A 129,630-nucleotide genomic window follows, 5' to 3' on the forward strand; every position below is an offset into this window, starting at 1 on the left:
ACCTGAATCTATGTAATGAGATGCGCCTATCTGTAAGTACTATCATACTAACTAGCAAAAAGAAATGTCAAGCTTGTGTGTTGTCGACTAACTTGTGTGAGAGAAGTATGGCCTAGCTGTGTAAACATGGGTGAGCACTGTTCTACAAAGCATCTAAGAAGCACATGAACACTTTGCAACTACTAGCATAATAATAATAAGGTTACCTTGAATTACTGATGTGGTTACTCCAATTTTTCCGAAGCACAACACACCACTGAATTTATTAAGAATCGCCGAGATTTTTTTTTTTTGTTATTAAACACTGCTGGAGAAGAAGATGAAATAATAATAATAATAATAATAATAATAATTTTTTATTTTTTTTTGCAAATTTAATACTTTTGTTCTACAAGAATTCTATGACTGAAGTAGGGCTTTGCAAACGATCTCATAGGGTTGCATTCTGCCCTGAATGCAGAGTAGAAAAGTATGCATTCCTTTCGCATACAAATCCACTCAGTATTAGAAAGCTATTTCTTTAAATTAACTTGATTTGGTTATTTTAAATAATGATATTTATGAAATGATAACGAGATATATACGAACGACTGTGACATTTATTGTGAAAAAAAAAAAACTATACAAAATATTTTAATTTCATTCAACGTGGAACTTGAGATTTTGTTTGTTTATGTTTGTAATCGTCGAGTAGGCGAATATGATGTCAAACGAAGACCTGAAAAACTCAATGTCTAACAACTATGTCGCGGACTTAGTACACTGTTGCAGTAAATGTCAGCAGGCTGTATTATAAACAAGTACTAAGTTACTGCAAAATTGAGCCAGCCAGAAAAGAAAAATTTTTTGCAAGCTATCATGAAAGCATTTTTTTTTTGTTTCACATAGATTTGTCAGGATAGAATTATCCTTTGCATCGAGATCATGAATCTCAAGTGATTTTAACAAGAAACAATTCCTATCAGAGAAATTTCTGAATGATATGAATACACAGTCAGGATCCTGCGAAGCCCGCATCGGATACCTGAAAACGAAACTAATGGTTGAGATGAGAGGGAAACTGCTATACACTTTCCAAACAGCTGTTTGCGTTATATGAGAACCCAGCTGATTACAGAAAGAAAAAAAAATACTACCTTGCGAGAAGTGGTAGAAATAAAAGTTCACCAGACACTCGAGTAAAATAAAAGAAAGAAAAAGAAAGGCCGCCTTCGCCGAGCGGTAAGCTGCGATAAAAGAGAGATAAAAGAGAAGGAAACACTGTGCGTTCCCTTTCCAAGCACAAGTTACACACGATGCGTGTACTTAAACGAAATCAAAACTATTGTTGATTTGTTTGCTAACATAAACAAATGCTTTTAATTATGTAATATATGAAATGTTCCTTGAAGTGATATTGTAAATATGATGTTATGTATATTATATGAGATGTTAGTGAGAATTATTAATTTTATCAATTGTTGATATTATGAAGTTATGAAAGATTGTGAGATGATGCTTATGGAAATGTACGAGATGCATAATGAAATTGTACATAGAATAAAACAGGTACAACCTGAAGGCATAAGGATGCCTAACAATGATGTACACAAACCCTTTCATTAACATAAAAATCAGTTTAGTTAAAGTTAAGCTTGAATGTTATCTAGCTAATGATACCTATTGTTAAGATGTAACAATTTCACTTTGAAAGTTATTGAATGGTTAGCCTAAGTTACTATATTATTATTTAATATCTGATGTTATTTGATCCCATTAGTTACTATTTGTTTTAATAGTTAGTTTATACTGAACTGGCTTGTGGATAGGCTACGTTAAGCACAGAAGATGTCTTAGCCTGCCGACATTCGTGCGTTACAAGTGCACGATTCACACATGAGTGAAGAGTTTTAAGACTGTTTAATGACCGGGACACGTGTTAGTTAAAATGTACACAATACGGTTCGCAACGGCTGTGTACCTATCAGTGATGGGACCCGACGAGTGCGTCCTTGTGAGATGGCGGTTCCGCCGACACGAGCAGCACCGCAGACGTCCCGACGCCGCCTCTCACGTGTTCGTGGGGTAGGGCGGCAGCTGCAGCCGCAGTTCGCCGCGGAGCCAGGAGCCGTGTTGTCCGGTACTGCGAGCCGCCACACGCCAATCCCGCCGACGTGAGGTGTGGAGCAGGTGTTGGTGTTGGCCGCTTTGAGGTCGGGCGCTGTCCCGATGCCTCCTCGGCCGCCGCCGTCGATGTCGTTTGCACCGCGGGTGGACGTTGATCCACTGCCGTGACGTGTCCTGGAGAACGTCACATTGTTGACTCACATGTACATACACCCGCTACAGCCATATGAGATTGCTACTTACAGTAAGTATGTCCCCCCACGTCCCTCTCAACAGGAGCGGCTCAAGGGAGTAGACGCCGTCGGAGAGCTGCAGCAGGTCCAGCAGAGAAGATTTTGCGCGGGAAAACCCGTGGACCATTCGAGCGCAGGTCTGCTAGCGGCGACGACCCGATGCAAAGTGATTAAAATTGCGCGAATTGTCTGGTGTAACGGGCGAAAGGACGATAGAAAAATAAATAAATAAAAAAGGGAGGAGAAGAAGAAACTCAGTCGCTCCAAAGTTTTTTTTATGTGTGGTGCGCGCGCCGCTAGGCGACAAGGCTATTCGTTGTACATAGTGCGAGAGAGACGGTAAACTGCCAATCACATTGTACTGTTTTGAACAGGTCAACGATTGCAGTTCAATATGATTGACAAGGGCGGCAATTCTGTGCTGTTACTATTTTCATAATGCACAGAAAGATATGACTTATTTTAATGATATTATTATTTATAAAATCTTATTATTTTGATTGTTATTATTATGAAATTTTATTATTTAATTTGTGTATTGTTCGCCCGCAAAAGTTATTTAAATATATTTTTATTAATTATGTATATCTACGAGAGCTATGCTCTATGACCTGAAATGGACTTATATGGACAGTCAATTGAGTTTACCCCTCTAAGGACTAATGAACTTAACGAATAAACGATGATTTTATTCGGGGTATTACTTAAAGAAATTTTCATTGTTGGAAATTTTCGTTTTAAATTTACCGCATTTCTGTGTTTTCAATTGTATTGAGTGTTATTTACGGTATTTATATTGTAAATTACGCTAACCGATTTTGGTTTCGGCCAATGAGAGGCCGTGTTTTAGATGTGAGGCGTCTAGAACGTCTTAATTAAAAAGAATGGTTGTATGAAGGCGTCTGATGCCGACGCAAAGGCGCGAGGCCTATTTTAAATTTGAAATATAGCTAGCTAGATTATGCCATCCGACACTCAGGATGAGCTTAAACGACGTATAAATAAATAATGTGTAAGATTATAAGGGCATATTCTGACGGATATGTTATTAGGAGTGAAAATCTGTAAGTAAAGATCTTGCATTTTGTATCGCCCATAGACATACCCAGCTGTATGTAATTTCGTCGTAAATAACTCCGATTTGACGACAAACTGATTTGTTTTCACGTAAAAGGTGTCAATTATCCTGAACTACGTCATGAATTGTTATTTCCAAGATTTAAATTATTATTTTATTTTGTGATACCCAGAGGTGAAATGGGAGTACAAGTTTCGTGTCTCTACCATATAAACTGAGTTAAGCCAAGGCAAATACGAACCCAAATATAAACATAAATAGTAATCATACTAATTATTAATTGTGCTATGATTTCAAACATTTTCTGTTATGTAAGAATGCGTCCGTAAAAACATCATTTGATTTATTTTCTGAACTTACACTAACGAACTTTTGTGAACGATTCATGTGTGCTACGTATTTTCCTGATGTTTAATTTACATAAGCGCATATCCACGAGTCATGTTCAGTATCGTTAGGATTGTTTTTCTGTGATTTTTATCTAATTATATTAATATTGATTTTTATCTCTACACCTATGTTAGTTGTCCCTGATGAATAGCAATTTTATTATTAATAAAAATCAGGATTCTATCCCTATGTATTGATATATGTTACCTAGCTACCTGTGTCCTAGAGTGTGTGTTTTATGATAGATAACATTTTATGCATGTTTCTAAGGGTCAGAGTACAAGAGTATAACAGTACCATTGACATATATATATGTATATATATATATATATATATATATATATTTTTTTTTTTTTGAAAAAATAGTGACAGCCAGTGTATATCGTCCCGACAACACACACACAACAAAAGGGTCTATTTATAAATCGAGTACTATTAATGGTACTGGCGCCAGCAGTAAGCATACACCAACAAGTTTAGCAGCAGTACAGTATAATATCTGCATTATTATGTGACTAGCATGATTATATGGGGGTTTTAGTTGGGGAGTATTCTAATGCTTGTTTTGCACAAAATATGTTTGTGTATTAAACTAGCTTTCTGGTAATGTATTTTATGCTATGGCCATGCTTATTCTAGATTTAGAACATACCTACTACAGTATATATTTTACCTGTGGTATCATATTCTATACTTAAGAACAAGCCCTACCTGTACTAGTATAATAGAACACCATACTGAAGATATATTACATTTCATTATTATTTCTCAAGATATATATCTGATGTAACAGAAGCATATGAATGTCCTCCGTCCAAAAGTTTTTTTTCCAGTGTTTGTACTTTAAGAACGTACATGTATGTGTGAATGCACAGGTATTATAATGTAAGCTTTAAACTTTGATTACTTGCTAACCTGTAGGAATTTAAAGTCTGTTTTCAGGATAAATTCAGGGCTATGACTAGTGTCAAAAAAAGTTTTTGTCTAATTTTTTTTTAGTTTGTGGAAAAGCCACAACGTAAGATTATTACCCACCTCTCTCCTAACAGCAAATAAAATGCACAGAGTAATTGTATTGTTTTGCGGCTTTTAATTGAATAAAGAAAAAAATTCTGAAAAACTTTTTTTCACATCCTGACATGTATCAAAATATTTCCCAAGAGAATGTTGAGGTACTTTAAGTTGTTTATCGTTTTTAAAACTGCACAAGATTTTATTAAGTTTGTTTTAATCAACAAAAGTAAGAAGAGTAAAAATTTGACGCCGACCGCCAATGCTCCTCTGTCGCATAGACCGCTATGCCTCATCAACGTCTCGCAACAGCGTGTGCACCGAACGCGCCCGTGTGCGCAGCAAAGTGCAGTTCGTGCGACGAGGCGAACGCCATACAACGAGTGCTACACCGGCGCAAGGATCCGGCCGGGTGTGGCATATCCTTCCGCCGCACTACAACAAATTGTTATAATTATGTTTTTCCACAGGATTTTATTAAACATTATTTTTTATTAATTAATAATTAAGTCTTTGCAAAATCATGTTTCACGGTGCGATTTGTCCCGAACCTGGCCGGTTCAGTTTCCCGCGAAATTCACACGTTTCCGCGGGAGGGCTGGCGGGGGAGGGGGGTCGTGCGCGGCGACACCGCTAGTGTCCTTCGAGAGCTCAACCAGGCCGGCAGCCTGCGCGCAACGCGGAACCTTCAAACTTTGCATTCACCGACATGTAGTTTTCCATAGTGTAATTTCTTTTCAACCTTTTGTACAGTTCCGCGGTCGGCCTAAATTTACCATGAGGTACTTAACTTAATTCAATCAGTGCTCAAGATGAGTGTTCCACGTCATACGTAAGTACTGTGGGGAGATTATGTGGTTTCACGTCGGCGCTTCACGCCCAACCTAGCCTACCGGCTATTTAGTTTTGGCCCGCACGGGGCAGCCAGCAGGCGACCCGTGCTATCAGACTTAATAACGATTCAGTCCCTGGGACACACCTAGACACCACGTAGAGTCGCCGGAGACACGGGCCTACGTGCTGCTAGCCCAGTTTATCAAGTGTAATGTATTAGTGGAATAGTTGTTCGCCTAAGTGTAATTCGTCATGTCAGGGCTTATGTATCACCGTCGTACGGCAGTGCGCCACCAAACTTAATCCAGAGCTAGGTATTAGTGTAGTGTATTGTGCTTCAAAATATCGTGTGCCATGTCAGAGTGTCTTTTGTAACTTTCGCATCACGTAAACGAGTCTGCCCCTCACGCGCATAAGAATCGTGAGCCGCCACTGAGGAAGTGAGCTGCGCGTGTGACTAGTCGCGTCGGGCAAACCGTTACGGCCAGAACGGGCAGCACCATGTATTGGGCTGTGCTGTATTAAATTCACGAACTATCTGAAGAAGTTTTGTGTTATTATTCAGGCGTCCCGAGTGGCCTCAACAGCTCGGGGGGCCCTACTGCGTTGACCCCTACCTCTAGCCACAAGGCCGAACCTTCCCTGAGATCACGAACTGAACAAAATCACGTCTAAATACTCAGAGGTAGCGGGGACGGCGTCAAATTATAACTTTTTTTTTTACTTCCTGATATGTTTTTCAGTCATTACCCAAGAGAGCAATACTTGCAGCAAGAAACACATAACTCCATATGTGACAAAATCTGATTATGAGGCCCTTGTTTTTATTGAAGCAAGCTTTTTGCAAGCACAGCAGGGACTCGCACATGGCGGCGCTTGCGATATCGCAATCATGAATGTTAAAACTATAAAACTATTGGTAGACTGCTTGATGTAACACAGTGCTGTCTTACAAAATGATTCCAAAGCATTTCAGGAAGCAAAAGGTATTTTGTAATTTTTATTTTCTTGTTTGCAAAAAATCTGATAAACTGTAAAATTACAATGAACACAAAACACTACTACTTAATTACTATAACATTTTATAAAATCATAAAAATAACCCACCTACTTTTCTGGCTGCTTGTCTTAAGTTTACACAAAAAATATTTACTGTTCTGCCATTAATCTCACTTAGTGTTGCAGCATACAGTATCGCAAAATGCAGTCACTACTACAATCACCACACGTTTATATTCTATACATCTACCTGAGAAACATTAAGAGCTAAGTGCTGTTAACTATTGTTACCACTTGTATTTATAAGCAGTAGTAGTTTTTTTTTTTTTTTTAATTAATGTGTGTAGGTGCTAATTTTGCCATTGCATTAAATCACCAAACACTCTTTATGATGTAGGTATACGATATTTCCAATTTTTTATGTAACTGAATGTTTGACAAATATTAAAAACAGAAAAAAATATTGAAAGCTGTGAATACATGAAGAACAGTATACATTTAAATAAGATAGGCCTACCAAAACTATTGAGCTTATCAAATTATACATATATGTACTTACCAAATGAAATGTGTTGACCATCTGGTGTGTATCATGTTGCCATGAATATTATTTTTCTGCTATATAGTTTCTGTTAAATACTATGTATTACTTTATTGCTCTACAGTTTCTGTTATGGACTTTGTCTCCAGATTGCCATTTATATGACTTATTCTCTACATTCTCAGTACTTGTAATTGTTTCTGTTTGTTGCAGGTATGTAAGGAAATTAGAAAATGAGCTGAAACATTAAACTCCTTGGACACTCCATAGAAAGGAAGAATTATTTTCTGTTTAATGCTGGCATGTGAAGACATTAGAACATTTTCTTGTAGATTAAATTCTTTGGACATTCAATGAAAATGAATTATTTTGTGAATTTTTGTTATAATAGTGTTTTTTTTATTTCACTTAGAATTTTATTTCATTGCCAGTTAATTGATAGTAACTAAGAAAGTGAAATAAAATTTTTTTTTAGAGAAATAAAGAGTATTTTTTACCTTATATTTCATGATTGTCTATCTTCAAAACTTACCAAACTTGGGTGATTCATATGGAAAAAATAATGCTGTCATTTAAAGGAAAGAAAAGTGTAAAGATTTTTGCTGAACGTTCATAATAAATAATTTTACCTTTTGACATGTCAGTTATCTTTAAAACACATTGTAGTTATTAGTATGTACAAGAAAGAAAGTGCAAGATTTTATGCCTTTAAAATATTAGTGTTTAAATATTAAATGTGTCTTCGTTTTTTTCATTCCACAGCACATAAATGAATTTTTTTATAAAGTGAACATATAAATTTAAATGTAACATGTAACCTTTTATGTGGTATCGCTTTCAAGATACATTCACCCACTGTGTTGGTACATATCAAGTAAACCAACGAACAATTAGGAAAGCTACAATGATAGGGTTTATTTTATACAGGAATGTTACGGATAAAATAATACAATGGAAAGAGATTACTGTGGACACAAAATTTTTTTTTAATATTTATGTTTTTTTTTTCATAAAAAAAATATTCTTTAGTGACAATCTAGGCTGCAAATGTCTCATACATTACTGAATTTCGATACTGAGCATTACCAACACAGAGCTTACACAGTAATATTTCCTCTTTACATTATACCATCAGGTGACACTACAAAGTCTCATAACATGCTATTGTTTTAAACAACCTCAGTATGTACCTTTATGGACAATTACTTTTATGGTGAGAAACAGAATGTAGTAATTTGTGCATAAAATAATTGTTTATATAATTTACTTAATAGTCATGCAGTATAGCTGCACAGTATGAACCTCACAAATATAATGAAACCAGTTTTTAGTGAATGACCACAATATTAACTCAGCATTTTCACACACATGTCTTGAAATATTGTGGTAAATGTTTTATAGACTTTCTCACCTCTAAATCTTTTTTCTCTCGTTACCCACACATCCCTGGGTCATCTTTGCGGAGCCGGGCTTATCCCAACCGCCATAGATTTAACCCTGCCACGTGACCACGCCGCAGGGTCGACAATTATGGAACTCGCTGATTCCAGAGGTAAGCGTTTTAATTTAATGTAGCCGTGCATATGTCTGCTGGCTCAAACAAAGACATTAAAGCACTTGTAGATTCACGGCTCGTAGAGCCTGTTCGAGTCGTAATTCAAAAACTTACGGGTATGGCCGACTCCATGCAAATCCCCAATAAGACTGCTGTTAGATGTAACGTAAGCACATAACGAAGCAATCAGAAACTTTTGTCAGGGTAAAGTATAAGGTATAACGCATAGTGTAACACCGCAATGCATAGCATGCCAATACATGCAAGAACAAATTGACAGTGATTTCCAGTGCCCCCTTACCTAAGTTAGGCATCAGCCAACCATGCTGCCTGAGGAGTGTGATACTACTTCTCTAGTTAGTAATCCAACCACCGCCACGATCCTAGTGAACAAAGCTGGGGCCGACGACCCACCAAACAGCTGCATAAGTTAGCCTGGCACCCTCCCGGAAAGAAAATAAAATTTTTAAGCTGTAAATATATAAAGATGATTTTGAATTTTCCATGAAAAACAATTGAAACATGCTATAGATACAACACTAAATATAATTATCTTGAAACATGTTGAATTCAGTTAAGTTCTGCTACATAGTTGAACAGTGACGAGATTCTGCAAGATAGGAATAGCCTCTGTCCTTAAGTATGGGCGGTGGGCCTTCACTAATCAAAATTCCCGCGCGTCTTGTTAAAAGAAAAACAAAGTCCCGAAATTGGCCGAAGGTGAAGTCTTCGGGCATGTTCGGGTTGGTCCTCAACCCTTTGTGAAACGTAGGCTTCCCTTGCCAATGTGGCAGCTAATCAGTGATGCCAACTTGGGGGTTTTCCCCCCAAATTTAGGGGTAATCAAGATGTACAGGTTTTTTTTTTAGGGGGTACATTTATTTAGGGGGATTTTTTAGGGGGCACATTATTCCAGAATTTTTTGAGAGCGTGAAATCAAAGTGTAAATCTTGAAAAAAAATAATAAAAAAAGAAAAGCCTGTAAAATGACACAAAACATAATAATTTTTAAACTGAGATAACGCTCAAGTGAACACAAAAAACCATGTACTCAATACAAACAAAAACGTACGACTCTATACAATTTATATTAAGCCTCGAACCCAACCAACAAACTAAACCAAACATAAACTCCAAGCACGGCTATAACTAAAATTGACGTCGTACCGACCATGGCCTTTAAGCCCGTGCTCCGCACCGCCAGTACCGTATCCCGTTTTCGGAGCGCGCCCCTTGCCCAGCCGGATTGAGTCAGGCGAGCGTCCCAGGCGTGACCCCAATAGACAACAAACCTTATTAAAAGTCACCGCGGCCACTGGCCTTAATTGAAATGTCCGTGACTAGGATCGTGTCAGATTAGAAGAAATACAACTATTACAGCTCACAGTGAGACAATATGTTGATAAATACAGTCGCCAACTTGATGTCACATTTTAAATAATTAATTACATTAAAACTATTGTTAAGCCTTAAGCACCCAATTACCAGGTGCTACATTTTAATTGGGCACCTGGAACATGTTTTAACTGGTAATATAGTAAATTAAATTAATATATGTTTTTTGACGCCGACTCACAAAGAAGAGAAAGTTTCTCTTCCTTGCGAGGCGGCCATGTCCGGCAGTCTGGAACCACTCCGCGCCGGGAACAGACGTGTGTCCGTGGGCAGCATCCAAGTTTCTTTCATTTTATTAATTTTTATTCTATACTAAATCTTTAAATTTAAACCTCATTAATTCATAGCTGCCCACGTCGACTCGGCGCGTATTTTACGGAACCGGGCCTATCCCGACCGTCTTCATAGTGATACCGTGCGGCAGATCGTATCACTCACGTAAGTGTTTCGCCTAATTAAGGAGCCCGCTCATAGAGCCCCCCCTGCACCCGTTAATGTTCGGCGCTGGCCGTCTCCAGCGAGCATCGACCCGCGTCCCGCGAGACTGCCGCGGTAACCACCAGTGTCGCGTAGTGGTATGTTTTTCTGTGTTAGTGTTGGTGAAAATTTTTGTAGCGAGAATGAACCGCGGAGCGGACTTGTAGAGTGTACCATGTACCCACATGGACCCCCGGTGAAACTCACAAATTAAACGTATTCTCGCCAACTCGTGTACACTAATTATCCGTAATTCCCCGTCCTCCACACGTCCGAGCGGCCTTCACAGTCAAGCGTAGAACCATTCAGGTTACATTCAAGCCGTGTACCTGGCGGGGCACGCGGGGGCAGAGTACCCACGACCCCACACCAACGGCCTAGCAGCCCGCTAGCCTGGCGCCCCTCCGGACAACCAGAGCATCGCGACGCCCGTAGCGCCCGTCAGGTACCCCCCGGACCTTTCACATAGGTCGGGTGACGGCAAAATATCAGAAATAATAGCTGAACGATCAGCGTGCTTGTAAAATGTACCCACGTAAATACAACAGCTATTTTATACTACTTGAATTTATTTTATATTTACATTAGAAATAACCTCTCAAACAGAGTGTAGGACAAAAACTTTAGGGGTTTTTAATAGAAATCTAGGGGGATTTGATGTTGGTCCTAGGGGGAACACTCTGTAGGAGTTGGCAACACTGCAGCTAATATCTAATAGTGTATGTTGAACTTCTGTGCGTCTGTGCTGTTTGCGTGTTATTGCGAATGTAGCCCGGGCTTTAAACCACAAATTAGCTCTCTTGTATATTTCTGTAGTTAATATACCATATAATGGGGTAGTCAATGTATTGTATAACTTAAACATATCTATAGCCTAATCATAAAAATAAAAAAAAAAACATCGTGATGCGGTAAATCAATAGAACAATGTAAAAACAAAATCATAAAAAAATCAAAAGTGACGCACGGGCAGCCGGTTTTATTATTTTTTTATTTTTCTGGTTAGACTATATTTTTTTATTTATATATAAAAAAATTCATTTATATACTTTGATTCTTGATAAGTACGATCGTTTTACAGCTCTGAACATATAATACCACACTGATAATAAATAATATTTTAAAGGTATGGGTAGATAAGGTAGGTTAAAGGTTTTTGGGGGAATCTGTATCATTTTGGGGAAATTTTTAAAACTTAATCTGGAGACCCTGGGCGGATGTGTTTCGCCAAGGAAAAGGTTAAAAAGTCACCACACCTTATAAAGCCCTTTTCACAATACCGCGATGCGACGCGGCGCGATGTGACGTGACGTCATACCAAACCAGCCAATCACAACTACATCGCCCGCGATGCGCGACAGCTCACTTGGCGACGAGGCTGTTTCGTCGCTTCGGCGATGTCGCTGATGACGTCAGAAATAACAGCCAATCAGAAACAAGATTGTGGTAAAGAAGAAGAACTGAAAACAAGAGTTAAGAAACGATGTATTAATGCATCTAAGTAATGTTAGTAAACAACACGTGGATTTTGTTCAATTGAAATGAGTTTTGAAGAGCGTCTGAATGATGAAGTTCAGAAAAAGCCGTGTTTGTACGATGTTTCTAGTACCTAACAAATATTGTAATTAGACGGAGAAAAATAATGCTTGGTTAGAAATATATTATGGGCTTCGCGATTCATATCCATAATTAAATGCTTCTACCAGTCAGTCAGTGTACAAAATGCTTCTACCAGTCAGTCAGTGTACAAAATGCTTCTACCAGTCAGTCAGTGTACAAATATAATAACAATCTGAATATTACCGCCCAAAACTTTTGTTTACAACAATGTTGTAAAATATCCCCAGCAGAGTGCAGGCTGGTTCGGTTTTTTTCGCCAGTTGCATGGCGATCGCGTCGCGCTATTATGAAGTGCACTAGCTGGCGACATATATTTACGTCGCTGCCTTCGCTACATCGCGTCGCCAGATCGCGTCGCATCGCGGTATTGTGAAAAGACCGTGTGGCGGACATAGACAAATTACACAAACTCACTGTTTGTATATCTATGACCTACCTCCTATGATGTGCTATTTCATGTTGATCCTTTGCTCCGTTGCTGCACTTTCACATTTATAATAATATTAGTAGAGATTAATTTTTTGGTTACATAAATAGTTAATAATTGTTGTACTGGTTCTAGCCAGCTGAGTTGAAATGCCACCATTGTACGTACTTGTCTATACTCCATGTGGCAGGAGGCGTGCCTGTGATGGAACACCAGTCGCCCCTCAGGGACGGCGAGGAGAGACGAGACTGCGCGGTGCCAGAGGACGCGCGGGCTGCGCAGCGCGACGGTGAGCCGGGAGTCGAGCTGCTGCACCTGGCGGGCCTCGTGTCGGAGGACGAGAGGGCCGGCTCCGAGGACTCCAGGCAGCCGCGCAAGAGGAGAGCTCCCCGCGACTCGGCACGGCCTGAGCTCAAGTTACGTCTACCATGTCGTGCAGTGGAACTACTAGTCGCATAGACCTTATCATTGGGAAGCACGTTTGTTTGCCAGTTTAGATTTAAGTTTGAAAACAACTCTGTATTATGCCATTTGTTCGCCACTGCTGGGTCATGCAGAAGAACAAACTGTTCTCCATGTGATTATTGGTGGCATATTGATATTGAGAATGTTTACAAGGTTTAGTAGAACAAGTGTTTGCTTTAATTTATCTTTGCATTATTGGAGCTGTTAAAGGACAATTATTGTGCCTCACAGTTAAAGCTTTAAATCAATTTCTCGTTAGTTAATTTTTCCTGCCATGATTCCTTCTTATTACTGGTGTGGGTTTTTTTCTGACCTAAGATTATTGTTGAATAAAGAGTGACCTTGCTAAGCATATGATAGTCACATGTTGGCTTGACTGAACATCAAAATAAAGACATAGACTGACTACATGCTTTTCACAAATTGTAATTGACCTCAAATTGTTTACAAGTGGCTGCCTGCACGTCATAGCTCTTAATTTATGTTACTTTGAAAGAGCTACTCCAGACATTTTCGTGGTGACACAAATACCCAATATTCACCATAATTTACATTTTGCAATGTAGTGAACCAAACTTAGACCTATGTTATGATTGTACTTTGTGTTCCTTTAAAAAATTTTTTTTCATATGTGACAGAGATGGGCTAGCTGGAAGAATATCACTTAAACTCTTCTGGTATGCTGACCAACATGTTGAATTATAGCTGATTAGAACTTTGGTGAATAAGAAGTGGGATGTTAAAAAAAATAGTCGCTGGTAGGTGTAGTTAAAGGGGAACACTATCTTCAGTACTTCCAGTTGTAATCAAACCCAGGACTCCTAAATACTTGCAAGGCGTGATGCAATTTAATCAATTATTAATACTGGTTTTTTTTTGCTTAATTGCTGTTAGCTAAGATTTTAAAATATATTTAGTACGTTTATGTGAACTTTCAAAAGCAAGCTTTGGCTACATGATGAATATTTTGAACCTGTTACAGGACGAAGGCATACAAACACGAAATAACAAGAAGAGAAAGAAAAATAGAAACAGATCGGGAAAGCGAAAGATGGTCGTGCGACCAAACTATTTTGTTGGAATCCAAGTTTCGAACCCTGAGGTAAGTCAAGCCAACTGGACTTTGTCGCACCAGAAGTGCCGAAGGTTTGAGGTCCGAGATGTCGCAAGGGCCAGACTCCTTGCAGATCACACCCGTGCCGAAGGAATGACGTGCGGGGGACGTGTCGCAGGTCCATCGCGCGGTGCGCGGCCTGCAGGAGAAGATAGTCGCAGCGCAGCCGGAGTTGCGCTCCACCGTCATCCCGACAGCGACGCTGCACGTCACTCTGGCCGTGGCTCACCTGCCAGACCCCGCTCACGTGGCTCGGTGAGTCCGAGGCATCACTAAATAAGCCACAGGCAACCGCCTGAAAATACTGTTAGAGCGCAGTTTGAACAAAATATGATGAAACCCAAAAGGGAAAAGTAATAAAAATACCATGTATGTATTAATCAAAATATCAAATTTACTTAACTACTCCACAAGAATCTCAATGACACAGTTATGACTATGTTCATGAGAAGACATCTCAGAAATTACCCATCTGGTGCACCAGCTTACTTGCATTAGCCATAAAAACACTAGCATTATGTGTCTATGCTTAAATTATATGCGAAGTGCCAAAGATAGTTGATTAATAAGTTAATTACACTAAGTGTGAAAGTATATATCACAGAATAAATTTGTGGCATGAGAAAATGATTACATTACTTATAAGTTATAATTTAAAATGGTTAGTTAAATTTCAGGTACAATAAGTTACGTATTACAAAAAGGGCAAATGTTCTAGTGTTCATTATGCAGTTAACTTTGCAAGTGTTGCATAAAAGTTCTGAGTTTTTCTTATAAATGCAACACAGGCTACAATTCTTTAATAAATTATTTAGCTCTTGTAGAAGAAATTTTGTGAATTCAGTTCCAAGACGAACAAGACGTTAACAGGCTGTAAAAATGTGTTGGCTAGTATTAAGATGATAGTTGTACGAGCAAACAAAAGGCACGGGTGGACGTCTCAAAGATACACACTCGAATCTGTAGCCAAAAAAACATAAACATAGCTCCACAAATCTCTTTGCGAAGAATCACACAAATGTTTTTAGAAATGTCCTGGAAAAAAAAAACTGGAATTGGATTTGGCCAATAGAGTGGCCATCCTGTGTAAACACTAAGAGAACTGAAGTGAATATAAATGGTTTAAAAACTCACCATGACCCTAAAGGTCCCGTAGTCAAACATTTGTCCATACAAAGTGGGGTGAAGTAAACCTTAATTCCAGATCTGTTGGATGCTCTGGTAAAATGAAAGGCAAATGCCTCTTCACCTTGTACAGGGCTGCAGAGGTAATGAAGGAGTCCCTCTCGGTGAACAGAGACCTGTACAACAACCCTCCAGTTTGCCTCATGTTCAGCGGAGTCAAGACATTCAAAAACCAGGTGAGCAACTTCTGGCAGTTACATTTGATCATGTAGAGTTCAGAATTGGGGCAACATTTTATTAATTAATACGTATTGCTATTAGTGTTTGGTATCTAATTCTGAAATGTTCCCATTAATATGCAAATTTCAGTTCTCAAAATTGGATTTTTTTTATTAGGTACTTATTAAACGATAAGATAAAAAGTTATAGAATGCAGGAAAATGTAAAATCGAGAAATGTACACTAACTTATGTCTGTGCAAAGCTTCGACTAAGTTAGTCAATTGAACATATTTTTAATATTCAATTTGACTTAGTCAGAAAATTTGCTATTCATTTTATTTGAAGTTTTGGTTCTGACGTAAAGCTTCACGGTTGTTGCAAAGCTTTAAAATGTTGGATGTCTAAAATTTGCACCGCTAGTCAGCATGGCCCCTGGTACGGCGCTCCTTCCCCTTGATCCCCCCCTCTTCCCTCTCCAGGTCCTCCCCTCCTTTTCTCCTTCCTTCCCCGCCGCCGCGATGTTAGCGCCCCTAGCGGCCTAGTGTTTTGAGTAGTATATAAGGGTGTTCTCTGTGTGGCCTCCTCGCAGTTCATTCTCATTAGGGGAATGGCTGTCCGTCGAGACGAGCAAATGTTAGCATGGTTGACCACTCGGCGCGGTTACTATTGTCGATAGGATGTAGATATGGTCTCTACTCACCCTGGGTGGTTGCTAAACTTTCGGTCTTAGTCTCGCGTCGCATAAAAATGTCAGTGAACGATCTTAGTCTTGGAAAAATTGGATTGCGTCTCCGAACAATGCATTGTGTACAGTGCATTTTGAAGACAAATGGGTCTTAAGAAGCGAAAATCTAACTCGATTAAATGATGATATGGTGTTCGGTATATTAAGGTTTCCCTCAAAGGAACGGTTTCACAATGCTTTTAAGATATTAGATAAATCCCAACATAAGTTTAAAACATTTCTTTTAAGAGTGTGCGTCGTAGCATTAAAAGACGTGCCTTAATTATTTTGCAAATTTATCATTGTTATGGTGACGATGTCAGGAGTTTTCGTAGATTATGTTCACGTAGATTTGCCCGCAGCCGAGTGGTAATAGTCAGTGTAACTACTTCCTCAGTCATGGTGCTTAATGTTCAGGGCGATTCATGAGTCGCTTGTGGTGGTCCTTGTGCGGCGCTGTTACACTGGGCGCATGTTACTTGATTCATTTAATATTCCGTGTTAGCATAGGTGACATTTGCGCGTGTTCGACGTACGGCTTCCACTACTACACATTTTAATCCGTTTGATGAAAATTAACTTACTGGTAGAGCTGCCATATTACTCGCGAGTAAACATATTTTATGTACTATTGATCCTGCTTGGAGGCGGTTGGCTTTATTGTGGGCGTAATAAGCAGTCGTTAATTTGGTATAGCCTTACGTTATTTCAGGAGGCACATTTATTAGACATTTAGTGTACACGTAATTTCTTACGTATATTGAAGCGTTACGGTTATGTATATACGTGGGATGTATCACTAGGAAAAATTGTGGTGTTAGTCTCTTGCCTTCATTTGTTAAGCATTGAATATATAGTGAAAGATGGCAATTAATCTCTTATAAAGATACCTTTCTGATGTCGTATGTTCTTTCTGTATTGTACTTCAGCTGTGATGATTGTAAATTTCATATCAAGAAAATATATTACACTATCGTTACTTAGCCTCATGTCTTTTTGTAGCCAGTTACACTTCTCATAGTAACACTTCTGACTGTTGCCTTAATATCTTATATATTTCGTGTTTTCTCCTGCTACGCAACACGTGTAGTCAATCCTTTCAGTAGAGGATTGGTTACAAATTCACTCATGAAAATATGTACTGTAGTTTTTTTTGTATTGTATATGTTTTGTTTGAATAAAGTTGGTTACTAAGATAAAGGCACTCTGTGCTTTTATGAATGATTTTATAAATAGGAACATGAACCAAGGGGTAAATCACATAATCAGTTCAAAAAGTACAAATGTAAATTTTTTTTTTTTACTTCAATCCAATATTTTGAAAAATAAATGTAATACAGCTTTGCTGAGAACAATATTTGCAATTCCGTTAGACTTCTCACAAATATATTAACAGTTCAATATGATATTCGCTTTGCATAAAAACACTAGTAAGTATCCGCACAGGCCTGCACTAACTGTCTTCAGCCTGTGTGGCTAGTATACCAGAGTGAAATGCAACATCAGGACCGGTGATGGTTCAGATAACGGCAGTGGCCGTCCCTCCAGGTGCTCTTCGCAGACATCGAGGGCGGGGAAAGTCTGCTGAGGATCGCCGGGCTGGCACAGGCGCTGGAAGAGTCCTTCGAGGAGTCGGGGCTGGTGCTGCCGTCCAGGAAGAGCTTTCAGCCGCACCTCACGATCCTCAAGCTGTCCAAGGACTTTGGGCTGAAGAGAAAGGTGCAGTATCGAGGACAACAGCTGGAGTTGTGCAAAATTTGTGTTTTTATGCTGAATTAAACTATACTGAAACGACAGATATAAGTCCATCACCTAAATGGACAAATGAACTAGGGCTTGGCGTCTCATCGCCAGGAATGAAAAGGGCGCAGAGATAGGAATTGAGCATCAGCAGAATGAGTTGGTGGAGAGAATCGGAGCACCTCGAGCAAACCTAATGCTTCATGGAAACGTGAGCCGTTTTTTCCCACTTGCGAGAGCCCGTCGTGAATACGACTTGTTTTGTCCTGGAGTGATGCTGCCACTGTGGACTCTGTAAATTCGTTGGACCACAAATACCATACTTGAGCTCTGGCCTGATTTCACGGAACACTTAACCCTTCCATACGCTGTTTGTTCTCTGTTCTGCACCCACCAGTAAGAACGCACATTTCAGGATGAAGGCACTCCAAGCTGCAAATAACAACCACAGTGTCTTTGTTGTTACCCGCAGGTGTGTCTGTAATCACAGCAGGATAGTGTCAATTTTATTGACACATGTTCTCAAAAATTGTGCAGTGGTGGGGCTCACATCAGAAAATAAAACACACAGGCCAAGGGTGAGGATCAACTTAGCAGTCTCACCCAATAATAGGAGAACTAACCAACTCTCCACTCATAAATATAATTTCTAAGTATCTGCAAATCGACCACCATTGCTGCCTTCTCGCTCGAGGATGTTGTAACAGGACCGGTTCAGTAATATGATGATATGTTTACTAGCGCAGGACAGTAGAATTGCAATACGTACATAGTTGCAGTTTCAAGCTTTTGACGACTGAGCAACTCATATTGCAGTAAGTTCAAAAAAGTGTGGTTGAAATATGCATTTACAAAGTTGGCATAACTCTATTGAATTTCATTTTGTGGGGTCTCTCGCCTTATAAATGTCATATTTATTACAGTGTTTGTGCATTCTGCATTTAAGTAATTCACCCTGAATAGTAGATGCTCTTATTAGATGTTGTAAAAGAGTAGTTTAGTTTAATACCGCGTAAATATAACCCGTAGTATGATACTATAATTATGTTGTACAAGTGACATGCAAGACAAAGCAAATCTTATGTATTGGCTAGCAAATAAATGAAGGTTTTTTTTTACTGCAGGGTATACTGAAAATCACTCCGTCGTTGTACTCTGACGACAGAAGCATGCATTTTGGGCAGCAAGTGGTGAGGAGTGTGCAGTTGTTGTCGATGAACAAGCCAAAGGATGCCAACGGCTACTACTACTGCAGCCACCAGGAAATATTTGGTGAGAGGAAACAACTGAGAAGTAAAGTTAATATCTTAATACAGTAGAATCTCCTTATAGCGAGCACGGTAATAGCGAGAACACGGCTATAACGAGGTATTTTTGAGGAATTTACGGCGTGATAGCTTGAAGCGCGCTTTTGTTATTTGTCTGCTTTATCTCCACCCCTCTCGCTCGCCACTAGACATCTTGCCGTTGACGCCTGTCACATTCTTCAGCCGTGCAGTCGCCACCTAAGTGCGTGCCTTTAAAAATTGAATCCCATCCTTTCTTTCATCAAACTTCCGTTAGTTATCTGTGCCGTGTGTAGACAAAGTTTGAGATTGGAACAGGAACAACGTAAGAAAGTATTTTTTACAAATTAGAAATATGTATGTTTTTGTTTTTATAATTGCTTATTTTAACGTGTTTTTTTTTGTTATCTTAAAAGAGATAATGTGAAAAAGCCGCTCTAATGAGATTTAATTGTTTCTTGGTTAACAAAAACTATTAATTATAAAATATTGTTAATTGTTTATATTCTATTTATTATTATTTACGCGACGTCATACTGTACGCGTACGCAATACGACTGGATTCGTTGTGGCAACATAACATAGCATGTTATGCGGTATCAGAAGTAACGAGTAACGTAACAATAGTAATGAGTACTAATTGTTATAGTAACGAATACATACGGGTACACATTTTTTCATTACTTTTACACCTCTAGTAGGCACTACCGTATTTATTTCCGAATCGCTAGGGCAGTTTTCTTGTAACTTTTGTTTCGGTCAGTTGTTGGGGTATCTGTCCGGGAAAGGGGTGGTGATGGTTTGAGTTTAATCCCAAATTTATTTTCTAAAAAAGTTTACAGGTTTCTTTAAATGAAAACAGTATAGTTTTCCAGCGACTATTGCGTTGCCGCAGCCGCACTCCTGCTTTTTTGTATGGAATTAAATCGTTGCGCTACACTAGCACCACCTGTTAGCAACATCCCGAACCAACATGGCCGCCAGCATACAGCCCGCGTCGACGATAGATAGCAGGACAATGCTGCGTCGGCCGTGGGCTGAGATGCTATACTTACGTGGCGTGGTAGGGTATTCTGGTTATTTTGACGCAATCGGTGATCGCATCCGTACTTAGGGGGTATTGTTTTAAAGAGAATTCACACATCTGCTCACAGAAATTAATATTTCGTTAATATAACCTGTTATTTTCCAATTATATAGGTTTAAACAAAATTTTTATGCTATTTTCGGTTAATTTTTATTTTTTGGGGGCCAAAATTTGTCCAATTCGGTTATAGCGAGGACACGGTTATAGCGAGGATAAAACCCGGAACCGTGACACCTCGCTATAACGGGACTCTAGTGTATGTGGTAACACTGCTTGTACAATTCCATAGGTGTACATTTCCTGGAAAATCATGGATAATTCTCAGTGATTGTAATTTAAGGGTAAAATGTAATGCTCCAGTTTGCCAGCTCCCAGAAAGAATTTTTTTCTTCCAGATGTTATAGTGCAGAGTATTCACACTTTAAAATGGTTATGCGAGGTTCTGTTTGAAATGAAGAGAGTGGAAAGAGAACTGTGTCAACTATGGGAGATGGTGGAGGCTGGATTGTCTTTATTTCTTTTATAAAATTGCAAAATATTTAAAAAATAGTAGTTTAGGAAATTTGGAAATTTTGGTCAGGGAAAGTCAGGAAAATTTTAGCACAGGCTTTTGTGAACACCTCAGTTCACGAACCTGACCCGTGCTACCATGATTGCGAATACCAAGGCGATTAAGGCAGCATGATCCTGCAGTGTTTTGTCGCTTCCTTTGGTAATAAAGACTATGGGGAAGTGGCACATGACACCCTGTTGTGAAAACTGTGTTGCTTGTTTGCCAGTCACCAGCCAGGATCTCCGAATGTATTCTCGGCTAGACATGTGACATCAGTGTGGCTTATGTGTGTTCCTGCTTGCATATCTGGTAGTTTGAAGGGTTGTAATCTGTAATGTAATCGGTACAGAGGTTACAATTATGCTCAAACATGAAGTGCCGGGAGCGGAGGCTCGCCTTCTCCTGGACAACCTGCCACGTGTATCAGCCTTGCAAGGTCACACTGTATCAGCGTCGGACACACAGCAGTATCGACCACTCCATCATTGCCTGCAATATTGTTGTTTAGGTGAAAACTAACAGATGACCAGAGAGTGGTTTGGTGGGGGGGGGGGGGGGGGGGGGGAATCATTTTCGGAAGATTTTGGACCTTGCATTCTAGAACCGTTTAAAATCGGTTTTCCTCAGTGGAGGACCTATCCTCCGGAGACGGTACTTCTGCCGAAGCACATATTTGGTCTCGGCTTGAACAGTGTGAAGTGTAGCTGGACACGGGACGGGCATAGGGGTGTGGGCTGGGCCTTGCGTTGATGTGAGGACAGTGTTGCTGTCAGTTGTGCGGTGCGCTCTGTGTAGACGTGGCCGGCGAGGAGTCTGGCGACCACTCGGGCTGCTGCGAGAAGCCGTCCCTGGGCAAGCAGCCTCCCCCGGGGGTGGGTGGCAGGCGGCACCTCCACTCCCTAGCGGCTGTGGAGGGGGAGCGGCGGCCGGCCACTCGCGCGGAGGACGTCGTCAGGATGCTGCTGCTGGTCGGAGCAGTGAGCATCGGCGTGGCCTTCCTCCTGCGCAGCTTCTCTGCGGCCAAGTGATCTCTCCTCTACCGCACCCGCACTTTTGTAATTTCATATTAAAGACTACTGTGGATTTGTGTTCTTGTTTAGACCAGTATACAGTCCATTACCCGCCTGCTAGTCCTGTCTCAGCTCCGCGAGAGCACCGATAGCTGGCCATAGCTTCTGCACTCGAACCACATGTACGTCTTTCTGAAGGCCAGCTTCGTGTTCATGCCTATGAATTTGACTTGAAGTTTAGCTTGTGTTGAAATACCAGTATCCTTAAGTTTTTTTAAAACTTGAAATTACTCTTTTACTATGTTTTGTCTGTTTGTAGATTCAGGTAAGTATAATCCAAGCAAAAACCATTGCAGGTTAATCAGATGGTGAAGTAGTAGTATTTTACTTTGCCTAGTTTCACGACTGTTTATGCCGAATATGTTGGGATTTTGCTTCATATGTACAGTAATTCCTTAACTATGCAAGAAGTTACAATTATACTAATTTGTTAATAATTACTTTTTTAAATTATACAAAAAAAAGGCAAGAAGGATCTGTCTTTAAGACAGTGCAATAGTTGCTAGTATTTTCGTAGCTATTAAAAATTCACAATCACAAATTTTCAGGACAATCTGTAATGGAATTAGAAATTTGTATTGATTTATAAAACTGTATAGGGCAAGGAAAAATTATTTTCTATTTTTTGTTTTCATTTTAAAAATGTGGCATATTAAAAAAGTTATTTAATTAGTATTTAAAGTTTAGGCCTCCTAAAAAAAATACTATTGGTGTAATAAAGTGGAATGCCTATAAAAAATTAATTTTATATCATCAACTAATGGAAAAAATAATTATGTTATGGCCCTCATTACATGATAAATAAGTACATTACACTTACAAAAAGATTACATAAGAACATAGATTTATTTATAAGGCCTGTTAATTATAGAATACAACAAATATTGATTTGATATAAAAATTTACTAACTTATGCCGTCATCTGCAGTTTTGTGGCTGAAACCCGGGGTAGGCTAGAAGGATGACTGGTGCTGGTTGGTTTAAATCTAACCAGGAGGGCACCAGGCTAGCTTGCAAACTAACCACGTGTGGTTGCTTGGGTTGTCTGCCCCAGTGTGGTCCACTAGACCCTAAGCTGCAGGATGTTGCCGAACGAGTCAATTAATACAAGTACACGCTCCTTAAACAGCATAGAGGGCGAATTCCATCCTATACATATTTGTTTGCAAACTACTAAAATGCATATTAAAGAAGATGTGGTTTTAATCACATATGTTTTGTACAGTTACAGAATTTGCGCGGGCAAATTACAGAGAGACGCTTGAAAAGGCAAAACAATAGAATTAGACCTTCAGCATTCGCATTACAAAAAAGATAGTTTTGATTGGAGGTAAACCGAGGATTGGGCTCTGCTGCATGAGATGTGAATCCTACTTTAAAGGGCTGAAGAGAAGTTATGTTTGATGCTGACAGGCATTTATGCGACTTAATTAAGTAGGGATCTGTTCTCTGCAGTTGGCCAGTTCCGTATTCAAGAACGTACGTGACAGCGATGTAACGCGGCAGTGGAAATTGAAAGCGGCGAATAATATGTACCAGAATGATTGAATCAGTGATACAATGGTCAGGGCTCCCCAAGAAACAACGCTAACGTGCCGGACCGTAGCTGATGAAGACTGCTGGAAGTCAAGGCAGTTAAGAGCATATAAGGTAAGCCATTCATGCTCACTAGACATTCATTGGCTGAAGAAGTTTGACGTCACTTGTAGGATGGTGAGTAGGCTAGAAGTGCCCGGCCAGCACAGAAGTACTCCGCAATAAAATGAACTCATCATTGTGAAAAAACTAAACATCCAAAATCTAAATAATTTTTTTTAGGTTCTATTCCTAATGCATGTAGCCTCTAATGGTTAAGTCTTTAATACCTTATGTACTATACGACAGAAGGAAAAAAAAAGTCAAGTGATTTTACGGTTTGACATGTGATTTGGTACAATGTTCGTTGTCAAAGGATATTTCTCTCCTGATAATACTAGAAAGGTAATGTAAGCACATGAAAGGTGCATTAAGGATCAAACATCAAAAAGACACTTGCTAATCTGTGGATATAGCCGTTCACTCAGAATCTTGTATGTTTTCAGGTTCTGCGCGCGCGCGCGCTCATACTTTCACAATGGTACAGTATTTGCTTCAGAATAACTCTTGAAAAATGCTTTTGGTTTTTAGCAAATTTTTTCTAAGGAATATATGTGCTTAGATCATCTACTTGTTTGTACAACTTGGCTGATTTTAAATAAATTATGTCTAGTCATTTCAATAATGTTTTCAATTAATGTGAATATTGTCAAATGTAAGTTGACAATTAGAAATTTTAATTTGTTACATTATCTGTACTCAACGTCTATGTTGCAATTAACTGGAGCTGAAACTTACATGCAAGGGTGTTGGAACTGGGTTAAAATCCTGGGTAAGAAATGGATTGCCCGGTTTTGGTTAAAATCTTTTTGGAACACTTGTTATCAACAAGTTATGTGAAGATTACAATCTTAAATTTTAATAACAATATGTACATTATATTTGGGAGTGATATTAAAAAGCCTCAGGAAATTACTACCTAACATTTTTTCAAAATATAGATGCAACACTTTTGCTGGAGTTAAAGTACATTTATAATTTTTACGTATTTTATTAGCATGATTAAAAAAAAATTTTTGTACATTGCATGTCATTCAAAAATGGAATGGGGATTCAAACTTGCAGTACTTATCTCCAAACATTGTTTAAATTCCGGTAGAGATGGCAAGGGCGGAGGTCGAGAGGCTCCGCGGGCGACTCGCGACTAGTCTCCTTGGAGGGCGGTGATTTACTGGCGATGGCTGTGACGTCCGCACGACTCCCCAGCCTCGCTCCCGCGAAAACGTGTCGTGTGCAAAAGTAATCCCGGGCCATGCACCCCGCCTGATCGCGCTAAAGTCCTGAATTACAAATAATATTTCAACATAGCCATTACTCAATTAATATTGTTTTTAAGAGTGCTGAATGTTAATTTCAAAGTCCAGGTAACCAGGTCACCTAACAGTACCCCCGTAGTCGACTTTCGCGCGGGCGACATGTGATTAGGCAGGGCAGCTTATGTTCGAGGCGTTGCACCACCCTGCACCCAGGTGCGTTCACGTCGCACACGCTCGGGGCGAGGCGGCGATGCGCCATAGTGGTCTGTACGGATTCGAGGAGCACTAATGGTTGGCGTCAGGGTTTTATTCTCATAACTACTCAATTTATCACAATAGTGTAATTTTCAATAAGGATACACATTTGGCAGGATGAATTATATTAGGAAATTCAGAGGAGAATTAAAGTCAAGCAACATATGGTACTGATAGCTACTTAGGTATTGAATATTGTTTTGGTTTCTTGTGGGATGGTTGGTGGGTGCTATCCGCTAGTGGTGATAGTACTGGTGGGGTGGGGACCAAGTTATACTATCAAGGATTAATAGAACTATTTATATTTTTCAGTGTTTGTTTACGTTTAAATCAGTATTTATATTTATGTCAAATTTATATATCTTTCGTGTTTAATAACTTCTAAAGTTTGTTTTGGATATTGCTAAGACCATTGAATCATTTCTCTATGTTGGTAACTAAAATTTTGTCTTTTAAAAATACGTGATAGGCGGATCTTTTGAACTGTCATTTTGAGACATTGTTGTAAGTGACGCTATAATTTTGTAAGAGAGAAGAAGAAAGCTACTGTGTGTGCTATATTTTGGCTTGTGTGTGCTGTCGCGTTGGGCCATGCCGACACAGTGTTTTAAATAGTTTCTCGCAACGCTAAGTCACCAAATTGGTGAGCAATTACACGCCGACCTTTGACGAAGCTGTTAACATTTGTTTAACTGGGGCCTTAGCTGAAAACCAGCAATCAGCGGAACTTCAGGTATGACTATAGGCTGTGTAAAATTCTGAACTGTCGCTATACCGCGAGTCATAGCACAAATCGTGTCGGTGACAATCTGCTGCTTTGGGACATAAAATGTCTTTAAATATTTTAAAAGCCTCCAGTTTCATACATTTATGGCACGATTTAATAGTATGCACTGCTTCACTCAGAGGTCTTGAGTTTTGATTTTCATGTGAACTGACTAATTTTGAGCTAGTAAATTTTATTTTTATTTCAAATTAATTGAACTCTTGTATCTGCTGTGCCCAACATAATTTTACAGTTAGTTAATATTTTGTTTTACTTTTGATTTATAAGTGTAAACAACCTTATTACAGATATCATTGGATATGCTTCAATTTTGTTTGATTTAAATTTTAATTTTAGTATTAAACGTAATAATATTCCAGATAATTTTTTTTGTGTTTATTAAATGATTATTACATAGGGCGAAGTTGGGCATAGATCATACCACTGACGTCGTACCGACCATGGCCTTTAAGCCCGTGCTCCGCACCGCCAGTACCGTATCCCGTTTTCGGAGCGCGCCCCTTGCCCAGCCGGATTGAGTCAGGCGAGCGTCCCGGGCGTGACCCCAATAGACAACAAACCTTATTAAAAGTTGACGCCGACCGCCAATGCTCCTCTGTCGCATAGACCTCTATGCCTCATCAACGTCTCGCAAAAGCGTGTGCACCGAACGCGCCCGTGCGCGCAGCAAAGTGCAGTTCGTGCAACGAGGCGAACGCCATACAACGAGTGCTACACCGGCGCAAGGATCCGGCCGGGTGTGGCATATCCTTCCGCCGCACTACAACAAATTGTTATAATTATGTTTTTCCACAGGATTTTATTAAACATTATTTTTTATTAATTAATAATTAAGTCTTTGCAAAATCATGTTTCAATGTGCGATTTGTCCCGAACCTGGCCGGTTCAGTTTCCCGCGAAATTCACACGTTTCCGCGGGAGGGCTGGCGGGGGAGGGGGGTCGTGCGCGGCGACACCTGCAGTGTCCTTCGAGAGCTCAACCAGGCCGGCAGCCTGCGCGCAACGCGGAACCTTCAACCTTTGCATTCACCGACATGTAGTTTTCCATAGTGTAATTTCTTTTCAACCTTTTGTACAGTTCCGCGGTCGGCCTAAATTTACCATGAGGTACTTAACTTAATTCAATCAGTGCTCCGAGATGAGTGTTTTACGTCATACGTAAGTACTGTGGGGAGAGTATGTGTTTGTACGTCGGCGCTTCACGCCCAACCTAGCCTTCAGGCTACTTAGTTTTGGCCCGCACGGGGCAGCCAGCAGGCAACATGTGCCATCCAACTTAATAACGATTCAGTCCCTGGGACACACCTAGTCACCACGTAGAGTCGCCGGAGACACGGGCCTACGTGTTGCTAGCCCAGTTTATCAAGTGTAATGTGTTAGTGGAATAGTTGTTCGCCTAAGTGTAATTCGTCATGTCAGGGCTTATGTATCACCGTCGTACGGCAGTGCGCCACCAAACTTAATAACGATTCAGTCCCTGGGACACACCTAGTCACCACGTAGAGTCGCCGGAGACATGGGCCTACGTGTTGCTAGCCCAGTTTATCCAGAGCTAGGTATTAGTGTAGTGTATTGTGCTTCAAAATATCGTGTGCCATGTCAGTGTCTTTTGTAACTTTCGCGTCACGTATACGAGTCTGCCCCTCACGCGCATAAGAATCGTGAGCCGCCACTGAGGAAGTGAGCTGCGCGTGTGACTAGTCGCGTCGGGCAAACCGTTACGGCCAGAACGGGCAGCACCATGTATTGGGCTGTGCTGTATTAAATTCACGAACTATCTGAAGAGGTTTTGTGTTATTATTCAGGCGTCCCGAGTGGCCTCAACAGCTCGGGGGGCCCTACTGCATTGACCCCTACCTCTAGCCACAAGGCCGAACCTTCCCTGAGAACACGAACCTAACAAAATCACGTCTATATAATCGGAGGTAGCGGGGACGGCGTCAAAGTTACCGCGGCCACTGGCCTTAATTAAAATGTCCGTGACTAGGATCGTGTCAGATTAGAAGAAATCCAACTATTACAGCTCACAGTGAGACAATATGTTGACGTCGTCTGGCCGACGACCACCCCAGAGCCCGACCTGCACCCGCCAGTATACGCTCCCGCTAACGGAACACACCCCTGGCCATGGCCCACCCGAGTCAGGCGACCCGAACAGCAATCAAAGACAAAGCCGCGGAAACCTGAGTAGACAAGAGAAGAACCGTACCCATTCCTCCTAAAACATTAAATTAGGATTTTAGCGACAATAAAATCTCTTCCAGACACACCCGTTTGGAGTCTAGCGTAATGAGGTCACGCCTGGCGCGAGAGAGGCCGAGCCTCCCTCGGACGCCATGCCAGTTCGGCAGTTCAGCGCAGCTCACGGACCGGGGCGGACCTACGTCCCACGGAGAGGCAACATCCTTTGTCTACATCGAAAGTAACGTCCGGTAAATATAGTCACTAATTAACAGAACCCCTTTTATTACTTAACCTCTCCGTGAGTACCCGGCCCCTTTTTTCGGTCCAGGACCTAATCCGGCCGCATCAATTTAAAGACACCCCGCACCACACTTGGTCAGCGGGGCTGCTCTTCAGTATACGGCACGGGCCGCCTCCCGCAACTTACAGAACTTTATTTAAGGTCACGCGCACGGCGCTGACCACAAACCCGCAAGGGAACTTGGACAAACTTAATTGCGGTGCGTGTTTTACCACAGTGGGCACAACACCCGCGCCGAGACATTTGCATACGGGATTGGCCGTCTCCAATCGTCCACCCCCTTAATTCAGTGTATTTTTGTATCCCGTAGTTTGTATTGCTAACTTACGTTACCCGAGTAACGAGTGCCACGTAACTTGTGCGCGCCCCCTTAATTCAGTGTATTTTTGTGTCCCGTACTTTGTATTGCTAACTTACGTTACCCGAGTAACGAGTGCCACGTAATTTGTGCGCGCCCCCTTAATTCAGTGTATTTTTGTGTCCCGTACTTTGTATTGCTAACTTACGTTACCCGAGTAACGAGTGCAACGTAACTTGTGCGCACCCCCTTAATTCAGTGTATTTTGTGTCCCGCCTTTGTGTTACGAAATTACGTTACCTGTGTAACCAGTGAGACGTATGAGACGTAACAGCGTCCGAGGCCACGTAACGCGGAACACAAACAATACGGCGCCACGGAATAACAAGTAACAACCCCCCGGGGACCTCTGTAGAGTGTTGTATTGTGTACGACTCGCTCCTCTGAATAAAAGGTACGACACCACCACCTCAACTCCACGCCTCTTATTTAAAATCATCTCACGCAACACCGCCGCCGGCCCTAGTGGGCCACGCAGGGGCACATACATCCACGACCCCCAAACTCACGACTAGAACCGAGCTAGTCTGGCGCCCACCCGGACAATACGTAGCAAGAACCGCCTTTTCCCACTAGGAGCCACACCGGGACTCGAGCCCGAGACCCCGGACGACGGCAATGTTGATAAATACAGTCGCCAACTTGATGTCACATTTTAAATAATTAAATACATTAAAACTATTGTTAAGCCTTAAGCACCCAATTACCAGGTGCTACATTTTAATTGGGCACCTGGAACATGTTTTAACTGGTAATATAGTAAATTAAATTAATATATGTTTTTTGACGCCGACTCACAAAGAAGAGAAAGTTTCTCTTCCTTGCGAGGCGGCCATGTCCGGCAGTCTCGAACCACTCCGCGCCGGGAACAGACGTGTGTCCGTGGGCAGCATCCAAGTTTCTTTCATTTTATTAATTTTTATTCTATCCTAAATCTTTAAATTTAAACCTCATTAATTCATAGCTGCCCACGTCGACTCGGCGCGTATTTTACGGAACCGGGCCTATCCCGACCGTCTTCATCGTGATACCGTGCGGCAGATCGTATCACTCACGTAAGTGTTTCGCCTAATTTAGGAGCCCGCTCATAGAGCCCCCCCTGCACCCGTTAATGTTCGGCGCTGGCCGTCTCCAGCGAGCATCGACCCGCGTCCCGCGAGACTGCCGCGGTAACCATCAGTGTCGCGTAGTGTTATGTTTTTTCTATGTTAATTGTGTAACGGCTAGACGTCGCCAAGTGTTGGTGAGAGTGTTTTGTAGCGGGACTAGATTAAAGGTAGTTCTCACCAACTCGTGTATACTAATTTTCCGGAGTCTCCCATCCTCCACACGGCCGAGCGGCCTTCACAGTCAAGGAAGAGCCATTCAGGGTAGATTCAAGACGTGTACCTGGCGGGGCACGCGGGGGCAGAGTACCCACGACCCAACACCAACGGCCTAGCAGCCCGCTAGCCTGGCGCCCCTCCGGACAACAAGAGCACCGCGACGCCCGTAGCGCCCGTCAGGTACCCCCCGGGCCTTTCACATAGGTCGGGTGACGGCACCACAATTAAAATAATTTTAACTATAACAATGCTGGCGATGATTATAGTTTTATTTCAAAGAAAAAAGGATTAATTAAAAGTTTTACCACCCAGCCATTTACATTTTTTCGTTTATTTATTAAAGCTTATATTTAAGTTAGGTATGTAGTGTTCTTTCTTGAGTAAAAAATGTATTCGAGGTTCTTCTTTATTTAATACATTAATTTCAATTTTATTATTTTTTCTTGGCCGACGGCAGTTTGGCGTGGCGCCAAGTCGGTGCTTTGAGCGGCGTGTAGAGTAGTGTGCACGCTTATACTTTGAATAATTAAATATTACAGAAAGAATGAAGTATATTCTTGTAACAGGTGGCGTTATAAGCGGAATTGGTAAAGGTGTAATTGCTAGTTCGTTTGGAACGATTCTGAAATGTTGTAATATTCCAATTACGTCTATTAAAATTGATCCATACTTGAATGTCGATGCTGGAACATTTTCGCCGTATGAACATGGTATAAATTAAATATTTAAATTATCAACGTTTACATGTAATATTTTATTACAAAAAAGTGGCCAGATATTTGTTTTTATATTGCTGTTAAATTTGTAAATTTAGGTTAGATTTACGTTGTTCCACTTAAAATTTAATATAGTATTGTCAGTTATTATTTAGTTTAATTATTATTTAGTTTTAATTTTATTGAACCTATTTTGCAAGTTCTGTACGGAGCCAGTTTTAGTTCTGTCATGTGTGAAATAACATTTTGAAAGTTGCATGCATGGTTATGATTAGAATGAGGATAATTTTGTGATTAAGGACCTTTTAGAAAGTATTTAGAATAAAAAAATTTTTTTAGCAGAAAATGGTGAAAGTTGTGATTATTGGAACTAGGTGGGTGGCAGGGGTTGTAACCTTACAGGGCTTGTAGGAGAGCTATGGATGCTTGCAGGGGAGGCTTGTTTGCAGGTGACCTGTAAAGATGGAAAAAGAATATAAGTGTGAGTGTGTGTGTGTGTGTGTGTGGGGGGGGGGGGGGTTTACCCTACAAAATAAACTGGGATGTCGAAACAACAGTTTCAGTATGTTTGTCAGTAAGGGTTGCAATGATCAGGGAGGAGTGAAAAGAAAAAAGGCATACTGCACATTGATCAGGCCAGTGATGGAGAATGCGGCTGTAATTTGGGATCCTTGTCTGGTGACGGAGGTATCGGAGCTGGCATGGGTGCAGTGTAGAGCAGCAAGGTGGGCGATGTTTGTGTGGAGGAGAAGAAAAGGGCAAGAGGAGGAAATTAATATTCCATCTGAGATGATTAAGGAGTTGGGGTGAGAAGCATTACAGAGGGGAGGAAAGTGGAAAGGTTGGGTGTACGGATGTGGGTATAGAGAGCGGAGATATCACGGGGAGAAGCTCTGGAGGGAATGGAGGTGGACGGAAAGAGGAAGGCATGGCTTCCTAGTAAGGTCATGGAGGGAGTGGAATGAGCTGGAGGAATGATTATGGGGAGTGAGAGATACAATGAACCCGAGGAGATGACTAAAATGTCGGAGGGGGGTGAGAGAGTAAGGGGAGAACTCCTAGCCAACGGGTGAAACCACAATTGCAAGAGTAACAAATCAATAAATTAATGTTTGTGTTTGTAAAAGAGATGAATGCTTGCAGGGGAGGTGGCCATGTGTTAGGTAGAGGTAATTGCAGGGGAGGTAAAGGTAATTGTTGTGTATAATGTATCTAAGTTAATCCCTTCATCCTATGGCATGATCCGGTATGATTGATCCTGTGGTACATGGTGCTTGCCATTTTAATTTAGTACTTTGAAAGATCCTGGATACAACAAAAATAATACAATACGTACAAACAATGTTAGGAAGTAAAAAAAAAAATTATTTTCAGATTTGCATTTGATTTGATAATACAATCATTATTCATTGTTTCATCACAATTCTTGTTGTATCCAGGTTCTTTCGATGTATTAAATTAAAATAGCAAGCATCATGTACTACAGGATTAATGTTTTCAGGATCATGCCATTAGGATCGAGGGATAGACTTGGATATGCAATATGAAACTTTTACCGAGGTTAACATGCGGGTAGGAGATTGTGAATGTTTCCAGGGGAGGTAAACAAGATTTTACTAGAAGTATGAATGTTTCTAGAGGAAGATAAGAATCTGATATGATTGTATGATATACGTGGATGCTTCCAGGGGAGGTGAACATGCTCATAGAAGAGGTATTATTGTTTCCAGGGGTGGATAAAATGCTTCCAGGGGAGGTGAACATGCTTCTAGGAGAGGCATGAATGCTTCCAGGAGAGGCATGAATGCTTGCAGGTGAGGTTTACGTGCTGGACGACGGCGGGGAGGTGGATCTGGATCTCGGCAACTACGAGCGCTTCCTGGACGTGACGCTGCACAGCGACAACAACATCACCACGGGCAAGATCTACCAGCACGTCATCACCAAGGAGCGCCGCGGCGACTTCCTGGGCAAGACCGTGCAGGGTGAGCTTGGGGGGGGGGGGGGGAGATGCCCCTGGTAGATGCCCCTGTAGTTGACAGCCTCAAGTTGCATACAGCTTACACACCTTGTCTTAGCACAGTTAGCAGTGAACGTTGCATGGCCATGCTTACAGTGCCATCAGGGTTCTAACTGGGAACAAGTATATTGTGGATTGTACGTATGGTTTGAGATTGAACCTCGCTTTGCCAAGTTAAAGGTTGTCCACTCATTCGCCTTGTTTGCTGATGAGACCAAACTTGTTAGTGTTACCAATGACAAATGTTATCAATTGTTAGTAAAAAATATTGTTTATTTTTTATTTTTTTAATGTATTGGAGTATGTTTTGGCTCAACATTATCTCGAGTATTGTTTTTTCATGAATGGGGAACAGACACGCTGCAGGCAAACAAGGGCCTAAATTATCCAGGCCGAGCAGTGAAACATGTCAGGTTGATTGGGAGTGAACTATGTGTCACTATGTATCACTGCATATACTGATTGTGATGTTGCGTGATGTGTTGAAGTCTATACCCTGTTCTCTCTTGGGAGCAGGGCAGTACTGTTTTTGGGTCATTGTGTTAGGCATGTTTCAGCTTAATCAGCCATTTAACCTTGTCTTCCTTTGAACATGTTGGAATTGCAATGAAAATCGTTGGAATTGCAATGAAAATCCTTTTGTTCTACGTTTTTAATATTTTGAAGCTGGTGTGTACCTACCTACTTTAGGTATCACCTTTTTTTTGGAAAGTAAAGTTTTATTAAAATTGTATTATGTATTTGTACATGTTTTATGTTTTAAAAGTAATTTGGATTACACTTTGTTATATCTTTTGGAATAAAATATCACCATCATCATTAGAAGTTATGAAATATGTGTCGTGTAGCTTTTAACATTGCAGGCCCTACCCTCCTCAGCTTTTATAAGTATTTTTTGAGAAGTTAAATACATTAGGGTTTGTCGTTCAGGTGGATCAGCTGTTTGAAACAAGAGAGAGTGTGTGTGTCTGCGAGCCTTGTGGACTAGTTTCACGGCCGTGACCCCCACAGCCTGAGAGTCGTGTCGCGTTGCAGTTGTTCCGCACATCACGGACGCCATCCAGGAGTGGGTGGAGCGCGTGGCCCACCAGCCGGTGGACGGCGAAGGAACGAAGCCTCAGGTGGGTGGCTCTTCGCGTCGCGAGTGGTATCGTGCGCATACTCTTGCCGTGAGCATGTCTATTTTACTCTATAATGCCTTCATGTTTCATCTCTACTTCTCTGAATTTTTATTTTATGTAATTCCGCAGGTTAGTGATGCTTGAATATTCATAACTGTATCAGTGAGAATAACTTCACTTGAATTGCAAATGTGATATATCGGTTCGGTGTACCAGCAACTCCAAGCGTAGAGGTGGTATGTGATTATAGTTATTGTATTATGTTGTAAATGTCTGATGGGGATGTCTTATTGGATTTTGAATTAATTCGAACATGATTAGAGAATATGCCGACATAAATCTAAATTATTCAGAAAGTTAGCTGCGGTGACATGAAGATGAAGCCATGCAGTGCAGTATGCATAGGGCCTGATCTTGTTCAAGTTCAGCGTTGAGGGTCGGGTATGCGTTTGCAGTGAGCAGTCAGTCTGTGAGCCTGATTGGTGCGTTTGCCTGGCAGGTGTGCGTCGTGGAGCTGGGCGGCACCATAGGCGACATCGAAGGAATGCCGTTCGTGGAGGCGTTCCGGCAGTTCCAGTTCCGAGTCAAGAAGGAGAACTTCTGTTGCGCCCACGTATCCTTGGTACCGCAGGTTAGTGTGTCCTCGGATTGGCTCTCTGTAAGTCAGCGATTATAATTGGAGCTAGGCTGATGTTAGTCACAGTCTGCCTCGTGCAAGACGATTTACGTATTCTGTAAGCACCTTGATCTTACCTGAAACATTTTAATAAAATACTCTGTGGCTTCATTGTGGTTACAACTGCTCCCAAAGTTACGAGTTACGGACTACCTAAACAACTTTCTTTTAACTTTCTCATGATCTGGCGAAAATGGCCAACAAAATTTAATTGTCTTGATTTATACTCTTCAAGAAAAAATTTTATAAATTGAAATTGTAAATTTTTGAAGTGGTGTTTAAATAATATTTCGTATAGCAGCAAGTACATTTGTTTCATGTTCAGTGTGTCAAGTTCTGCAGCGCTCAATGAAACACATTAGTATCATTAAAAAGGTTGACGTTATGCACAAGTTGACTCAATTTCTAAAGTATGGTGAGTTTGTACCGTTGCCTCAACGTCAACCGTTATTAGCGAGCTGACAGTAATTCGTGGTCATGCAGGCGACCATGCGTGCAAGTGACGGAGGCTGCTGCGCGTGTTGCAGCCCAAGTCGACGGGCGAGGCGAAGACGAAGCCCACGCAGGCCAGCGTGCGCGAGCTCCGCGGCCTCGGGCTGTCCCCGGACCTCATCGTGTGTCGCAGCGAGAGCCCCATCGACCTGACGGCCAAGGCCAAGATCTCCAACTTCTGCCACGTGGGGCCGGACCAGGTGCGTCCCGCAGTGCTCTCGCTCTCGGTGTCCGAGTTCAGTAAGAACATGCCAGTAGTGGTAAGACAATATATATATTACACACTAATGTAATAGAAGGCAGGTTTTTTTTTAACAATATTAAAATATGAAACTAATATTTATGTATACATCATACGAAGGAATATTTCTTGCAAATGTGTAAGTAAATTGAGTGGATTCTGTAATGTAGTAAAAATTAAAAAAAAATAACATATCTTGAATTACATACTTTTGTAGGTATTAATTGCTATATTCATACTTTGATATTCAGATCCTACTTCTGTAACATCTCACAGCCAGTGTTTTTGCTATAGAAACATTAACGCCAAGGCAGGTGGATTGTATTTCAATTTGATCCCAAACTTTATAGGAGGAAAATTATTCTATAGTTTATATCATACAACTTTGGCAATGCTGGACATAATATATATTTCTTGCTACAGTTGGTTAATGTACGAGGACATGTTTTAAAAACAATCGGATTTATTTTGAATTTGATCTCCCTGCTTGTATGTATGCAAGTAATTATTATCGTATATACAGAATGTTATGATGAAAGTTCTTTAATCCGGCGTTCTATGTCTAAGCATATATGAAGAGGCTTGCGATCTGATTTTTTTTCCTTTGGTGGATCCCTGCTGTGATCTTGGTCATGAGATCGCATCACTGCGCTGTGGTGTTTTTAGATCTGTTTAGAGATTATCGTGACTGACTTCATTTCACTACAGTGTTTCATGTTTTTTTAGCAGGTTGCAATTAATGTTTTACGAGGGTGTATTTCAGTAATGATTTTATTGAAGATGACCAATACTCATCTGTATTTTATCCCCTAGACAAGATTATTACATTTTAATAATATGATTGGGTTGGTTATTTATTTTTAAACAATATTTACGTTTGATGATCTGGAAAAATCGCTAAATCTGCGTAGGCAGTGTCCAGAACATGTCAGATTTAAGACAGTTTTATCATGAACCTCATTTAAAGGATTTATTTTTATATCCCGACAAGATGGTTCACATAAATGACAGTTCAGTGTAAGGACCAGACCAGCAGGTTTACCAGCGTTGCCGGCAGCGTGCGACGTGCTCTGACGTGTCCACAGGTGATCTGCATCCACGACCTGCCGTCCATCTACCGCGTGCCCATGGTGATGGAGAGCCAAGGCATCGTGCAGTTCTTCAACGACCGCCTGCAGCTCGACATCCCCATGCCCCCCCCTCTGCGCTTCATGCACAAGTGGCGCAGCCTGGCGGAGCGGTGAGCAACTACTGCCGTCTAGAGGCGAGATTTGTATCGTTTCATTTATAGCCCAATTTCATTTTTAAAATGAGAATTCTTTGTTAGTTTTTATTTTTATAAAAGCTGTGTTGTAATACTTACCCCACCAGAGTAGTGGTAAAATTTATATGCCGCATTTTTATGATAAAATAATTTGTAATAAATTTGTCAAAATCAGACATTCAGATTAATAATAATAATACTACAAGAGATGCACAATAAAACATATTAAATTAATTTATCTGAACCATGTATTTTTATTCCATTTTTTGTTTGGAAATGACAATACTTAAATTTCAAATGCTATTTGTATTAAGTTTTCGTTAAATGCTTCTTAATTCTGTGATATAACTTGCTTTTCAGTGCTCTATGATTGATTGTATTAACTTGCATTTCAGTGTTATGCAGTGTTTTGACATGTTTTAGCTGTTATTTCGATTTTATTGCAATCTTGTCCTTACCGATACAGCATATTGGATTTTGGAAATTTCACATTATGTATCAGTAAAGCCTGTGATTCACCAAAAAATGTTAAGATATTGAAAATCTATCTTATAGATGTTATATCAATATGTTGACGTGTGTACATACATATAGTAGAACCCGTTTATAGTGAACCCGCCTATAAAGAATTCCCGTTTATTGTGAATTTCCGTCTCAGTCCCGGCAAAATAATGTGAGGTTATGTATTAATTTATTGGATATAGCGCACAACTTTTGTCAATGTTGATACGTTTTCCCGTGTACCACGAACAAATTTTGCCAACATAATGCACATTTATCTCAAATATTTTCATATAATTACAAGTTTTTTCACAAAACGTCTATTCTGGATCATATTGAAGTTTTTCTCCGCAATACGCTACTCGAATGTCCACTGTTCATATCATAAACAAGTTGTATTCGAGTGGCCTCGGTAGGCTACGTGTAGCAATTAATTGGTGATCAGTTTCGTGAAAATAAAAAATAGTTTTCCCTGCATAGTTAAAGAATGGGCGAACGCGTGTACATTTAATATGTTATCAAAATTAATCATAAATTACCTCCACACAAATACGTAGGTACATTCTAGCAGCAAATTCAATATTTTTAAGTCTCATTTTTATCGTTCACGTTTCCGACATTTTGATTGAGCATAGTTCGTAAGACTACCACTAGATAGAACTCTGTGGACTCCATAGAAAGTGAGAAAATTTTGTTCCAGCTTTAGAAACTGCGATACTAAATGATGCGTCAGACTCGTTATTTTTCGTTTATTTACTTTTGACAGTAAAAAGAATTTCGTGTTATTAAGCTGCAAATGTGCTTCATAAAAAAATACGTACATAAAAATGGGTGAAAAACGCGGTAAAAAACGTAAGGCATTATCTGTGCGAGATAAACTGGACATTATTGAAAAGGTATACTCCAACCCCACTGTCCCGCACGTGTTAATAGCAAAGGAACTGGGAATTGCAACATCCACATTAGGTACAATGTTAAACAAGCTGAACAATCTTCTTTCTCAAGCTGCGAAAACGTCAGAGAGTATTAAATGCCTGAAAAAAGGATAATACGCCGATGTCCACAAGAACCATTAGGTAATAGAAAGTTTGTACATGTGTAGTTCATTAAAAATAATATCTGCATTTGCTCATAAAACTGTTGCTTTAAGTATTTTCATTCGTTCTTTTCTTGGCTTAGGCCTATGTGTAGTTAAGATTTTGCTTTTGAGTAATTATTGCCAATATAAAAGTTTTCCCAGATATAAAGTTTCCCCTCTATAGTGAACATATAAACTACTCCCTTCAGATTCGTTATAACAGGGTTCTACTGTACTTCATCCTGTTTTGTAATTAATTTTTATGGCCTTCGGTTTATGTTTCTTTGCTGTCAGTTTAGATTTAGGCCATAATTTTAAAAGAAAGCTTGACTGTATCAATGTGAAAATTATTTATTTTTGTACCATGGTTGCTTTATGAATTATTTTTGCAATTTAAAATTCAATACAGTATTGTCTTTTACATAGTGGGTAGATTATTTTTAGTACTTAAGCATTTTCAAATTTTTCTCACTTATTACTATTTATTATGATTTTATAAATATATTTTAACATGCATTAAAATATATTTTTTTTAATTTTTAATAAATTTGTAATATATAAACTTAAATAAGTTATATGAAGTTTAATAAATTTAAATATTGGTTGGGCAATAGTTTATTATCAAGGACACTATATCATGTCGGCCTTGGCACTATCAGAGTATAATCATCAGCAGCATTGAAGTCTTAGCGAACCCAGTACTGGCTCAACTGCACGCCAGCACTCGGGATCCGTGCGGCTCCAGTCGCGGGCGGGGTTCAGACAGGCGGGAGATGTGCGTGTGTGTTTCTGCGGGTTCGCCTCGAGTCACCCTAGCCGCGTGGGGACCCCGACAGGTTCGACACTCTGCGCCGGGAGCTCACCATCGGCCTGGTGGGCAAGTACACCAAGCTGAAGGACGCGTACGCGTCGGTGAGCAAGGCGCTGCAGCACGCCGCCGTGGCAGCCGGCTACAAGCTGCACCTGCAGGTGGGCCGTCGCGGTGTACTTAAATAGATAACTGTACTTAAATAGAAACAAATTCCAATGATTAAATGCACGAATCGTAACGAAAGAATTCAATGGAAAGGACTCCATGTGTGGAAATGTTATCTACTTGAACATTATAATGTGAAATAACCGAAATAATCTTAAACGATTAAGGAAATGAAATAAATCAACATACAAAGAAATGATTCGGAAACCTAATACAACAAACAAAATCACTTGATACAAATATAAATGAGATGATTTGTACCCTACTGTACTTAAATAAATTAAACGAAGTAAAAGAACATCTAAAAGCTTTAAAAGAACTGCTGTTGTATTTCTGCTGGGAAATCGCAAACTTTTAAATTTCTCGGATGGAAAAATTTAATAGGGCCGTGGAAAAATTTAATAGGGCCGTGAAAATGTTTATCTTACCTCGAATGAACATAAACTCACCTTTCCTTCAGCATTCTGGCATTTCCGGCACGTGGCGCATAGCAACTGCAACCGTGTTTAGCGTGAGAGGATAAAGAATAGCAATTGGGTAGCGACTTTCTCCCTCTACCGCAACCCATGGTAATTTAAAACGCGTGTCGTATTCCTTACTTCCGCTAGGAAGGTTCACCAGTAAACAGCACTCAAAAATGGCGTAAATGATGCTGTTTGTAGGCACCTGGAGTAGTTTTTTCAACTTAGCTGTGGACAGCGATCAAAAACAAAATGGCATTAGTGACACAGATCGTAGTCACGACAACCAGTTTTTCAATTAACCTCTTTTCGCCTTGCTAGACAAACTAACAATTCCCGATGGCTTTCAAAAATTCACTTGTATCTCGCACTAAAAAGTACAGTATTTTTAATGAATGTGTTTGTCATTACAGTGCAGTGTTTTTCTTGACCACAACTTTTATGAAACAGTATAGATGTTCACTAAATTTTTTTCTTCGTCCCCTTGATTATGGTAATCAATGTGCGTTCATAAATATTTTTAGTGGCGAACTGTTACAAAGGTTTAACTTATAAAGCTGATAAGTGAAGTATTTAGAAATGCAGGGCAGGAAATTCATCTAGCCTATCAACCAGGCATGGGGCAAGTTCTGTGTAATGTAGTGCTTCTGTGCTCTTTTCACCTTATTTTTATCTCTCCTGTAGATATTAGATATTAGATACTGGCATGTTTTTGGGCGGATTTCATAAAAGAATCTAGGAGAAGTATCAAAGGTGGCAAAATAAGCAGGGAAAGGAGGCTGAGTATGTGGTTTTCTTGTCTATTTTATCTGTGTATGTGAGAAATGTCTGAAAAGTGTAGGATATAAAAATGTGAGCAGTCATTATTGACATGCTGTTCAGAACTGGAAGAAGTCACTATTCACACGATCATAGGAATAACAGTGTGTATGAGAGTTGGGCACGATTACACCGCATGATACGCTGTAACGTACAGTAGATAATTTTTAATGTGTGCTACGGGAGTGACGGTAGTCTAACAAGTACAAGCATCGGAGCCCAGCCGCAGCATAGAGGAGGGTGAGCGAACTGCTGACTGTCCGTGCCCTGAGGGGTCCATCAGGGAGGGCCAGTGCGTGTTCCCATGTGCACACGCTGCGCCCAAGGTTATTGTTTTTGTTGCATTAACAGTATATAATGTTTAAAGGTATTTTATTTATTAAGTCCAAAAATACACACAAATAATACCAATAATTTTTGTTTCAAAAGGTAAAACAACAATATTTTTTGGGAGACTGGGGAGTGGGGTTAAAATGGGCCTCCCCCGATTTTACGAAGGTAGGGATTTTACAAATGCAACCCGTGGAACTGTTAGCATACGTGAAATTGGGGTTACAGTGTATATGTGATAGTCTGCACTCTCTCATGTTAAGTGTTACTCCGGGTACGACGTCAGTTGTCGGTTTGCTACATTTCTGTCTCGCATTTGGGTCATGGTTTTTGATAGTTAATTTAAAGTTTATACAAAATATGATTTTTATTTCATGTTTATTTACTAGTAGTTATATGGGGTAAACTAAAGTTTAGTTCAAATGCAAAGTTAGAATATTTGTTTAATGTGTTAATTTTCTTATAGAAACTTTTTAAAACCTGTTTTTTTTTCCAATGTTTTTATTCACCTTTATAATGCAAATAAGAATTAATTTATTGAATAATAAATTTATATTCTTTGTTTTTATGTGATGTATTTTTGGCATGGCTTAAGCATTTTTGGTATTTTGATAGGATAGTATACATTTAAATATTCTTTAATTTAAAGTTAAAGTATTTGTTGAAGGAATGCATACAGGAAATTAGGTACATATGTTCTAGGTGAGTTTTAGACTTTTTCTTAGGGATATGCGAAAGTGACTTTATCCACACGAAATGAAAGTGAAAGAAAATTTATCAAGTTTCGCGAAAGTGAAACGAAAATGAATTTTTCTATGAGATTAATATATTCTTAACGAAAGTTAAAGCGAAATTTTTTAATTAACAAAGAAAAAAAGTGCCCCAAAATTTGCTCTTCAGTAATAAATTCTATTACATAAATCATTTTTGTAACTTTTGATGTATATATAAATATTACTATTTAATATAGTCAACATCCGCCCTAGACCACACAACACAGCCCCATGTCAGTCGTAAATTTCAAGAATCAATCCAGATCTTTCAGCGCACAGACTATTTCCTTTACAGTCGTAATGTCGCAGTCTATGATAATATATTTATCACGTGCATGGTACTGATGAAAAAACACGTGACTACTGCGGAACGGCCGTCATCTTGCACCACTGTCACACATGGCTAGCTCAGGAAGCTGTAAACCAGGCAAGGGACATGGTCAAAACAAAACATAACAAATGGTTGCTGCCAAGTGACTTGTTGACCTTTTTGTCTAATTGGCTGTATATTATGAGGATTTTATATGCCAGTCAGAGTATGTAAATTTTAAATAAAGCAGACGACAATGTTTTTGTTTGGCTGTGCGCGAATAAAAGTAGGTACGTTCTTTGTTTATGTGTATACGGTAAATACTAAATAGTGTACTAACAGTTCTGGAATGTATGTTTTACGAATATAGTACCTACACTACTGTTTGAAAGCAAATGAATCAGGTAATTTTTCAAATATTGCATGATTTAGTTTTGATACCTAGGCCTACTGTAATCACGGTTGAATTTTGTTTACTTTATCTGCCATGTTTGTTCAAATTATGATTTTACCGTATTTTCATTAACGTGAGTTTTTTTCATCACCACGTAAATTAATCTTAATGGAAATCTTTTTTCTAATTAATGTCTTTATATGATTTGCATATGTTATTACATTATTAGTAATAACAAGCAAATCATATAAAGACATTACAGTAGAATCCCAGTGCTAAGTACTTACAGGTACCTCAAGTTTTTGTACTTAGTACTGAAACATGCATACATATCTTTACAAAGAGAAAAAAATATATATAAAAAAATAGCTACAGGAGAGCCGCAATGCCATATGTATTCGCAACTGCGACTTGCTTTTTTCCCCTTGTCTAGTTCTCTGAGTATATCCACTTTTTCCTTAAGCGTGAATTGCTTTCGTTTCTTTTTATCTCCAGGATCATTCATATTGTAGCACAAATATAATGCGGTGTCTAAATAACGTAACCTGTAAATAAACTCAACAATAACAATAAACAATCCCGGCACAGACATCAAACAGTATTTTTAGCGTAGCGTAACACTTTTGTCTAAATAATTAATACTTCTCTCAAACCTCCATCTTTCGATGTATCGAATGGTGTTGTGTTGCTGACGTCGCATACTACATACGGTATAATCTATGGTTGTGCGCGCAACTGTTTGTTAACTTTGTTTTGAGAATTTAGTGGTTAGAAAATACGTTGCGGTGGTATTTGTGTATCTTTGTTATACTAAATTAATCATTTAGCTGGAAATATATTTACCAGTTTAAGTAAATTTTGGTGTAGTAATGCCACGCTACTAGTAGAATTTATACGTTATAGTGAAAATATGATACTTTAAACTGAAACCGTTTTGCATGGCGAAGATACGATTTTTGGCGGGCACTTAAAAAAAATTCGTTAAGTGAAATATACTTTATAATAAGGTACGTTATTGTACCGGTATTCTACTGTACATTTTTATTAAATTACGATTTCTTTTTCAACTAGAACAAACGAACTTCGGTAAGCTATTGAACTTTCGTTTGGCTCGAAATATTTCGCTAAAAACGAACTTCGACAGATGAAATTCTTACCGAAATCGAAAATGAAAGTAGCAAAATTTCGATTTCGGTATCGGTATACCGAACATTCGCACAACCCTACTTTTTCTCAATTTACACATTTTTCTTTGTGCCCTCTGAAAAGTGTAAATAAGGGATTTTGCTGTCTACGAATCAGTTGTACCAACAGAAAATTTTTCAGACTTCAAAAATTTTACTGATTAAAAAAAAAAGACAGTTTTTTTTATTTATTTGCATTTTACTTTACTGTATTATGGATTCATTTGACTATAATTTGCTTAAAATTTACTTGCGGACTTATGTGAATCGTGGGGGATAAAAGTTTTTCTATGTGTTTAGGTTTGATTAAAAAAATATTTAATGTTTGTGAATACTTGTATATTCGTTACAATATTTAAAAATGGTATTTCCGGAGGACTGGAGAGAGTGACCAGCGTATCCCTAGTTGTTAACGGTCGTGAATGGGGACGTGAAGAGAGGCTGAGTAGGAGAGTTGTTGCAGTACATCGAGGCGGCGGACCTGGAGACGACCACCAAGACGGACAACCCGGTGCAGTACCACGAGGCCTGGCAGCAGCTCTGCAAGAGCGAGTGAGTGCCCCCCGCGCTGTCCAGCTGGCCGGTGCCGTGCCGTGCCGTGGCGAGGCGTGACGCGAGTGTGTGTGCGCAGTGGCGTGATAGTGCCGGGAGGGTTCGGGCAGCGCGGCATGGAGGGCAAGATAGAGGCGTGCCGCTGGTGCCGCGAGAGCCACAAGCCGTTCCTCGGCATCTGCCTGGGGCTGCAGGCCGCCGTCATCGAGTTCTCGAGGTAACTGCTCCCTGGACCCCGTGCCTCGCCGTCGAGACTGGGGCTTGCTCCCCGAATATGTAACTACTTACTGGACAGCATGTGAGCTCTTGTTTAACTCCGCTGATTATACTGTACACTACAGGAGGCATGGCCTGTGGTGTATGCGGAATCTCTTACTAGTAATGTGCCTATACCAGTCCACAGAATGATTCGTTTTAATAAAGTAATGAAAGTACTGTGATGTGTTAAGTATATTGTATGCCATGTTAATTACAATATCACTTAGTGAACACAGAATTACAATATCACTTACTGAACACAAACACATGAAATTAAAATTGCACATAAATTATTATTTTAGTTGAAACAAAACATTTACATACTTTGAAATGTTCAAGGATGACACAAACTTAGTTTATTACAATATTATAATTATTCAGTTTAAATAGAAATATGTTTATATCAATTTATGCTAATAACTGAAATATAAAAGTCGCACTTGTAAGACCACCAATTATATTAGATGTGCTTTTCACAGGCCTATTACTGGAAAGTTTCCATGTATCAGATAATTTACTGCAATTTGTCACAAAAATGTTCATGCATGCAGTGTTTTTTTGTAAACTGTTGTAAGTGAAAGCATACGAAAATGGTGTTGGGGCACAATGTCTCACATACATCAATATCTTATTTGTGAAGGTTTATTTACTAAGAACTAATGTGTTTTTATTATTTACGGATTTAAGTCAACTACACAGTGCATTGTTAAAATTTATTTAATTTTTTTTTTCACCTAAGTGAGAAACTGGCATAATGTCGCACTACGTTTTTTGCAACTCAATATTAGTATAAAATATGCAACTTACACTTGGATAAATACAGTAGTTACATTTTTAACTCGGAATGGACATGTTGATTTTCTTGCTTTTGTGTGCTCTTCTCTGCCCAAGAGGTCGATCACACAATCCGATCACCCTGCGAAAACTATCCTAAATATTTTCAATTGATTTGTGGAATAATGCCAGTGGAATTCTTTTTGCTGTGTTCTCAATGGTAATATTGGCCCAATTCGACAGCATTATTTTTTGTTAATGCTTTTTGCTCTGTTTGTTGAACCGACCTCCGATGGTGGATTTTGCTTGAATAATTTTTTTTCAATTTTTGAAAATGGTTTTCTGGAGAAAGCAGTCAATCCCAAACTGACAAACAGATATCAGTATGGAAAAATTTGGAATTTTTATTTAAAATTTTTATGAGAGACTTTTACTAAAGGCAAAAAAAAAACTAAATTAAATGAATATTCAAGTGCTTAACAAATGATGTTCATTAATTGATTGAACATTTAAAATGATTGTACTAGTTGGGAGTGAATGAAGCGTGTGCGCGTGTGTTGGCCAGGAACGTGCTGCACCTGCAGGATGCCAACACGACGGAGAACAACCCCGACACGCTGCACCCCGTCGTGGTGGACATGCCGGAGCACAACCCGGGCCAGCTCGGGGGAACCATGCGGCTCGGCAAGCGCGTCACTGTGTTCAGTAGCGACATGACCTCCATCGTCCGTGAGTCCGTTCACTTCTCTTCAGAATACGGTTACACAGTACAACCCTGTTTTAGCATTCTCCAAGGGACTGGCTGATGAAAACTTATTAACAGGAAAAAATTATTTAAAGGGAAATAGTACAGATCAGTTGCTACATTAAAAAAAAAAAAGGCTAAAATGATGTAGTTACGTTATGCACAATTTGTTCAGCTTTCTCTTTTAAAATTTGACCATTTGTGGGATTTGCATTACCATAAATATTAGTTTGTTGGTTAAAAGTTTTGCATGCCTTTTAAATGTTTATAATGGAAGTAAGTAATTATTCAAAATATTGAATTACCTTTTAAGTTACCATGAAGACCACACATTGGAGACCCTCAGAGGCCCTGGTGCAACCTGTGCCGTGTTTGGATTTCTAATTTTATTTTTTAATGGTGGTAGATACCTGTAGGGAGGCCCTTAGGTCTTTCGAAATCATTGCACTTTTTGATGTAAAAAAATAAATACCGGGACAGAATGTGCCTTATTTGCGTGTTAAGCTCTGTACAGTGATGCACCCGGGTGGTACATAGATCCAGCGGATAGAACTGACTTCAGCACACTTAGCATTCTTGGTATACTGGTGTTAACCTCTGCAGTTATGTATTTGCACCATTCTTTAATTTTGCTTAAAAGTTACTACAAAATTTATAAATATTAAATAAACTTTTTATTGCAGTAATACCATCACTCAAAACCAATTCCCCCCAACCCCCATCCCGCGGATACAATTTTCCATGACGTTTTTTATGCTCAACGCAAGTGTGTACATATCCTGAGCTTTTTTATAATATTTTAGGTTTTTTTCCAGCATGCGTAGATGATCGCTACTGCAAACATTAGGCAGTCATTGCAATGTCTTACAGAAAAACAAAAACACATAGCACAATCCACATGCAAGATGTCTGTCATTCCTTTAAGCAGTAGCAGGTCAACCAACCTTGGAGCTTGAAGGAACCCGTGCATTATGCAGCGTTGCCATGCAGAGTTGTCAAGTTTTGAATAAGCCTTGTAACATGATTTTTAAACACATGTTTTACAAGAAATTGTGCACAATTTATGGGTAAATACGGTATAAGTCAAAAATGGGAAAATTAGCAAGACGAGTAAACTAAAATGTTCATCATTATGTCCGCTATATAAAATTTTTACCACAGTGGTAAACAAACAATGAAACTAAATAAGCTCCTCACATTGCTGTACCAGATACGTCACGTGTCACACGATCAGGTCAACGAATGGCTAGTGGTTTGTTTTTGTTGTGTATTCGTATGTTATGCCTTGAATGAGGAAAATGTTGTACAGATGGAACAGCCTAAGAAAGAAGACATGCAAGCAGATTATTGGTCGAAAAATATTTTGTAACATTGTGCTGCATGTTTGTGATTGTTTTGAAACAATTGTCTAAAATTTTAACTGTAATTAAAGTATGTATTCAGAAATTTAATCTTGATGCTTGTGTAAGAAGGTATTTAGCGAGATTTTTTGTGCCGTTATTATGTCTAGGAACTATAAAAGAACTGTATGGACAGGGGTTCAGGTCGTCATTCAGAACTGTTTCCATGTGAAACCAAAAGTGAAAAAGACCCAAATTATGTGTTTCGCAGCGTGTACCGTTGTGATATAAAATGTTCTCATTGTTGGAAGAACAATGTTTCTATTTACGTGAAGTGTTTTAAACACATTAGTAATGTGAAATCTGCTGAGAGAAAAAAAAAATTAAACAGCTTACAATGCAACAGATATGAAGAATGGTATGGTTCCTATCTTCAAGAAAAACAGCAAAATTTTGTGTTTTTATTATTTCAATGTGTACTTTAAATAGTTCTTTATGTATTTAGTAATTTTTATACAGATATGCATGCATTTATGTGTTAAGGATAATGCTGGACTTATGGTGCATGTTTTAGTAACACTGTTTGAATCATTGCATATGATATGATTTATGGACATATGGAAAATTTAATTTTTTTAATTATTACTGATGGCATTCTTGCCAATTTGGCAGCTATGATACGAGCTACTGAGTCCGTCATGTGGAAAAACAGAATCATTTCTTATGTAAAAGGATTGATGTTAAGTATTGCATTTACAACTTGATCGCCGGAGCGTGGAGGTGCGACTGCCGTGCGTGTGTGCAGGCCAGCTGTACGAGAAGAGAGACTGCATCGAGGAGCGACACCGCCACCGCTACGAGGTCAACCCCAAGTACGTGCCCGATCTCGAAGCCGCCGGCATGAAGTTCGTAGGTGAGAGCTGCAGCCCTGGAGACAGACTTTTCTAACTTCCCTTAAGTTAAACCTTTTGGGGACCAAGTAAAGAAAGATAACATATTTTTAGGGCCCCCCAAAACGAGGTTAACTGATTTGATTTGGTGTTGAAATAAGGGAAAAGCATTGCAAACTTTTCTCTGAAAAGCATTTGAAGCATTACAAAAATTGGGTGTAAAAATGTTAGGGTTTGTTCTAAAATTAGGTGTGAAATGTTCATTATTTCTTTCCCCTGATCCCCTTACCATTACCGTATTAACCCTTGAATGGGTCACAGACTTTATGCTGATTTTTTTCTTTATGAAAATGTACTGTGATCCATATGCGAAAATTTCTATTTTAGGTATAAAAAAAAATTAACATTGCACTGTTGTGGTTGCTTGTGTTTTCAAATAACATTGTCTGTGTTGGTTTTTAATAAATATGTGACGAGTAAATATCAATTGTTTAATTAAAATATCTCAGCAGTGAACTGCGCTGTTAAGCTGAGTCTGTCGCCTGTCGTGCGGCTACCCAGCCGGCCGCGGCAAGTGACAGGACTGTCTGCACTCGGCAAGACGGGGAATCTACAGTGTTATGGTTCACCCTCCCTCTGTCGTCGTAGTGAACTGGCACCATGCGCAATTATCACGTCTACCTCAGCAGGTTTTTGTGACGCAACTGTGTTCAAACATTGTTTTATGTGTTGAGATTTCCTACGCTTTCAACGGCAACATTTCATTCATGACGAAACTGCTCTAAGGGGCGTGCTTGTTTTTATTGAAGAAACTGACAAAAAAATTGACAAGGAAATAGCCTGCGGTTTTTCCTCTCTCGGGGATGACGGGAATAAAAACATAGTCATTTCTTTGTATTTTTTGTTGGACAGTGGTATGGTGTGGTTGTAGAGGGAGGGGGGGGGAACGAAGGAAGTCAGTGTGTGACGACGAGCGCGGGTTGCAGGCCACGACAGCGAGAAGGTGCGCATGGAGGTGATGGAGCTGGAGGGGCACCCCTTCTACGTGGCGGTGCAGTACCACCCGGAGTACCTGTCGCGGCCCCTCAAGCCGTCGCCGCCCTTCCTGGGGCTGGTGCTGGCCTCGTGCGGCAAGCTGGGGGCCTACCTGGCCCGCGGCTGCCAGCTGTCGCCCCGCCAGCTCTCCGACGACGACACGGGTGAGCGGGCGGCCCCGAGTCCAGATGTACCTACTTGCTGTTTCCACTACGCATTGTAGGTGCGGATGTGTTGGGTCATTTGTGCGATCCATGTGTGTTTAGGGGCTTGCAAGTTAGTTGGTGTAATTATTTCTTTGAGGGACCACTTCAACTCTACTAGGTGCAGGATGCCACTCTCGGGGAGAAAGTAGCGATTTTTATGACCCGTGGGATCCAGCCTGTCTTCTTGTTAATGCAATAAAACCCAGTTGCTATGACCTTGTTTCATCACGACAACCTCTCTATTTCAACTCCTTTTTGAGGAACCGAAAAATAGTTACTCCAAAATTGGAATGAAATTGGCTGAAAATTAATTTTAAGCACATTTAACTGGGATTCTCTTGGCAAGCGATGTACTGTACTTGGCAACTTAGCACAAAAGACATGCCCTCCATCAAGTTTAATCTTTTATCCCTCCTTTCACAGTTAATGGTTCCATGGTGCTGGGTTAACTGCACGCCGACCGTCCACCCATCACCCGTCAGTCTAGCATTGCGTTATCGCATGCTTTTGGACATGCCACCCTCTCTGATACTTGGATTTGCACGATTTGGATTTCTCTTGGCTTTGACTAATGGTTGTGATGACTTAAGTCTTCAATTAAGTTGTGTGTTAGAAATGATTTTGTGAACAGTTTTGACATTTTTTTTAAAAGCAATATAATAATCATAGTAATGGATTTCTGAGTTGTGTAAAATTTGTAGATAGTAGGGTTGTGCAGAATTCAGGAAATTCAGGAAAGGTTTTAGGCTTGCTAGGCCAGAAAATATATTTTGGGGATTTTTTAGGGTTATTAATGTGAAGGGTTTTTATTTTACGCTACATTCAGCAACATTAATTGAGAGGAAACTACTAATAAAAAGTAAGCCTGTCCAAAATTTCAAATACAAATCATAAGCTATTTGATTTAACCTTGAATATTAACACTTCAAAGTAATAAATATTTGTTTCCTCACGAATAAATTTGACATAGTATTCCTCAAGGTTTTTGTTTACCAAATAAGTCGTTTGTGCGATTTAAATATATATTTTTTTTAATGTTTTAGTGGGACTGCATAATCAAAAACATGAACAATAAGTGACATGTTAAACATGTAACTAGTATTCAAAGTTTTTTTCATTATCGTTTCTCTAAACAGTAACAGAAAAAATGGCATGAACGATTCATTTACTTAATCACTTGTAAACAGATATTTACACTTTTCTGAAGGAATTTATGTGCTGAAAAGCCCACCTCTAATATGTTTCTACTGGCATACAAGTGTTTGTGTGCTGGTAATCTGAGAGGTGTGTGCGCTCATGCTTGTTGCCTGTGTGCGCAGACGACGACTCGGCGCAGCAGAAGGGTGCGCACGACACGGCCTGACCAGCGCCGCTGGCTAGTACGCGCCAGCTCCTTCAGTATTGGTTGTTTATCCTACATTCCTGAATAACTACTGCCCCGCGTGGGCGCTCGAAAACCGGTTTTTAGGCAATTAATTGTTAATGCGGGCAGGTCCTGCATGATATACCAGGAATTATTTTATAACATTTTTTATTTTTTATTTGCACAACGCCTGATGGTTTGTTTGCTTATCTCTCTGTCAAGACTAAAATGTTCATTACCTATCAGTTCTTAATGCTGTGAAGTCATTATTAGGGGAAAGATTATTCCGTGAATTGCGATAAAACTGAAAATCATGTCAATACATACGCCACAAAGCACCACATGCAGTTGAAATCGTGAAACTAATCTGCATTTTCAATCAAAACTTAACTCTAATGACAAATAACCTAATCTTTTAAATATTAAATTCATTGAAAGTAATTTATTTATTGTGATTTAGTATCACAGTTTAACAAAAAAAAAAATTAAAAAAAAGTTATTTTTTTAATCTTGCAACTGTTATTGGTTACTCGTTTTTCCATTATGACCATAGGACATTTTACAAACATAGAAATACGTAACAAGTTTATTTTATTTGTTTTTAAAAAATAAACATGCTTTTTTAAAATCATTATATTGAAAAAATACATCATCAAAGGTGACTATTTTGAAAAAAATTAGTCATGGAACATTTAAGTATCATATTTGTTCAATAATATGTTTTTTTTTTTTAATAAATGTATTTCATAAAAAAAAAACCAACGCAGAAATCTCCTGCTTTATAAAACAAAATGTGCCAGAAAATAAAATAATGAAATTGTCTCGAGTCATTATGAGTGAACATGTTAGTATATCCCTGTAAGCATAGTTGGGATCAAGCTTGAATCCATTAATACTAGGGATGGGGCGAATCCTGATTTCCTCGAATCCGAATCCTAACTCGAATCCTCGACTGGAATTGCCGAATCTCGAACCCAAACCCGAATCTTTTAATAGATGATGTCCACATATCTAATGTAAGTGAGATGTATTTTGCTTGCACTAAGAGTCCCTTGACTTTATCACATGTAGTTTGGTACATTTCTGGTATAAGTGTATATAAAGACAAAAATTTTTTCTTGAGAAATTTCAGTTTTAGTACAGATTAGCGGTTAGGATTTTTTCTATAAATAAGCTAGAGATCTGCGAGCCTAAAAATTTTACTTCGAGCCGAGCTCGAGCTTTTGTGGTACAGTTACACTTTTGGGAAATTATTTTTATCTTAAACTTAGTATAATGTTTGAATAAAGTATTAAAATGAAGTGGGCTTATTAATTTTGGGTAACTATTTACAGAGAGTGTTTACATTTTGCACTGCTATAAAAAAATAACATTTTTTTCCATTGAATCTTACCTGTTTCCATTGGTTCATTAGTAACTGATATCATCCAACTAACATAACCAAGTATTTGTTTGTGTAAATGTAACATATCTTTGGAAAAATTTCATCCTTGTCAATTTTTCTGGAGTCCTTACTGAGCTTCAACAAACTTAGCACCAAAAATCATGTTGTTTGAAAAGTACATTCACATTGTTTCAGCATTTCCACTTTTCAGCACAATAATTCTGAGAGAGATTTTCACAGTCTTATTAAATTCTGTTCTTTAATCTATCATGCAGAACAATAATTTGTTCTGCATGTTCAGGAGTTAAATTAACTCTACGATTGGAGATGAGATAGTGTTTCCAGCAGAAGAGAAGCATCTCTCGCTGGCAACCTGCATGGCTGGAATGCTTTAGTAAAATTGCTTAACCTCAAAATTAGTGTCATAAATATCTGTAACTGGTCATTAAAGTTTAATCAATTGAAAGTAATAAAAATAAAATCATTTTACTTCAATTTACACTTTTAAAAAAAACATACACTAGACACCTGCGAGTACTCGAAATTCGAGTTTCGAGTCGAGTTTTTTAGTAATACTCGAACTCGAGCTCGTGGCTTTTCAACAACTCGAAATTCGAGCGAGCTTTTCTTGCACTCTACCTATAGAAAAAAAAACTCTCATTATATCGGAATAAAAGTCTTACAACACTATTATCCTTTACTTTATAATGTAACATGATCGACCGTATACATGAACACATCATTTTTACGTACCCGGGATTTACGAATTTCCGTGATTAATTTTTTTTACTTCTATAATTTTCCGCATAGCATTAATGTATCACTTTCCTGCTTTATGCGGAAGTATTTCCCGCTTTATGCGGAAACATTTCCCGCATTTTACTGTAAAAAGCGTTTAAATTGTCCGGGGTCTCATCATTTACGCCATTAAATGTGTGATATAAAGTCCCGTTTAAAATTTTTATGAAAGTTCCTGCCAGTAATGGCGCACGTAAATATAAATATGAAGAAAAGACAAATGAACAACAACTTACGAAGAAATATGGATGATGTACCATAACTACAGTACAATTCCAATAGTTATCTTAAGATAATTACCATAAAAAGAACTAAAGATTCTTTGTAGATACCATAACTACTGCAGAAGCATGATAGTTACCACATTTGCACTATAGTTGCCGTAATAACCGAGATGTGTATTTACCGTGATGGTAATGTATTTATTTAGGACATATTAAAATTAAAGAACATTATTGAAAAAAAAAGGATGTTAAATCTTGATATGTACGGTTGGCACATGTTGCTAAGAAATAATGTGATCTGAAAGAATGCAGTACTACTACGAAAAGTGAAAAGGGTACTCGTGGATTTTTAGGTTATGGCAGTCTCTCTTTCGTTTTTCAGTAATATCGGCCGAAAATTAACAAGAGTATTGGAAGTTGGCAGAAATGCCGATTCAACTAAATATTGGCAAAATCGGCTTCTTCAGTACAGCTCTACATTTGATGACATGAGTAAACATATTTCAGACTACAGGACATTGAAAAAGACTTTAATTTCCATGTACAGTAAAACCTTTTTGTTGCGACCCCATTTATTGCGACCACCTCTCTATTACAACCCGATTTCGAGGAACCGTGAAAAAATTGCCGAAAATCCGAAGATAAACAGACAGAAAATAAGTTTCTTGTGGTGAGTAACGTGTTGCTGCGTTTCTCTTGCCGAGTGCTTCCTGTCGACCGCTGTCAGCGCTTAACAACCCCCATTCCACGTCCCTTTGTCGGCAGGGTGCAGATAAAGGTTTTTGTGGCAACGTGTTTACGTTTATCTTATTGCGAGTGTCTAGTGTGGTACGCAGTTAAGGCAAAGCTACCTGCTGGATTTCTCTTGATTTTGATTACTATCGGTTGACAATACACAGCGACCGACTGGATGCACGCCCGCCTCGACTTGTTTTAACTGCCGCAGCGATGTTTATTTTGACAGCTCAAGCAATTAATTTTTCCCGTGGGTTGATAGAAAAAGGTCGCTTCACCCAGCATAAAAAAAAAGGCTACGCCACTTATTCCCCGCGCAGGAAACACACTGGCTGCCGTCTGTCTACCCCGCATTTATCTTTCTTCTAACATTCCACGTTCTCCTCTCGCGCGAGCAATAACTAGGGCCACGATTATATGGTGAATCGCGAAATTTTCCGCGAATTTATATGGAAAATGCGAAAAAAAGCGATTTTTAAGAAAAACCGCTAAATAACACCGAAATTACACAATACAAGTCTCTTATATTTTAATGTGAAAAGCTTAATAGTCAAGACTTGCCCGGGTCCTGGTTGATAAGCTGGAAAAATTTCCTGCCTTGCATTTCTACATGCTTCCTCTAATCAGCTTTAGGGCGCCGTCTGGTCAGCGTGTGTGTTAGTGAAGCGGGATGATAAGATCGACGCTCAATGGTAGTTCTAGCGCGGTAAAACCTCTAAGTGCAAGGCTTCTGAACTGGCGCGCAGTCATCTCGTTCCCGTCAGATAACAGTGAAATTTGAGCGGTGACCATAACATTATATGGCGGAAAAATAAAGATAAAGGTGTAATGCATTTCCCTATGATACTTTCAAGAAATTTGTAACGGGTTTTTTACACCTAAAACTTTGAAAACATGTCTTTTAGCCATTTTATCTCAAAAGAACCATTAACAAATTCTTAAATGCTTTTCGTAAACATACTCCAGTCGGATATATAGTATAGTTTGGAAATTGCGTAGGTTTTTCGTGGCTGTGCGCGGCACACGACTGTAGTTGCCATGCGTCACGCGCCGAGAATGTTGTCCGGCAGGAAGGGCGAGTATAGTTCATTTGCGGCAAAAATGAATACTTTTACGGCCCTGCTAAATTTTTCCATTAAATAAATTTTGAAGTTTCAGTGATTTTCCTTCAGAAATAATGTTGTGTAACTAACAAACAATTTGTATCAAAACAATTAACGGTAAATGGCTGTCGCGGGGGCCCTTAAAAATTTTTCATTTTACCAGAACTGGACTATACAAACCTGGCTTTAGTCGCACACAGTTTGGTGAAGGTGAGGAAGGATGTTGACAGTTTCACATGCCAAAGGACGTTGAAGTAGGAGGGGGAGAGAGACACGATGGTTTGTATGCCTGGGAGGGATGAACCTTGAAGTCTAGACAAGGGAAGGAGAGGTAAGCCGTATGACGTCATGCATCCGCCGCCTGTGCTGCCGCCAGCCTGTCTAGACGATATTCCCGCGCTCCCACTTACGTTGCACAAGCTACTGCTGCCGTATTTTTAAAGGAAATGTCCCATTATTTTTTTGTTATTCTCACATGAACATTATTGGAAATATTAAAGCCGACACAAAAAATACGCTGTGTGTTAAAGTTAACAGATTTTAATAATCTTTCATTTTGTTTTGTTTTAAATTTTTTTTCTTCTGATTTTCACATTTTGGTCAAAATGTCCAATTTTTTGACGGTTCTCGAGAATGTATTCGTAAAATCACTGCTTCGTTAAATCCGGGGTTCGTGACATCGGGGTTCTAGTGTATTTAACTACGGCAAGCAAGAAATCGTACATGTAATCTAACCAGTAAAAATAAACTGTCTATTGACATATTTTCTTTAGAGGTGGCCTGTAGGGCGACGGACTTGTCATGAAGGTTTAAAGCACAGCCGTCTAGCATTGTGAGTGACAGCATCCTGCCATTGTATGGCTGGTTTCTTAGCGAATAGCGGTTTGGGAAAAGGGGTTGGGGGGGGGGGGGGTTGAAATCAACTGAAAATTTCGGAAAACATCTATTACGACCCCCCCTCTATTCCGACCCTATTCCTGGGAACCGTGAGGGGTCGTTTCAGAGAGGTTTGACTGTAGGTTTATTGTGTGTAAGTTTTTTTTGCAAGTGTAAATTGAATTAAGTAAAATGCTTCTATTTTTATTACTTTAAATTGATTAAACTTAATGACAAGTTACAGATATTTGACACTAATTTTGAGGTTAAACAATTTGGTAAATATGTAGAGTAACGGTATATGCGAAAAAAAATGCTAAAAATCTATGCTCTTTCACTTCCTCTTTTCAAATCAACCGGCGGAGATAAGAAATTCCAAATACTTTAGGAGATATAGAATTTTTTAATTTTGCAATACAACACCTGTACAACCATTAGACCGACGCCATTTTTGTTATTTTGCCGTATGTTCGTGAATGCTTAATAAATAAAATGGTCGATTAGGTCAGGTCAGTTACATTATTAATACTTTCAAACTAAGCGGACATAAAAAATAATGTGAATTAATTTCAATGGTTCTTTAGTTTTAAAGTATTTATAATGTAACTGACCTGACCTAACAAACCCGGACAAATGATGAACATTAATAACTCACGTAAAATATTTTTGTTACTTATTACTTGCGCAACAATATCCAAATAAAAAATAAGACTTTAAAATTAGAAACGTTAAAAACCCACCTAAGTTGGAGGCGGGTACATTTCCTTTGCCATTAGAAGGAAATGATGTAGTCGTTCACCTACGTCGCGATACCTCCGACGGAACATTAATAAATAAATAAATAATCACGTATTGGTTCATTTGAATACTGGCCAATCACGGAACTGTCACGTGACAAAATTGTCCAATAAGAAACATAATAGATACTCGTAAACCAGAAACAATGGTGATCGCCACATGAATACCCAGGTATTGTGATGAAAATTAAAAAATTCGATATTCCTAAAGTATTTGGAATTTCTTATCTCCGCCGGTTGATTTGAAAAGAGGAAGTGAAAGAACATAGAATAAAAGTATTTTAGGAATTTTAGCATTTTTTTTTCCGCATATACCGCGACTCTACATATTTACCAACAATTTTACTAAAGCATTCCAGCCACACAGGTTGCCAGCGAGAAATGCTTCTCATCTGCTGTAAACACCATCTCCAATCGTAGAGCTAATTTAACTCCTGAACGTGCAGAACAAATTATTTTTCTGCATGATAGATTGAAGAACAGAATTTAATACTCTGTGACAATCTCTCTCAGAATTTTTGTGCCGAAAAGTGGAAATGTTGAAACAATGTGAATGTACTTTTCAAACAACATGATTTTTGGTGCCCAGTTAGTTGAAGCTCAGTAAGGACTCCAGAAAAATTGACAAGGATGAAATTATTCCAAAGATATGTTACATTTACACAAACATATACGTACTTGTAAACTGTGGTTATGTTAGTTGGATGATATCAGTTGCTAATGAACCAATGGAAACAGGTTAGATTCAATGGAAAACATGTTTTTTTTCCTAGCAGTGCAAATTATAAAAGCACTCTGTAAATAGTTACCCAAAATTAATAAGCCCACTTCATTTTAATACTTTATTCAAACATTATACCTACTAAGTTTAAGGTAAAAATAATTTCCCAAAAGTGTAACTGTATCACAAAAGCTCAAGCTTCGAGAACTTTCAAGTAAGCTCGCTCGAGCTTGGCTCAAAGTAAAATTCTTAGGCTTGCAGACCTCTAATGTAGGTCTATCTATTTAGTAGGCTAACAATGATAATGGTTTCTTTTTTTATTTCCATATTTTTCTCAAAAGTTCTCACATTTTATTACTCCATCACAGTAAATTTATGTGCAATAAACTTTAAAAAAAAACTCGAACTCGACTCGATACTCGCGAGTATTTTAGCAAACTCGCTCGAGCTCGACTCGAAGTGAAAATCTTCTGCTCGCAGAAGCCTAACATACACACAATAAACCTACATGGAAATTAGTCTTTTTCAATGTCCTGAAGTCTGAAATATGTTTACTCATGTTATTAAATGTAGAGCTGTATAGAAGAAGCCGATTTTGCCAATATTTAGTTGAATCGGCATTTCTGCCTACTTCCGATACAGTACGCTCGTTAATTTTCGGCCGATATTACTGAAAAACGAAAGAGACTGCCATAACCTAAAAATCCACGAGTACCATTTTCACTTTTCGTAGTAGTATTGCATTCTTTCAGATCGCATTATTTCTTAGCAACATGTGCCAACCGTACATATCAAAGTTTAACATCCTTTTTTTTTTCAACAATGTTCTTTAATTTAATATGTCATAAATAAATAATACATTACTATCACGGTAAATATACATCTCGGTTGTTACGGTAACTATAGTGCAAATATGGTATCTATCATGCTTCTGTAGTAATTATGGTATTCTACAAAGAATCTTTAGTTTGTTCTATGGTAATTATCTTAATAACTATTAGGTTTGTGCTGTAGTTATGGTACATCATCCATATTTCTTCGTATGTTGTTGTTCATTTGTCTTTTCTTCATATTTACGTGTGCCATTATTTGAGACGGGAAGTTTCAGAAAAAATTTTAACGGACATTATATCACACATTTAATGGCGTAAATAATGAGACCTCGGGCAATTTAAGCGCTTTATACGGAAAAACCTACCATTCGGGACCTCGTAAGCGAGTTTTACTGTATTTTTTTTCCCGTAAATAGTAAAAAACCGAATCCTTTGACGAATCCTATATCAGACCCGCCGAATCTTCGAATCCCTAGGATTCGGCGGATTCGGCGGATATTGGATTCGGTCGCCCCATCCCTAATTAATACTGTTTACTTATGTTTAATACATAGAGTGCATGTGCTGAACGCAATCAGCAAGCTATGAATAATCGACTACGTGCGTGCACTGTATACATTCTTCAACCTAAGCAAACATGATTACAACCAGCACTCACATTTTAATCTGTGCTACACAGTGGTAATGGAACAGATAATTTAAAATGTTTTAAAAATAGAGTTTACGTATCGGAAATCATAATATTCCTGTTGATTAAATAAGTAAACTGCTATTTTCCAAAAATATTGTATTTTGTCAGGAAGAAGTTTTATATGGGAAACAAAAAGTTTTTTTGGCAACTTTAAGATGAGAATTAATAACATAATATAGGGGAACCAATAAATTTTGTATCGTATTAGATGAAAAACTCTTAAATGAGTTTTACATAAATAGTATAAACCAGTTATTATGTCATATACAAGATGTAATTAATGGGAAGAAAGTAATTTCAATTACATAATTTGAGGGAATGTATTGCCTTACATTGAATGACACACAAACAGGACCGAAAGAAATTCTCGTTAATTGTGGTAAAACTTAAATACTGAGAATGCAAAAACAGGGTTTCACTGTATTTCAGTTCTTGTAATATCTGAAATAGCATAAACTCAACATTTTCTGTTATAAAGTTTATTTAACCTGTTGTAATTCCAGATACTGTTGTTTACAAAATGCTTATATGCCATGATTTACTACTAGTGCATTCTAGTAAGCTCCAAGTGAACTAGATATGAAAGTTTCTGGCTTTTTTCTCCAGAGATTCTACTGACATCAAGATGGCATAATGTAAACATCTGTTGAACACTCGGGTGTCATTGGAAATACGCAATGAAGGAAGCTAATGGTTATTAAGGGATGAGCATAATATTGTTTGTTGATTTTTACATTATTAATTTGTCGCTTTCTGTTAAATGCTACGGAAGTGCCACTGTCATTGTGTGCACACAAGAATAATAATTCACTTTAAAGAAAAAATGCTACTTCAAATCATGCCATAATTTATGGTATCGTTACTTCAAAACTGGGTAAATCAAACAGTGTTACTTTGAGGGGTGGGTGTACTTAATTTTGACATAGCATTACACCATTCTTCCTACACATTTTTCATCTGTTCTAGTTGTCACTTGAATGAATTCCCATATTTAAAATAATTTTTCCTATAGTTAACGGATTAATTTCCCTGCTTTATGTGAAAGAATTTCCCACAATTTATATTGCAACAGCGCTACATTTAATACCACACAATCAGAAAGAGCTAGATGGATTTCTAAAAGATGAAAGTGAATAATATTGAGAAGCTAATTTACTATACATATTAAATGTGATCACTGCATCATTACAAAAACCTTCAATTCCAATTTTTTTGTATGCCACATGCCATGGTAAAACATAGATATAAACTAGGGATGGGACGAATCCACACTTTGGTCGAATCCGAATCCTTGTTCGAATCCTCAGTGTTTGTCATAGAATCTCGAATCCCAGTCCCACACTAAACATCACCACATGTTATTAAAAAAAATCACATTTATTTTAAAAAATTACATACGCCTATGTATTAAAAAAAATCACGTGTGTTTTTATAAAATTATAAAATAAGTGCATAGTGTATACACCTGATATAAAATAGAGGCAAATAACCTCAAAAACCACACACGTAAGTTTCAATCTGTCTAATTCTCTGTTAAATTGGTAATCCATCCTATGTTTTCAATAAAATATGTTTGTATAACAGACACCATTTTAAAAAAGTTACGTTTTTTCTGCAATGTTATATTATTGAAAGTTGGAAATGATCGAGTAGTTATGCTAATTGACAAAATGCAGCGTAGTTCATATTATGTTTGTGCTATTTCCGTTACCTTTATAATATAGTTTAGGTATACAATTTTCTAGAGCTGGACGAACCTCAGTTCTCTGGTTTCGAAACGAGCCGAGGCTCATACAGAAATAATTGTTTTGAATTAAAATGAACCGATGACCATCATTTTGGTCTTTGAGTGGTGAGAAAGAAAAGTTCACCAGCCATATGTAAAATTAAAACATTATATAGCTTAGCTTATATATATACCAACTTTTAATTCATGAAGAAGTTCCATCTAAATTTCAAAAAGACTATCTTCCTTTCTCAGTGTACACTAACCTACATTTAAAAAAATATAATATTATAAAGATGACGAACATTCAGCATAAGGCCACATAACATATTTTTGTGGTAGACATAACCTAACATTTTTAATAAGTAAAACTTTTTAATAGGACATTAAAAAAAAGTCGAATGTGAATTAAGTTACCTACCTACATTACAAAACCCGCTGACTGCAGTTGCTGTTTTCTTGGAAGAATGCTGCTCGTCAGAAGAAACTTTAGACATTTTTTGGGGTGGTTCTGGGTCATCTGGGTCGTCATTATCTTTTCTCCATTTGGAAAACTCAAACGAAGTTAGCCTGCTCATCGCAAATCACCTCAAGAACAATAATATGTATTGTAAACGTAACGTAAAAAGTGTGGTTATAGAAATTTGCGTCGGAAAAAAAAAACACGAGAAATAATGATGGCTGCCGTGACTACGCTAGTCAACTTAGTACCGTACTGTAAAATTTACTGGACCAGTACTTTTAATACACAAGATTAAATTAATATTTTCAGTACCTGACTGTTATAACCAAAAAGGCCAAAGAAAATAAATACATCACAGTAATTTAAAATACGTAATTTACGTAATCATTTCCTACCGCATTTGTCTTGTGTTAACTTGATCACGTTAGTTTTGCCGAAATACGAGAGTTCTCGTACATGCGCTTTAGTTTAACGTATGGGGTACGCAATCTTTGGTGATTTTACAACACTTCTCGTACACGCACTATAGTTAAAGGTTTAATATACAATACCTTTGGCATTTGTACGATAGTTTATATTACAGTAGAACCCCGATTTAACGAAGTCCTACGGTTACCGAAAATGTTTACTCTAAATCGATGTTTCGTTAAATCCGATTTACCGATTTTCAATGATCCCCGCACTCATAATCGCGTACCTACGTTTCCATATCGTAGACAGGGTCGACGCTGATATCTTGTGCTGCCGTGCTATCTCAGACTTTGTCAACTTTCCATCTTCAACGTTTTTGATCTCGCTCGTACGGCCCCCGGTTCGTACGTACACCTCGGTCGTACATACAGATTTTTAGAAACCGTGAAAAATGAGGCATAAAAAAAGTTTAAAAATATGTAAAGTAAGAAATACGTTAAAGTTTATTAAAATACAGTCGCAACCTGCAGCGTTTATAACAAAAACGAGCTACATACACATTGCGTCACAGTAAAAAAATTAAAAAAAAAAAAAAAGCCGCAAATTGATGGAAATTTACCGTCCATAGCGCGCCGTACGCGGAGAAAGGTCATTGTACTCGGTCAGCTGCTGTTACGGCGCGGCGTGGCCGCCGGCTGATTCTCTTTGTTCGCTCAGCTGCGCAGCACTTATAAAAAACGTATTCCAAAAACTAAACACCGCGCACAAAGTTCTTACTGAGAATATAGAGCTGTAGCAAACCGTATGTATTCGGTACTGAGTAACGGGTGCGCCATCTAGTAACGAGTAACGAAACGTTACGGCTGCATCTCGTTACTCGCATTTTTCGTATGTTTTACGCATGCGCGCGCATATTCGATGAATTTGCGTTACAAAGAACGATGTTTGTTTATTAAGTAAAGTATAATTTGGAAATTCGTCGTCATTTTTTTTACTGTTTATTAAATGTATTGTGTGTGTAGACAAAGTTTGAGATTGGAACAGAAACAACGTAAGAAAGTATTGTTTACAAATTAGAAATATGTATGTTTTTGTTTTTTATTATCGCGTATTTTCACTTTTTTTGTTATTATCTTAAAAGAGATAATATAAAAAAGCCGCATTAATGAGATTTAATTGTTTCTTGGTTAACAAAAACTGTTAATTATCAAATATTGTTAATTGTTTATATTCTATTTATTATTATTTACGCGACGTCATAATGTACGCGTACGCAATACGACTCGATTCGTTGGTGCAACATAACATAGCTTTTTAATGCGGTTTCAGAAGTAACGAGTAACGTAACGATACGATAGTAACGAGTACTAATTGTTATAGTAACGAATACATACGGGTACGCTTTTTTTCGTTACTTTTACACATCTAGAGAATAATGATAATGGCGTATTGGTGTGACGTGGTCACAAGTTGAAAAAACCTGGAGGATGGGAAAGGGAATATTTGGAAACGTGTGATTATTGGCTAGCACTGTTACTATGCGGGCGTATTTGGAAGATAACGTGGTGGGACAAGCCAGGGATGAGGAAAGGGGGAGGGGGATGCGGACAAAGAAACCCTTCATGACGTCATGTGTCGCGGACAGTCTATCTATCCAGGCGCGCGCAATGGCACGCACCTACGCAATTCAGTTACAGCGCCCGGAGTTTTTAAGCAATTTGAACAACTTTTTTAATTTTTTCGTATTTGGACAGATGATGCAAAGGCACATATTAATGTATAGTACCTCCATTCTATTACTGACACCACAGAGTGTATTTTTTAATAAGATTCCATTACTATTTACTTGCATTTTTTGGAAATCTATATTATTATTTTAATAAATTGCTGATTTTTGTTGGTTCCTGAAAACCTTTACGTTAAATCGCTGTTTTCGTTAAATCCGTGTTCGCAAAATCGGGGTTCTACTGTACGTAGTACGAGAAATGCATACAAAATTCTCTAAAGTAAACAAAAAACAAAGCGCGCCTATATGAAAAAATGCTATGCGACGATTAATAATTTTTATTTTGTCTGCGCTTGAAACTGTTGAGGCGATGATTATGCGATAAAAGTCGGAATATTACAAGTAATGGAATTTTTATTGTGCTGTTTTGTGAATGCTATCAAATGGGGGCTAGAAAATTAGAAAAACATAATTTTTTTAAACGAACGTTCGGTTTTTCGAATATATTTTAAGAGGTTACGAACCGAACGTAAGGGTTCGGTTCGGTTCGGTTCGGTTCGAAATTTTCGAACTTCACCCAGCACTACAATTTTCAATTACTACCTAAAACTCTTAAAAACCCACCTCGAATCCAACCTCGAATCCATAGGATTCGGTATATTCGACGAATCCAAGATTCGAAAATCCCATCCCTGATATAAACTAAAACATTTGTGACGCGAGCACAAAAAAATATGTTGAAACAAGATGGTCTCTCGTGTATTAAGCACGAAATGAGTCGTTAAATGCAGTTTTTACTTAAACAGACACGAGCCCTTATTAAAATAGGTAAATAAACCAACACAAATTCCTGAAAATATGGTGTCTTCATGCACATTCGGTGATGCTTGTTTCATGAAGGTAGAAATATTTTCGAAAAGCATTTGGCAGTGCTGAATTTCCAAAAATTTAACTTGTTTCTAGATGCAAACAATTGTTTGAAAGTAATTGTGTTCATTTTGTCAATTAACTGGAGATACGTACACAAATTTATTAAAACTAGCTAATGCCCCACAATGATAATTTTTTTTGTTCATGTGTTTGAAGTAGGTACACACATACAAAGCATCTCTATATACCTATATCTATTTATCCTGTATATCACTAAACCAATAAAAATAAAATCTAGATATTTGCCAATCTTTTGACCTGTCACAGGTGTAACATAGGTTATAAAAACATACACATATTCAGATGCAACATGTGTCAAATCCAAAACAATCTTGTGGAGATTTTATATATTTTTATTTATATAAATAACTTTTGTGCTGTGTTCAATACTACTAATTTTGTGATACATTTAATGTGTGGTGTGAAGTAAATATCAGATGTACTTTGATTTCCACTCAAAAATTATAATAGCAGCCTTTACTAATGGCAACTTTCTTTTTGGGCAGGTTCAGTGAAAATATATAGTTGGCTGAAAATAAATTTTATTCGCTTTATTACAAACATAAATGTCAACGACAACTAACTTCCTATGTGTTTATTTAAAAAAATCATTTTAAATGGAATGTGTACAATAATAATAAGCTATTACTACTATAAAGACATACAGCTAAAAATTGTAAAAACTAGCATAAGATATCGACACACCTTTAAATCATATACATGTACAAACTATACAGATACAATTTTGTCACTATGTGTGACTGATCAGATTGCTCCTTGAGCCAGATTCCATTGTGTAGTATTTATTTTTGATAAGTATGCCAAGTCTCTTTTGCGTTAACTTATACAAATTAATATCTAACAAAAATACACATGGTATAAATTTAAAACATACATATAATTAAATCAAGGAAATAAAATATATTAGTAAATTATAATCACAGTAAATCAATATCAACGAAAGGACGGATGTGATATGGCAAATTAACAAATAATACTAGCAATTTACTTTGGAATAATATTAGCAAAATAGCTGCCTTAATATCAGTTTACATGACAAAATAATCAAAACTAATAACATTGCCTAATGCTTACAAAAAATTGTTAACTTCATAATGGGTATTGAATGGTTCTCACATTTCAAGCTGGTAATGTTACATGCACAAACTACAGTATTTCATAACTCACTCTTTCATCCAAATGGTAATGGATTAACAAGATAACTGGTTTGTATAATTTCCACAATGACAAAATGCCAGGCTGTCACTAGGGACAAGATTATATGGTGAATTGTGATAAATAAAAACAAACAACCAAAAGCACATCCGTGCACTATTAAACACAGAAATTGCACCAGTTAATACACTATAATTAAACAAAATTCAAAATTCTTGCAAAACTTAAATCACAAAAATTCAAGTTTTGACATATTAAATTCAATGAAGTTAATTTTGTCAGCATGAAGTTTGTACCAAATTGTATCTAAATACATTGAAAAAATAAATCAATTTTACTTTGAGTTTCAAACCTATCAGTAACTCATTATTACATTTCTAACATCTGCTCTGTTTAGATTACAAACACTCAATCACTTACCGCTGGGCGGACCCAGGATTGACTTCTGGGTGGGCACTGGTTAACACCTATTTATTACTTGAGCAGTCGTTTATTACAGTGCATATTTTACGCTCTAATTCCACCACTGCTTGCCAGTTTAATTTTATTTGAATTAGTTCTGCTCATGAAATATAATTAATTATATTGTAAAAGTGTACCATATGCTAATTAAAATGTCAATAGTTGGGTGAAATAATGTCTCAAAATCACACTATCTATCTTTATGATTAAAAATTAATTTATAAAAATAAAACCACTAAATCTTGTCCCTAGCTATCACTCTTGTCAGCAATTGAAGTTACTGCCTGGACACAGTATACCTACTCTAGAGCACAATGTTTGAGGTAGCAGTTTGAAGAATTTGAGTTTTATTTTATTTTCCCAACTAAGCTTGTTTTAAATGTAATGTGGTCTGAAATGATTGGGCGAGGTTAGACCTTGGGAAACCAAAGTCGGTTGAACTGCATGAAGTAGGTGTGTCTCAAGACCGGTCCTAACATTAAGATTCATACATCGATTAAGTACCTGATAATATCAAAGTTCCTGCGAATTGAGAATTTTGTTTGTGGGAAGCATTAAGATTTATAAGGGACCTGCATACCTGGGTACACATAGGTGTGCAGCTTCAGGAAAAACAGTACAACTTAAAAAGTGCTCAAGATATCGTAAGTGAGTGTGTGTGTGTGTGTGTTTACGAAAAGCATTTAAGAATGTGTTGAGGGGGAGGGGATAGGTAGTTCAGAATAATTTCTAGACATGAAAGCCTTGCATTACACCTTAATCTTCATTTGTCTGCCATATAATGTTATGGTACCACTCAATTTACAACCCAAAAACAGAAGATTGCATACCAGTTCAAAACCTTGTGCTTAGAGATGATACCACACTAGAAATACCAGTGAACATCACACTTATCATCCCACCTCACTAACACAATAGACCCCTGAATGGGTAGGCCCCTTAATATGGCTAAGATACCCTAGTTTAGTTATAATAACCTCTTGGACTTGCAGGGCAGGCAGTAAAAATTAAGGTACTGAGTCTGTAGAAAGCAAGACCACAAAGAGATGATATAATTCTTTGGTCAAGTGTTGGTTTAGAGCACCGAATCTACCCAAGTCATTTTATTAAAATCTCTATTTGAAATTCCATTTAGAACACATACCAACTAGTACGTTTCCAGCCTTTGTACATGTGCTACTCTCATTTTCAAACTAAATTGCATGTTCTCATTTATGTTTAGTGAGTAGTTGTCTTACTTTTACACCAAAACGACCCAAACCCATTTACTGCAAAATAATTACACTTGAATGAGTGAACTACAACTAAAAATTATGTCCTACACAGCATTTGTTCCTCACATTCAAACTTCTAATGCCACAAATAATTTATGCCAGGCTACACTGTCTTATGGCATCCATAGCCCAGTCTTCGACAGTGCCGTCTCTGTAACTCGAGCAACTATTGAACAGTGTTCCACAGTGTAGAGACCCGCAAATCTTGGCAGCATTTGGCTATAGCTACATTGCAAGCCCTCCTCATTATTTACCTGTATGAATGGATCATAAGTTGTATGGTGCAAATTTAGCATGCCCCCACTAATTGAATGCAAAATTTCTATCACTTTACTAATTGCTGTTAGAGTAGGTTTCCTTCTCGTATAGGATCATATTTAGACGTGTGTTAACCTCGAATGTCTCTGCAATCATCACTCCCTGTAGCCTAATGGTTTCTTCAATGTTTGAAACTGCATTAGTTAAAATTTATCTTGATGTGCTGCTAAGTAAGCTGCAAGGATGCTACCGTGACGGTGTTCCGCGCTCGACTTTGGTCGTCACTTTCGAGTCCTTTCTGGTCAAGCACTGGGCCCCTCCATCGCTAACATTTTTACTGCAGTTCTAATTCCAATGCTTGTTCACCTAACATATGCAGATGTGGGCGGAGTAAAGGCCTCGCCATGCATCCGCACCGTGTGTGCCGCTGTATCATATGAACCACTCGCGCTTCTTCTGCACCTGGTGGCCGGTCGCAGAGCGCACGACCGCCGTGTCGGGGTCCGACACGTTGTCCGCACCCTTGTCCTCCTGCGTGAGGTACTCGCCCTTGTGCCGCGCCAGGTAGCGCCCCACCAGGATGGCGATGATCACCAGGGCCAGGAACACCACCGCCAGCACCCCTGCGACACAGCAGCCGACCCTTCACGACCCGCCCTCTCGCCACCGGAGACGGCGCGACGCACGGGCCACTGTGGGGACACGTACCTCCGAGCACGGCGGAGTTGGTGTGGGTGCGGTCGTAGATGGCTCGGAGCTTGTCCTCGTCCAGGATCAGCGGAGGTCTCGTCTCCACGCTGTCGGGAGGGTGGGTCACCGGCTCCACGCCACAGAAGTCCTCGGTCAGGGGACCTGCGGACGCGTGCACAGTCACTGTCAGCTCATAGCTTTGTGTGATCTTAATTGTGCTCATTTTTATTTATTTAAGATGCAAATCACTAATTTACAGTGCCGGTATTTTACTGCATAACTGTCGCACGGTACAGCGAAACCTCGTTAATACGATATTGGTTAATCCAAAATCTCTTACTACAAGAATAAGATGTTCAGTGTTAACTCGTTTGCGTATTACAAAACACCTGATATGTTGATATGTCATTTGAAGCTCCCTCATGACAAAACTAGTTTAAGCATATATTTAATATCTGATAATACAGAGTTGGTTTGTATTCTCATTGTAACAACATGCAAGGTAACTACAGAAATTGATAGTCGATGCCATTGTAGTAAAGTATTCAAATATAGTATAAATGATTACACAGTGATGTGATAACAATCAAAGGAACAGCCAGCTGCTGCCACATTGATTGGAATACAATAAGGCGTATTCTCCAAAACTAGTAATTATGTGCCATGTCTTATACGACTTAGTATTTTAGGCCTGTGCGAATATAGAATTTTTCAATACAAATAATATACTATCTGAATTCGATTTGACCTCAAATATTAAAACTTTGAAATAACGAATAATTTTTTGCTTATGAATATTTTATATAGCACACCTTGTGAGTTTATTTTATACCAACATTCACTGTTGAGGTTAAGTGATTTGTGCATTATAAATACCCATTTTTATGTTATGATGGGATTCCAAAGTCAAGAACATTAACAATAAGTGATGTTTCAAGCATCCAACAAGTTTCAAAGGTTCCTCCCCCCCCCCCCCCTCCCACAACCCGAATGTCTCGATTAGCGGTATAGGAAAAATTGCATAAACAATTAAAAACCTATCATATTTGTGATTTTAAAACTTGAAAACATTAATTTTTATTTCTTTCATAACACGCACCATCAGTGGGAAAAAAAAAAAAAAAAAATAAAGGTCAACAACCATGTACTTCAACACCACACCACAACACACATACACTTCATTCTGATGACCATTAAAGAAGTAACCACCATAATTATTTAAATCGCACAAATAAAAACTTCAACATTAAATGATGGTACACAACAAACTCACCAAGGTATACTACGTCAAATATATATAAGAAACGAATATTCGTTATTTCAAAGGGTTAGTATTCAAGGTCAAATAAAATATGAATAATAAACTATTCATATTCTTATTCGAATATTCTAATATTCACACAGGCCTACTGAACAGGTTCACACTACAAGCATGCATGTTTCAGAAGGTTCAACCCCGTGACGGGTTAGGGAACTTACTGCCCAGAGACTTGACGTTAGACGGCCCATCCTCCTGGAACAGCAGCTTCAGAGGGTAGATGTCATCAAACTCGACCCTGGAAACACAGCCGATGAAGCCCTCCTTCATCGACTCGTTCCTGCCGATGTACATGTACTGGATGTTGTTGAACTGGGCGTCCGCCGAGGCTTTGATGTTGAACTTGAACTCTTGAGCTTCGTAGTTGTCCACCTGAGGCACATTCAGCAAGCACTCTTGCAACCCGGTCAAAGTCTTCTACTATGTGTCCACGCACAACCACGAGGGAGGGCCTTCAAGCACTCGGTCATCAACCACATCAACCATCACACAAGTTACCCTATTACATCAATCACAATTCAGGGTGTCCACATTCTGGAAGGTTTGGGAAGTTGAAATTGGTCACAGGAGGTCAGGGAATTTACTTTAAAACCTGGAAGAGTCACGGAAACTCCACTGATGGTAACTTGAGGGAACATGTCATGCTCCTGCATGCCATCACCCGGACTTGGAACAGGCTGTTTATATTCACATGGTGTTTAAGAGCACAGTAGTGCTCACTGTAAGATGGCGTAAGCGAGGTTTTGTTTGCACTAGTACAACTATAGGAACTGTCTATTTTTTTCCTTCGAATATTAATAAAATAGGTAAATTATTTTTTAAAAATTTTTCAGGGAAACTTGTAATTTTCATGGAAAAGCCAGGTAAATTTGTCTACAGATTTATGTAGACACAATGTAATTTAATCAGTGTACAATAGCCAAAATAAAAATTTAATTTCAATAAAAAAAATTTGCTTCAAAAAAATATATGGGTACACCAATTGCCTTTAAAATTGTAAATACAAAGAAACACTAATTTTCTTCAACTTAATAAGGTTTTTGATAAATATATTAACTATATTAAATATTAAAATAGTTTTAAGCTTGACCTATAATCCTTTATCATTACAATAATTCAACCCTTTTAAGTAGTTAAGCTGATTAGTAAGATACTTCTATGGAGCTTTTAAATAAGTAACAGAGTTTTAATGTACATATGCCACTCCATGTAGCAGTAATAATAAATAAACAAATAAATAAACTTACATTTAAAGATGAATTAAATTAAAATCATTTCAGATGACATCAAATGAGCATGACATGTTTTATAATTCACTTCTTAATTTAAGGTTATTTGTGTTGTTACCATTATTTATTCACCTAAACCCTGCAACAATTGGACTAAATATCTATTAAAAAAAAGTATGCAAGAATTACAGTAGAACCTCATTTTTACATATTTCAAGGGACCAAGAAAAAATTATGTAAAAACCGGGAAAATGCAAAATGAGGGAAATGTTCAAATTTTTTTTATCATCTCACTATGGGAAACAATAAGAAAATATATACCACACTAAATAATATGTCAGAGACGGTTAAGTTTTTATATATTAACTATAACTTCACTATCACAACATAATTAAAATTATTAATATAGCCAATATCGCAGTTATTCATTATTTCCGAAAGTTAAACATGAAATTTGCTGTTCTTGTGTAAGAGATGAGAATGTTGAAGCATCTTGATATAGCCACTTGGTGCTGAAATTTTGTAACAATTGATTTTTGAACTTTGTATTTAATTACGTGTTAGAGTTTTATTAATTTCAGATTTTTTTGAGAAATAATACTATAAAACGATAGCTACCACCATCAATATAAATGTTTACGTTGAGGAACAGAAGTTAAATTGCCATTGCATTGTTTGGATATTCATTGCAGTCATTTGACTTTTCAGAATGTTTCTAATGTGTTAAAATGAACATCGCCGAATATGCACGATGACGCCATATTTATAGAAAACTCGTACGTTGCTTGAAACGTATTTTAATAATGGAACAGTAATCCGCTCTTTTGTGTATTTAAAATGTGAGTTTTCACCTTTATTTTCATGCATAATACATTTAAGATTAAAGGGGAACACTAAGAAAAGTACTTATTAATTTTCATGTTTATGTCACCATACGTTTGGTTCATGGCCGTATGGTGTACAATAGCACGTGGCACTAAAAAAAAAGTAAGTTGTTTACAATGGCGAACGAAGCTGTGGTGACCATACACTCATGCAGTAACACTTAATAATTTTATTAAACTTCACGCTATTCTTTTTGAGAATTTATTGATTTCTCTAAATTTTCCGATGGTTTGCCACGAAATACAGCACTAATTCTACGTAAACAGTGGGAAATGCTTTTGCACACGGCGGGAATAGAATGCATTATTAGTATAGGGAAATTGAAAGTGCATGTAAAAAAATACGTTAATCGCGGGAATTCGTATATCACGGGTACGTAAAAATGAGGTTCTACTGTATGTATGTTTTTTTTATTTTCTGAAAAATGATGTTTTTTAATTTTTTTACTTAAAAAAATAAAGCTATTTTAAAACTATTTTTAGAGTAAAAAAAACCATTGCCATAAACAAGGTCTACAGCTATTTGTACAACAGCTGTCTCAGGGCAGTGTGGTTGAGTGATCAGCACACTCGCATGCATCCATCCATGGTGGAGTTACCACCAGCCAGTGATATTTCTGAGTGTGCTCCAGTTTCTCCCACCAATGCAGTCCGCCACATCACTTCTCCCCTCATCGCCTCTAAAGACCTCTACCAGATGATTCGTGGATCTGCGAGCAAGCGGCGGACACTAATACGCACCACCATGACCAACGTGGACCCAGAGTCCTTCCTCCTGATGCGCACGTCGTGGTACTGTCCCAAACCAAAATGCTTGTTGGGGAAAATAACTTCCTGCCTTTCGAAGCCAAAGTCGAAGACAACTCTCAGGTGGCCTGCAACACGTGGAACGAGCAAGTGAGCAGCGCGCCAACCGGCAGTGTGAACACGGTCAGGGTGTCGGGTTCGCAACGTACCGCTGTTTGAGATCATGATGGTCAAGTACTCCCCAGAAATGTTCGAGGAGAATCCTAGAAGAAATCCTTTGGGATTCGTGGTGGTGAACCCCACTCGTATGTTCTCGGCAATCGTTGACCTCCAGCTGCCGGAGAAGTCATACTTGATCATGGAGCTCGGCCGCAGATTCACGCCAATTTCTGAAATACACACAACAGGTTAAAAGCAACAAAACTGATATAATTAAAAATAATGTTCCCTTTTTAAAAAATAGAAAATCTAAGTAGATAAAGCAGAATACTCTTTTGCACATATTGATTTTAAAGTTTTTTGCATTTGCACTACATGGCTAACCAAAAAATTACAACATACAAGCCTTTTTATTCTAAAACTTTAATTTTTAAGTCTTTTTTAAACTAATCACATAGTTTGAAATAAATAGGTAGGCCAGTTGCTGGGATCATATTTCTGACATGGCAAAGATACATTCTAATATTCTGATTCAATAATTTTTGACACTCATATACAGTAGAATCCCGATATAGCGAGCACGGTAATAGCGAGAACGCGGCTATAACGAGGTCTTTTTGAGGAATTTACGGTGTGATCACGTGAAGCGCGCCTTGGTTATTTGTCTGCTTTATCTTTACCGCTCTCGCTCGCCACTAGACATCTTGCCGTTGACACCTGTCACATTCTTCAGCCTTGCAGTCGCCACCTAAGTGCGTGGTTTTAAAAATAGAATCCCGTCCTTTCTTTCTTTTATCAAACTTCCGCTTGGCTTCAAGGCCAAGGTATGCTCCACTGGAATAAACCAAGCCTTTGAATATACATATACTTGTACGCATTTCTTATTATTTAGAAAATAGGCAAAATTTATTTTTTCCCGCCATTAAACATAACAATGCACACTTTTTTTAAAAAAAGTATAAATGCTCTTAATTAATTTGTTGGGACATTTTCATTAACGAATAATAACATTGTTTATAACTATGTTAGGGCAAAAAAGTTAGAGCCGTCTTTATACTTGTTGCTAATTGATCGTGTTAATAATACACAAATATTTATAAACTTGTTTGGAATTATTTGTCGTCACACGTTTACAAACACGTCACGTTATTTATTTTACTCTGACAAATAGTAGGCACTACCGTATTTATTTCCGAATCGCTAGGACAGTTTTCTTGTTTTGTTTCGGTCAGTTGTTGGGGTATCTGATGGTTTGAGTTTAATCCCAAATTTATTTTCTAAAAAAGTTTACAGTTTTCTTTAAATGAAAAAAGTATAGTTTTCCAGTGACTATTTCGTTTGAGGCGTACGTGCGTTGCCGCACTCCTGTTTTTTTGTAAGGAATCGTCGCGCTACACTAGCGCCACCTGTTTGCTACATCCTGAACCAACATGGCCGCCAGCAGACGCCCGCGTCGACAATAGATAGCAGCACAATGATGCGTCGGCCGTGGGCCAAGCAGAGTAATCGATTGCGGGCTGAGATGCTATACTTACGTGGCGTGGTAGGGTATTCTGGTTATTTTGACGCAATCGGTGATTGCATCCGTACTTGTGGGGTATCGTTTTAAAGAGAATTCACACATCTGCTCACAGAAATTAAGATTTCGTTAATAAAACCTGTTGTTTTTTAATTATACAGGTTCAAACACAATATTTATGCTATTCTCGGTTAATTTTTATTTTTTGGGGGCCAAAATCTGTCGAATTCGGTTATAGCGAGGACACGGTGATAGCAAGGATCCGAGGATCAAACCCGGAACCGTGACACCTTGCTATAACGGGACTCTAGTGTAGTTTTCTTTCTATTAAAATGTAATTTGATCCTTATAGTGTATAGTTTTAATGTTTGTGTTATAAACAGTACCACCAATATATGTGAGGAACTGAAACACACCATATTGTTTGAACAATGTTTGTGCCACAATTTGATTTGTTAATATTTGAAATTTCATCTTTGTTAAAGCAAAGATCACACGTGAAAACATTTGAAACAGCCCTCGCTATGACTTCAGAAATTATATTTTAATACATATGCTTTAACATAGACAAAATATAACCGAAGAAATTATGGCCTAATAATTAATGAACTTAGATGGCATCTTTCAGTGTCTACCTCCCCAAATTCATTTTAGATGTCCTCTGGGACGTACATTTTTTGTTATTGCATCGAGAGATGTTGGTCACATTTAAATAATGTTTCAGTTACCTTTCGTGCATGATAAACATATCACTACCCACGGAAACAGAAATGAGTGGAGGGGGGGGGGGGGGGGGACCCGGAACCGAAGCAGAAAATTTAAAGAGTAGGTTCAGAGTCAGGTATTTTGAAGGAATAAAAACTGAACCCCAAAAATTGGGGAACTGTACACAGGCCTGATTAAAAGTATCAAATCAATCAAAAAATTTATGTAAATACATGTCTCATAAATTATCAGGGAGCAAATATTTTATTTATGGCATGAATTGACTGTGAATGATAACATGTTTATTCTGATGCAGGGAAAAAAAAGTGTTCAGATTAAAAAATGGCTAGCATCCACAGCTGTTTTGTTTACTGAAGTGAAGCATAATTAATTACTCGGCCAGGAATGATTAAAATTAACGCTCTGTTAAAAAAAATTATGAACAAAAAAAATTAGGAACTGCTGACTAGCACACACAACTAATCCTCCCCTTTCAAATAAAATTTTTCCTCCAGTCATGTATACGACTTTTCTGCGACAGCGTTCTTTCCTCCCGTAATACAATTTCAGATTTCCTCATTTTTTTTTTAATCTTTAGGTCCACGACAAATGGCAAGCACAGCACATTCAGAGTCACTATAAGGACATAAAATAGAAGTCAGAAGGTAACTTCAACACCAACAAATCACGAACACATTAAGAAAATTTTTTTCACACAAGTTTCCACAAAGAACTCGGGGAGGTTTGAACGAGGACTCACCGTCCGCACAGATGGGTCCCTTGAAGGCGGTCCAGCGACAATCGCAGGTGTAGCTGTCGTAGCCCTCGTGGCACGTGCCGTTGTTGAGGCACGGGCTGCTCTCGCACTTGCCTTGGCAGCCCTCGTTCACCCCTGCACAGCCAGCACGCCCCCTCAGTAGGAATGTGCGAGTACCCGATATTTTCGGGTACGGTTCGAATCCACAATTACTCGAACCCAGAATCGTTGTACGTACATGGATTCGAACAGTATTACGAATATTCACAAAAGCTATAAATTAATTTAATACGGCTCAAAAATACTAGCAGTGAAAAATAAAATTAGGCTACTATTACGTAAGTATTTATAACATGATGTATCAAAGAAAGATATGTAAATTAAATAATTTACACAGTGACATTAAAAAAATCTCAAGATTTCGAGAGCTTAAAACTATAATTACGAATTTCGTCGTATAGCAAACAGAGCTGGGCCGATCACCTATTTTGCCGATCATGTCGATGCCGATCATCTGCTGCCGATCTTGCCGATCTTCTGAGCCGATTAGAGCCTTTCAAGTACCTCTGATTACACGTTGCTTTTGACTGATCACTATAAACGGTGAAATATTCCCAGACAAAACTACTTTTCATTGACATGATTACTTAAAAATCATGACATTATAAATTTCACGGACTAGCAATTATACAGGTAAGCCCGGAAGGTCTTGTCAAGCTTCTCAGACACCAGCTTGCAGCTGGGTTAAGGCCAAGGTCATGTGACGTAACATCTCCCGAGGCTTACTGCGCCTTGGCAGCAGATGGACAAAAATAGTAAACTCCCAATTATACGTGTTCATTGGGACCCGCCGATGCCAGGAGATAATTGAAATTCTGTAAAAAATAAATAAATAAATAAACCCGGATAATCGTTTAACGGCAAGGGCCGCCTTCGAATTGTTGTCTCGGCTTAAAAAAATACGGCACTGCCTAGCTTAGTTCACGGTTATTTACAACAGCCGAAGAGAGAAAGATAAGATCGTGCTGACCTTGTACACATAAATTTTGGGTAGCTCCCCACCCCCCCTCCACCCCATCGATCAACCGAATGCCAGCCAGACACGTCACTCGCCAGGCGCCTGCCGTGCGTTGGCGGGCGGAAAGTAACTCTGCAGCACGTGAAACAACATTCGAACAAACGGAAAACGGGAAGCAGAAGTCAGGACATCCCCCTCAAGTTTAAAGAGTGACAAATGTGACAGCTGAAAGGGGGGCGACACAAAGGGTCTGTACAAACAGCGTTGCAGTGTTTGCCGGCCGCCGGCCCGCGTGACGTTAATTTTAAGCGCTGACAATTTTGCTTCTCTTTTTTTTCTGCACTTTTAAATCGTCCCGGATTATCCGATTCCCGTATTAGCGCGTCACGGATTAACGATGTTCTACTGTGGGAAACAAAACTTTTCATCAACCAGGTTTTTATACAAAAGAAAGTTAAGCTCTATTTCCCGCTAAACAGGATAAGAATATTAATTTCTCTAAACAAAACTTTCAATAGGCCATATTTAGCGAGAAAAAACTAAATAGATGAGTTCCCGAAGAGTAGTTGTTTACTAACCACGAGACTACTAGCGCCATTAATCCGTACTAATTCCGTCGCGTGACGCCCGTCACTCTAATCTCTGGCGTCACATAACCAACCTAAACAACAGTCGCCATTCGCCATTCCGGTAATATTAACCGTAAATGGTAAACAAATACATAGTTTTCGGTTCGTAAATGATAAATAACTTTGCAAATAGTATAATGGAAAATTATTTTACCGAAAGTACCGTAAATAACCGTGGAAATTGATACTTAGGTATGTAACTGTTATAAAACTTACGGTATTTGTTTACTTTATTGGTATATTTTTTTTCGTGTGTGGTTAGTTTTAAATTATTAAATTGTATTATTTTTCAATGAATAATCAAATTTTCTTCCCGAAAAGTACCGTAAACAAACATGGAACGTTGTTAGGTATAGGTAATTATTCAATGTTATAAGTTTGCAGTAGGAGACCAATGATCGGCTCAAATAATCGGCTACGTTTTGCCGATCATTATGATCGGCAAAATTAACAAAATCGGCCGATTACTACGATCGGGGATCGGCATCGGCCCAGCTCTAATAGCAAACTATAAACTAAAAACAATTACATACCTACAAGAAAAAAATATCTTGGCTATTTATTGGAGAAAAAATTGTTTTGTTTGCTGAAACGTTTATAAAACTTGAGATATCCCTGTGGCGTGCAGTTTATTACGATTGAGTTGGAGAATTGAATAGGTTTTGGTTTTCATATTTTAAAGTGTTTATTATTAAGTTTACATAATTATAAACATTTCAATCTCAGTGTAATAAATAACTGCCAGTAGTTACAGTTAGAAAAAAGAGAACACACATTACAGTGGAATCTCAGTACTAAGTACTTACAGGGACCTCAAGTTTTTGTACTTAGTACTGAAAGTACTTAGTACTGAAACATACATACATATCATCTTTACGAAGAGAAAAAAAAAAAATTAAAAAATACAAAAATAGCGATATTGTAAGATACATTATTTTTTAGCCAACATCTGACTTCAGTTTAAACATTGGTGTGTATGTATAATTTAAGTTTAGTTACTTTTAAAAAATGTGTTATTTCAGTTTGTTTTTGAGCTTGAATGATGCTCTGTTGAACTAAATGTTCTATCTCATATTATGTCTTCGCAACTGCGACTTGCTTTTTTCCTTTGTCTAGTTCTCTGAGTATTTCCACTTTTTCCTTAAGCGTGAATTGCTTTCGTTTCTTTTTATCTGCATTTATCTCATTTTGCAGCACAAATACAATGCGGTGTCTAAATAACGTAACCTGAAAATAAACTCAACAATAACAATAAAATATCCCGGCACAGACGTCAAACAGTATATTAGCGTAGCATAACACTATTGTCTAAATAATTAATACTACTCTCAAAATTCCATGTTTCGATGTATCGAATGGTGTTGTGTTGCTCACGTCGCATACTACGTATGGTATAATCTATGGTAGTGCGCGCAACTGTTTGTAACTTTGTTTTCAGGGTTTAGAGGTTAGATAATACGTTGTGGTGGTATTTGTGTATGTTTGTTCTACAACATTAATCATTTAGCTGGAAATTTATTTACCAGTTTAAGTAAATTTTGGTGTAGTAATGCCACGCTACGAGTAGAATTTATACGTTATAGTGAAAATATGATACTTTAAACTGAAACCATTTTGCATGGTGAAGATACGATTTTTGGCGGGGACTTAAAAAAAATACGTTAAAGTGAAATATACTTTATAATGAGGTACGTTGTACCGGTATTCTACTGTATTTCTAAATTAATCAGTTATTTTTAATTATTTTGTGCTTAATATTCGGAATCGGATTCATATCTCAAATATTGCCAGGGATTCGAATTGGATTCGAACCGAAATGAAAATCAAGGATTTGCACATCCCTACCCCTCAGCCTCTCCAGCCAGCAACGAGCCAGCGCCTCCGCGAGCGACCCTGCAGGCCTTACCGTAGAGCCCCCGCGCCGCGTGCCGCCTCAGGTCCACGGGCATGCCGTTCAGCAGCAGGGCCCGGATGCAGCCCACGAAGCCGTCGCGGAACTCCACCGACGCACCTGCCCAAACACAGTCACAGTCACCTCCTGCTGCTTGCACATGGCCCCTGCCCAACACACACACTGGTGCCACAGGCCAAACAAATAAAAACAACGTAACAGCATCTACGTATAAAATTACCAGTGATATGTAAATTTAATTTTTTCCGATTCTCAGTTTTAGATTAACCACCATAAAATTTCCAGTAACACTAAACTTACAGTATATCCTAAATTAATAATTAGTGTGCATATTTGTTGAAGTTGATCTATCAGCATCCCACTTTACCATAATACAACAACCAATAAAAAATTGATAAAAATGTAAATCTCTCTTGACAATATTCTAAGGAAATTATAAAAAGTATACAGTAATAAAAACCAATATGGCAGTAGCCTGACACGAAGCAATTGCAAGATATGTGTATACATATAAAATAATGGGCAAGGGATGTTACCCTCAAGTTAACAGTGGTCTACAAAATGAGGATATACACATACACAAACACACAATTTATTTAGCGGCAAAAATGTTGTAATGATAAAATGTGGATTAAATAGTAGACACTACAAATCATGGTAGATTATTTTTAATATAAGATTTTTAAAAGTATGTTAATCAACAAGTTATTTAATTCACAGTTATACTTTTGTTGAAATGATAGTCCCTGTAGCCAGGTGAAAAGATAAAGGGTCAGGACGTTGCAACTGTAATTCTCTAAGATTTACAAACTCCTCTCACTTGTCACAGGGACTTAAATGAACAGTGTTTCCTACAACAGTGTTTTACCACTGTAAGTCTACTGTATTTTTACCGGGAAAGGTTTGGTTGTTTCGTTTTCCCGAGGCACCAGGATTGTATTTATGGTTCTCGGTGGCGGTTAAATAGAGCAGAACCGGTACAGCCAAGGGCTGGGAGCGACACATCACTGAAAGTTAATATATACAAAGTTGCTGAATACAGTTTCTGTAATCTGTAACCATGTTTTTTCGTAAACACCTGCCCATGAATTTAAGCTGCTATAATATTGTTTGTGGTATTATTATTATTATTATTATTATTATTATTATTATTATTATTTAAAGGTCTTGAGCCTTACCAATACGTATTTGACTACCGTATTTACTCGCATAAATGTCGCTATCGCAGATAGGTCGCACCCATAATTTGAGGTCTTGAATTTGGTATTTAAGATTCCCCCCATATAGGTCACACCGGTAATTCATTACCGGGCCGTGCGCGGAGGAAGGTCATTGTACTCGATCAGCTGCTGTTACGGTGCGCCTGCTGGCTCTCTTTGTTCGCTGAGCTGCGCATGCACAGTAAAACTCACTCAACGCTCCGCCCAGACTCGTGACCTTGCATCAGCAGCCAGCCAATAGATGCGAGCTTAGCGGAAAAAAACATAAGCTCCACCTCCCGTGTACCAGTTTTGACCAGTTCTAATACCAGTTTATTGGTATACGCACCAGTTTTCTCGCTGCCGTGACATGTTCAAGTTTACGTCCATCTTGATGTCTTGATACCAATAATTAATTAATTACGATCCCCAGAAATAAATTGTTAATTTAAAAAATATGCGTCAACTGTATAATACTTCCGAAATTATAAAATACGTATAAAACAATTACCAAGACTCCGCTCATTTTATCTTGTGAAGTTTGTTTCATACCAGTATTTCGGCTAAGTTGTGACATAAATACAGTATCAGAAATTAACAATCAGCCACGTTCACACATTCGTGAGTTTACGTTTTTCCCTCGTGCATTTTAGATTGTCTCCTGCTATAATTACTTGGACTTTTACACGCTTAGGCTTAAATTATTACCTGTTTAGAAATGAAAGCACCTTTTCATGTTATAAAATATGTATATTTTGCGATTTAAAATGTTCATTGCCGACTATAAACGTTACGTTTTTCACGAAGTTTTTAGGCCTACTAGTTAATCTTATCTACTCTTAAAGTACCCACGGTATTATCTGGTTGTTTATTGTTGTTACGTGATGTAAATAGCAGGATGGATTCGATTTTTGAGTAGTAATTTGCGTGAAAGTATTGTATTGGACTAAATGGGAACTAAACGGGACCTGAAGAATATAATGCAAATAACAGGAAAAAGGAAATAACGGTAACGTAAATAAGGGGTTTCGCTGTGTGTGTACATTGTAAATAAATTTGCCTATACATATATAAACTTTTTTTTCACATTTTAGAGCAAAATATTGCAAAAAAAAATTCCTCAAAAATTAAAAAAAAAATTTCTTCACATATAGGTCGCACTTCATTTTTTCCCCATCAAATCTGGTAAAATTGCTGCGACCTATATGCGAGTAAATACGGTACTATAAAGGTTTTCATGCAAATATGGTGATTTAAATCAATCAAAAAGTATACAAAAGATATTTCTCCACTTACTGACACTGTCATTAAAATAGTAGTTCCAAAACACTGTACTGTTTACAAGAATTTAATATTGTGAGACATCTGATAAACTTAAACCCTTGATTTAAGAGATAATTACCATATTTCCCCGAATAACCTAAACATAATTTTTCATAAAATGAGAGTTGAAAAAGCACGGTGCACGACTTATTTAAAACTTGACAACACTGCTTAGCTCAAGTGTCCTCAAGCTCCAGGTTGGTTAACCTGCTGTTGCTGAATGAGCTACGGACATCTTGCACGTGGGTCTGATTCGGGTAAATATGGTCACTTCTTCAGAGATGCTGATATTTTGTAAATGAAAGGCACATAGTTGAATACTGACCGACAATCAGTTTGGAGGTGAGTCTGAGGGCGCGCACTGGGCCGGGCGGCTCGCGTATCTCCGTCTTGTGCGCACTGTCGATCACGACGCGCGAGCCTTTCCTGCACATCACACAAGCATCGCTGATGCTCTGCTCTCGTCACTACACTCGTGTCCCCCTCAGCTTTCTGCTGACAACACTGGTCACTAGCAGGCAATAAACAACCAAAATTCTTTATATTCTGATAGTTCTCGAGTTCCTCAAGGAGGTACGCTATTTCCCTTACTATTATATAAATATATATATAAAATAAATAATTATAAATGACATAATCCTGGTTCTTAACCATTCCACATATTCATTGTTTGCTAATTACCTTAAGATTTACAGAGAGATTAATTTCATAAATGATTGTTAGCTCCTTCAAAGTGAATTTACTGAAATTGAAAAATGGTGTGAACTTACAATTTTGTTTCTCTTAATAAAGCTAATTCCACAATTATTTTCTTCACTAGGAAATTGCAACAACCAAATCACAATATCCTCCAGCGTTAAAGATTTTGGTATCATATTGGACTCCAAATTGTTTTTTTCATCTCCAAGTCAACTCCCTTGTACCCCCTTCCCTGAAGAACTCTAGCATTAATCAAAGTCATAACATCCTATGTTTCAAATATTGATTCTATTCTTAGCCATTACTCTTTAGTCAGATCCAAATTAGAAAACTGTTGAGTTGTTTACAATAATATACTCATTTCTGATGATAAAAAAATTAAATCCATTTTAAAAATATTTAATGTTATTTAAATTTAGAGCATGCCCCCGCACCGACCTGTTGCGCTCCAGTGACACAGAGTGCCAGTTGTTGTCGGACAGCTTGTAGGGAGCCTCCGCGTTCACGCTCATCGGCCCGCTGCCCGCCGCGTAGCTGAACTGGATCTGCGTGCCGCCTGCACACACGAGCTCACTCGGCTCACATCGGGAGCTGACATACCAGAGCACTGACTAACACACTTCGACAAAGCTGATCAGATGTTAAAGGATAGTTGTGTGGGTTTAAAAATTAGAAACATCCCAGTAAACAAACAACACAGGCATAGCATGATGGGTGTCACAGGGCCGGATTTAGAGGTCTGGAGGCCTCGGGGCAACAGAGGAGCGGAGGCCCCTGGCCCCAAATTATTTTACAAATAAAATGAACAATTTTTTTCAGTCGAGTTTTCCAATAAATAAATAATTGTGAAATCAAGTAGATTCTCTTAGTATTTAAAAAACATACATAAATATGATCGCAGACAAGAATTATATGAAATTAAATTTCAGTGTTAATGAATATTTCTGTTAATATTTAACAATAATATAATCATGTATGTACAAAGTACTGTAGGTAAAGATAAAACAGCGAAAAAAGAATATCAAAGGAAAAGATGTTTACTAGTGTGTACTTGTGAAATTTGAAAGATTTTTTTTTCCGAAGTCTCTATTGTGGGGGCCCTCTGTTTGTGGAGGCCCCGGGGCTTTCGCCCCGGTTGCCCTCCCCTAAATACGGCCCTGGGTGTCACGAATGCAAATGTCAACAGATGTTAATTCCCTTGTCCCCCCTTCTCATTCTTCACAGATGCGGCGCCGGCTGGCCATCTCTATCGGCGCCCGGCTACAGGCAGTTGCACATCACCATCCCAGTACAATCAGCACTGTTACCCTCCTCCCGGGCCAGAAATGCGATAAAAGAGGGCAGAGAAGCTGTAATCACGTGTCACCGCCTAACCAAATACTTGCCTTATCAACTCGATACTCAACACCTCGGCTCGTTTATAACCTCTCGTTTGTGTTTTTGGATGATATTTAATATTTTAATACTGTTATATCAAAGTTTTAACTTTACAGTATTGCTCTACAAGACAAGTAATTATGGTTTTGTATTGCGGCACCAGTTCAAACGCTTTCCTATATCTGGAAGTTTCTAGTATCAAGTAAAATGACACTGCTATTTAAAATTCTATAATTCAAACATCTTAACACATCACCAATTACTACAAAGGTGACACTAAACTCGAACAAAGATTCAAGTTACTCAGATTTAAAATTCGTATAGCACTCACTAAAATATATTTAATTTTATAAGATCTTTTATAATTGTTTTTTAAGTTCTGAAGTGTGACGTGCTGCGGGCTTCTAGACCCTCTCTTCCTAACAAATGTGCAAGCTGCAGCAGATGGCTGAGATAGCCATCACCGCCTGGTCGATCACGCGTATTCTGTTGCCAGGGCGACCATGTCTGCGTCTCCGGTTGCCCGAGGCAACCTCGCCGAGCGTCGGCGAAGCTGGACAACCCTCCCCGACCTGCTGATACCCCCCTGCCTTCCCCCTCTACCGCCAGGCCAGCCGAGTGAACACAGCACTACTGCTGGCTGGAGTTCCCAGAATCCATCCCTTACCTACGTCACTCCCGGGTCCTCAGGAAGGGAAAAGCCAGTCTGTGTCCTAGCGACACCAACAGAAGCCGACCCTTGCTCACCGCTCTACCTCTCTCCAGCCAGCACCTTGTGTGTGTTAAGCCCTTCGGCCATGACCAAGACCAAACATCCTTTCGACATCTCCCAACTTGTCACCTTTCCACCTCAGCCATGCTTTCTCTTGGAGTTGACAACCAGCCTTCTTAGATGGAAACACATCACGTCACATCTTTGTCATTTTAGAACTTATAGTCATGGGTTATTCAAGCATGACTCTACCCATAGGAGAGACGGGGTTACTCTTCGGGCTTCTGTGACCGTGTTCTGGCACAATGCACTCACTCAGAACTGTTCCAATCTCACGTGCGCCAAACACACTTTCACAGAAGAACAGGGCCTACCTATGATAGAGATCTTGATATGGTCCGAGGGTCCCGTGCTGTGCATGATCACAGCTCTGTCCGTCGTCGTCTTGAACTCAAAGTATATGTCTCCGTTGTGACCCATGTCGAACGTGGGCAGGTCGATTGTGGCATCCGAGACGCGGAAGGTCACCATATTGTTGAACAGATCTGAAAGAAATATATAGTAAACATTACTTCAAAGTGAGAAAGACAAGTTTTCAAGCTTCACTTATTAATTTTCAAATTTAGTACATTAGACAAAACCTTTTCTTTGGAATTTTTGAAAAGATATTGAAGGTAGAATATCAATCAATCTAGGCTGCTAAATTATTTAGGTTTCAAAGCCATCAAATATTACTTAATGAAATCACTATTCACATTACAAAAATTCATGATTTTATAATTGCATTTCTGTAACTTTCCTAAAGTTGACAAATATTCTAAGTATTTCAAAAATTATAAAAGAAAAAAGAGTCGGAAAAAAAAAGTCTACTATTACTTCACTGACAACCTAGTAGTCATAAAGGATAAAGAATTGAATTCCTTTACTTTTCACAACTAATTTACACTGTTAACAAAATCATAAACTTCCAAAACAATTGTAAAAAAAATGAACTATTTTCAGCAATACCTGAGTCAAATTACTTCCTTCAAGCTAATACTGAATCTGCCTAGTTACAAACAATAAAGTAACTAGGCATCCAGCATCGGAACGAATGGTTTCAAAAGTCTCTCCGCAGATCCGGGGAACTGAGAGCTCGGCAACTTCACTCACCGTCCCCCTCACACAGCAGCGGGCCGAGGCGGTAGCGCCCCTCCTTGTCGTCCAGCGCGTTGCCCGTGTCGCCGAAGCGGAGTTGCTTCACCGGCAAGTACTCCTTCTGCGTGATGTCCCCCACGTCCTCCAGCCAGCTGTCCAGGCCTGCGCACGCACATCAGTGCCTCTCGCACGCACAACACCCTAGCCGTTTCCACTGTCATTAACTGTTGGATTTGTAAATAGTGCTTATCCTAGATTTATATTAACTAATCCAAATTGTTGGACGCTTCAAAATTCAAATATGGCGCCATTTTGCTGCCATTGACTCGAGCTATCCTGGTGGCCACCAGGAAAGACTCAGTGGTTCATCTGGTACCGGCGTCATCGGACGTCCGGCTATCGTTTTTGACTTTTATGTTATCTGGTAACAGTTTCAGTACGAAACATTAACACAGGACTCAGTTTTTACATTATCAAGTTTGGAAGTTGTAAAGCATATTGAAAAAATTTATGTAACTATAAGAGTAATTAATTGCAATGTAGAAATATTTTGGGAACCTAAATCGAAACAAAGTTGCAATTTTTAATAACTGGGATCACCAAAGATTTGCTAATTTTCAGTTTCCGTAAAAAAAAGTTGTCTATTAACCAGTGCAGACAAGCAATTATTAAAGCACAGAAATAAATAACGTGGCTCAAAGCGAAAGCTCGTACCAGAGTCGCAGTTGCACCACTTGGAGGCGTTGACGCAGGTGCCCATGATGCCACACTCGCACTTGCGCGAGCCAGGCAGGGACCCGCCCCAGTAGTCCATCTTCTGGTTGTAGCGCGACACCCACCACGCGTACGGCCTGAAGCTGTTGTGGTCGTACGCTGCAACACGCACCAGGCACGGCTCCACCACAGCGCATCATGGCGTGCTCTCTCGCTGCCGTTTCCTTCCGTCCCACCATCAGTCTCGGGCTGCTCCGGCCCCTCTGTACCATTACTGATACTGATACTGACTTATGCACGGACAAATAATGTAAGTACATAATCAGTAAATAAAAAACCTATTGATTAAATTGTCACCGTAAACCGTCATAAATACATTATAGGTATGCAACATTGGAAACAAATTTCAGTAACAAAGTACAGTAGAACCTCGTTTTCACATATCTTAAGGGACCATGAAAAAAATATGTAAAAACTGGGGGAAATGTTAAGAGGTATGTGTTAAAAAAAATTATTCTCACTATGATGGGTGGGAAACGATTAGCAAATATATTCCACAGTAAACAAAATGTAAGAGATGCTTAAATTATTTATATTAACTAGAATTTCATTAACTGACATGGTGAAAGTAATAAATCCATCAAATCTGGCAGTAATTCATAATTTTTTAAAGTTGAACATGAAAATTTCTGTTTTTGAGTAAGAGATGTGATTGGTGAATCATCTCCAACTGTCCACATTTTATGGTGAGATTTTCATACAAAATTCATATATGGACATTATTAATAATCACATGTTCAGGGGTCCGCCTCGTCAGGGGTGAATGGGTGTTAGTAGGCGCGATGATAAGAGTGGCGCTCATTGGTATTTCCTGCATGGTATAGCCTCTAAGCGCAAGGCTCTGAACTGGCGTTCTCATCATGCATAGGAAAAATGTGAAATTTGAGCAGTGACTGTAACATTATATGGTGGAGAAATGAAGATAAAGGTGTAATGCAAGGTCCTTAAGTGCTTTCAAGCATCTATAACTGTTGTATTACGCCCAAAAATTACTCTAGGTAACACGAAGCCATTTTAAGTCTTCTAAAAATACAGTTTCAAAACTTGATCCGAAATTAAAAGTACTTTTCAGACCTCAGCGATCTCTTAAATGATTTTCATAAGCAGATCCCACTAGGATAACTTAACTAGTTTGGAAATTTTTACAGAAATTAAAGGCAAAAATTAAAATTTTAGATTTTTTTTGCAATGAATTGTTGCACCCATTATATATTTACTATATTACTTATATATTTATTATATTTACCATCTTTTTGCACTGCTTTTGCCTTGTTTTAACACCGCTACTGATCTGGTGTCCCTAGTTATAGGATACATTTCAAAAACAATACAAACCCCACTGGGCGAGATTAAAGTCTTGAGTCCCAGTGTTCTTGAATCACAATGATAAATATAATTCTCAAAGAGCGAGTCATATATACCATGGATAAAATAGAAACTCCAGTTTTCCAAGACACAATAATTGTTTAACGCAGTTGCACGAAGCACGGTGGCTGGTGGTCGTAGACGTACGCACCCGGCGAGTTGAAGAGCACGGACTTGCGGCAGGCATACAGCAGGTTCTGCCAGCAGGACATCGACCGGTTGATCAGTGCCTCCATCTGCTCCATGTCCGCGTCGTACACGATGTTCTGCACGAAGCTGCCCGGCTCTTGGAAGCCGTCCACTGGAGTCATCTGCTCGTTGCTGTGGCTGATCACCGTCACGATGCGTCCGTCCGCTGCAACACGCAGGCTGACGCTCCAGCTACACTCCAGCAGTGAGCATCATCCACACGTGTAGCCCGCTGGAGTAGGGTGTTCCCCACGGAATGGGGATTATAAGTTATAGCCGGGATTTACTGCAAATGGTAATTGACTATTTTATATTTTTAACTTTAAAGTAGTATTTGGCTAATACTTTATAACTTATTTAGATAGTTGAAAAGATAAGATATTGATTATTAAATGTTTTTTTCCTGTACATGACAAGAAACATTAATGACCAAACTTGCGTTGCTACTGGAGAGGAATTATAACCTTCATTAAAAAAAAATTAAGATATCATATAAAAAATATGTTATTATTTTTGATTTTATTTTATAAAACCACTTGGTTTAAACCATGGTTTAAGCAGTATTTAAAACAAATGTCAGCCAACTCTATTGTTACTATTTGAATTCAATATTGGAATTCTAGAATAATTTGGTATTCAAATTAAAAAACTGATATTCGCATAGTCCTAACCATTATAAATTATGTAAGACAATAAAACAATTAATTAAAAAAAATGTATAATTATTTCTATTGAAACTAAGCAAATACCGTAAATCCCTGTTAAGCATGTACTTAGAAATTTAGGCGTATACCATGGGAAAGTTTATTTAAAGTGTATAATTGTATTAATACGTAAAGTGTCAAATTTTAAAACCTACCGTATTGGCCCGAATATAAGGCGACCCCGAATATAAGGCGACCTGTAGTTTCAGGAGGCCAAACAAATGTAAAAATAATTTTTGGTAGAAATTAATGTGAAAATTCATTAGACATACATTTTGTGTTGATAAATCGTTTTTGCATTTATGTATAACAATTAATTTATATTTATCACTTTACTTATTTAAAATAAGTTTGAATGGCCTACCCTAAAAGTCAAAAGAAAACAATTAGAAAATATTTACACTTTTAAATATTACACTAGAAATTTTTTCGTGTTTACTCTAATGAAGCTGCATAATTGTCATCTTCAGAGCTGTTTATTTGTCTAGAGCTCGTTCCCCGCCGTTCCACCGATGTGTGATTGTTGATTTTTCACAGTTTACTGTATCTACGAATTTAAAATTTTTACAATGGCTATTAATCACTCTTAAAATACAGCATTTAACTTTCCGTTTGACTTAAGCTACGTATTACCACAGAACAAGGTGTATTACTATTTAGTAGTGTGTTTAACGTAAAAAAAGCAAACAAATAATGCATCTTGCCGGAACAAAACAAGTGGCTAGCTGACATGATGAAGCATACGGCCATGAATAACTTCGGTTACGTGACCGCGTATATTTGTCCATATTACTCTCTGACAGAGAGAGTCTGTTCTATGAATTTGAAAGAATAATCTATTATAATTATGAAAGGTTTTTACATAAATAAAGAGTGGATTATTAAAATAGCTTTTGAAGCAACGTACCAAATTCCTGTTAATATGGCGTCTTCGAGCGTGTTCGGCAATGTTCGTTTTACAACAAAGAAATATTGTGGAAAGACAGTTGGCAGCCGTGAATTTCCATACATTACATCCGAAATGTTTGTAAACGTAAACAATCGTTCTGAAAATAACTGTGATATTTTAGTACAAATATTTCAGTTAAAAATCTGAAGATAAATTACCGTAAATGTTAACACGCGATTGTACACAAAGTACAAATATGAATTGTGAAATAAAAGGTTGCCATTTTGAGATGCTTCAACATTCACGTTTTTACTCAAGAACAAATATTTTAATTTTCAACTTCAAACAATTGTAAATTACTGCAATATTAGGTGGATTTATTGTTTTTACCGTGTGAGGTAACAAAGTTTTAGTTAATATAAAAAATCGTGAACGTTTTGTTAAACAATGTTTCTACTGTAGCTTTCAGCTTCGAACTAATGTTTGCGGTTCTGACGTCTTGGGTGCGAAAATAAGGCGACTTCCAATTTTTGCATCTCTCGTTTATGTAAAAATGGTCGCCTTATATTCGGACCAATACGGTATTATGCAGATAATTTTTGGTAACTGGGTTTTCTTAGAAAGATTTTACTGTATTCTTACAACAAAGTAAGAATATTATGATTGCTTTTGGTTTGCACTAACAGTAGGCCTGTGCAGTTCCCCGATTTTTCAGTTCCTGTTTCGGGCCAGGATCCTTTAAAATACCTGATCGCAAACTGACTTATCAAATCTTCTGTTTCCCTTAAGGGAATTTTTTGTACGTTTCTGTTACCTCATATAGCAATATATTCATCATGCAAGAACGGTACACAACCACACTACTTCTATGAGACCAATATCTCGTAATGTAATTGAGGATGTTATAGAGGATAGTGTGCAAGGAATTTGCGGAGATATAGAAACAGAAATATGCGTTCTTAATATAAACAATTATCAAGCCATAATTTCTTTATAAAAGCGTAGTATATTTAAATAGAATTCCTAAAGTTGATAATGACTGGCTTTTACAGAAAATTTTATTTTAGTTAGTTCCGAAACAAACTGCTATGGCACAAACACAGTTCACACAACATGGCATTTTTAGTTCCTCACATAAATTGGTGGTTCTGTTTTCTGCCGGTTGGAATGTTCCGATTACTGGTCGTTTGTATGTTCAAGGCCAATTTAATATAAACAAAGCATTCAAACGAAACATTTTGCATAATAAAACAAAGTACGTTAAAACGGCAGACTAGAAACAACTTATTACCTTTGAATATTAAGAAAATGCATAAATGACAAAAAAAAAAGCTGAACCAGAAAATTAGCTCCGCTGCCATGATTTTGACGCCAGCAATTGGAACACCTATTCCAAGATTTGAAGAAAGCTTAAAAATATTTTTAAAAAAAAATTAAGATTTAGGCTTCTGCAAAAAAAAGTGCTCCAATTTTTTCTAGATTTTTTAATGATTTATAATGACACTGTTAACTGTGTTTATATTTACTGTAGCATTAAGATGTTTTTTTATTTATAAGAACCGAAAACGAGGTTGTCGATGTAAAACCAAACAGAACAATAAAATAATAAAAAGCGGAACTGCACAGCTGTACCAACCAGGTATGACGTGGGGCAAACCCCAATAAGCAGACTACAGCTCTCACCATAAAACTCGCAGGTGACGGGGAAGGGGCGCAGGGGCCCGCTGCCGTCCACGTCTATCTTGATGTTGGCGCGCTGGTTCACGGGATTGGTGTTCTTGTAGGCCGTGCAGGACAGGGGATTCAGCGCTGCAACACGACGACCGTGAGAGACGACAACAGCACCGCGCGCGCGGTCAACAAGCACGACAGGCGAGAGAGGGCAGAGCACTCACAGGTGTGGCACACGGCACCCGTGTAGCCCGTGTTGCTGCAGTCGCAGAAGAACTCTGCCGCGTTCTGGCGGCAGATGCCCGAGTGCTTGCAGGGGTTGGGGTTGCAGCGGTCGATCATCTGGCACGAGTCGAACACCACCTCGTTCTTGCAGCAGTACTCCTGCGACACAAGGAGCCTCGCTCAATGGCTCTTGTTGCAATACTGACACCAGGAAAATACCCTCACGATCACAAAATGATCATAATTACATCGAACTAACCTTAAAAGATCACTATGAACTGCTAAAATTCAGAAAGTATATAAAAAAGGATTGCATATTTTCTCTCTTTGATGACATTTAGGCATCATCAACATGACAAATCAGATATTTCATAGATTAATTTCTAAAAATACATAAAGTTACACTTGGTTTGTTTCAAATAAATGCACTCACATTATTATATAACTAGGAACAACAGAAATTTGTAAATAAAATTATCCAAAAGCTTTGTTAAAATAAGACTAAAGTGGTGCTAAAAGTTAGTATAATGTATAACATAAAAGCAGTGGGAAAAAAAAGTGTAAAATAGTATGTGTTAATTCTAAAATTCAGTATGAAAAGTAAATTTTTGTCTTTTATTCCCTTTAAAATTGTTTTCTGTAAACTATTAAATTAAATTAAAATTTTTCTTAATTCTCTAATAAAAAGCATCTTTACCAGAATTTTTTTTTAAAATTCTAAAAATGCTTTTTCCCCCAAAAATTCTCTAGATAGGATATTAATACTTAGATACAGTTTTAAAGAGTGGTAAGGTTAGATAAATCGAAAGTACTGTGAAATTGTGCGGATTGTTGGTTAAGTTGCTACATTAAAAATACTATAAAATTTTAAGAATAGTTGGTTAGTAGGTACGTGCAGTTCCCAGGTTTTTCAATTCAGGTTTCATTTCCTTTCAAACGTTTTTCCCTAATTCTCTGGTTTACTCAGATTTCGTTTACTTGGATCAGCCCGGCCCCAGCTGATCTGAGTTATGTATTTGTAATAACTCTCTCACACACACACAAAAACAAACAAATGCAAAGCAAACACACACACTAAAACACAAAAATACACAAACACAAAAACATAAACACACACACACACATATATATATAGTTTAATTTTCAGTAAAGCGTTGTGAGCAATTTTATGACTTCATAAAATTCAACCATAAAAGTAAAATCATTTACTGTTGATTCATTAAGACATGTGGAAAGTACTAAAGAAAGCAGTACACCAACTTCTATCATTTGGCATAAACAGGGCAGAACAAACATAATGTGTATATTCCTTAATGTTATAACAACAAAAGGGACGGTGCTAAAGATACATTCAAACATTTGTAATATGTTTTCTCATATTATTATAGAGGAAAAATAATGAAGACTGAAATAACAAAATAATTTACTATTGAAATTTTTTCTGTATATTACAAATATACAACACAATGTATGACATTTTCAGAAATGGTGTCAATCAACACATGGAAACAGCTATATTCAGCACCTACCTTTGTGTTTCCACAAAAATGTTGAAATTTTAATCGTTTTTCGTGAATTTTAATTTTCACTATTTTTAGGGGTCCATAAATATGGCTTTTATTTAGTAAGATGGAAAATAACTAAGTAATAAGAACGTCAACGCAGAGGTGTTGGTTCAATGAACGCTCGTTTCAAGAGGGTATATCCAAGGCACTTACATCTTCCTTCCAGTCCGACGGCAGCTTGTAGTTGCCGTCCACGCTGATCTTGCGCATGCAGCCGACGAAGCCCGGCGAGTTGGACACCCCTCCTGACAAACACCAGAAACAGAGCTGCCTGCTGAGTATGAGAGTTCTGGTGGGCCAATACACCAATTACAAACCATCAATGATAACAAAATTAACAACAGGTTGCCCAATAATTAGCAAATTTCTCCAGCTCCAAACTTAAGTTCAAGATACAAGGATACAAATTTTAACAACACAGTATTTCAATACATCTCGAACATAGACCTTCCACATGAGGTTTTCTGAAATGCCATTGATTAACTCACATAAACAGCTCTGTTCCGCGCCAAACTTTTTCATCCTCAAGAAAATATTGAGAAATTTAGGGAAACACTTTAAAAACAGCAGAATTTTGTAATTCTCTGCAAATTTCGTGCTTCATTATATTTTCGGGTTCCTAAATATGGCAACCTATACGTTTATATTCAATTTATGAACTAAGTTTTCCTAAAGAGAACATGATATATATTTCATTTAATACATATAAATTGAAAGAATAAAATTTTGTAAAACTTTATTAGAATAAGTACAAAGATATAACCAAATAAGCTCAGTAAAATTAAAGAGTTTGTCAATATTGAATTTTTTTAATTTACTATTTTTATTCCCATACATATGTTATTTAGAATCTTTTTCATCAAAAACCAAATCTTTCAAATTTAGTGGGATTCAAACATTCAAACAGCCCATCCCTAGTTTTTATGCAGCTAACTTCACAAAATAACCTAATCAACCAAACTCTCATTTCAGGTCCTAAGCAGAACTTGCCACTCTACATATTAATTCAAACATTTTCAGTGACTGCAAATTACCATGAAATCCAATCCATTTCTCGAAAATATCAGTTTTTTTTTTTAAATGCTGTATTTCCAAATAAGTGAATAAATGAGCTGATATTTAAACCCTAGAAATTCAAGCGTTTTCCTTGTTAGCGGTATTCGGGCAAACTGTATTTTAATTCAGCAACATTATAAACACAAATTCTGCTCATTTCATCTGAAATCACTTAGGTTTATGTGTCGCAACATCAGTTTCATCATTGATACGTATAGCAATCAGGTCGATCATGACTATTGATTTATACACCTTTAAAACTATGGCATGCACTTCTCTCAATGAAATGTCCATTTTGTGGTGTTGTAGTCCATGGTCGTCGACTTTTATTTTTTCAAACTGCTGTTATGTGTGACGAAAGGAACACAAATAAATGACTTAACTTCATCAATGAACGTTGACATTCGACAAACTCACAAGGTTGATTATTCGTAAGCAAACAAATATTAGTTATTTCGAAGTGTTAGCATTTAAGATTGAATACTGATGATAAACTATTCGTATTCGATAACTAGAATACGCGCACAGGCCTAGTGGCTGTGCACGAGAGCAGAATGAGACCAGCAGGCACGGCCGGGTACCTCCGATCAGGTACACGCTGCCCGTGATCATGGAGAGCAGGCGCGAGGTCTTCATGGGCTGGCCATCCACGGTCAGCACCAGGCTCCTGGTGGATATGGTGAGGATCACCACGTGCCACTTGCCGTCGTTGAACTCCTCGTTGAAGTTATCCAGGATGGCTCGCGGGTTGTCCCCGGTCACTATCTCCACCATGATCTTGCCTTTCAGCAGGAACATCTGCACACACGGCAAACTGGAGCTGACACGCACAACCAGCAGCTAGTGTTTCAACAAGTAACACCAATTTTGTAATTATGTTAAAAGGGGAATATTCTCATAAAAAAATCACAAATTTATATATAATTGTATTTCCACGTTTTCCATTGAAAGTGTTTGAAGACTAAATAAACCTCCAAGTTTGCAGACCGTTAAGACAAAAGCAGTTACACCATTTAACACAACAATACAATGAAACAGAGAGAATCCAGCGACGACAGGGAAGAAAGTGGCGAGGTCCTTACCTTAACGTAGCCCTCGGACGTGAACTTGTGATAGAGCAGAACGCCCTGACCCTCGTACGTGCGGAACGAGAAGGACACGTTCAGGGACCCAACGCCTTCGTAGCCTCTCAGACGAGCGTGCGACTTGCTCGTCAGGAATGTAATAGGAGAGTTTTGAGGTTCCTGCACAACAAATTATAGTTTAGGTAAACTATGAGTAGTTACAGAAAGGCTACATATATTATGAAATGAAATTCCCCAATTTTACTTGCTCACAGAAAAAATAATTTCAATTTGTGAAAAGAGTATGTCACGTTCACAATAACTGTGTGTTTTTATTTTTATTTTTAAGTTTATTGAAAATTTAATTGTCCCTACCCTCTGGTGAAGTGTGAATACATCATTGTCAGTTTCATGTTATCAGTATTTAAAATTCAAATTATAACATTTAATGTATTTTCAAACAATTGTTTGTCGTATACGAACTGCCCCTCTAAGTAACACAGTTCAATTAGTTCGGTTTTGAAGTAAGAAAACAAATAAATTACGTCATGATTTGTAGAAGCATAGTCATATATTCAAAGTAACACTGCTTTCTTTTACGTAAATTATTTCCATGCACGCACAATGGCAATGGTACTTACTTGGGTAGCATTAATTACAATGCTATGAAATAATAATGTGATGAATAAATAAACAATATTTTGTTCTTTTTCTAATAGCGTATTGCTTCCTTCATTGCATATTTATCTCTGACGACACCTGGTGTTCGGCCAATGTTTATTTCACGCCATTATCCATGTGAGCAGTATGTCAGGAGAGTAAAGCTAGAGTTTTCAGGGCTAGTTTACCTCATGCTTACTAGAATGCACTAGTGGCAAATCATGGCAGACATGAATTTAGTAAAAAAAAAGCAATCAATAACAGAGTCAGGAATTATGTTCCTGGTAAAATGATCTTTCTAATAATAGTGCTACCGCAATGGGGGTTGAAGTGTTTGTTGAAGTTTAGGGATGATGTCAATAGAAAACCATAAGTTTATTGTTTTTAAATTATAAATAGAACTGAAATATATTGCCTATATTAATAACATTATTTTGTAACTCAGGAATGTTGTAAATTTTTTAAATTTTATTTTAGGTTATTTAGTCTAAAAATTTTATTCAACATTTATTTAAAGTGTACTTCAAAAATTTTTTTTTACACTGTAATTTCATTTTAATGGGAGAAGTGTCTTGATTAAAATGGTAGTCAGTAGCACACATACCTGTTTGTAAAAAAAAAAATATTTTTATTCATACTCTTGTTTTCCTGGAGCGAATTAGAGCACTACTTTTAGAAGCGGGTGTAGCTTGTTTTCCAAAAACACAATGACTCACCGGGCAGGTGTACAGAGTGTTGGTCTTGACATAGAGGAAAGAGACGTCGTAGGTGCTGGCCTCTTTGATGTTCCTGATCACGTTGGTCGAGTTCACAAACAGGTTCTCTATGCAGCCTGTGAAGTTCTGCACCACGACCAGACCCTCCTGCATGTTCGGCACGCCTCCTATGTACAACTGCAACACCGCAACGCTTCAGGATTCCGAGACAGGCGCTCGCATCACATCATGCTTCTACAGTCACGGGCTACATTATAATTGCATGGTTACGCTGTTTTTTAGAATGTTATTTAAATTTAACCTGAAAACACAGGGTATAATCATGGTTACTATTTTATAAGTCCAAACTAAGCTTTATTTATAAAATATTTAATATGTTTTCCTAGTTTGTAAAAAAATTATAATAGTAAAACATTTAAAAATAAACAGGGCTAAGCCCGGACCCAGGGGTTCACCCAGCCCTACACCCGGAAACCATGAGGGGTCACAGCAAATAGATTTTACTGTAGTTTTTTTTTTAAAGTAGGACTTCCATTATAACGTGTGTGAAAATATTCCACAAGGAAATAAAAATCTTCAAAACACACTTATGAAGCAGAAAATAAGTACTGCTGGCCACTATTAAAGTTTTTTGAAGAGTTGAATTTTTTTTTCCTTCGATTACTCTAACCTAAAATATATCAGCTTAAATAATTTTTAATAAATTTCCCAACAGTAACTGTACAGGGCTCACCTCCCGGTTGAGGTCCAGGCGCACGAACTCGCCCTTGATGCGGCCGTGGATCATGACGCGGTCCACGGAGAACACAATGTCGCGCCTGTTCCGGGAGATGACGGCGTCGTGCCACACGTTGTCGTCCAGCAGGCTGCCCACGGACAGGCTGGTCATGATGCCGGCCCCTGCGGCACGGACACACGGCTCCCCCCGGTCCTGCACTACCGCTACACAAGCCAGCTCGCAGTCCGACCAAGCCATCGCAATGTTACAATACCATCATTCGTTAACTACAATTATCAAGGTATTGTGATAGTTCAGCTATGGTTCACTTAAAGCTTTATCCCAACATTACAGCCATTGGAAAGTTACAATACCATCATTCGTTAACTACAATTATCCAGATGTTGTGATAGTTTAGCTATGGTTCACTTAAACAAAGCTTTATCCCAACATTACAGCCATTGCAAAGTTAAAATACCATCATACGTTAACTACAATTATCCAGATGTTGTGATAGTTTAGCTATGGTTCACTTCAAAAAAGCTAGGTTGGACTCAAGTAACATACAAACAGACACTTCACCAAATCTCAGCCTTAAATGTTCAACAATTTACGGCCACAATTAGCTGGACACGAGGATGACACTATATTCACCAAATTTTCACTTATGTTTCCAAGGTGTTCAACCATTCATTTAAGTGGTTTGTTTGGCTGAAAACCGAGCAGGTGAGAGGAATGAAACGAGGAATGAAACGCACCCAGGTCCACGTTGAGCAGCATGCGGTTGTCTCGCAGCTGCAAGGCCAGGTAGTCGCCCTGAGTGCCGCGGCTGTACAGCAGCACCCCGTCGGCCACCGACGTCTTGAAGCGGAACCTGATGGACTCCCGGGACGCCGACACGGGGTCCCGCATCAAGTTCCAGCGCACCATGGCCGAGCCGTTGAAGTGCATGTCGTCCGCCACTGCACAGCAGCACCCACGCGCGGCGTCAGGCAGGCAGCCCGCCCGCCCGCCTGGTTCGCACAGCGCCACTCACACAAACCCAAGGGCCCGGGGGCAATACCTCTGCCGGGACCCTCCCCATTTTTTTGATGCAAAACTCTCCAAACCTCACAGAAAACAAAAATATAAAGACTGTAAAAATCGCTGTAGTCGTAACTCTAAACTTGAACTGTGTGTATCGCATTACTGTTGAAGTTTCCTATGAATTCTTTTAAAAATAGACGTATGTTTAGTCTTATCAGGGTGAAACCAAGCATAAAAGAACCTTGGAACCTAAACGGGGTCCCCCGGATGTTCAGGCTCTGGGGAGTTTCCTCCCCCTCTTCAAACAACGCGATGGATAGACCTTGAGTTTACACATCCTGGTTCCGACTCACCCATACTCTAAACAACTCTCCAAACTCTCAGACACATATGTCACGTTCATGATTCTCTTCTAAGAAATTCAGAAACTAAAATTTTAAAAAAATTAAATACTTAAAATAAAAAATTAAAACTATTACACACTTTTCCCCACCCACCCAAGACACAAGTCTTGCCAGCTTCAACAGCCATATGGAGCTTGTTAAGCATTAAACATAACCATACCACTAACCATTAACAAAAAACCCCGCAATGGCATCTCTGGTGGCGCATAACACAAGACTGTGGTGACGAGAGCGACAACTCACCGTACTCGCAGCCGTACAGCTCGAGACGCAGGGATATCTGGTCCTGCCACCGGGTGGGGTTGATGCGAATCCACTGGGCGATGATGGGGTACTCGAAGGTGTTCTTCCTCACAGTGTCGCCGTTCACGTTGCCTTTGAACATCTGCAGGAACAAGTCCAGCACCTTTCACACAGGCCACAGCACGGCCACTGACAATTATCTACTGTACGTGAAAATTACCATCAACAGCACATACAAAATTTATGTGTCTGCTTCAAATAGAAAATTCAGCGATTATTTCAGGAATACCGTGCAAGTTGTATTACAGTACAGAAAGTAAAGCAGCTTCCAATTTCACAACTTGAATGATGTTTAATTATTTGTAGTTCTGCAGTTAATTGATTTTCTTTACAGGAAACGCTAAAACTGAAGGTTATTTGATCTCAAATGATTTTCATGCATTTGTCCAATTAGATAAAAAAAAATTTCAAGCCTAGTTCAGCAATTATTTTATGCATCTGATAAAGGAAATTCAAATCAAAATACTAACTATTCTCTAGTGATAAATAAGCATAATTTATAAACAATTATATATTTCCACCCAGATTCATCTGTGAAAATATTTAAACTGGTTGGCTTCTGCTAGAGTGATGGCGGTGTAAGAAACGCTCCTTGCTCAGGGAATTGGCAAACAAAATGCACTCCAGTTGCATCAAGAGTGGTTAAGTAAGTTATTTTAAACCTGTTGTTACATTGCTGGCCCTTACTCTCTGAACATGTAAACCATTAGCATAAAATTTTTTTTATATGTTTTCTGATCATTGTTAGTATGTACTTTGTTAGGTTTTCTGTTTCGGTGTAAATAACGGCTGATTATATGTTTCAGAGGTAGTCGTATTTTAGCAATGTGTTATTTTGCTCATATTTCTCATTATGTTTTTAAGTATGTCTGTTGATTTACTAAGTTTAAAATTTATAAAGCTGCTAATTTGTTACTACCTATTTTGATGGTTAATTAAGTTTTCTGGATTAGTAATATTTTTCTTTCATTATTTTGCTATTATCCTTTGTCTAAAAGCATTATGATGCAATGTGATGGTAAATTACATCAGTATTAGAGAGAGAAAGAGAGAGGCAGATGTGTCCTGAAGGGCCACAGACAGACAGAAACAGTAGTCCCTGCCTAGCATGGGGAATCAAGGACAAATGTATCATCACAACTGAAATGAGACAGAGAAGGGAAACCCCTAGTTATATGTATGAGGAGTTATTTCACTTCTTGTAACTTGTGCTTTGATTGGCCAATTTTTGAAAGTGTGTCTTAAGCTGGTATGTGATTGGTTGTAGGGGATGCGTGACCACCACCTCCTTCGTGGATGTAGGTAGTCAGGTCGACCACTAGGCAGTGGCGGATCAAGGATTTTGGTTTGGGAGGGGCTTGACCCAGCTGAGGCTAGGCTTTATCAAGGCAAACACTAAAACAATAGTGGACCCAGATGCTTTTGGAGGGGGCTTGAGCCCCTTAGCCCCCCCTCTGGATCCGCTACTGCCAGTAGGTGTTGTGTGGTCGTGGTACCAAAAGTTGCAGTCGGACGATGGCTCGGAAGATATATTAAAATGTAGGTGGCTAAATTATTACACCTTAAAAAAAATTTCAATTACAAATGTCATTACAGCAAGGTTAAAATCTAATTTAGTTCAATCATTAAATTAATTCAACACATGCAAACACAAGTTCATCATTTTGGGGATCTCCAGTATATGAAATAATAAATAATATGCACAACTTTTCATTCATTATAAATTACAAGAACACCACATTGAAAAGATTAATAAAAAATTTATTTAAATAACATTTTATTACTGAAAGTAAGATTTACTGCAGGAATATTTATATTTATGTAATGTTTCTTTAATAAAAAATTTATTTAAATAACATTTTATTACTGAAAGTAAGATTTACTGCAGGAATATTTATATTTATGTAATGTTTCTTTTGGTTGTGATGGTTCATAAAATATGTCCTACCGAAAGTACTACAACAGTGTAGCATTTTACACAAAACATATCTATGAAAAAGCCATAAGGACAGCAATTGAACATCACATTATTTATTTATTGTGGTACTGCCTAATAATCATCACCCAGCGAACAAACAGTGCCAAAATATTTTTCTGGTCTCTTTTTAAAAAAAATTACAAGTCATACCCATATTTTTCCTGAAATTTTAAGATTTAAAAAATTTTGCTAACTTGTTAAAGTCATCTCATGCACTACAAATTAAAAGTAATCAAACTACAACACTATGATGTCTAAGGAAAAAACTGACCAATTTTTACCAACGTATTTCAACATTATTCATTAAACACTAACGCTACTACAATGACAATCAACTAACACTTGGAAACAAAGTTTGTCAGATTGTAGCAACAACCTGGAGATATATAGGCTGCTTATCACACTGCTTTCAGCGCCATTTACTGCTGTCGACGGCAGACCGGGGAACTACAGTCCGGGCGAGAGAGACAGAGAGCTGTTTTGACAGCTTGGTGGGCAAAACGAAACTGTAAAAGCATTAGTTCTTATGGGAGAAAGCTGCAAGTTGCTAGTAAATTCCCTAAAAATGTCAGTTTTTTCACAATTTTTTGTGGGTAACACATAAAGATGAAACGAGTGAAAAATAATGTTAAATACAGTTTCATTGTACTGCTGTGTATAAGTACGACGTTTAATACACTTGAATATTAGCTAAGCCTTCTTCGACCCAATGATTGTAACCAACTTGTGTCAGTTATTGACCCGACGTCTTTTATTTCTGGTAGTTAATTTAAAACAGTACATGGAATTTCACTCATCATTATGTGATAAATCTAGAAAAATTATCTTCAATGGAATAAGAATTACTTTTAAAGGATTTGCATGGGTCTGTTATTATTGCAGTCATATACTTACATTACGAGTTTCAGTAGTATTTTTACTGTTCATACTACAGATTCAATGCAGTTTTTAAATGGAATAATATAAATTATGTAGCAAGATAAAACAAACATGTTGCTAGGATGGGTTTTAAGAGGAAATCAAATTGGACAAGTGCAAACCAAGGCAGTGTGTGTTGATAATGCATAAAACTTGCATTATAAATATACACAGATAAATAAACTAATATAAGACTATTATGTAGCTTAGCATAAGCTTGATTTTAATCAATGTATATAGGTATATTTGAAATAAAATATGCATCACAAACTGCTCCACCTTGTAATAATATTATGTACAAGTGTTATAAAAAAAATTTTTTTAACCATACAATTTTAAAGTAGAGGCTCTAGGAAAATAAAGTGAATTGTAGCTCAAGTGAAAACTTGAGTATATCAGCTACTTTAATATGTAAAAATCTGTGTAACATTATTTATATGGTTGTAAAAATGTTATTTCTGAAGCCCTTCAAAACCTTTCACTTTTCTTACAATTTGCCATTTCCCAAGAGCCTCTACTGGGTCGTCTTCAAGTGCTCTCCCTCCCAGCCCCTTCATGTAGAGATTTAAGTAACATACTTATACTGTACTTACCTATTTTTTGAGTAAATTAGCATTTATAGCAGTTAAAGAATAAAAAAATTGACCTTGGAAAACCAACCCTAAAATAAGGCTCTATGTACATATCTTAAAGGCTGAACCAGTAATTATTGAGATCAGTAGCTTCTAGAAAATACGAGGGTTATTTTTTTTTCAACCTCCGATCGGCTGTAATAAAAAAAACGGGAATGAATTGGGAAATTATTTTAATGTCGGTACGACAAATGCCTTTATCTGCACGGTGATTATGTGGAAAAATAGAGTAAAGATGTACGTTTCTTTTGACATTAAAATAATTTCCCAATTCATTCCCGTTTTTTTATTACAGCCGATCTGAGGTTGAAAAAAAATAACCCTCGTAATATGAATTATAACTTAAATGATTGGTTGGTTCAGCAACATTAATAATGCTTAAAACCATGTTGAAATGGTTTTTCAAGTATTATTCACTGTGCTTACCTTACCTACACATTCTTTTCACTTGAATAGTATGTCTTTTTCAGATGTCACTTACATCCAAAATTACCTTGAAATTGATAATGTGCAATTTCCTTGCAAAAATAAAATCAACTAGTACTGATTTCCTAGAGTATGTGCTTTTTCACTAAAAAAAATTAATTAAAATGGTATTTTTGAGTACTTCTAACAAAAAAAAACAGTAAAGTATTTTAAAACTACTGTTCAAAATGGTCAACCACCAGTAATCTACTATAAATAATATCACAATGCCATTGGATAGAATCATCAAATTAAAACAGAGAAACTCAATAATGAAATTTTAGTTTTATATTAAATTTTCTTTAACAAAACCTACTGAAGAAAATTACATCTTAAGTGTTTAAATTATTAGTATAAATGGTGAAGCACATAGTTATTGTACAAAAGAAAGTGCATTTTTCGATTATTGAACATGATTTTCAATACAAAAAAAAATTTAAATAAGGGTAAACTACAGGCTGAAATCAATCATAATTGTTTCGATTAATGTTGCTTATCAATATTGTTGTTCGTAAAGAGCTACGATAACATTCTATTCTTAATGTATACAAACATCTGAAAAATAATATAACAAGAACTTCTCAAAGAAAATACACTTTATTCTGATATTTTACAGGTAAACTACATAACTCTGTGCATACAGCCAAATTCCAAAAAATTATTCCAGATGTCCATTGCCATGTATGCCACGTAAGAAACTGGCCTTTTCCCTAAGTTTTTTACTGACCCTGAACAAAAATGTCACATCATCCAAATGATCTATCACTTAAAAAATTTTGGTTTTTTTTGTCAACTTGCTACAATTCACATTTTTACAAACGTTATCCACTCGAGGCTGCCTCTATTATGCTGTCAAGGACTGCAATGAAAACTTTTGTTCTGCCCACCAAACTGTCAAACTGCGTCATCAACTGCCGGGATGGTTCAGTTTGAATCAAAGATGGCTTCTCACCAGCAGTCTATACATCTCTATGTCGTTGGTTTGTATGCATCTGACTGACGAACTGTTAGAGGAACAAAAACGGCACTACCTCGCCACTGTGTGTAAGGTGCAGCAGAGTGTAAGCAAAAGGTAGAGTGTTAGTCATTGCACAAAGTTAACAAGCAACAAAGCCAGAGTGTAACATGCACAGTGTGTTAGTTAGTCGATAACGTGCTGAAGTTAAATGACACACCAGTCACGGCTACCACAAACTACATTGCTTCTCACTATACTCAACATTCAGCATCATTATCACATGATGCCTTTTAAAGGTTAGCACTCGGGTTCAAATAATATCCATACATATTAACATTCAAAAAGTTTTTCACAATCACCATAAATACTGAATGAGGTTGAACAAGAATTTTGCTCAAAAAAATTTCAGTTGGTATCGCAAGATGTTTTGATAAGGACAATATAACTATGTATGTAACTTATAACATGGGCACTGGAAACCACTATTTGGCACTACAGAAATTGACATTATTCAAATTTTTTTACAATATCCAAGAATTGTTCCCCCTAACCCCTGCCCCACCAGAATATAGCCAATGTTTTAAATTTATGATTAACAAAAATTATGAATGATAGTTTTAATCATACAAACTGAAACCATCTGAAACAAACAAAGCAAAACTTCCAGGTTGACCGAAAGGTTATATACACCTGTACGGTCAGCATTAGCTGGACATGGGGAACATATAACGCTATGCCACATGTGCTGGCAATTACTGAAACTAATCTGAACCCACGCTGTTGGCATGTATCTCAATACAATATCGCGAGACACGTTAGTCCCAAAGCCGTGCCGCAGCCAAGGACGGAGCAGGTGCATAGAACCTTTCAGCCTGTCCCCGCTCGCCCCAAGTACCTCCGTCTCCCCCGTGGCGCTAACGTAACTGTTCCACCCTTCTCCGTCGCTGGAGTACTGCACTATGTACTCCGTGACAAACTCCAGCGTGCTCGCGCGTCCCTGCGTGGCGACCGAGTGCACCTGCTTCCTGCCGCGCAGGTTTACCGTGAGGGACTGATAGAACGTGCTCTCCTCGGGCGTCCACGCTAGGTCGCCTGCGCACACAGAGCAGCTACTGACAGGCGGAAGAGAGAGAGAGTGTTAGACAGCAACCGACAACCACGCATGCACTGCACCACCGTGCTATCGCCCCAACAAGTTTGAAAGCCTCTCTGAGCTGGTCCTGCTCCCCACCCTGTGACTGCTGCGAGTCAGACAGTCGCCACCCACCAGGGCCTGATTAACCCTCAGGCTAATTAGGCTGCAGCCTAGAGTGCGAGGATCGAAATCGTGTCTTCGCACGCACTATTAATCCAGCATCATTGCATCTAACCTACATATTTCAACTAGACCGAGACAAAACACTAAAACTAAATGTGTCGTGAACTGAAAAAGCTCGAGACTCCCCGATTTCAACAATAAATTTTGAAATTTTAAAACGCGCGCCTAAAGCAAACACCTGACGGGGGGCGCGTCCTCATAATTAGCCCAGGGCGGTCAGAACTCTTGATCAGTCGCTGCCACCCGCAGCCGTACTTGCCCAGGTAAGTACTGGCATGGTACACCTCAAGAGAGGCATGAGCACATACGTCCACTTGTTTGCTGGAGACAGCTAAGGAGCAGGGCTTCAAAAGTGTTCGTTTAAAAGCAAGGCAACTATTTCGGAACTTTTCGAGGTCACTTCATAGAAACCTATTAAAAATTCCCCCCCCCCCCCCCCCCCTTCAAAACCTGTGTTATTTTAACATTGAAGCAACTGCAGCAATTTTCAATACAGTACAATAATTAAGTTCAGAACTAGCAGATAACCAATTCATTAAGAATGAACCTTTGCAAGGCCAAATACAAACAGCTTACAAAATTAAAAATAATGTGTCAACATACAAAGTATTTATTTTTGTAAGCACTATTTATTTTTTATGCCTTAACAGAAATTAACTAGAAAAGGCTGATAAACAAACACATCTTCGGTAAGTAAAATTTATAAAGTTCTATATTATTTTTTGTAAAACAAAATGAGCTAATGCAGTACCTTTTTTATTTTATTTTAAAAGTTATTGTTAATATTTTTAAAAATTTGGAAAATAATAATTTTTTTTTTGTTAATGCTACCCACAATTTTCACCAAAAAACATTTTTGTTATTTACCATCTTCATTGCTGTAAATGAGAGCTCAAAATACCACAATGTTAGTTCCTGCACGGGCATGTTTTAGTTGTTAGTGAATCACACAAAATAAGCAACATGTTTTAGTTGTTAGTGAATCACAAAATAAGCAAAGCAAAGGAAGCACCGTCACACAGGAACAGGAATGCAACTATCGCTCGCATCGACTTCTTCGGACATCAGCCAGTGCTGCATCGCCTCACTCCCTCACGTGCGGTGGTTACCGAGCTGTGCGACAGCCGGGAAGTGAAACTACCACAGAACACTTCAGCTCAGCAATACTTCAGTACTCAAAATGTTTTATTACTGTCCTGTTAATTTCTAGAAATTTTGTTAGGGAGCTGGTTACGAACAACATGCCACAACAAACCCCGCTCGTGTTCGCAACGGAATAACGAGTGACTTTCAGGATTATTCTAGTAACCGTATTTGCAACATGGACAATTTTTGTTTTCTACTACAGTGTCTCTCTCGCTTACTTTGCAGTACAAAGTAAAGGATGCCCTCTGTCGCCAGGTTGATACCACCGGCTTATTGACAGTAAATAAATTATTTTGTGTGCCACAGTCAATTATGATACTTTTATTTTACTATTTGTTATTTATATAAGACCACAAAAAAAGTGTCTACTGAATGTATTATTAATTAATGATAAAAAAATTGTTGACAAAATAAACTGAAACCCAGATGGTGTGTTTCAGATACGTCTCCTTAGAAATATAACTTGAATATTTTCAGATAATGCTCTTGGTGAAACACAACAAGAAAAGTATATTTTAATTACTTATTCTACTTTTTTTCCTTTTGAAATAAAATGTTTCAGATACTTTTTAAAACATGTTTTTTGCCTTATAGAGCGGAACAAGGACAGCAGTAATGCCAGAAATGCCCATTAAAGTGAACAAATACTAAGAATGAGAGAAACTATAGCACAGTATACAGCATGCCACATTTACTACTGTGACTTATCTGTCATTATGTCTCACAATTATGCAGATATAATATTTTAGAAGATTAACCTACCTTGCACAGAGGAATATGCTACTCGAGAAATGTAATAAAAGCATTGGCTATGGTTGACCAATCACGAGCCTCGCCATGCACAGCCACCAACAGGTGCTGTTACTTACCTTATGCACTACCTTTCCCCAATGCCCCTCAATGCAGAACACCTAAATTTAAATTATCAAACCTACTCTGTTAGCATTCCACTACGGGTTTGCTGACAATCCCATGATAAAATGTTCATGAATGGTCAAAAACTACTTGGATCCTGGCTAAGCACAACCCACGTGAAGGCTAAAAGACCTTATGTTATAAACACAAAATTGGCAAAACAAACATAATTATCAATGGCTGACTGTTCTTAGGATAGTGTGAACAATTGAAAGTTTCACATTATGTGCAACAAAAATTCTAACGATACAAATTATAAAATTTACCTATTTGTCTCGATAATAATAGTAAGTACACCTATCGATAGTTTATTCTCCTAAGATAACTATTCACAATCTTGCTTCAAGGATGTTTTCTTGTTTTGTCACAATGAACAAACTTCATTTCGCACATTAAACATATGATAATCACAATTTATACTTTGCTTCAAACTGTTTTAATTTAACTAAACACATAGTTATAAAATATTTTGTATCACTTCTTTAAAACATGTATTCAACTAGTCAAAACAAACAAAAAACTATCTTGAAAGAAAAAAAAAACATGTATCACATTAAATTTTATAATTCATGGAGAAACAAAACATTACGATGTAAAGTTTCATAATTGTTTTGGAATTGCTGGAAATGCATATTTAACATAAGGGCATTCATGAGACCAAGGTAAAGAGAACATAAAGCACAGACTGGCACCTGACTCTACAAAACAAACAAAACTGTTAACATCTGCCATAAATTAAAGAGATATAAATTACTTTACGTAATTATATGAACAGAGAATAGATTTAATGGAGGTGAGAAGACAGTTGATACTGTCTAACAGAATATGTGTGTGATGTTTTAAACTGCAGTGTTGCAAGTGAATCATGTACACAATTATCACAATCCTACAACGTCCCCACCTGACGAGGACAAACAAAGCTGTCCGGAGCGCAGGTACTATTTGAGTACACACGACAATCCTGAAAGTGTAATTTACACCTCAAGTTAAAAACACAAGAGATACAAAGTACCCACACTATTCGACTAGTACACTCATATTTTAATATCGGAATAGATAAAATGATTTCCAGCCAGACCTCTTGTCATGGGGAGTTAAAGTCAACATAGGACCATCTGTGTAGAAAATAAATGTGTCTGTTTATAGCTCCGAAATGAATTACTAAGGGAAATCATAAAACCTGACTTAATGGTGAATCTGCTGACCGCCAACTCGCCATGCAATTCCAAGGTCCCGGCCTGTAACCTGCATAGCAATGAGATTGCCATGCCCTCAAATAATGAATGTAGAGTATCAAAGTATACTGAAGAGAATGTGTGCTGTAACTCCACACTTTATGTACTAAACCTACTTGGACATCAAAAAACTGCAACTAACATACACAAGTTATACACATGCACAAGAATGTTTTACTGTTGCACACCACCAAATTTTTTAATCACTCATGCAATAGAAGAGATAGCTCGTGCTGACCTATGTGAATAACTACCACATATACAAACAATTGATTAACATTTAAATTCATGCTTCAAGAAATATATATTATTTAGTTTGCATCTTGACAGCGAGGTCATCGAAGGTGAAAAACACGACAAATCGAGGAAGGAAACTGCAGTGACGTGTGGCACTGAACCATCACAACATCGGCATCACGTGATTTCGGAAATCACGGGAAAACAGAAATCAGGACGGTCTGCCGAGATTGTAAACAGGGAGGTTAACAGGAGCTGCACCGCTGCTCGGGTGTGAAGATAATGGAATATTATTAGGCACCAATGTCTTTCATAAAGTGTATTTTTTCCGTTGAAATCATTCTACGGTGTTAAATCTTGCAAATCTTAAGCCAGATTTTCCATCTTTAAATTACTGCCGTAATCCTGTATCGAGTCAGGCTCTCCAACCGCTCAAATCATGTGACTATTCTATGAAACGTGCTTCAAGAGACTAGAGAGCCAGACTCCACAAAAATTCGGACAGCAAATAAAAGATTGTTAACCTGGCTCGACGTAGGAAGTCCTTAAACCTATTTCGAAAAGGACTACCCTACAAATGAAAAAACTATTGCCGTCGTCAACTACCACTGACGAACCCAATGTGTTATGTCTCTCTCGTATGCGCAGGTGGCTGTTTCAACTCCACGCATTACTTCAAAACCAAAACCCGGCACAAATAACAGGAAAAGACTCCTGGAGACAACAGTACGGCACATACTCCCATCATTAACAACTAAACAAGCATGAAAAACAAACACTGATACTCATCTGCCAATAGGTTTTACTTTACTGTATACCACATTTATGTTCAAAGAAGAATTCACAAAAATTAGGAGTTTCAACAAGCAGAAATCATTAAATAATCAAGCTTTTCAAGCATCCAAAATTTTTTTATAAATTATGACCCAGGTTAAACTGTTCGTGGCGTGACATAAAGAGGTCAAATATAAATAAAGTCAGTAGTTTAACGAGGTACCCAACTGAATTTTGAGGAATCTTAACCCATACGGCCATACCTCATGAGAAAATCAATTTGTAAATGTTATGCAGACTAAGTATTGAATTTGGCTGTAGATAAATAAATCATTTTAAGTTCTTATAAAATACAACACGAGAAACGTATTTTAAATTTACTATGTGGTTGTCATACAAATTTCCACTTTTTCTCTTAACCTAGAAGTACACTCATTGCAAGTGAAAAGGATTTTGCAATCCAAAGAAATACTTTCAAGAAACATTCTAGGTGAAACCATACTTTTTCATCCTAGTTTTAAAAATAGTTTTGATGCCAATTAAATGTATGCTAAAAAAAAAGGTTGAAGCTTACTTTTTCTTGGCTTCAATAGCTAAATTGAGAGTAAAAAACTCTCCACAAAATATTATGGTGCCAATAGCAAAGATGCCCTCGAAGCTGAATTGTGGACACTTGGACGCTCTCAGGCAGAAACAAGGTCTGGGACATGCAAGTAGCAGCGAGCACTCACCTTGGTGTCGCCTCCCGCCTCCTTGAAATCAGCGTAATCAAGTCCGTTTGTGCCGTAACTGATACCATACTCCATGACAAACTCGGAGGAGTGGGGGCGGCCTTGTGTGGAGATCATGGTCACATTCATGACCTGCCCCAAGTCAACTATCAGATACTGCTCGAAATCCGAGCTCAGGGCGGTCCATGCATTGCCACCTGGATACCAGAGAGGACGGTACAGGACGGTACAGGCAGGCACGACAAACATGCTGGCAGGTCGCTAGTCACTACGCACGTACGTACAGGCCACGTGGTGCGGTTACACAGAGATGAAACATTCAAGCGAAATCGTTAATTAAAATAAAAATTTTCAAGTCGTACTTCTCAATTTTCATAGAAAACTGTTATGTTTGTTTAAGTAATCATACCAAACTCAAAATTATAATTCTTCCTGCCAAAACAGACATGTTTCATCTTTTGATAACCATATACTCCGAAGTACACTCTAATTTAAAGCTTTAAATAAACAATGTTGCAAAAATTGAAACTGAAACAAACAATAACCAGGCATCCTGTACAAAAATGCGGTATTTTGAGCACTACAAGCTATGCACAACATTAATTACGACTACATAGGGTTTGATGTTAATTGAGCACTTTACTAATAAATCCTAGCTTGCAGATACATGCAACCCAACCTAACACTGCTCTTATGAGCACTGTCACGATACCCGCACTTTCAGGACGGAAGTTAAGCCTCATAATGAATGGCAATGGTGTCCTGTGATTACCACTGGACTTCACAAGTATCAACCAAATTAACAAAATACCTATTTTTAAAATGATACAATAATTAAGACCACAAAACAAAACCTGACATGTAAGTCAGTGACTGCTGCAATGTCAGCATGGAGGCCATTGTTTCTAATCTGAACAACGAACCGTTTGCTGATGAGCAGTCCGTGTGTCCAAGCTACAAGGTGATGCTTGATTTGACTGGTGGCCAATAAGACTGGCTTTATCTTCTTCCAAAACAATAACAATTTTGAAAAAAAAAAAAACTATGAATGTACATATTATATATTAATGTTTCGGCTAGTTTCCACGCTTGGTGCACAAGAATTTCACCGGAGCCGCACAAACACGTCCATTCAGGCACGAACCAAACAGGGTTCTACTGCTGCGGCAGAAACTATGGACTAAGAAAGGATTTCAAAACTGCTTAATTAACACCAATAATTACATATTTTTTAAATAGAAATATAATTACAACAAACAGCAGAGGAATAAAAAAGCAATACTGGGCAGCGAATGACACCTGACTACTCACCAGTCCCAGGACTCCCGGGCAGTGTCCACGAGTGCTGGAAACACTCACGACACCTGTGCCTAGCTCAACCATGCCAGAGTCTAGTTGCCCGACATAGCCACTCTGCTAGTAATAGCTTTATTCACACAAAAAAATAATAATTTAAAGTGTTAGGGGGAAAGTGAAGGAAACAAATTTATATATATACATATATTTTTTTAATTTATGAAACCCATCATGTATTCAACAAAGCCACGTCCACACATACTAACACAAAGTGTAACAACCAACTCATAATTTTTATAGACACTGCCGTGTCCACATGCTGTCGAACCCAGGGACGGAGCTAGTGAGAGGCGTGAGGGCAGCCTTCCGGGGTGCGGGATGGACCGACAACATTTTTGTGGACTATAAAAAGTGTCAATTAAAAGGCAAATAGAAAAAAAAGAAACCAACATTTTGATTTTACTCATTATCAAAAATCATGTTTTCAATGGAGATCTTTATTATTCAGTTTCTAGGGTTTGTACAGGATACAAAACCAATTATGCATGCTGCATTTAATGCTTGAAGGAGGGGAGGGGGATGGTAATCACAATTCCTCCCCCGGGCGAAGGAGAGTCTAGGTCCGTCCCATCAACCCTCCTCATTGAGCGTTTTTGGCTGCAATTGGTCGGTAAAAACAAATTTCCACCAGCTGCTTGGCGGTGCAGTTCGGAGGCAGCACCCGGCCGCACTTACAGAGGTGACTCCGGGACCCGTTACGAGACCTCGTGCGTTGATAGGGTTCGCTCATCAGCAGTTAATAAATACAGATAAATAACATGTTTTGATACGAAAAGAAGGTAACTTAACTCTATTCTGTTTGCCTTCACCATGCAAACTATGTCACAGGTGACATTCTATTGCTAACACGTTCCTTTTACATCTCAGGCATCAAATGAGTCAAGATGTGAACTGGGTCAATTCCGAACATTTATTAAACACTAAGTTATGTATGGGTTTTCAATTACTTATAATTTTTTTTTATTTCCATTAAATTCCCATTAGTATGAATTTCAGCAAAATATGAAGTAATGAATATCAAAGACCTAATATTAAAAAATACAAATGCCTATGCTTGCAATATTAGTATATGTATAAGTTACCAACTTTCTGTCTATGTTAGGAGCTCAGGCATTGATGCATCACTATCGGTAACTCGCCACAGGTGGTTTCCACTGGACAGCCTCCGGACAGGCACTTACCGTAAAGCCTGGCGTTCTCTGGGCCGCGCTCCGGGCGCGCAGACGTGGCCGTCAGCTGTGCCCGGTCCAGGAGAGGCTCGTTGCACTCGTACTCGTCTGCAACACGGCCGTCACACTCCGCCCAGACGTCCAGGTACCGCTACCACAGATCTTTGTGCGCATGGCTACTCTTTCTACCAGTCCTATATACTCATATCTTTCCAAGGATACCAACCTTCACATTGTATCGTTTTCCTTCTGCTCAACCTGCTGTAAAATTTAACCCCCCCCCACAATTTTATTTCTTAAGTTCCCTCCTCTTTCCGCATCTCCCCTCCTTGAACTTACCCTCTCACAAAACAAAATTCCACAGCCACTGCCCCCCATGGTTTACACCCAACTGCCCAAACTCCCGTCCCACTACCTGCTAGTGATTCCCCCTACCCGTCACACATTTAGCATCCAACTTACCTTTCTCCTCGTTTCTAGTACTATTTTTCTTATCCGCTGCTTTGCTAAGCCACATTCCTAATGTACCCATTCTTTGTTCTCAAAACTTTCTACCCCCTCCATCACTCCTCCACAAGCGAGGTGAAACCATTCGTTGCATTCATTGTACTGGATGCCACTGTCCCTCCTCCTCCAAACTGCCATAACCCTTACATGTCTCCTTCCCACACATCGCTAACCTCACCACTCACATGCTTTACCACCGAGCTAAGCCCGACTTTCACGCACTTCCAATCTGTTCGCATATGGTATTCTTTATAAGCATTACTACAGGATTCCTGGTAATTGTTCTGTATCACATATCCAAGTTTATCCCTTGTTCCTTATGGCATGAATCTGCAGAATTGATCCTGTGGTACATGATGCTTGCTGTTTTAATTCAGTACATTAAGAGATCCTGGACATAACAAAAATATTACAATACAAACATGTTAGAAAGTAGAAAAAAAATTCATTTTCGGATTTTTATTTCATCTGATAATACAGTCACAATTCATTATAACATCACAATTTTTTCCATATTCAAGATCTCTTAGTGAACTAAATTAAAACAGCAAGCATCATGTACCACATGATCAATCATAAAGGATCATGCCATCAAGATCAAGGGATAAACTTGGACATGTGAAACAGAACAATTACCGGATTCTTCACTCCTGATACACATTTCCTGAGTTCCTGTCACTATACTATTTATATATATTTAAATTGAACTCCGACACGCAGCTACATGCACTGTTACAACCACCGCCGCCATCACATTGACGACAGTCGTCGTGCCCTTCTAGATGTAGAGGCCGTACCTGTCCGACGTGGGTCTAAGGGAGGCATGTTCCCCTAGTGCACCATCTGTAAAGTGCTACGATCAGGGACGCACCCTCGTGCGCCCTGGCACGTCCGCAGACAGTAATGTGTTTGTAAATATTTATACTTTCTATCTGGTAATTGTAGTGTCATCATGTACATTTTAATTAATCACCAGCATCCACGTTGTATATAATTTGTAACTTAATAGAACTCTCAATTCCTAAATCTTGTCTACATTTGTACAAATAATTAACTTGACATTTAATTCTTAACTAATTAATTTGTGTTTACGTTTTGTCATTTAACTTTCATTTATTTATAATGTTGTTTTCTTAAATAATTATGTAATTTCTTTCAAGTGCTATGCTTAGGAAATGTAAACCGCAACCTGGCCCGCCGCGAGATGAGTCTCTCCCATGCTGGCCTATTTCCCCTTCCCCTCCTCCACGGCGCGCGGATGGGCGGAGGCGGCAGTGGCTAGCCTGACTCGGAGCCGAGCAGACGTGGGCTCGCTCCACTCAGCTTGAGACGCGTGCAGTACGGAATCGTTTCTCGCTACCAGTATAATTTGTTACGGGACTGCCTCTGCAGTATGTCAGGCCGCGTCAGCATTACTTTGCACGTCTGAACTTTCATCGCCAGTACGTTTCGTCAGAATTAGTTTGCGCTGCTGACCGTTCTTAGCCAATACGTTTCGTCACAGGACTGCCTCCGCAGTCATATCGAGTCACGCTCCAGCTGTTAACAGTTTGTTTCCGGGAGTCCGGGTCGCGGCGGGGGAGGACGCTCGTTTCGCAATGCGTCAGCCAGGTTGCGATAGGGCTTCGATGGAATAAAGGAGCTCGTGAAAACAGACGACGACTTCTCCTTGCAGCCTCCTACATTTCCTTCTACCTACGCAAATTTCCCTCCCGATCCCAGGTGTCAAGGTCCCGGCCATGTTGGCCTGAACTCCACCTCTCTCCAACTGGAGCTACGTGGGCAAATCAGGGCGAGTGTCAGGACAATTCGCAACAGGGACTTAGGGACCGCAGGCCGAGGGACGTCAACATATTGTGATTACTGCTCCCTTATATTATGTTATCTTTAAATTTCAAGGTGTATAAATTTATAATACAGGAAAATAAGACTTTTCGCATCAAAAAGTAAAAAATATAATTCATTCTGTATTATCGAAATTAGTAAGATAAAAACTCGAACAGTATTTATTGGATTTGTATTTTATTTTTATTGAAATATCTCACCAGGGTGTTTAGAAATCAGGTAACACAAAATTGTCATTGTGCCTCATATTATGCGCTTGAATTTTCGTCAGCCTAAAAACACAATTATACTGTTATGATTAAAATAAAGGAATCTTGCTGAAATAGGACCAATAATCAATATTTTATTATTTCGTTATCCTTTCTACACGAAATCCTAAAATACAATTAACATTTTCAATACCAAATCTACATGTCTATAAATACTTTTTTGTAGATAGTCAATAATTCAATACTAAAAAAACGGGAAACTAATAGTCTTAACTTAATAAATTCAGAACGGTATAAAAATAATTTTGATCACACAACTGGTTTCCCAGGGCAACGCCGTGCTAGAAACCTTGTCATAACGGCTTTCATCAACATAACTTGGTCATTCAAAACTGAAGGCCACCAGAAAAAACACAAGTAAGGATTTTACTTACACAGTCCACATACATTACAAACGACTGTAAAAATATACAACACACAAAAACTATACGATAAACTCATTCTTCAAAATTTTCATTCGCTCGAGATGAAATGTCTATGCGTCAACTCAACAAAACCCAGCCCAAAATGTTTATTAATATCGATAGTTGAATCATACTATCGATACACTGAAAGGTTGTTCCTAAGTACAACACAGAAAATGAGAATAACAGATATATTAAAAAAATTAAAAACAATTTTAAATATTTTTAAAAATTTGTCTTAATAAAAATTCTACACTTGCAAAAATTAAAAATTCTAGAGGTATAATTGTTTTAAGTAAAATTAAAATTTTCACAAATTTAAATATCCATATAAAAAATAAATTAAATATTTAAAAAAACGTTCAAAAATTAACACAATGAATTAGAGAAATATTATTATTATTATATATATATCTATATTGTAGGGCTACTTCTACTTAGACTCCACTTGGGTCGCCAGTTTATTCTGTAGGGTGACAACAGTAGTTTAAGACCCTACACACTAAAACGTTGGGCTGTGTTAAAACTGTGTAACAAATTTTGTTTTACTTGTGTGACTCTCCACTGGTAATTCTGACATCAGGTAGGCCACAGTTAGGTGTTATTTAGTTGGGTACAAACATATATAAACATACACTGGGGTAGATGAAACTACAAATAACATGACACAACACTTTGAATATAAAATATATAATTATTTATTTCAAATGTAAAAACGATTTTAAAATTTTACTCTTATTAATATATTTAATTTGATTACTAGCGGAGAGGGGGGCACATGTGGACATGGGGTAGTTGTGGACAGTTCAGATTTCCCGCCTTTATTTTTAATAAATGTTACTGTGGCTTCTATTCACAGTTGGCACTACTGCACACTATGTTTACATGAAAGAAATTTCAACATGTTGAGATTTGTTGTTTGTTTTCTATTGCTGAATAATCAGATTTATTCATGAAAGGTAAGTTTTCAGAGCTTTATATCTTGGGAAAATACAAATATTGTGTGCATTTATATATTTACAATTATTTGCCTGATGAAAGAGTGTAATTTTATCTAACTTTTAAAATAAACAATGAAATTCAGATCATAATCTAAATGCAATTTTTATTTTCATGTTTGTTTAAAGTGGTGCTGGGGCACATGTGTACAGTGCACAGGGGGCACATGTGGACACTGTCCACATGTGCCCCATCCTATAAATTTTCCATTTTTAGGTTATGTAGCCTTATGAAAACCACTTTAAATGGTAGATTACTATGTTCTTATCATATTATTTTGATGTGCATGATTATTATATTAATTTTTATATTTCTTTTCAGTGAATAAAAATGGTACGAACATATAAACGAAAAACCAGCCGTGCAGAAATTCCTGAAGATAACATATCAAAAGCAATTGAAGAAATATTAGGTGGTGCTTCTATCCGATCAGCAGCTGCAAAGTATGATCTAACAAAATCAATGCTACACAAAAGAATGTCAAAAATGAAAGCAAGTAGTGAAAACAGTGAAATTTGTGTAAGTGTACCAGGAACTACTTCACATAAAAATAAAGAAAAAATACGGTAAATATTTACAATCGCGGTAGATGCCAAAAAAAATGCTAAAAATCCGAAAATACTTTTATTCTATGCTCTTTCACTTCCTCTTTTCAAATCAACAGGCGGAGATAAGAAATTCCAAATACTTTAGGAAATATGGAATTTTTAAATTTTGAACATGTAGAGTAGCGGTATTTGCGAAAAATAATTCTAAAAATCTGAAATTACTTTTATTATATGCTCTTTCGCTTCCTCTTTACATTAAAACCGGCGGAGATAAGAAATTCCAAATACTTTAGAAGATATCGAATTTTTAGATTTTCATCACAATACCTGTGAATTCAGGTGGCCACCATTGTTTCTTGTTTACGAGACGAGTATGATTTTTTTCCGCGTAGGTGAACCGACCATTGTTGCTTGTTTACGTTTATGATTTTTTATTTTCGCGACGTAGATAGAACGACTACATCATTTTATACTAATCAGCCATTCCGGTTGTCACGGATGTTACATTAGTACTAATTTTAAATTCAATATGTTCAAAATAGAATTTATTTTGCATTATTTTATTACTGGACTCCATGAAAAATATCTTTATCTTCATACAGCAAAAATTTTGTTGACTATATTTTACAAATTTTGCAAAAAAATTAATAAAAGGCTGTGTCACGGATGTTACAAAATTTGTGAACTCACCTTGGGCATTGTCAAATGAAATCAAAAAACTCTGGTCTCTGCCTCACACAAGAATACTTTTTTATCCATAATGTTTGTCTGAAAGCTATGGTAGTTTCATAACTATCACGAACGCAAAGAAAACACATTCAGTAAATATTTTATAGCTCTTTTTTTCATGTCACGGATGTTACACACATTTTGTCACGGATGTTACAGCTGGTATTATTATCCTAAATTTTCCCAAATTTACAGGCCAATTTGAAAATTCTAAGTAAAAATACTGAATATAACTGTTATAAACATAAAGAGACTAAAATTACTAATTTAACCAACTAAAGAAAACACATGCCAAGTATGTATACTTACACATTTAAAGCATTTGAAGTGTACAGAAATTTAAAGACATAATATATTGAACTGTAAGAACATCACATCACAAACAAACTTTGTCTTTGAATTTATACACCACTCTGCTTCCTATTTCCTTAATGTCTGGGATCGGAATAGTACATACCACCTGATTAACATGTACATCTCTCTCATCGTCTTCATCAGGAACAAATAGCTTTCCACTTTTACCATACTGTTTCAAGAAGAGCACACGTAGATCACCATTTACATTCAATGCACTTTGACATATTGCAAAATAATGATGGCTAGCTTTGGACTTTCCATGACCAGTAATGCATACTTTTACATACATACCAGCAGTAATATTTGCAATGTTAATGGGTCGATGATTGTCATCTGTGTTTGAGGAATGAAAGAGTTCAGTAGTATTATCTTCACAAGATTGCTCAAAATCGTCAAACTTTGACTCTGCAACACTGTTGTCCGTATCAGAAGAATACACATCACTCCACCTACACTTCTGATTTGTCATCGCTGCTTTGCCTCTGAAAGCAACTTGAACTTTACTTTTGGCAGACGTTGAGGTAAACCCAGCAGCAACATGCAAGTCATCGATTTTCCTGAAGTAATGAATTTCTCTTATACCCGTCGTACCTCTCACTTTCTCCCACCGATTGTTCAGAAACACTGAAGTCTCTTCTATTTCTTCTTTGCTTACGTAAAGTACCTCAGTGGACTTGTACTGAGCTTGAGCTACATTGAAGAATTCTCCAGCATTATTGACTGTAGTACGTCGAGCCTTGACAGTTGTCCAAACCATTCTTTTTACTTGGCCTCCGATGGCATCTACTGCACCCTTTCCGTGACCAGCAGCAAAGAAGTTCCACTCTACAGTCTTCACATTGAGATCGTCAGCCAAAAAGCACATGTTAAAAACTGTATACTTGCTCTTAAATTGGGAAGAACAGTTGTCTGAAAATATTATAAGATCACACAAAGACACATTTGGGTTCTGCTGAAAGTGAGAAATTATTGTTTTTATGAAAGTCCAAGCTGACTGTTTGGAATGGCTCACATCGTCACTTACTACCACATATGAAAATGCCATGTCCTCAAACCACAAGCAACACGTAAAAATTGTCACTTGGGAGTGTTGCCAGTGGGCAGACTGCACTTCGTCTTGTGAAATGATGCTGTAGTTCTCAGCAAAGTCTACTTGCATCACAGCTTCTCCTTTCCTTAAGTTATTCTTTTTGTCCTCAAAGTATCTTGCTTGCTCACATTTTACAAACACATGCTTCTTGAAATTGGGGATATATGTATTTAGTTGTGTTACAAGGTTTTGTAGACTTGAAGATACCTTTTAAACTACCAACTGACCCTCTGTTTTTATCCATTTATTCCATTTCACCTCCCTTGAAAAGTCAGAATGTGGTTCCAGCAGACTTTTTACATCATAATGGCAAACAGAGCATTTATTAGTCATGCATCGTTCTTCATGTGTATTACAACACATTATTTGAATCAGCAATGTTGGTGTTAAAGAATTTCCTTGATAACCAATACAAAAAGGAGAGATAGCCTCAGCTAAAAATCTGAAATTTGCATGTTTAATGCATACACAAACATTATGTGGAGTATCTTTAATGGGTTTTACATGTTTTGGGCGCATTTCAAAGAATTTAGAATGAGATATGTGTATTTCAGGGTAGAGTTCAGAAAACTTTTGGTGAGCTTCAACAACACTCATCGTAAGGAAACGTTTTTGCTTCTTTTCTTTCTTTCCTGTGACTTCATTTTTCACTGTTATGCAGTCTCTTTTCCCAGAAGTTTGCCAGCTAATGTCATCATTCTCAAAAAAATTTCTTGCCGTTTCCAAATCTTCTTTTCTGTACAATTTTCCCCTGGGTGCTAGAAATTTTTGTGCTTTAAAAAGCTCATCCTCTGGAGTTGAAAAACTTTCATCAATTGCCTAACAACAGCTTGTTTCTTCGTAGGACTATTTGCCTTGTGGACAGCTTTACGAAGTGTGCTGGTAGAAGTGTAGGAACCCAGTGCTGAAAGGTTTGTAGGCTCCTTACAAATGTTGGTTACTAGTCTTTTCTTCTTCCTCCATTCCTGCACTCTAAGTCTTGTTTTTTCTCGTTTAGTGTTTAATAGCTTCTTATCATTAATGCACTTCTGTTTTTCTGCTTGCCTCTTCAACCAATTTCTTTCTCTGTCTTTTTTCAAATATTCAGCCCACCTCTCTGTATTTTCCGACTTCATTTCTGCTCTCATCTTCGCTGTTCTTGCAGCAGATGTGACAGGTGCCATTATCTGCAACAAAATGGGATAATGTAGGTTATTTACATCCATCACATACTGAAATATAGGTTATGTAGGTTATGATGATGTAGGCTAAAGCCCAGAGACATTCTGACATATAAATACTGGTGGTAAAAATGCTAACACCTTAAATGTGTAACATCCGTGACACTTATTTTTTAAATATTAAAAACTTGTATAGTGACTTAAAGATAATAGGCAGTCAGCACCTGACCTAGATGCCAACATGGCCTAATTGTTACAGAGGAATGAAAGTCCATTACTGAATAGAAAAACTTTTTCAAGTTTTCTGTCACGGATGTTACATTACAAACATGTACTTACTGTTTAATATATACATTTTGAATTTACTCACCTGTATCAATGAAATTTCCAGTGCACATACTTAAAACATCTCTTGAACCATAGCACCTTTCAAAACTTTGTTAAAAGCTTATCTTTTTATTCAGTAGCTACTACCAACGCTTAGAAAATAATGTAGTGCCTGTAAAAAGTCAACACCACTAGATTCAATGCTTGTAAATCATGTTAAAATTTGTATATTTATTAAATTAAACAGTGTTATCCTTAAATTTGAAGTATTATCTACATTTAAAAAATTTATACATATTTCTTGAAAAAATAATTTTTTTTTAAAAGAATTCCCATTTTGGCCGGAATGGCTCTAATGGCAAAGGAATGTACCCGCCTCTAACGTATGTGAGTTTTTAACGTTTCAAATTTTAATGTTTTATTTGTTGCGCAAGTAATAAGTAAAAAAATTACGTGAGTTCCTACCGTTCATCCTTTGTCCCGGTTTGTTAGGTCAGGTCAGCTACATTATAAATACTTTAAAACTAAACAACCATTAAAATTAATTTATATTATTTTTAATGTCTGCTTAGTTTGAAAGTATTAATAATGTAACTGACCTGACCTAATCGACCATTTTAATTAATTAGGCATTCACGAACGGTAAATCAAGACGCACATAAAGTTCTGCCATTCCCGATTACACCCGAACCATTTACCTTCGGCCAACCTCGGTTTTATTTATTAATATTTATATTTCTCTGTTTATTTTAATGTAGCTATACTAACCTAACTAACCGTCCATAGTGTTTTAAAGTGTTTTAATGTAGCTAACATAACATAACTATAATAAAAGTATTTTCAGATTTTAATAGATACTCTTAAACAAGCAACAATGTAGTCGTTCACCTACGTCGCGGAAAAAAAAATCATACTCGTCTCGTAAACAAGAAACAATGGTGGCCGCCTGAATTCACAGGTATTGTGATGAAAATTTAAAAATTCGATATCTCCTAAAGTATTTGGAATTTCTTACCTCCGCCAGTTGATTTGAAAAGAGGAAGTGAAAGAGCACAGAATAAAAGTATTTTCAGATTTTTAGCATTTTTTTTTGGCATCTACCGCGATTGTAAATATTTACCAAAAATACAACCCTATAATTCAAAATACACGAGCAGGCAAATATTTACAAAAGAAGAAGAAGCTATGTTAGAAGAGTACCTTATTCAGTCGTCTAAAATGCAGTTTGGGCTCACATATCTTCAAATCCGAGAATTTGCATATTCTTATGCTGTTAAGCTATGTCGTCCTCTACCGAGCAACTGGACAACACAGAAAATGGCCGGGACTGACTGGATGAAGTCATTTATGAAACGTCATCCTGCTTTATCTCTTCGTAAACCAGAGTCGACCAGTATTGGCAGAAATATCAGTTTTAATCAATATAATATTAGTTCATTTTTTGACAATTTAGATAAGGTGTTATCCAAACACAAATTTAGTAGCAGCAGGATCATCAATGTTGATGAAAGTGGAATCAGCACTGTCTTACCAGCTCCTAAAGTGGTTGCTCCAACTGGCTGCAAGCAAGTGGGCCAAACAGTGTCTGGTGAGAGGGGTGAGCAAGTTACTTTTGTGGGAATAGTTTCAGCGGCAGGCGAAGCTTTCCCTCCAGTGTACATATTTCCTAGAGTTCGTTTCAAGGAAGCATTCCTCACAGGATCTCCTCCAGGTAGCATCGGCTTGGCAATCCAAAATGGATGGATGACAAGAGACGGTTTTCTGCAGGTTATGAAACACATTCAAGAGGTCACTGCAGCTTCCAAAGAAAATCCAATTCTGGTTCTTCTTGACAATCATGACTCTCACACAAGTCTTGATTTAGTTGTATTCTGTAGAGAGAATGGAATAGTTCTATTAACATTCCCTCCACATTGCACCCACCGAATCCAGCCCCTTGATATAGCAGTTTTTGGTCCTTTTAAGTCTAGGTGCAAGACTGCATTCAATTCCTGGATGGCTTCTAATCCTGGAAAGCCGATTACAATTTACAACATTGGTTATTTGAGTGCAAAACCCTTCATTGAATCATTCTCACAAAATAACATTTGTGCTGGTTTTGAGAAGTCAGGAATTTTTCCTCTGAATAGGGATGTTTTTACTGACGAAGATTTCATGCCTTCTAATGTTACCGAGATACACATGGTTAGTATTTCTACTGATGGTAATTTAGAAAAATCAACCATTCCTGGGCCTTCAAGTAGGCTTGATCTTGCTTCAATTGAGTCAGACATTCAGTCGTCCACGTCAAGTATGAGATTTTCTCCAGATCCTACTTCAATTGACTCAAGCACAGCGACTTGTTCTTCTCATCCAGACAATAATCCTGGCTTCGTGAAAGCTATTCATCCATCCACTTCAAATCAGTGCTATAATGTTTCTGATTCTGTTTCAACAGCATCAAACGAGAACTGTAGGTCTACTTTATCTCAACTGAACAGCGGAACTAGAAGGTCTGTACAAACATTGTCACCAGAAATGGTAAGACCATTCCCAAAGGCAGACAAACAAAAACCAAAAAATTGTAGGAGAAAAAGAAAATCTACAGTATTGACTGATACGCCGGAAAAAATTAGACTTGAAGAAGAATTCCTACGCCTACAGGAAAAAGACAAGGGCAAGTCAAGAACTACTAAGAAAAAATGCAGTAAAAATAATCAAACCATCAAAACTAATTTTCCTAGCAGTGTAGGCCTACTTAGATCAAAACTTAAATCAAATGAAAATGACTCTACTGACTCTGATACCACAACATTTGACAGCACCAGCGAAAATGAAATTGACAATGACGTTATGGATTCAGCTTGATGTTCGGGTGAAATTAAAGTGAATGACTATGTTATAGTAAAATTTCAGTCTAAAAAAATGGTTAAACATTATGTTGGTCAAGTTGACGAGAAAATAGATGAGAATAGTTTTGAAATTAACTTTTTAAAACGGAAAAGTGATGGAAAATTTGTTTTCCCAAATGAAGTTGACAAAAGTGAAGTGCTTATAAAGGACGTCATGAAATTGCCAAAACCAAGAATGGGTTTAATTGGTGGCACAATGCGAGCAAGTGGCTTTCTAACTTTTTCAATTGACACTGAGAGCTACAACTTGGGTTAAGAATAGCAATGAAAAACCATTTTGAATTGTAGATTACTATTTCCTTATCATATTATTTTGATGTGCATGATTATTATTTTGTTTATTAGTGCAGTTGTAGTTAAGACTGTAGGCATAAATGGAATTAACTTGAACTCAATATGCAAATATAATATTATTATACAATTTTAATTTATATTTTTGCTAAATTAAAAATCTCATAATAAATAGTTAATAAATTCCATGCCAAAGTGTAATTTTATTGCAAGTGGTCAGTCACTCAAATCAGCGTCCACAACTGCCCCACATTTGTCCACAAGTGCCCCAGCATGGGGTACATGTGGACAAAACTCTCAGTTTGACAAAATAATTTCTCAGTGACAAAGTATGTAATTATAAGTGTAATCTGAGTAGGTGAGGCCAAGTTAACACACTTATAGTACTGTCCACTGCAACTAATGCATTATTTAATGAATAGTAGAAAAAATTCGCTTATTGCAATATTATTGAGTCAAATCTGTCCCCTATTTATATTCAAAACAACAACCTAACTTATAATTGACATCATATAACTCCAATAAAATTCCAATTACCAGGAGATATGGTGCGCACATTTAAGTATTTACAAAAGTCTTTATTCGGGTTCGTTGACACTACACAGTTTTTAATTAATGTTTTAGGGAACTTAAAATCAATTTACCTCGGCTAGTTAGGTTCAAAATGTCATCGGCAGAGCTCAGAGCCTCTTATCTATAGGACCTCTGAGTCTATTAATTAGTGTGTAAAATCGTAAAAATTTATGTCCAAGTATTATTCAAATCATATATATGTCACTTTACTTCATAAAACCAATGTTTATATTAATTTCCGGCGACGATGTGACGTAAAAAAACGAGAGTTGCGTGAATGAGTGCATAAGATGAGGACACAAAATCTGGGCACTTTTATTACTCACGTTTTTCACTCCTATATTATTTATCTTTTTAGATAAATCCTATTCCAATATTCTGAACTCCCTAATGATACATAATTATCATCCTCTATCCGGGATGCCTGTTGCTAAATAGCTAATTTTCAGGATTTATAATCGCCGACGTCACGAAGTTGCCGCTCTTTCAGCTGGCCATTGTAGAACTCTCTTTCTTACTAGCTTCTCCAATTAAACCAGTAAAACCTAACTTTTAAATGGTGGCCTGTGATTGGCCGAAAACCAAAATCAGTTACTTAATTTCTTAACAAAAACGTGAAATCCGAACGCAACAATTGCGCGGATAACAACATTTCACGTACAATTTAAATAAATAAATATTAAAATAATAATTTACATTATAAAATCACGGCGTTAATTTTACCGTTTACAGTTTTCAAGTTCATTAGTCCTTAGAGGGGTATCAACAATACCTAGTTCAAATAGTCCGGTAAAAATCCAAAGAATCACTTTTCCATAGACATACATAACAATGAATTGCCGTTTCTGAAAATAAATAATATTAGACATAAAGCAAACAAAATAAATAAATCGTAAATAATAATAAATAATTAAACTGTCAAAACAAACATGTTGCAGTACAATATATAGCTGCAAATGGGTACCGAAGTGCCCGGTGGCAAGCATTATCTCTACTTTTCCCGCACTATTCTTCTGAACTGATCCACACTCCCAGCCAACACACACTCCTCCTCCAGCCTATTCCATTCCCCTACCGTCCTCATAGTGACGCCGACCGCCGGTGCTCCCTCTCGTTCGCACAGGCCGTTATGTCACAACACCTCTTAAGTGCATCGAACACACCCGAGCGTGATTTCCGCCGAGTGTGCAAAAGTGCGCCGCGACGAACACCAAAGCGACGACAGCGCCCGGCCGGGTGTGGCAATGCGCCGAATTAAATTCACAATTATTATGTTCAAATCAAAAACAACCAATTTAATAACAATTTAAAACATAATTAATTTAAGGGAAATCATGTATAATTATTGTATAACCATATATTGTGTAACATGTCTTTTAAACCCAAAACTGGCCGGATCTGTTTTCCCGCGCTCCACACGTTTAGGCGCGAGGCCGCAGGGCGGTCTCGAACTCAGTTACCGTCGGGAGCTCGCAGGGGTCGGACGCTCCGCGAACGCAGAGCCATCAACTTTCGCGCTACATCCACATATCAACAATAGTGTAAGTTTTAAAATCCTTTTACCAGCTCTGCGCCGACCCCACCTAGTCGCATGATATTTTGTGCGACTCGTAACTAATTAATTTTATCCCAACAGGGAGTTTTACATATTTTACAACATTCCATGTCCAGTTTAAGGACAGCGTAATTGAGGTACGCAGCTTTTCGGCTTCAAAGCCAATTAATTGTTATCGTCAAAGACTCTTAGCAACGTGTGTCGAGTTCTTACTCGTTAATTTACGTCTCTTAACTTTCGTCGTCTGTAAATGTGTAACTTGTAACGTGCAGTCTAACCGAGTAATTTCTGACTAATAAGTGACTGTAACGTGTACGATTCCAGTGTACCGGGTTACGTACTTTTCGGGACCTTCATATTTCGCCACAGGTTAGATTGCAAATAACTTCGGAACGTCCGTTTGTATGTGCTATTTTCCACGTTAACGTAACTACCTGTAGAAGTTCTTGCAGCACAGGAGATCTGTGGCTATCCGCCGCGCCATTCACATTTATAATCGACCACTGTAGAAGTCCGTGTACACCACTTGGCAACCTATCCTGGTCGCGCGTACCGTTCACCGTAGAGAGATACTCGTGTCGCAGCGGTCAGACAACAGAAGCGGCCAGTACCTGGACCAACAAGTGTATCGGTTCTGAATAAATGCAGTGTCGTGTCAAATCGTTTACCAGTTATTTATAAGGCGTCCTGGGTGGCCTGAACAGCCCAGGTAGGTTTCGAACAGACATGTGCTCCTGCCTGCAGCCACGAGGCCGAACCCCCGTTAAAACCCCTAAGATCACTTTCAACATTAATAATCAATTTAAAAACTTAGACATGCAGCGGGAGTGGCGTCAATAGGAACACTATTATGCACATCTATGTTATGCATAGTTGTGTAACATTTATTATAAAGGCAATATTTACACTTTATAGAAAGTAAATATTTAATTTCCTTTAATATTTATTTTGTTTAATTACATTTTATTCCGTATGTTTATATTTGTAATCTATGATTAATTCAGACTGTAAATTTCTTTGGTTATCATTTTGTCTATGTATTACTCTATGTTAATTTTTATTTTAAAATATTGTCAAGGCTAGCATAGCAGTATTTTTTGAAACCACTATTAATTTAAAGATGAACACGTCAGTAATGGTTAGTAATTTTACTAATTTTGTTCTATCAACAAAATAAAGAAAATTGTTTACTAGTGACGGGAAAAATATTCTTTTAGAACGAATTGAGACCTGATTAAGACAACAGCTAGAACGCAACGATTTTGACATTAATTTAGTATTGAATATTTATAGAAGATTGAAAATGGCTATTGATGCCAATATTGACTGAGATTTTGAAGGAAATAATAATTTTAATCGACAAAGATAAGACTCAGACGTCAAGATTTTAAATAATTACTTAAGAAGAGAAGTCGACAAATATCCATGTTCAAGAGATCGTCAAATGACTTTAATTTGCTTTGAATCTACGAAGAATAAATGCCGTTTACAATTCTGAAGAAAGAAGAATCCTGTCGAAGATTGAAAAGTCGCAGTTCGAGCCCGGGAAGGATGACCGTCGCGCAGTCCAGCCCAGTTGCAGCCCATAGTCTGAAGGATGTAGTCGTGACGGCGCGTATTCCTGCCGCACGCTAGAGGACGGAGGAGCAACACCAACATCGCAGTCCTGAATGAGTCGAACCAAGGAGTCTCCGAGAACCTACACGTCTCGTGGGTATCCTGCAGCAAGGTTTGGTCCCTTACCCCATCACCCGAAGACTCGCTGAATATAGAAGTACCTACCCTAACGAATTACAATTTAAACAAGACGAACATTTTTCGCAGAACTAAGACTCTTTTATATTATAGAGCATATTCTTTGTACAGAAAAACCGATTAACTTGTTCATCTTTAGATTTACAAATCAAATTCCGGAATCGCGATCCCGAACTAGATAATATTAGCTAGTATAGATGGAATTTGATATTGGAAGAACGTATTGCTATTTTGGTTGACTGGTACTGCAAGTTACGTACCCAGTAGTCCACGCTCTACCGGACTGAAGTTAGTTAAAATAAATAACATCCAAATAATTAACATTTGATCGTAAAGATAATTCACTCAAGTGAAAGAATTGTTAGATGCTTTGAAGTTGAGAGTAATAACAAATTCCATCTGTAGTTTAAAATAAATTATTTTAGTTAAGTTTATTTATATAAAGTGTGATTTTGTGCATGTCAAAGTGTATTGTCAACGTCTTCACAAACATTACACACAAATATAAATATTACATTTGAATTTGTTTACAAGTTATTACAAGGTCTAGTCACGATATTAGTATTTAACATACTTTTGACACACTTTACTTTGACTTTCAGACACAAGATCCTAGATACAATTCTTAAAACTGAGAGAGGTAGGCTAGAGAAACCAAAATTATTAAATAATTTCAATATTTACACTAGCTAACTCTACATTATTTTAAATTTATATAAAATTTATGTTAAATTTCGTATTAATAAAGTACTGGGAATTATTTATACACGTGTTTCTAAAACAGTTGAACAATTACATATATTTAATTTTAAAAATAAATTTTTAAATAAGTTATTAAACCTAAATGTTGTTGAAAGTGATTAAATCAATCAGTTTGAAATGAACCTATTAAATATAAGGAGTGTGTCCACGCGAAGAAAGATGAGAGAATTGTTAAGAAGAGTAAGCAGGTCTTTGGAATGGTTAAGGGAATAGAAAACAGAGGGAGATGTTAAGGGCTCTATCTACACAGGCACACATATGGTGGGCAGAGCTTCAAGAAAAACAAAGCGATTTCTAAACCACTAAGATATTAGAGTGGAATATGTTTACGAAAAGGATTTAAGGATTCGCTGAGGGCAGAAAAGTACTTTTAATTTGGGATTCAGTTTTTAAACTGCAATTTTAGAAGAGTTAAAATAACTAAATGCATGTTTTCTGAATAATTTTTAAGTGTAAAACAACCAGTACAGATTCTTGAAAGCGACTTCAGCGACGAACCGAGGACCATGAGAGGGTGCGACTATTTCAGAGCGCCAATGCATAGGAAATAACGCCAGTGAACAACCGTCCCCTACCAGACGTGTGCACAGGTGATCACGTGTTCACCCGAGTGCACCAGTTGTCAGCGGTGCCTCGGGGCTACGTGCAGGCCTAGTACGATTCTGGGAAGGCCCCTATACGGTTCAACGAAAGCTTGGCATTACAACCTTCCTGTTATGATTGGATGGCCGCTGTGTGAGGAAACTACACCGTGATGACCTGTGCCTTGCTATACTACCGGACGAAGTGTTACCTGGGATGCCAGACACTGGCACATCGCCAGACAGACTGGCACACGGAAGGAAAACAGACAAAGTATTACCAGACACACAGGCATCCACACTAGAACATGGTGAACCACCATATCGGCACGATAACTGGACGAGAGTTCAGAGGCCAAATAAACACCACGCCGACATCGCTGGGGACGATGATGCCCGTAAACACTCACTATCGTGGACATTTCACAGGATCATAGGAAACTAAACACAGAGGACAAACAAGGACCTGTACTTCTGGTGACCGAGCTGGTAGATGCCACCCAGAACACAGGTATGTGGTGCCTGGGGCCATTTGGAGTCACTTGACGATGCA

General features: G+C 38.0%; 3 protein-coding genes across 4 annotated transcripts; 2 read left to right on the forward strand and 1 right to left on the reverse strand.

Annotated features, from left to right (window-relative positions):
• Nucleotides 1–11,600: 11,600 nt before the first annotated feature.
• On the forward strand, nt 11,601–22,064 carry LOC134528440 (A-kinase anchor protein 7-like). Its single transcript, XM_063362052.1, has 8 exons — nt 11,601–11,620; nt 12,857–13,081; nt 14,112–14,233; nt 14,364–14,500; nt 15,504–15,606; nt 17,864–18,034; nt 19,180–19,327; nt 21,777–22,064. Exons 2-8 carry the CDS (start codon nt 12,871–12,873, stop codon nt 22,007–22,009), a joined length of 1,125 nt encoding a protein of 374 aa, XP_063218122.1. The 5' UTR covers nt 11,601–11,620; nt 12,857–12,870; the 3' UTR covers nt 22,010–22,064.
• Nucleotides 22,065–30,609: 8,545 nt separating this feature from the next.
• On the forward strand, nt 30,610–51,492 carry LOC134528444 (CTP synthase). 2 transcript variants are annotated; one of them, XM_063362057.1, is made up of 13 exons: nt 30,610–30,862; nt 32,683–32,853; nt 33,924–34,009; nt 34,509–34,640; nt 35,213–35,377; nt 36,504–36,658; nt 39,098–39,230; nt 43,972–44,060; nt 44,140–44,277; nt 45,658–45,821; nt 47,983–48,090; nt 49,054–49,266; nt 50,628–51,492. In XM_063362057.1, the coding sequence occupies exons 1-13, from the start codon at nt 30,697–30,699 to the stop codon at nt 50,669–50,671; spliced, it is 1,764 nt and encodes a 587-aa protein (XP_063218127.1). In that variant the 5' UTR covers nt 30,610–30,696; the 3' UTR covers nt 50,672–51,492. The 2 variants fall into 2 exon arrangements, with proteins under 2 accessions (XP_063218127.1, XP_063218126.1); XM_063362056.1 differs by having other exon boundaries at nt 30,616–30,862; nt 49,054–51,492.
• Nucleotides 51,493–64,483: 12,991 nt separating this feature from the next.
• LOC134528443 (neurexin-4) lies at nt 64,484–115,570 on the reverse strand. The gene is made up of 25 exons (XM_063362055.1): nt 115,430–115,570; nt 112,447–112,542; nt 109,910–110,106; nt 98,543–98,684; nt 97,628–97,831; nt 96,885–97,051; nt 96,152–96,328; nt 94,794–94,955; nt 94,293–94,509; nt 92,809–92,900; nt 91,090–91,249; nt 90,878–91,003; nt 87,564–87,767; nt 85,988–86,146; nt 85,289–85,435; nt 84,511–84,681; nt 82,486–82,603; nt 81,674–81,774; nt 78,821–78,925; nt 75,271–75,402; nt 72,337–72,516; nt 72,122–72,255; nt 69,429–69,639; nt 67,968–68,111; nt 64,484–67,882 (listed from the first exon to the last, which is right to left on the reverse strand). Exons 1-25 carry the CDS (start codon nt 115,494–115,496, stop codon nt 67,692–67,694), a joined length of 3,804 nt encoding a protein of 1,267 aa, XP_063218125.1. The 5' UTR covers nt 115,497–115,570; the 3' UTR covers nt 64,484–67,691.
• Nucleotides 115,571–129,630: the final 14,060 nt, after the last annotated feature.

The sequence above is a fragment of the Bacillus rossius genome, chromosome 1 (assembly GCF_032445375.1).
Source record: "Bacillus rossius redtenbacheri isolate Brsri chromosome 1, Brsri_v3, whole genome shotgun sequence".
Taxonomy (NCBI): Eukaryota; Metazoa; Arthropoda; class Insecta; order Phasmatodea; family Bacillidae; genus Bacillus; species Bacillus rossius.

Bases quoted from the DNA above. Each gene is read 5' to 3' on its own strand.
- LOC134528440 (XM_063362052.1), top strand. From the start codon at position 12,871: ATGGAACACCAGTCGCCCCTCAGGGACGGCGAGGAGAGACGAGACTGC. The intron at 15,607-17,863 runs GTGAGCAACTTC...CCGTCCCTCCAG, and splicing joins TCAAGACATTCAAAAACCAG to GTGCTCTTCGCAGACATCGA. The intron at 19,328-21,776 runs GTGAGAGGAAAC...CGCTCTGTGTAG, and splicing joins CAGCCACCAGGAAATATTTG to ACGTGGCCGGCGAGGAGTCT.
- LOC134528444 (XM_063362056.1), top strand. From the start codon at position 30,697: ATGAAGTATATTCTTGTAACAGGTGGCGTTATAAGCGGAATTGGTAAA. The intron at 32,854-33,923 runs GTGAGCTTGGGG...GTCGCGTTGCAG, and splicing joins CCTGGGCAAGACCGTGCAGG to TTGTTCCGCACATCACGGAC. The intron at 44,061-44,139 runs GTGAGTGCCCCC...GTGTGTGCGCAG, and splicing joins CAGCAGCTCTGCAAGAGCGA to TGGCGTGATAGTGCCGGGAG.
- LOC134528443 (XM_063362055.1), bottom strand. From the start codon at position 115,496: ATGAGTTTATCGTATAGTTTTTGTGTGTTGTATATTTTTACAGTCGTT. The intron at 97,052-97,627 runs GTGCGTTTCATT...TCCGTGCCGCAG, and splicing joins GCTGCTCAACGTGGACCTGG to GGGCCGGCATCATGACCAGC. The intron at 69,640-72,121 runs GTGCGTATTAGT...AATGTGCCTCAG, and splicing joins GGTCCACGTTGGTCATGGTG to GTGGACAACTACGAAGCTCA.